The 140,802-nt window shown below is 36.2% G+C and overlaps 18 protein-coding genes and 1 pseudogene across 28 annotated transcripts in view; 11 read left to right on the forward strand and 8 right to left on the reverse strand.

The window, feature by feature from the left end:
• LOC109711716 (probable quinone oxidoreductase) lies at positions 1,715-15,745 on the forward strand. The gene is made up of 18 exons (XM_020234897.1): positions 1,715-1,967; positions 3,367-3,540; positions 4,675-4,856; positions 5,859-5,964; positions 6,956-7,032; positions 7,789-7,876; positions 8,518-8,707; positions 8,955-9,081; positions 9,170-9,250; positions 9,489-9,590; positions 9,721-9,816; positions 10,288-10,362; positions 10,998-11,117; positions 12,308-12,436; positions 12,804-12,881; positions 13,064-13,150; positions 15,170-15,256; positions 15,377-15,745. Exons 1-18 carry the CDS (start codon positions 1,913-1,915, stop codon positions 15,425-15,427), a joined length of 1,905 nt encoding a protein of 634 aa, XP_020090486.1. The 5' UTR covers positions 1,715-1,912; the 3' UTR covers positions 15,428-15,745.
• LOC109711948 lies at positions 17,727-21,502 on the reverse strand. The gene is made up of 7 exons (XM_020235329.1): positions 21,164-21,502; positions 20,640-20,697; positions 20,264-20,344; positions 20,079-20,111; positions 19,449-19,688; positions 19,207-19,345; positions 17,727-18,401 (listed from the first exon to the last, which is right to left on the reverse strand). The coding sequence occupies exons 1-7, from the start codon at positions 21,346-21,348 to the stop codon at positions 17,917-17,919; spliced, it is 1,221 nt and encodes a 406-aa protein (XP_020090918.1). The 5' UTR covers positions 21,349-21,502; the 3' UTR covers positions 17,727-17,916.
• LOC109711949 (cyclin-dependent kinase inhibitor 1-like) lies at positions 27,155-28,538 on the reverse strand. The gene is made up of 4 exons (XM_020235330.1): positions 27,774-28,538; positions 27,624-27,676; positions 27,368-27,523; positions 27,155-27,245 (listed from the first exon to the last, which is right to left on the reverse strand). The coding sequence occupies exons 1-4, from the start codon at positions 28,185-28,187 to the stop codon at positions 27,176-27,178; spliced, it is 693 nt and encodes a 230-aa protein (XP_020090919.1). The 5' UTR covers positions 28,188-28,538; the 3' UTR covers positions 27,155-27,175.
• LOC109711952 lies at positions 35,478-36,277 on the forward strand. The gene has a single exon (XM_020235332.1). The coding sequence runs from the start codon at positions 35,601-35,603 to the stop codon at positions 35,943-35,945; it is 345 nt and encodes a 114-aa protein (XP_020090921.1). The 5' UTR covers positions 35,478-35,600; the 3' UTR covers positions 35,946-36,277.
• On the reverse strand, positions 36,554-44,959 carry LOC109711951 (phenylalanine--tRNA ligase alpha subunit, cytoplasmic). The gene is made up of 18 exons (XM_020235331.1): positions 44,693-44,959; positions 44,457-44,579; positions 44,271-44,363; positions 43,593-43,649; positions 42,891-42,946; positions 42,535-42,627; positions 41,512-41,602; positions 41,031-41,068; positions 40,909-40,947; positions 40,171-40,247; positions 39,997-40,081; positions 39,822-39,921; positions 39,258-39,354; positions 39,049-39,120; positions 38,057-38,123; positions 37,854-37,979; positions 37,051-37,105; positions 36,554-36,978 (listed from the first exon to the last, which is right to left on the reverse strand). The coding sequence occupies exons 1-18, from the start codon at positions 44,837-44,839 to the stop codon at positions 36,925-36,927; spliced, it is 1,470 nt and encodes a 489-aa protein (XP_020090920.1). The 5' UTR covers positions 44,840-44,959; the 3' UTR covers positions 36,554-36,924.
• Positions 50,405-54,643, forward strand: LOC109711966. 2 transcript variants are annotated; one of them, XM_020235353.1, is made up of 7 exons: positions 50,405-50,792; positions 50,903-50,991; positions 51,094-51,238; positions 52,525-52,623; positions 52,776-52,895; positions 53,376-53,638; positions 54,165-54,643. In XM_020235353.1, exons 1-7 carry the CDS (start codon positions 50,639-50,641, stop codon positions 54,270-54,272), a joined length of 978 nt encoding a protein of 325 aa, XP_020090942.1. In that variant the 5' UTR covers positions 50,405-50,638; the 3' UTR covers positions 54,273-54,643. The 2 variants fall into 2 exon arrangements, with proteins under 2 accessions (XP_020090942.1, XP_020090943.1); XM_020235354.1 differs by having other exon boundaries at positions 50,639-50,792; positions 52,528-52,623; positions 54,165-54,272.
• LOC109711976 (DPH4 homolog) lies at positions 55,318-58,041 on the forward strand. Its single transcript, XM_020235365.1, has 2 exons — positions 55,318-55,445; positions 57,150-58,041. Exons 1-2 carry the CDS (start codon positions 55,345-55,347, stop codon positions 57,694-57,696), a joined length of 648 nt encoding a protein of 215 aa, XP_020090954.1. The 5' UTR covers positions 55,318-55,344; the 3' UTR covers positions 57,697-58,041.
• Positions 58,443-69,067, reverse strand: LOC109711974 (presequence protease 1, chloroplastic/mitochondrial-like). Its single transcript, XM_020235363.1, has 19 exons — positions 68,664-69,067; positions 67,451-67,631; positions 66,508-66,682; positions 66,287-66,419; positions 66,069-66,139; positions 65,447-65,530; positions 64,750-64,840; positions 63,619-64,139; positions 63,075-63,239; positions 62,764-62,982; positions 62,326-62,453; positions 62,022-62,211; positions 61,577-61,660; positions 61,404-61,501; positions 59,860-60,124; positions 59,606-59,768; positions 59,250-59,430; positions 58,998-59,069; positions 58,443-58,834 (listed from the first exon to the last, which is right to left on the reverse strand). The coding sequence occupies exons 1-19, from the start codon at positions 68,935-68,937 to the stop codon at positions 58,693-58,695; spliced, it is 3,237 nt and encodes a 1,078-aa protein (XP_020090952.1). The 5' UTR covers positions 68,938-69,067; the 3' UTR covers positions 58,443-58,692.
• LOC109711975 (tuliposide A-converting enzyme 2, chloroplastic-like) lies at positions 70,292-71,948 on the forward strand. Its single transcript, XM_020235364.1, has 2 exons — positions 70,292-70,809; positions 71,283-71,948. Exons 1-2 carry the CDS (start codon positions 70,374-70,376, stop codon positions 71,837-71,839), a joined length of 993 nt encoding a protein of 330 aa, XP_020090953.1. The 5' UTR covers positions 70,292-70,373; the 3' UTR covers positions 71,840-71,948.
• LOC109711414 (probable carboxylesterase 7) lies at positions 76,286-77,986 on the forward strand. Its single transcript, XM_020234429.1, has one exon. It carries the CDS (start codon positions 76,464-76,466, stop codon positions 77,754-77,756), a length of 1,293 nt encoding a protein of 430 aa, XP_020090018.1. The 5' UTR covers positions 76,286-76,463; the 3' UTR covers positions 77,757-77,986.
• Positions 83,334-84,596, forward strand: LOC109711409 (probable carboxylesterase 5). The gene has a single exon (XM_020234423.1). The coding sequence runs from the start codon at positions 83,350-83,352 to the stop codon at positions 84,475-84,477; it is 1,128 nt and encodes a 375-aa protein (XP_020090012.1). The 5' UTR covers positions 83,334-83,349; the 3' UTR covers positions 84,478-84,596.
• On the reverse strand, positions 86,204-89,951 carry LOC109711761 (protein FAR1-RELATED SEQUENCE 5-like). The gene is made up of 2 exons (XM_020234972.1): positions 89,334-89,951; positions 86,204-88,719 (listed from the first exon to the last, which is right to left on the reverse strand). The coding sequence occupies exon 2, from the start codon at positions 88,715-88,717 to the stop codon at positions 86,666-86,668; it is 2,052 nt and encodes a 683-aa protein (XP_020090561.1). The 5' UTR covers positions 88,718-88,719; positions 89,334-89,951; the 3' UTR covers positions 86,204-86,665.
• Positions 91,023-92,387, forward strand: LOC109711167 (annotated as a pseudogene).
• Positions 101,544-106,659, forward strand: LOC109711746 (polyadenylate-binding protein RBP47-like). Its single transcript, XM_020234945.1, has 6 exons — positions 101,544-101,967; positions 103,763-104,216; positions 105,245-105,303; positions 105,379-105,509; positions 105,629-105,725; positions 106,160-106,659. Exons 1-6 carry the CDS (start codon positions 101,641-101,643, stop codon positions 106,313-106,315), a joined length of 1,224 nt encoding a protein of 407 aa, XP_020090534.1. The 5' UTR covers positions 101,544-101,640; the 3' UTR covers positions 106,316-106,659.
• Positions 111,066-112,789, forward strand: LOC109711942. Of its 6 annotated transcripts, none has more exons than XM_020235322.1 (4): positions 111,066-111,278; positions 111,360-111,437; positions 111,528-111,653; positions 111,758-112,789. In XM_020235322.1, the coding sequence occupies exons 2-4, from the start codon at positions 111,363-111,365 to the stop codon at positions 112,298-112,300; spliced, it is 744 nt and encodes a 247-aa protein (XP_020090911.1). In that variant the 5' UTR covers positions 111,066-111,278; positions 111,360-111,362; the 3' UTR covers positions 112,301-112,789. The 6 variants fall into 6 exon arrangements, with proteins under 6 accessions (XP_020090911.1, XP_020090912.1, XP_020090913.1 ...); XM_020235323.1 differs by having other exon boundaries at positions 111,363-111,437; XM_020235324.1 differs by having other exon boundaries at positions 111,363-111,437; positions 111,537-111,653.
• LOC109712126 (uncharacterized protein DDB_G0271670-like) lies at positions 117,881-119,710 on the forward strand. The gene has a single exon (XM_020235550.1). It carries the CDS (start codon positions 118,197-118,199, stop codon positions 119,484-119,486), a length of 1,290 nt encoding a protein of 429 aa, XP_020091139.1. The 5' UTR covers positions 117,881-118,196; the 3' UTR covers positions 119,487-119,710.
• On the reverse strand, positions 124,760-128,365 carry LOC109711188 (zinc finger protein ZOP1). The gene is made up of 5 exons (XM_020234114.1): positions 128,146-128,365; positions 126,608-126,808; positions 126,247-126,337; positions 125,623-125,718; positions 124,760-125,497 (listed from the first exon to the last, which is right to left on the reverse strand). Exons 1-5 carry the CDS (start codon positions 128,152-128,154, stop codon positions 125,178-125,180), a joined length of 717 nt encoding a protein of 238 aa, XP_020089703.1. The 5' UTR covers positions 128,155-128,365; the 3' UTR covers positions 124,760-125,177.
• LOC109711484 lies at positions 129,830-136,633 on the reverse strand. 3 transcript variants are annotated; one of them, XM_020234543.1, is made up of 19 exons: positions 136,235-136,366; positions 135,613-135,761; positions 135,215-135,396; positions 134,638-134,745; positions 134,482-134,553; positions 134,228-134,375; positions 133,468-133,550; positions 133,303-133,358; positions 132,764-132,900; positions 132,591-132,681; positions 132,367-132,432; positions 132,047-132,269; positions 131,425-131,526; positions 131,155-131,240; positions 130,924-131,046; positions 130,615-130,684; positions 130,421-130,512; positions 130,186-130,290; positions 129,830-130,108 (listed from the first exon to the last, which is right to left on the reverse strand). In XM_020234543.1, the coding sequence occupies exons 2-19, from the start codon at positions 135,648-135,650 to the stop codon at positions 129,995-129,997; spliced, it is 1,896 nt and encodes a 631-aa protein (XP_020090132.1). In that variant the 5' UTR covers positions 135,651-135,761; positions 136,235-136,366; the 3' UTR covers positions 129,830-129,994. The 3 variants fall into 3 exon arrangements, with proteins under 3 accessions (XP_020090132.1, XP_020090131.1, XP_020090133.1); XM_020234542.1 differs by lacking the exon at positions 135,613-135,761 and having other exon boundaries at positions 136,235-136,633; XM_020234544.1 differs by lacking the exons at positions 135,215-135,396; positions 135,613-135,761; positions 136,235-136,366 and adding an exon at positions 134,928-134,952.
• LOC109711483 (dipeptidyl-peptidase 5-like) overlaps positions 136,989-140,802 on the reverse strand; it is a 6,848-nt gene continuing 3,034 nt past the window's right edge. Inside the window, exons 6-19 of one of the 3 annotated variants that reach the window (XM_020234540.1) lie at positions 140,673-140,755; positions 140,518-140,573; positions 140,028-140,164; positions 139,853-139,943; positions 139,618-139,683; positions 139,485-139,529; positions 139,307-139,406; positions 138,643-138,744; positions 138,385-138,470; positions 138,160-138,282; positions 137,858-137,927; positions 137,666-137,757; positions 137,412-137,516; positions 136,989-137,312 (exon numbers count right to left, since the gene is read on the reverse strand). In XM_020234540.1, the coding sequence (XP_020090129.1) occupies positions 137,199-137,312; positions 137,412-137,516; positions 137,666-137,757; positions 137,858-137,927; positions 138,160-138,282; positions 138,385-138,470; positions 138,643-138,744; positions 139,307-139,406; positions 139,485-139,529; positions 139,618-139,683; positions 139,853-139,943; positions 140,028-140,164; positions 140,518-140,573; positions 140,673-140,755 (1,270 nt within the window). In that variant the 3' untranslated portion in view covers positions 136,989-137,198. Of the gene's footprint in view, positions 137,313-137,411; positions 137,517-137,665; positions 137,758-137,857; positions 137,928-138,159; positions 138,283-138,384; positions 138,471-138,642; positions 138,745-139,306; positions 139,530-139,617; positions 139,684-139,852; positions 139,944-140,027; positions 140,165-140,517; positions 140,574-140,672; positions 140,756-140,802 lie in introns of all 3 variants that reach the window. The other 2 variants (XM_020234541.1, XM_020234539.1) reach the window with 2 other exon arrangements.

Genomic DNA, 140,802 nt, shown 5'->3' on the forward strand with positions numbered 1-140,802 from the left:
AAAACCTACTCTGCTTGGAGGATTTTATATTTCACTATTTATAATATTTTAAAAAAAAATGTACGGAGACACCCTCAACTATAGTCGATTTTGAAATAGCCCTCTCGAACTTTTAATCTTTTACAATTGTGTTATGCCGGTAATGTTTATTGCAATTTTCGTTAAATTTCATGACATTACCACCTGTTACTGCTTAATTAATCACTCTAATTTTGTTTTGCTAAAAAATAATTTTTATAAAAATAGTAAATTTAGTAAAATTATCAATTAATTTGAGAGTTAAAAGGGGGTCAGGGGGCTAGTGGCCTATAGTTGAAGGGGTCTCCACGCATTTTTAACCTTATTAATATTGAGGAGGGGCTACATAATTCAATGTCATGGGGTGAACATTAATTGGGGGGACTAGATACATTGGTTTTTGCAGAATAATATGGAGAGCCATAACATATAGTTGTGGTCCATAGTCTAGTGTAGTAGATTATTGATAGAGTAGAGTTTTGCAATATTAAATTAATGCTATGTTTGAAAATAATAATAATAAAATAATAATAATATGGTCATACACAAATATAGTACATGGCATCGAAGAGTTATTAAATTTTGGAGCTCGGGGGTAAGGACAAAAAGGTCCTCGTAACACTCGTCCTATATAAGAATGCGTAAAACACCAATCATATAATGATATGCATGTCTCACAACTTTGTTTTTTTGGTGTGCATGTTATATAATTGCATTTTGGTGATCATAAAAAGGAAGGATATTTTGATGTGGCATTGGTTTGAGTTGGCTTGTTACGTATATATCTTATGTAAAATGTGTTATGGAGAATAAAAAGACATGATAAGAGTTCTGATTCTTCTTCTAAATACATTCAATTTTGTAGATGTAAAATATATAATAAGAATATCTAAAACACCCATTTTAATTTGTAGCTGGAAATTAGAATATACACAGATGAGGTCTATCAAAGATCCAATAGAAAATGCTCCATGAATCTAAACAGTTACATTCACATGTACTGTTGATCAAGTAAACTATGCCATGTGTGTACCAACATAAAAGATAATTAAAAAAAACATGGAATGACATACTAAAATTCATCCTTTAAGTAAAAAACCCAGAAACTTTTGAAATTGGGGGATTAGAACTGCCTCACCTCACCAACCGTCCCAAGTCTAAGTAACAAAGAATTTGATGGTTGGTATTCGAGATCTCCAGTTCGAATCTTAATTATACATGTTCGGCTAAGTTCATTATTTTTAAAGAAATAAACAAAATGAACGAAGTGGGTATCATACTGCCGTTCTCTCTCTCTCTCAAAAAAAAAAAAAAAAAAAACTGCCTCACTTCTCTAATAATCACCATCAACTTTTTCTTTCACCAAAAAAAATATTTTTTCCACAAACCATTTTCAACTGTAACCAAGCACATGATAACGCAACAATTCCACCGTCATTAACAGGCTACTAACGTAAATGGGCCACCCAAAATCCACGGGCCCGAATCCACTTTGGGCCAAGGCCGGGTCTACTACAAGAACCCATTTGATCGGAACCGTCCATTTTGGACGGACGCGATTGCAACCGAAGTCAAACGGCCCAATCCGATTCCGACGCGCGGGAATCATGTCATGATCCGCCCCCGCGCGAAATATCCGATTTTTTTTTTTTTGCCCTTTTTTTTCCTGGGGCTATTTACTGCAGTGGCCGGCGCTGAATAGAACAGTTGCCTAGTGTTTCTCTCTCTCTTGCGTTTTCACACTCTTGTCGCTTCGCACATGGCGAAATAGAGCATATACGCCCATGTCGTCGTCTTCTTCGTGATCATCTCAACAAAACCCTTTTCCCCTCCCCCAACCCTCTTCCCCTTCCCGTTTTGCTCGGTATCAAGAATCTCTTTTCTCGGTCCAAAGATGGAGCTCAAACCCGGCATGTCCGCTCTCGTCACCGGTGGCGCGTCCGGGATCGGTAAACCCTAATTCTTTGTTCTCTTTCCTCGTAGAATTTGATGAGAAATTTGATCTTTTTTGGTGCTGGAATCGGGAAAATTTTAATAGGAGGGCGGTTCGTGATCGATGCAAAACGCGTTGAATCTTGGATTTGCAGTGGGAATTTGTATTTGGATTGCTTTGGGGTTTGATGTTGTAAACGAGTGATGCGTGACACTAATTTGGAAGTTGAAAGAATTTGGGTTTTTCAGGGTTTGATGCGAAAGTAGTGACGTATGACAAGAACTTTGGGATTTGGAATTTGGTTGTTGAACGAATTTGTGTTATTTCCGGGTTTTATTTATAAACAAGTGATCCTTAATGGAATTTTCTAGAAACGTTATAGTTATGAGGCGAAGAGTTGGCTTCGTTGATGAATGTATGCGGGGGATCATTTTATTAGAAGGATGTAGATTGCTGTAATTCGTTCCTACGATTTTTTTGAAAACTTTTATGCACGAAATGATATATCTGAAATTATATTTCTTGTGAACTTATTGCCTTACCTGTTCTTTGAATGTTAGTTTCTTTGTTAGTGTTAGTTGTTTTGAGTTTCACCACTAGCCCCTTGCGTGGTGGATGTTTTGGGTGCGGATTTTTGTTGTGTATGGTTTTTTGTTAGAAGGAAAAGGGAAGGGATAAGGCGCATTAGAATGAAAAATGCAGAGGAATTAGTTAGTGGTTAATTAATTGTTAGATAGTTTTCAATCTTTTTATACCCAAAGAGATAGAATTGATTAATCTTCAGATAGTTTTTAATCTCATTATACACGAAAAGATAGAGATAGTTACAATTCCTTATTGGTTAGATTAATCATTAAGAGATTGAGGTTATTTATGTAGTTGGATGAGAAAGACATCAGACAGGGAATGGTGAGATATACATTCGGAGGTTTAAACAGGAAGACAAATGACAAATAAAGTATCAAATCATTGTGTTTCAGATAAATATGAATTCTTTGTTGAAGAATAATATTGGAAGGGGAGTGCGGGTCCTGTTTACAGATGTAGCTGTTAGTTGTTAAATTATGAATTCTTCTTCTTGATGCCAAGGGTGGAGGTTTGGTGGTTGAGTGTTTCTTAATTTGAGAACAAGGGGGAGGGTGTTCAAGTTCTGCATTTTCATGCTGGTTACCATCGGTTATGGTAGGTTTGATGTTGCTTCATACTAAAGAGAACTTAAAGTCTGAACTTCATTACTTTAGACCAATATACAAGACGAAGGCATTTTGCAGAATGGCTTTGATTATCTCTGTAATAATCTTGGCTATAGATATTAACCGATAAACTCCGCAATTAAACTTCACCTTTTCTTTCGGCATTTCATTTTTATAATGTATCTGCATTTTTTTTTCTCATAGCTCTGTCCATTAATGTAGGTAGAGCACTTAGCTTGGCTCTCGCGCGCAAAGGTCTATTCGTGACAATTGTTGACTACTCTGAAGAGAATGGAAAGGAAGTTGCTTGCTTGGTTGAGAAGGAGAACATGAATTTCCATGCAAATCTTAACTTCCCGTCAGCTTTATTTGTTAAGTGTGATGTCACTAATTCAGGTAAAATACTCTAATACTTTTTGCATTACTTATAAATATAACCAAACTTACATATTCTGAGTTTATCTTTCTATTCTCTCAGTTGTATATTGAACACATTCAAATAAACTTCGTCTTAATCTCCTTTAGCATGGGATATCTAACTTATGATGATTTAGGAGTCCTCATGTGAATTTTGAAGTTGGATTATTTATAAGTGGTTTGGATTTATGATTTGTTGCTTGTAATGTTGCATCCTGTTACATTTTTTAATCAAATCAGAAGCTTGGAGTGCTTTTTATCAGCCAAGCAAGAAAAGGGTAGGAACCTGTCACTAATGCTCCTTCTGTAATGTACGAATCCCTTTTATTGCTAGTCTCCCTTTTCTCTTAGCATGCATATCCAATTATCTAACTCTTGCATAAATCAAGTATCCTGTCAAGAATGGCATCTCGTTAGTTCCATCTTCTCATGTTCAAAAGATTGATTACTGACAAAACATGTTGAATAGTTATCATTTAGTTGAGGTAAATCAGCTCTAACTTGAAATTTGATGTAACATCACACATTTACTGATGCTTCAACTGTGGTTATGTAAGAAACCGTATATGGTACTGCTTCACTAATATATTATGATTCACATTTGTATCTAGAGATTATTCTTTTCCAGGCAAGTGGACTGACTTAATATTCCTGTGCATTACTATGTTTAATATGGTCGCTTATGATAATGACAATATTGCCTCAAGTAATGTAAACTAGTAGCCTCGTACTTTGTATGGTTAATTGTGTGATTCCAAATATTCCATAGCAAATGTTTAGGCTTAATTAATGCGTGTTGCATGGTAAAGCTAGTTCACTGTTAGCTGATGTGCATTTAATGTGAACAGTTCTGGATAGTTGATATCAGTGCTCTAGAATGTAATTTTCTAGAGAGAGTAATAAGTCCTCTATGCCTCATGAAGCATTGGAAAATTCCTCCTGCTTGATTTCTGGATAGCATGAATATAAAGAGAATTTTATGTGTTAATTTGTACGAACAATTGTGTTTTATGCTGATGCATGCAATTTACTGTTTACATGATTGAAAGTTTTTGTTTTTATGCAAGTCTTTGCTTTTATATATTAGACACTTGATTGAGCTGGTGGGTTTAGGTGATATCGCTGCCGCTTTTGAGAAGCATATGGAGACTTATGGTGGACTAGATATCTGCATTAATAGTGCTGGAATTGGTAATACAACACTGTTTTATGAAGACAGATCCGATGGGACTGCCACGTGGAGACACACAGTGAATGTAAACCTAGTTGCAGTTATTGATTGCACTCGGATTGCGGTATGAGTCACGGTCATTCATATCTGAAATGTTAGATCTGAAGTAAATTATTATTCAGCTTTGCTAGATGTAATATTTGTGATATTTAAGTGGTCTAATTCATTAAGTAACCAAATTATGGAACTTACTTTCTTTTTTTTCCTACTGAATTATCTTATTCACACTACAGAAAGAAAGTTAGAAATTTTGTTTGGAGACTGGTTCTTCTGAAAGGCTATGTATGGCAGGTTGGTTAGTTGTTGTTACAATTCTATTGAGTTTTATAGATCTACAGACTCTTTTAAGTACTAATTGTTATGCTAATTATTATGTTGATGTAATCCATATAATTGAACTCCTTTTCTTCTTGCAATTCTGCAAAATGTCCATTTTTTTTTTTCTTCCCAGATTTCCCGTCTTATATGCAAATTATATGTGTTATTTTCCCTCCCGTTTAAGTTTTCTGTGTATTGATTTTGGAACAGAGAGAAACAGAGAGAAAATAGTAGTATGGCATATGGCAGTAATATTGCCAAGTTATGTTTCTCCCTTTCCTTTCGGCTCATGACTAATCTTGTAAAATGTACTAAATATATTTTACTACATATATATATATATATATATAGAGAGAGAGAGAGAGAGAGAGAGAGAGAGAGAGAGAGTCCGGCTACTATACTATCGATAGTACCAAACCCTTGGTACTATTGAGTTTTCTACCGTTAGATCTACCCTTTGATTATTTCCACCCGTTAGATTATACTATTAAACCAACCATCCACTCAACCCTAGGAGACCACTATCAATTTAACCGGGGACGACTATCATCCTAACCGCACATCTTTTCATCCAAAGGCCGAAAACTCAATAGTACCAAGGGCTTGGTACTATTGATAGTATAGTAGCATCTCTCTCTCTCTCTCTCTCTCTCTCTCTATATATATATATATATATATATATATATGTATAGTTACTTTATAAGTTGAACTCCCTTTGCTCAATTTTTGTTGCAATAATGTTTCACAGATTCAAATAATGCGATCTAAAAAGAAGGCTGGTGTCATAGTAAATCTTGGCTCTGCCTCGGGTCTTTATCCCATGTATAATGACCCCATCTACTCTGGTACAAAAGGTATTTTTTACTTCAAGTTCTTGGTGATGACTTAGTGGCTGCAGCCCCAACTCATTAGCAAACAATAAACTTTATGTACTAACATGCACTTTATGTACTAACATGCACTTTTCTAGCCTCGTTTGCTTAATATGTCTGTATCCTGAACTTTTGTACTCGATATCCGAGATGCTAATGGTTGCTAGCAGTCCTACAAATTGTAAGACCATCAGGTAGCACTGTGCAAGTCAAAGCCACTTTTCTGTGCATATGATTCATGATAAAAATATTAGGCAAAACACTCTACTCTCTCTCTCTCTACTCTCTCTCTCTCTCTCTCTCTCTCTCTCTCTCAGACACACACACACACACACACACACACACACACACACACACACACACACACATATCGCCTTAGTCAGGGATATGAAGGCTTTTGCATGACCTAGAAAGGCTGTGAATCTACACAAATAGATGCGCATGTGCGATTTCCTTTCAAAACTATACAGATTATGTTAGATCTTTTTATAAAAGGCCCTGACATTTCCGTAGTCAATACAATTTTGACAATGGACTGTAACATTAAAATCAAGTCTTTTCACTTTGATTTAAGTTTATCACATAGTGGATATTTATGATAGACAGATGAATACAGGAATTATTAGGCTTTATATTCTGGAAATATTTAAAATTTACCAAATCCATACCTCAGATTCACTTCATATGTCACCCTAGACTTGGCTGTTTATTTGGTAATATGCAGTATTTTATAACAGTGTTTATCCAAAATTTTTGAGTATTATTTGTTATGGAGATAGATTGGTTCTAGCATTACCTTAAAAAGGAACGAAATGCTCATTCAGTAATTTTGGTTGTTTGTAAAACTTTACTAGTAGATGATTTTGAAAGCCAAGATTTTTTTTTCTTTTTAATGCTATTGCATGACTTTTGTCTCCTTTAATTGCTATAAAATAAGACCCATTTACTTCTCCATGCAATATCTATATTGCAGGTGGTGTGGTTTTATTCACCAGATCTCTTGCACCATTGAAACGTGTGGGAATTCGTGTTAATGTGCTTTGCCCCGAGGTATTAAGTAGTTCATAACATCAAGTGAATTGTATTTTTTGATCAAGAAAAACTTTTTGTCGAGTTTTAAGCTTACTTTGAAGTATCAGATTATTGACATGAATAATTCAACTACATAGGACTGTAAATACTTGGTAGTTGGTATGCCTTGCCAGTAACTTTTCAGAGTATCATTCTCATCTGGTGGTTATCCTAGGATGGCGAGGGCCTTACTACATGAGTATCATGTTGCTCTCAAGGTGTATTGTTGCCTCTGTAAAATGTTATCTCCATTTAAGTTGTTCTTTGCCGTAGTTTGAAAAGCAGGGCCTTAGATTTTATCAGAGGTTACTTTTTGCTGACCTATCTAATTCTCGGTGTGAGCTGGTATATGTACAGTCATTAGTCATTTACTTGTTTATTACATGCACAGCCTTTCCTTTAATGTTTTGTCTATCAAATGTACTATACAAAATGACTTCATTATGTATATTTTATCCTTCATGCATATGCAACGTCTTTCTAGGCCTTTTTTCAATATATGTTGAGTAATACTGCACATTGATATCTATTAGTAATTTGAATACAACAACATCACTTTGTGTTTCTTTTTCTTTGGAGGAAAAAACTGTGTTTCTTTCTGATGGTCATATTTGCTTGAGCCACTTAGCTATTCATTTCCTTGGTGCTAAATAATGCAACAGAGATCAGTTAAGTTAATACATTATCAATAAGTTGATTAGTTACTTCTCACTATTGCTTAATGTTATAATGCAGTTTGTTCAAACTGAATTGGCATCAAAAATAAATCCCAAATTAATTGATGCAATTGGTGGATTTCTGTCCATGGAGGACGTTGTCCAAGGTATGCAATTGTGAGTTTGCCCTTTGCAGAAGTCATATAGGATTCAAATTATTGATCTTCAATATCATTATTGGTTTATCTTTTGATTTATATTGGTTGTACTTAGGTCATTACTTGTTCCTGTAGCTCTTTATGTAACTAAACTCTTGAGAAACTATCTGGATTCATTCTATTTCAGTGCATATTTTTTTAAATTAATTTTTGGTTATCTATTTATGCATCTTTGGTGGTTGTACTGTTAATATCTCTTTTATCTTCATTTATTTCTATTGAGAAGCTTGATTTTGAATCACTTGTAAATTATTGTGCATATATAAGCATATATTGATTTATATCCACAGATATTACTTGTTTGTTTTGTCTCAGTATATTGATAGGTATGTTTGTGCCGACAATGCAACTATGCGATACCACTAATGTATATGGAGGATAGGTTTGAGCCCATTACTCCTGATTAGAAATTATGTACATATATGAAGTTGCTGCCCTATTACTGAACTCGAATATATATGAATAGTAATTGATGTTCATTTAGAAACCCTTGCATGTTGGGATTATTCATCTGTAAATGATGGTGCATAATGTCAGCTGCTCTCTGTTTTGTATTTTGTTAAACATAACCTTTATTTATGTTCTTGTAGGTGCATTTGAGCTTATAAAGGATGAAAGCAAGGCTGGTGCTTGTCTATGGATAACTAGACGTAGAGGGATGGAGTACTGGCCTACTCCAATGGAAGAAAGAAAGTACTTGATAGATCCATTCAAGTCACAAAGAAAATTCACACACTCTAATTTTTCAAATATCAAGATACCTCATTCTTTTGAAAAAATGTGAGTTATGCTGCATCTCTGTCAACAAAAATTTTAGGTTACCATCTTTTCAAGTCCAATCACTTCTAGATCCTTCCTGTTCAGGTGTCAAATAAGAGTTTTCTGTAAAACAACGCACCGCTGGTTGCAGTGCCATAATCTCTCTCTCTCTCTCTCTCTCTCTCTCTCTCTCTCTCTCCTTCTAATTGCCTTCATAAATTTGATGTTGTATTATTTCTTGATAGTATTTCTTGTTTTGATTATGTAGAGTTGTTCACACTCTCACACATGATTTCCGAAGTGCCACAAGAGTTGTTCGTACACAGTTGAGATTACCCATTGAACCACAGCATGCCCTTGTTAAAATTATATATGCTGGTGTAAATGCCAGTGATGTGAGTTCCCAAAACAGCAATTTCTATTTTTTAGTTACCGTAGTTTACTTGCTTCGTGCTTGCTCAGTGTGAATCACGTGCATGGCAGGTAAACTTTAGCTCTGGACGTTACTTCAGTGGCAATGCAAAGGAAGTTGCTTCACGCCTTCCTTTTGATGCTGGTTTTGAGGTTTCCTGAAATCTCAAACTTTTAACTTCAAATTTGATTTGTATTTATCATGCTTTGCTCTCAGTGATTCTTACTTTTAATGTAAATTATGAAGTTCATTTACTGTCTGAGTGCTTGATTCGGTAGAAAATGCTACAGTGTGGCATGATATTTCATGAATAGTTAGAGAAATCATGCCAATTTTGATTATGTACTGTTGAGTAGCAGCTCATTCATTCCTTATATCTTTTTTATGCAGGCTGTGGGCATAGTTGCTGCTGTAGGTGACTCAGTCACTCATGTGAAAGTTGGCACACCTGTCGCTCTTATGACTTTTGGCAACTATGCTGAATTCACACTGGTATCTTTGTCTCGTTTGTGATTTGACCTTTATTATTTCTTTTCAATAATGCCTACTCTGCTATATTTTAAGTGTATGAATTGCTATCACCCATTACCTCTTTTCTTTAAGTCTCCACTTTTAATCACAGGCTCCAGCAAAACATCTTCTTCCTGTGCCAAGGCCAGCTCCTGAGGTCGTAGCAATGCTAACATCCGGCTTGACTGCTTCCATTGCTTTAGAAAGGGTATGAGATGTTATTAAAAGTTTAGACAAGTCGTGTTTCTGCTTTGCATTTTATCTTTTGTTTTCAGCAACTTTTGGTCTTGTTTGGTTACACATTTTTTTCTGTTTTTTAAACTCAAATTCTATGCAACTGATGAGCTGATGATAGGCTTTTCTATTCTTGTTTTTGTTTGGTTAGCTTGCTAACCCACCTTTTCTTAGAAACTACAAAGAAGTGAAAAAAGATTCTAGTAAGGTTTTATTTTTTTTCCCTGGGCAAACAAATCCCATAAACATATAGATTGCAAACTATTCCACATCCATTGCTGCATTTGACATAGAATTTGACTTAAATAAGAAAAAAAGCAGAAGTGTACCAGCTGAGTCTTTAGTTATTCCATGGTTTAAGAATAGTCTAAAATTTGCTATGATACCCAGGAGATGTAATGTCTCTCTAGTGTGTAGTGTGTAAATATATCTTCTGTATTCCTAGGCAGGACAGATGGCATCTGGCCAAGTAGCTTTAGTGACAGCAGCAGCTGGTGGTACTGGTCAATTTGCAGTTCAGGTCAGTAACTGTTATGTTCACATCTTTATTCAGAAACCAGAATTCCTTGCTTTGCTACAAACTTTTTCCTTCGCTTAATTCATGGTTCTTATTGTCTACTAAGTGGCTTACTTTGTGATAAATGTAAGCTTACATAACTAAAAGAACATTAATAGTTACATAAACTTTTAAAAATAACCTAAAAAGAAATACATTTCTGAATCCATAGAAAAGATATATGAAGGGAACAGATGATGTATTCTAGATTTCTACAAACCAAGAATAAAAGTTGACTAGCAGAGCTCAACTCGGCCTTTTACACAGTAGATGTGGTTAGCTATCTGAGTCCTCAAAAGAAAACCTAATCAAAACATCATACTTATTTATCATCTAATTCTGTTTCTACTTTCTCATCATATTATACTTTCCATATTCCCCATACAGTTATATTTTGGATAATTCTCGCAATTTGTTGATTCAGGCAATTACAATGGTAATATAGGTACATGATGCTAAACTCGTAACTTCGCTGCTGGGAAAGATTCCACTTAATATGCTTAAATTTCTCTTTCTTTGGCTTCTGTTCTCTTTCTGTTGTGCAATAGTTTCTAACTTGATTTCTCTGCCATTTGATATATCCAAATGCCTTGTTTTAGTTAGCAAAATTGGCTGGAAACAAGGTGGTTGCAACATGTGGAGGTGAAAGAAAAGCTGCATTGTTGAAGTCCTTTGGAGTGGATCGTGTGATAGACTATAGAAAGGAAAAGATAAAAGATGTATGCCTACCAGCTATCTTCTTTTTTCCTTCATGGTTATGCCATTACAAATTATAGGAGTCAGTATGTGAATTTTGTTATCTATTGGTTTCTCTTAACTATTTGCTTGTTGATGATGGTACTTTATTCTACCAATTTCACTTTTACAATTGGTTAAAATACTTGAGTAGAAGATTCATTTAGGAGAATAAGATTTGCTTTTGTTCAAACTTGGTCGGTAGAAATCATTTTATCAGCCTGTTTTTTTCTTTTTGAAAACAAATATATAAATAACTTTTAGCACTAAATCTACCATTAAAATATTTGTCACTTAAATGCCAGTATGATCATTCTTGTTGCAAGAAGTAGAAACAGTTAATTCATCACATTTTTGTCTGGCCATGCAAGCAACAGCCCATTTTATTGTCAGCCTCAGGTAGAAATATGTATGCAACATAACAAAATTCTATTTGTGAAGTTAAAGTTGTTACTCATTGATTGTAAGTTGACTATGTTCCATAATTCAAGTAATAATAACTAGCACCCTCTCCATAAATCATTCTGTTCAACTTAAGTGTGACAGTGAAAGTTGCATTATTTTTTATTTACGCTTGATGGAAACTTATTTACTGTAACCTTCATCCAAAATTTGTGCCTGAATAAGGAATCTCATTCTTCTCTTAAACTTATTTTGTTTGCTCTAGGGAAAAAAAAAAAAGGAAAAAGAAAATAAAGTTCTTCGCTATTTGTATAGTTTTTTTATTTTTCCAGCACCCTGCGATTTGACTGCTTTCCACATCCTGCGATTTGAGTGCTTTCCACAATGTACGGCATAAGTAAAATCTAATTTACTCGACATCATTGGAATTACTGGGTTCTTTTGCTATTTTCTTTCCCTTTCTTTTTCTTTGAATTAAAGCACGAGTATGTTTCTGCATTTTATATAACTTTTCCGTTAATTTTTCTATGGCGTGTTATTTGTATTCTTTGAGAGGACTTCTAAATAAACGTTCTGAGCGCTGTATGTCTCATATAATTCATTTGCTTATTGCTTTGCTATGTTATTTGTTTTTTGAGGAATAGGTAGCACGCTACCCGCTTTATTCATTGAATTGGTGAATTAAGCTACAAGTGTGGGGCAGCCAGGCCCCGAGTTTGTGATATGTTATTTGTGATAGCAAATTTGTGACTGTTTCCTGTATATTCTTCAGGTTTTGAAGAAAGAATATCCAAAAGGTGTTGATATCATCTATGAATCTGTAGGTGGAGAAATGTTTGATATCTGCTTAAACGCTCTTGCGGTTCACGGACGGCTCATTGTGATAGGCATGATCTCTCAGGTAGTTTCGGCAATTGGTCAATCAAATTGATTCGGCAAACTTGTCAAAATTATTAAGATTACTCATGACAGGAAAAAAAATAATATGCGGTGCATCTCATTGTTAAGAGTTATTGAGTATGTAGTATCCCTCTCACATCCATGTCACATAAAAGCCTTAGCATTAATGTGGATATCACCTTATCGCTACAACTTGTGCCGTGATTTTGTTCTCAAGTTCACGAACCGCTTTCATTTATCTTTTGTCACAAATATTTAGAGAGATTTGGGAGAAAGAAAGGTTAGACAGGTGATGGATTACACATCTTGTATACAATTATTCTTTGGATGCTCTTTTTAGCTTATGAACCAACTCGATGGATTTTCAGTATCAAGGAGAGCATGGGTGGAAGCCTTTGAACTACACGGGGCTGTGTGAAAAGATCCTCGCAAAAAGCCAAACTGTGGTATGATTTACGCTGTAAACTCTTAAAATTTGGAACTTTGAATTGTCTTTTATTGCCGTGAGATTCAAATTTGGTTTTTTATTGATTCCATTGACTTGATAATTCTTTCTTTTTACTAGTCAAATGTATTATTTGGGAATTTGGTTCATGTATAACCATTGTTGTTTTGCAATTTATTTCAGGCTGGGTTTTTCCTTGTACAATATGCCCACTTGTGGCAAGAGCATCTGGATAGACTTTTTGATCTTTTCAACTCTGGAAAGCTTAAGGTACTGTATTCTCTTCCTGACACTTTGCACCATTTTTTTTGGTGATTGATTGAAATAATCATCAAATATCATTCTGGGTATAGCTCACTAACACAAAACAAATATTATGCCATAGCAAACATCAGACATTCTTTACTCACACAAACAAATATCATTCTGGGTATAGCCTGCTAAACATTGACGAATACAGTGATTAAAAGGAAAATGTCGAAATACTGGACTATTGGTTTTATTAGAAGCCTAGCTTCTTGTTTCTGTTTCTCTCTATTTTTTTTTTCCATTAACTAAGAAATATAGTCCTCTGGCTTGTGATTCTTGCAAGTCTTGCTGTTCTTTCAGATACTAAGTCCCGTTCACAGTTACAGTCACTGGCTTTTAGAACTTTTTTGCCCCTCTTTATGTTACCAGTTTTAGTGCCTCTAGTTTGGCGATAAATAATAATATAACCTTCTATAGTAATTCTTCGGTTCTTTTGTGAGCAAACTTTCTTTGTAAGATGTCAGTATTTCTATTTTAATTTTCAGGCGCTAAGACGCCAACAGGTGCACTCATGTAAACCCTTTTCCATATTTAACTCATTCATTGCATGAGTTCCAAATAAAATGCTCTTAGTGTATAGGAAATGTTGCAGCTATTGCCATCAACTATTTGAACTATAGAATCCCTAAGGAACTGACACAGTAGCCTGGTAAGCTTGAGCACAATGATGAATGATGAATCCAAGGATTTAAGTGCCGGCCGTGCCTGTACGGCATGTACCATGCCACCAAGAAAGGGGCATGGTATAAGGGGGGTAACGGACCCCCCCTCTGTGCAGCAGCACGCAGGGCCGTGCCGCACGAGACAGAACAGCACGGCGATGCGTACCGCGGCACAGTGCCGTGCCAGCACTGTACAATTTTTTTTTTTTTTTGCTTTTTTTTTTCTCTCTTTTTGTTTTATTTTTTGGGGTACCCAAAGTGTTCTGGATACCCTACAACCCCCAAAAAAATAAATCGAAGATCTATTTATTAGGCAAGTCAAAAAAAATTATAATTTATTTTTTTGTTTATCAATATAGGGCAAATTTTTAATTTGCATATCCAATCCCTCCGCTTTTACCACAAACATTCATTTTTTCTTCACAAATTATTTTATCAAAATTTGTCGCACCGTGAAACTTTTGCCAAATTAGGAAAACAAAATCGAACTCAATAAATAAATTTTAAGGCACATCAAATATAAAATTTAATTTATGCGTTAGAAAATTGAAAATACTGATAAAATTAAAAGTTAAATTAAATTAATTGATACTTAAATTTATTTAATTTATTTGTCATATAATTTATCGCTTAATTTTTTTGGTAGACCTACTAATTTTTTTTAAAAATTAATTAAAAAATAATTTTTTAAAATAATTTTAAAATAATTTTTTTGTATTTTATAAAAGAAAGACTAATATGGTCAAAAGAAAAAAGACAAAAAGATATCTTTGCATTTTAAAAATTCAAACCTATAAAAATTTTTATTCTGCATCAGATATAGTTGTACTTTACATACAAGAAAGCTTACAAGTATGTTAATTGATGAGTACAGTAAGCTATACATAGCAAATATTCATAATATTAGATTAAATTTTAAAATAATATTATAAGAGTTTACTGAAACCAAAAAAATTGAAATAAGTCCGTGCCAAAACGTGCCAGTAGAAGGTCATGCGTATCCATCGGTACGCAAGTGTACCATGTGTTGGCACGGAAACGTGCCGGTGCCGTACCGTGCCAGGCAGACAGCGGCACGCTCCCGTGCCACGATACTTTAAACCTTGGATGAATCATTCATTGTACTTTTCCATGGTTTTTTACATGGTTTCATAGAGTTCTTTCGTTTTGATTCTTGCTAGTGTGAATGAACTAAACTTGATAAGAAATTTTGATTCTCTTCACCATAATCCATTACGGTGGTTATATATTTTGCTAGGTTTATATTTTGGATCTGCAGACACTTTCTTTATGACCATTCGTCTGTTGCATGCAATAGGTTGCTGTTGATCCCAAGAAATTCCTGGGCGTTGCTTCTGTTGCTGATGCGGTTGAATATCTTCATTCTGGCAAAAGCCTTGGCAAGGTATTTTTGTCTCTATGAGAAATTGCAAAAGAAATAATAAAAATGTAACTGTTTCCATTCAAGTCGATTTTAGTTTTTCAGAACTAACAGTTGATTGACACCATCCTACAAACTTCACAGGTCGTCGTGTGCATCGATCCTACATTTAGTCAGAAACCATCTAAACTATAATTTCGTGATTTCCATCTGGATGGTGGAGGAAATTATACTGGGACGAGTCGGCATACTTGCATTTGGGACCAGGAAATAGTTCGGAAGTGGTTTTGTTGTCCATCTTCGTCTACCAGGTGGGCTTTAGTATATTTTATTCGAATGACTTTGGGAGTTCGTCGTGCAAGCAGCTCAATAATGTAACTAGTTCACAAAAAAAGATGGTGCACGAACAATAAAGTGATGTTATGTCTTTTCATGTAGCAATAAATGTTGTAAATCAGAGGTAAAATTATAATGAAGCCAAGGGGAAGTTGACTATTTGTGTTATAATCAAAACCAGGGCTGTTTTTTCATCTAGCCTCCTAAAAAAAATTTATTTTAAAAATAGCTCCAGCAAATTTATATGTATACTTTTGGTCCTTATCCTGCTACGCAGACACCACGTTAGCGTCACGCGCCCGGAGCTGAGACGGTGTTAAATTGAACACGGTAAATCATTCACTGTGTCCAAACATGGTAAATAGTTTACCGTGTCTTGAGAAAATAGACATATATGTATTTTTCGCAATATAAATATTGAAAAGAGGAATAGGGGGTAGGGATGTCAATGGGTATGGATACCCGAAATATTATCCGAATTCAAACCCGAATAAATTATTTATATACATAATTTATTTTTATTTATTTATACAATATATAAAATATTTAATAATTTTTATCCTTTAGATCTTCATCCAACGATATGAATTTTTAAAACCCACCGGGTCCGTGTTCGGGTTTCGGGTTTTTGGTCGAGTATAGATTTAACCCATCGGGTTGGGATCCGGATTCGGGTTTTAATTTGATTTTCGGATTCGGGTTCAGATTTTTGAAAAGGAGAAGAGGAGGAATATAAATATGAAATACGGTGAACTATTCACCGTGTTTGAACACGGTGAATGATTCACCGTTCAACTTGCTAAGCAAGCTCCCAGTCCGCCCACGTGGCGTCTGCGTGGCAGGGATAGGATCATTTTTGTAATTATAAATTTGTTGGGACTAGTTTTAAAATAAAATTTTTTCAGAAAGCCATTTGCAAAAAATGCCCTCAAAACAATTATAATTAAGAGCTTGATTTTCTGCAAAGCATTGCTATATTGTCAAACGGCTCTCCTAGTGAGCAGGGCTTTAAGTGGCTATCTGCGTGGGTTGTGCCCACCATTCCATATTGTGCAGACAAGATATTGGCAAAATACGACTGTTATGCAAGTAATATGATTCAAAATATTTTTTAAAAAGTAATTAGTAGTTATTTCAATAAAATACAAAAGACTTACAAAAACATGTAATAAACAAATAAAATCTATTGATGTACAAAAATAAATATTTTATGTTTGTGTAGGCATATATATATATATATATATAAAAAGAGAGAGAGAGAGAGAGAGAGAGAGAGTTGAGCTGGAATACTATTAGTAGCAAACGGGCTCCGTTGTCATCCATTTGTTTTCGATGATAGAGCCTCCAAATTGACGATCGGCACCGTTGAACATGATCTATACCACTTAAAGTATTTAGAAACTAAATTTCAAATTTTTTCGACATTATTAATCTAATGATCAAAGGGTTTCAAAATGTGTACTTTTAATGGTCGATATGAGGCGTTTTCTCGTTTGACGGTGTAAAGATATTCAAATCAATTGAATTTTGGTTAGAACATTTTTTAAATAATTTAGAACAAGATCTATACTCTCGATCTTAATTATAAGATTCATATCATCACTTGTTAAAGGATATTTATTCTCAACCGTTCATTTTTGTGTCCACTTGATGGACAAGAGAACAATATCGAAAAAGCATGAAATTTGATTTCTAGATGATTCAAGTGGTATAGATCATATTCAATGATGCCGATTGTCGATTTGGTGGCTCCATCATCGAAAACAAATAGATGACAACGGAGCTCGTTTGCTACCGATAATATTCTAGACTCTGTATATATATATACACTATTGTGATATGTATGATATACATCGTGCTGTACCTTACCTCGTAAACCTCGCAAATAAGTTTCTAGCCCAAAACCGTGGGACCGCTCTTAAACTTTTATCAAAAAGGTTGTTTAAAAGTGTAAGCAGCTATGGATTGCACCTGCGCTTAAAAGTGGAAGCAACTATGGATTGTACCTGCGTTGTCCCAGTAGCGGCAGCTTAGTTCCTGAAAAAATTACGCGCACAGTTTGATTCCTGAACGCTCGCATGTTACAGTTCATCGTAGGCTACTAATAAAACGTAGGGTGTGTGAATGTGATTCCCCAAAGTGCGAGGTAATTTAGAAATAACAATCACAAATATGTTCAATAGCTATATTATTCCCAAAAAAGTCCAAAATTTACATCACATAATGTACAGTTTTGAGAAAGATGTTAGCACCGCATATAGAAAGCTAAAAGTAACTCACAGCTGTCAAACACGATTCTTCCTGTTTCCACTCCATATTTACAGAATATCCAGAAGGCCAAAAAGTTTCTATAGTCTCGATCGTCGTAGATATCTGATAGGATTTAAAGAACTGTTTCTCCGGCTAGTCACAAATGTCTGTCGGCCTTTCAGAGCCATTCCAGGCTTAATGTCCCAATCTTCAATTCTCTTTGGAATGCAAACGTCGAAAAGGATTTGGCTGAGGACACCCTGGGGATTAATGCTAGGTCGATCAAAAATTTCACCCTGTTGCTTGTTGAGCGATGGACCTGCTTCTTTCCTTTCATTAGATTCCATTGAGCTCGGTAGGAAGAAATGGTCACTGGGCCCGTTTGCTACCCTTTTTAGGCTCTCATTCGAGCTTGCGGCTGCTTCATGAAGATTGCATACCGATTGTGATATCTTGTAGCAGGGGCCACTAATGCTGGTTGTTTTGCTATGCAGTTGGCTTCTGTGGCAAGAGGTTATGAGAGCTTTCGCCAGCAACTCGGCTACAGCAGTTTGATACTCAGCAGGATGCACCTTGTAATGGCCTGCAAATGATTGAGAAGATTTGTACAGTGAGTGAAATAATAAACCGAGTCACAATTCGACATCAGGTGAACAAGGAACGAGAAGAAATAAAATACAAATGCAGCTCATCTTATAAAATGATTTCATAATTATTTCATCTTCCGAAACTCCTTTACATAGCTCGAAGTCCGACTAATTATCACGATAGCTGCCTCAATAACAATTCCAAATTGGGCAGTTTATTGGACTCGGTCACTTTTTCAGAAGTCAGTTTGTCTAGAAAGAGAAAAGTAAAAGGATACTAGTTTGTCCAGATCAAGCAAGGTAGTTGCATTTTACATTTTTACTATATTAACACTATATAAAGCTTATCATGTTGTAAAGCTTTGCCTCCATTAAATGGAACGATACAAATAATTTGGATAATTCATCTAGCATAGAGTTTAAGCCATGCACTCTTTGGCAATGTGACATACTGCAATTTTTGGTTATTGGATATGATGCTACTTGTAGATTTCATGAAACAGTGTGGTAACTACAGATATGGACAGCAACCTAAAGTTCATTAGCATAAATGTACAGTTTTTTCAGGTGATGTCAACTCCAGCCTTTAACAGCATATCTTCTAGACATAACACTTATCTGATAAGCTGTTTTAAAAAAGCATCTATCAAGCGCAAAAACAGAGTAATTCACACAGCTGTGCCAAGTGAATTTGCAACAGTTTGCAAAATATTTTTCATAAGAAACAGATTAGTTTTTTCAGCATGCCTTACAATCAAGACAATAGCTCAACAAATTAAGAAAAAGGAGTTAAGAGCGCACCTAAATGAGGTGAATTTCTCCAATTTACTAGTTTAACATCTCCACCATTATCTAGTAGATGTTGCGTAAAACTGGAGACAATTTGGTAGGGGGCTAAGTCATCGTCTTCTGAACAAAATATAAGAAATGGACCTATGCCCTGCATAATTAGGATACAGAAATCCAGTATTAAAAACAGTATAAAGAAACTATTTAGGAGATGGGAAGCAGCAAACTATGGCTCGGGCTAAACGAAGTCTTACAATTGATGAGTATAGAATCTGCCAGTATTCAGCACGTTGTGCTTCAAGTCTGTTTAAGAAGAGAGTATCCAAACCAGATGCAAAGGCTTTTCCCATCCATGATGTTATCTTTGGTTGCTGAGACATCAGAGGAACAGCGGGATGGAGGAATAATTGGGTGCCCACATCACTGGTAAAATCGACCGGACTGGAATCGAAAATTTGTCCACAAATAGAGTCTCTTACCAGTCGATACTCATCCTTTTAAAGGAAAACGAAAAACTGTAACACTTTATCTTTAAGATAGTTACTTCAATAATGTAAAACCCAGAAAGGGATTTAAATTTCTGCTGTTCCTAGTATTCAAAACCTAAAAATGTAACAAGAACCAGTCCCAGTTAATTCATGAATTAAAAGTTCATGAATTGCAAATTCGTAGTTGCTATAGCAACATAACATGAATACTGTGTCTTTGATGCACAACACTGACAGATTGAACTACAATTAATGAAAGCTGATGTAAGTGAACTAATCTACACCATACATCTTCGAAAAGTTTTGTCACATCACATGCTAGATGTCTACCTAATTTTCCATTGAGGACATTATGAAAACAAATGCCCGAAATGGTATAAAACAAAATAAGCTTACCAGATTAAACCCTCCACATCTTCCATCAAGTAACTGCAAAAAAACAAAAAGGATAGACCGTTTTCTTAGTTCTCAGGAAACGGAAGGTTAATGATTCCCTAACAAAACTCAAACTCGAATAATGAATAAAAAACAGGCAAATTGCAATAGGTTATGCATTTTCCGGCTAGCTCTGATGTTCTCACCTGAAGAAACTTGTACATGCATCCTTTTGATCCAGCAGAAAAGGTAGCTAGCACAATAGGTGATGGTCTAATCTTTAGTTCCTGATACATTAAACTTGTCACTTTAGCTGTTACTAGAGGTAGATGGCACTAGCATTTGAATTGCACTAAGTAAGATGACTGAGTCACAAATGATGCAAAGCCCATTGCAGTAGCTCATTGGAGCTAATATTTGGTATGGCCATCTAAGGAACACAACTTTGAGTAAGAAGGATGATTCAACTACCATTGATGGCATATGAAATCACAAGTTTGATTGTAGCATAACTAGTGATGCAAATTTGGTGCAAGATATAGTGTAAAGTAGGCCAATTGCACATGGAAAAGAGTTTCCAACCTTAGCAAGCTCATCAAGAACACCGCAGGCAAGTGATGTGGCCTTCTCGGGGAAGAATCTGCAAAGAATGCTAATTAATATTCATAAACGTTTAACAATAACAGTAAACAGAAACATTCCTTATGAGATAAACAAAAAGTTACTACTATATGTATGTTTCCAAACATAACATAGCCGAATAAAAGCACAATCAGGAACTTCTCAAAATTCGCAATTTAACAGGAACAGGACCAAACTAAAACTGGTCCAAATATTACAATTTGAGGGAAGCTATAAGATATCCTCCTCTTCAAATTACAATATGCTCAAGCAGTACTAATCCAGCAATTTTACTACCAATGTTTCACTAAAATTTGGATTTTTATCAGTAAATAACCCTAATAAAGCAGGATTTCCACACTAATAGAAAATCAGTCAAAAGATATAATATCTAACAGAAATTAAAACCCTAAACAAGTAATTCGGTAACTATGAGAGAGAGAGAGCGAGCGAGCGAGAGAGAGAGAGAGAGAGAGAGAGATTACAGGGTGAGAAATTCGGTGTGGCAAATGAGGCAACGCCATCCAAGAGACCAATAGAGATCAATATACGGCCTCAGATGCTTCTCCTCGCTCCATAACCACGCGAAAACCACAACAATCCCCTTCACCTCCCTCGTCCCCGCTCCCTCCGCTCTCCCCCAGTAGAATCGCCCCCCATTCCCCCACATTTCTCCCGCAATCCCCGACCCAATCTCGATCGCGAAACCCTAATTCTCGTCTCGTAGAGCCAATCGAAGAGCTCGAGGATCGGATCGAGAAACCCTAATCTCGTAGAAAAATGGGGGGAGAGGAGGATGTTGACAAAAAATTGGAGCTAAAGGCTCCGCGAATGTGGTTCTCGTGGCTTTAAATTATCGGATAGTGTCGACGCTATCGTGCGCACGCTCGCTAACGTGCGCGCCTGCGCAGGATAAGCACCGGCGCGTTCGCCTTGCGATGTGGACGAAGGGGACGGCGCAGGATATAAGCTAAAATGCGCCGGAGAGGTGTGGATTTAACCACGGATTTGAATTTGGATAAGAATTTGTTATGGAAAGGTCACGTTTGGGGTGCTAAATTTGGTAACTAATTACTTAATTGGCAAATAATGTGTATTCATCTAATCCGATCAAATCTATTATCTACGCTTAGCTGTTCCTGGTCTTGTTGCTAAGATTTTTAATCTGACATTTCACATTCTTTACATGTCGCTTATTTTTTATTTTCATTTATAGCCAAAAATAACACTCGTTGAGTCTATAAATCAATGCGATATTTATTCGTCTACACGCATGCACTCGATAGGGTGGTTAGTATGAATATATGGGATGAATTAGAACTAAAGTGAAACGCTTTTAAGAGTTCAAATTAGTAAATCATAATAAGATTTCAATTATTCGAAATCGAAATGAAAAAGTGAGTTAATTTAATGGACTAATAGTGGAATCTATCCTCACCTGCTCTAGCATCTTATTCCGTGATTTTTAGGAATTTGTAATTATTAAAAAAGAACAGGACAGGTGGTAAATTTTAGAAAAGAGGGGATATTATTATAACTTTATAAGGAAGGAATTGAGTGTGTCCATGAGCTTATCCGTGAAGATAACGCTTTGTGATTGGATGTGTCCTGCTGTCCGCTTTAAGTTTCGTGTTTGAAACGGACAATGTTGAATAAATATATTTGGCTAAATTGTACCATCCGACCGCAAATTACGAGGCCCATAATATTTTAATTTTTAAAATTTTTCTAAATTATGAATAATTTTGAATCCACTGTTTAATATTTTAAATTTAAATATTTTAATTTATTTTTTAAATTTATTTAATATGAAACGGTCAACGATACTTTAACTTTAAAATTTAAGTTAATTACTTATTTTATTGAATCAATAGTTGTGAGAATTACATAAAATATACTGTCTAAATCTGTAAAGATAAATGATGCATTTAAATTTTACAGTCAGAGTATTATTAACTGAATCAAATCAAACAAATTGAAATATTAGATAGTAATATGAAAAATTTAAAAGGTTGGATAGGGAACTCAAAATGGTTTATAGTTAGGTAAGTTTTGTATATTTTAATCATAATTTATTATAATTTTTAGCCTGAATTTGTCAAAATGTTGTAATCAGGTCTTACAGTGTAATTTAATTGACTAAATACTAATAGATTGCTGGTGTGATAATGATACAACAACATTAGAATTAACAACATAAGAATAATTAAGATGCCACACTATCAGTACATCAGTGACATATTATTATTTAACCAATAAAATTGCATGGTGAGACGATTGCAACACGATCGAAAGTTCAAATCAAAAATTACAACAAATTAAAATTTGAAAACTAAAACGTCAGATGACTTATAGTTTGAGGACCAAATGTGCAATTTAAGCTTGTAAGATTACCATATAGCCAACATATATTACGTTGAATATGAATAAAATATTATGTAGCCAACACGCCCTCGTCCAAGATAGGGCGTGTTGTGTACTTGTGTCTACTGTAGGATGTAATATTATGTTGAATATGAATAAAATACTATCTAAGCAATATTTTTAGAGACAAATATTACGTTAAAACAGTATTAGGTAATCTCATTGAGGCACGTTACTAATGGAGTGAGTCAACTAATTAGGGCATAATTTGCTCCCTCTCGACCACAAGTTTTATTTTTCTATCACCTTCTTATTCTCGTAGGGTTACAATATAAGACAATCCCTTTGTACCATTCATTAATGATTCAATAATTGCTTTTGTTTCCTTTCAATTTACAAGCAAAATGATGAGTGAAAAAGTAACATTGAGAAAAAGGAATCTTTGGCCTCATTCTTACTAGGGTATATTGTGCTGATAGTCCCTGAAGTTTCACTCAAATTTATCTTATATATATTTATTACTGGCATTAATTAATTTATCTTATATTTTTACGACATAAAGTTTGCCGATTCTTCATCCAATTAATGCTTTTAATCTTACATTTCAATTTATAAACAATTTTAAAAATGTTACTTAAATCTATAAGTGTATAGTGCATAAAAATAGTTGTCCTCAACACCCAATATGCATATAAATTAAAATAGAACTATTTAAAGCTTCAGATTGCTAACGCAGGAATCGAAAGTTTGAGCACCAAAATAATATGTAGCTGAAGGTTCAGAGACCAGTGTAGTTGGCCTTCCCAATAAGAGCTACTCCATGAAGACAACTTGGAAAATGCTTTGCAGAATACATAGCTTGAATAATATATATGTTTTCTTTTCCATTATTTTGTCTGCAAACTAAGAGAAACTATAATCTGATGCAACATTTTCCATTTATGTTCCATATTTAGAAAGTTTATCTTTTGATAGAAGAAGTTGAAAAACTGGAGTAATCAACTGATAATTTCCTTATGAACAAAAGAACTGTTATGCCCATCTACTAAATAGGATTAAACTCTTAAAAAGGCAGTTTGGTTCAAAATTTGTAATATTCCGAATATATTGTATAATTTGTACTTGAATTAACAAATCTGTTGGTTGGAAGGTTATTAAAAAATAACCTATTTTACTATTTCACTAACACTTTTTATTGAATGATAATAATGTAATGATTGAACCCACTAGCAATAATAACTCGTTGGATCTAAACCATCGGTCCAAAATGCTTAAATCCATTTATTATTATTAACATGTGAGGCTCATATATTCTAATCAGAATTATTTTTCCATCCGATGCGAGACTATTGGAGTGTTACAAACTCCCTTGTTTAGACCATAACGTTTTCGTCAGATCCAAACTAGATCATAGATATACAAATAAAAATTATCAGGTGATATGAGATTCTAGAGATGACTCTCACCAAATCTGTTGGTGTAGCACTTTGCCTTGCATAGCACATAGCTCTCATACTTTCGGACGATATTCGGCTCTAATATCAATTATAACGATTCGACCCGCTAGCAACAATAATTCGTTGGGGATGCTTCATATATTCTAGCTAGAATTATTTTTCCATTCGATGCGAGACTATTAGGGTGTTATAAACTCCCCTATTTAGACCATGACGTTCTGTCAGATCCAAACCAGATCACACCAGATCACAGACATACATATTAAAATTACCAGATGATGTAAGATTCAAAAAGTGGCTCCTACCAAATCTGTTGGCATAGCACTTTGCCTCACATAGCACATAGCTTTCACACTTTCGACTAGTATTCGACTCTGATACTAATTATAACAATCCGACCTGCTAGCAATAATAATTCGTTTTGTTGCTAGCAGGTTGGGCCGTTCCAAATAATTTAAATATTTTCAATAGAAAATATGAAAAATTATAAAAATATTACAAACTGTGAATCAAATGTGCATTCAATGGTAAAAAATTTGCCTAAGGAATCTGCACAAACTAACATACCACTTTGCTCTCCTTTAGAAAAACTAGTTTCTTCCTCTAAGGCTTAGTTTGGTATTGAAGTTTATCTAACGCTATTAGATAGAATAAAGTTGAGAATAAGGCTTAGTTTGATATTGAAGTTTATTTAACGCTATTAGATAGAATGAAGTTCAGAAAAAACATATAGGAATATACTTCTACGTTCTCCGATGAGACCTCAAAAAATATATCGTAACAGACTAACTGCAACATGCGGAACGCAATATTACATACGAAAACAAACATAACATTTTTTCATCGTCGTTTGTCACCGCACGTAACGCAATCTCCCGCAATCCCAAACGAAGCCTAAGAAACAAAGGGAATCACTTTGCTCTCTCTGGTCCAACAATGTTATGAGAAATCTCTTTAGTACCTAACAATGAGCAATACTAACAGTTTCTCAAAGCACATGATAAACCAATAAGCAAGCACTTAAACAACACTCGAGAGCAATATATAATCTTACCGAACACTCGAAATGAAAGATTAGCGCTGTGTGCGTTATCATAAATAAATTTTTTTCATTATATCTTTACTTGTATACAATAATAAATATTTATTTATGGCAACAGTAACAGTACGTGTGTATCTCCGAATGCATTCGGAAGAGTGATTAATGTATTTCTCTCTCCCAACGCATGCCACAATTTTGCATGTTAGGGATGATCCTCTGGGGATCCAAAAACTATATGCATTATCAAAAAAAAAAAAAAAAAAAAAAAAAACTAAACCGCACTGAGAGGGTGAATTGGGAGCCACAACACTAAACGCCTTTTTAAACTGACTCTCCCTTACGGAATGTTACTCGCCTAGGGATCGCCCAAAGCTTCCTCCCCACTTTCCCAACGCTTTTTCTCACCCCACTCCCAAAATTAATTAATAATAAACTTTCGCCCACTAATTCCCCACAAACGTTCCAAAAAATTTTTAAAAAAAAAACAAAAAATAAAAAACTCCACCAACCCTCCAATCACATGATTCACATCCCCATACGACGCCACCACAAACCACGGATCTGAGACTGGCTCCCAGGTGGACTCATATTTTATTCTATGCGACCTCCACCATTTAACCCCCACCCCGCTCCAACGTGGGTGCCTCCCCCTGCGCCGTACACGGCCTCATTATTCTAGTTTCTCTTATCGTCAGGACATTTTGAAATGAACCTTTTAACTACGGGTTAATAGTTTTAAATTAAAAATTTTGATTGAAGTAGAAGTTTCGATAAAATATAATGAAAGGATCAATTTTAAAATGGGTCATAGTCGAGGGGTTCTTTATACGCTTTTTTACCCCCACCAAAAAAAGAAAAGAAAAAAACTATCCGAATCCGAATCCCACTCTCTCTCTCTCTCTCTCTCTCTCTCTCGTTTACAAACCCTCACCAGATCCCAATATAGCAACATTCCGTCCTTCTTCGTTACCCCCAAAAATATAAAACCCTCTCTCTCTCTCTCTCTCTCTCTCTCTCTCTCTCTCTCTCTCTCTCTCTCTCTCTCTCCGCGAGTGCGAGAGCTTAATCTTAATCTCTACACACTACCATACCATGTGCACCAGATCCAAAGCAATCTAAAAAATAGTAACTAATTAAACAAATAGAAACTAAATTTACTTACCAATATCCTTTTATTCATTTATTTTCTTTGAATCGCTTTTGGTCGAGGCGACGAGGGCTCCGCTCCGCCACGTGCAGCTCCCTCTCTCTTTCCACCGCACACGCCGCGCTTCTTCGTTCCCTCCGCCACCCCCCCACCCTCGATCGCCGTCGAATCCCGATCGAACGGCTCTCAGAGGAGAGAGAAACGGGGAAAAGGAGATGCACACTCCGCTCTCCCATTTTGTTTCTTTTTAGAAGCTATTTAATTCCCGTACAAAAAGAGAGAGAGAGAGAAGGAAAAGGAAAGGCGGTGGTTAACTTACAGCGCTGCTGTACATTAATTCGGTCCGTAAAAGGGCCCAAAAAGAGGAAAAGAAACAATTAAAAATGAAAATAAAAATAAAACGCCAAAAAAAAGTCGAACGTTGCCCTTTTTAATTTCTTTCGAGTATCTTTTTCCCCCCCCACCTTTTTCTTTGTGGGTTGTGGCTTCAGCTGCTTAACCGGACCCACTCGTAGCGGCCGTCCAACGGAACTTCGTTGACGACGTCGAAATTGTACCTGCGAATAAAAAGCGCGGAGGGGGGAAAGCGGCGCACGTTAAGGTGCTTCTCGCTAACGTAGGCTACGGTAACAAGTGGTGGTGGGGGAGTAGTGGAGAGCTAACTAAATGTGACGCTTACTTTGTGGCGAATCGCTCCGCTTCGGCGCTCTCCGCTGCGGCGAAGAACTCCTCGATCTCCGCCTCCGATGGCGCATTCGCCTCCCGGGATCTCCGACGCTTCCTACGCTCCTCGGATTCGGCGTCTCGGAGCTCGCTTAATGGCGTCGTCTCCCTCCTAAATTTACGAGATGAAGTGGAATTTTAGCTCAGTTAGGTTAAGAATCAATTTTGAAATGATATGCTGGGGGAGAGAGGGGAGTTGAGGAGGAGCGGACCTTTCTCTGCTGCACTCGGTGTAGCTCACGGAGCTCCCGAGATCGTTGCAACCCTAACACAAGGATCAAAAGTTAAAGGAACGGATAATTCAGCAAGGAGAGAGAGTAGACCTAGCTCGAATTTCGCACCAATTTAGGGTTTCGTCTCACCTCGGGCTCGCCCGGTCCGGCGTTTCGAGCGTCGTCCTTGATCTCCTCCTCCGCCGCCGCCTCGAGAGCCGCTATGGCGGCGGACGAGGCGTTGCTCGAGCACCGCGAGATCGTCCCCCTCGAGGCGCGGCTAGGGCATCCTCCTCCTCCGCCTCCGCCGCCGCTTCCGGAATTCGCCGTCGACCTCGGCGTTCGCGTCGCCATGGCCAATCTCCGGCTGCGGAGCTCCAGGTAACCCTCAACCTCCCCCTCCGCCGCCGCCTCCTTCGTCTTCTTCGCCTCCTCCTCCTCCTCCGCCGCGGCCGCCGCCGCCGCCGCCGCCGCACGTGACCTCGTCCTCACCCCCACCACCTGCGTTACCTCCATCGCCGCCACTTCCCCGACCCCTCTGCACTTCTTCATGTACTTCCCCATCTCTCTCTCTCTCTCTCTCTCTCTGACGAAGAAAAGAGAAAAACCAGCAGCACTCTATTACGAAGAAAAGAGGAAAAGGAAAAAATAAAAACGAGGGTGAGGTGATTAGATCCGAAATGGACGGCCAGGATTTAATCCCACGGCGTAATCCCTTTTTCTTTTCCCGTTATGACGGCGCGCGCCGGGTCCGTTACGGCACCGTCAAGCGGATCTGGCCGTTGGGATACGGGAGTGGAGGCCGAGCGCGACGTGGCGCCGGTTGCACCCCGTTTGCTCCACCGGCTGATCCGGTCAAAATTTCAAAACCGCGGGAGCTGAAGCAGCTCCACGGGCAAAACAGGCGACCGGCTATTCCCGGTGGAATGAGCGGGGGTTAGTTGCTTTGGGTGACCTCTCGGTCCGGAGCGTAATAATTGTGCAGAACATGAAATTACACAAATACCCCTCCCAGAGCCACGTATTTACGGAAACGCCACTAACCGTATTGGATTCCCTTTTCCCACATTTGGACACGGCGACACGTATAAGGGGTGCGCGGAGGGGACGTAATGGTGGAGGAATAGGGGACCACATGAAGCTTCGTGGGACCACGATTCTTGACCGTCCGATCCCAATCGGACGGTTATTCATTTTCTTGTGCTATGGTGAGAGATTTAAATTTTCAAATTTTCCGTAACGGTAGTTTTAAATAAATGATAATAACGGCTATAATTTAATTTAATTGGGGTAATAAAAATAAATAAGTGTGGTTATTGTTGCAAAGAGGAGATCAGTTTGTCCAGCTGGCATCGCATGCAAGTTTAAATTCATTAAAAGAGTTCAAAAACTCCAGAAAAAATAGAAAAATTATTAATGTTGCTGTTTTTCTATAATCTGATGTACATTGAAAAAGTTTACATAACAACTTGAGAGATCCTTCTCTTTTATGTATGCAGGAAAATTTTCGCCAAAATATCTTATTACCAACTCAACCATCCAAATTAATAAAGAGTACAATGGGTAGTTCCATATACTTTGGTGTTAGTTGCATAATAATAATTCGAAACTTTGATCTTAATTAATGAATCAGGAGCGTCCAAAGCTACCATGTTGATACTTGATCGCGCAACGCTACATGTACAAAAGTGTTTAAGATGTTGTTGAAAATAACGTAGAAGCGACTAGTTAGACTTAGTTCCCTCTTTCAATAATAATAGATGCATATTGAATGAAGTTTGTTTATAAGATCGTAAAAGGATCACGCATCATTTAATGCATGGTGCGCACGTGAGATACGTGTGTTTATATCATGCATTGTGGACGCATGGTAATACATGTACCATCACCTGTGTGATGCCGTATCATACAAATCGAGGAATAATATCCATAAATTTATACTTTAAATCTTTTTTGAATTTACTAAATGGTCCCTTTACCTGTACGTTTTTTTTTATTTTTAATTTTTTTATATTTTATACATCTATTTATTCATATTTTTAATGCACGAACATTGCACTAGTAGATGTCGATTTTTCTTCATAGTAACTCGAGCTCAGGTGTGGCTCAAGTACAATTAACTTATAAGAAATTAGAAGGGGTGCATTGTATTGGTTAGAAACTTAGAATAATAGATGATAATTTTTTACTTTTTTGTTTTACTTGTTGTAAATATATGAATAATAAGTTAATTAAAGAAGAGACAAATTAAAAGAGTACAAAGAATCTTCTTCTTATTTATTCCAATATTCGAAAGCCAATAATTAGGCTCCTATCTATGGGTGCAACGCCAACAGTGGGGACCAGCAACCTGGTTCACGGATCGGACGGCTACGAGCGTAGGGATCACATGAGCCGAAAAGATCGTGGTCCATCCGATAGGATGGGCCCACCCACCACACACAATTTTATAGGTAAAGTGGTTAGGTATGCAAACGGGGCGGATCCGGGGGCGGAAGAATTTCCCCACCTTCCGCTCCATTTCTTATCGGGGTGGGGCGGATTCGGGGCGAGTTACTTTTCATTTTATTTTTGGCTCCCACTTACCGCTCCATTCGGGGCGGATCGGGGCGGGAGCCAGATTTTTGACGGATCGGGGCGGATTGAAGAAAGAAAAGAGTCTCCCACCTTCCGCTCCATTTACTTGGCGGATCGGAACGGATTTGGGGCGGGTTATATTTTTTTATATTTTTTGTTCCCACTTACCACCCCATTCGGGGCGGATCGGGGTGGAGCTCCACGGATCCATTTGCATCCCTAAAAGTGGTATGGAGATTCCCTCTCTTTCGAATACATCTTAATTTCAACCTCATTATTTTTTTTTTTGGGGGGGTAAAAATATATATACAACTTATCAGAATTTTGGTCCATTTTGACTTGATTATTTATCCTTTTAAATTTTAGTTTTGAAAATTATATTTTAATTTATTTAATTTAAGTAATTTAATAATTTTTTGATATAAAATTTAGGTTTTTTAATTTAGTAATTTTATCGTTACATGAATGAGGTAAAATATAGTAACTAAATAGGTAAAATGTAATAAAATATTGAAATTTCTAATTATAATAGTCATTCAATATTTTAAACAAATGAATTAAATGGTTTAGTTGCAAAATCTAGCTTTTTAAATATAGTTATTGGCTCAAAATGGGCCGTATTAAAGGTATGGTTCATACACTTTTACCTTTTATTTTATTTACATTTTTTCCTCCACTGGATTTTTATGACATTGAACAATTTTAATTATTTAAATTAAAATTTCTATTTAATAATAATATTTTATTAACTATTACTCCTTAAGTATTTCAATTTTATTTATTAAAAAATATTAAAATTATTATACAGCCATGCTGCCTGCACACCTATAATATAAGTGTAAATATTATATTCTAGACTAATCTTTTTTATATATAAAAAATTTTGGAGAAACTTTTAAACTCCATAAATAATGGGGTGTAAGATGTACTCTCTCTTAAAAACTATGTAAATAATAATAATTTTTTTTATTTCTTGATACGTTTACTTATATTCTTGTAAATTTATGTGGTATTTTCAAATTTGCGTGCATAATCTAATCACAATAGGAACATGTCAGCAGTATGTAAAGGCAACATAATAGATCTAGGAAGCGCAATATCAGGGGGCCGTATTATGATAGGCCAATCTCATGAGACGCGTGAGTCGGGGGGCCGTACGATGCCCAATCGAGGAGGAATTCTACACTATCACACTTGCACCACGCCATCAGTAACAAGACAATCATCTTTATTTTTTTCAAATAAAAGTATAATAAAAATACTTTTTTATAATCATTATGTGACATATATTTCTAAAAGGAGATTTTTGATTGATTTGTTACGCCACGTTATCAATAAACCCGTTGTATTCTAGAATTTTTCCCAATCAACGGGAGGTGATTCATTCCGAGAAGAAGTGAGCAGCCAAGTGGACCGAAAATTCGTACGAGGGATGGGGTGTGGGGTAGAGAAACTCTGAAGAAGTCGGTGCAGAGTCTGGGTTTCCCCCCGACTTCTGCTACTGCAAATAATGCAGTATATTTACTATACACAGTGTTGTCGTCGTCGTCGGTAAATGACGAGAAATATATATATATATATATATATATATATATAGACACACACACACACGGAGTGAGTCCGTAGAACGCAAGTGTTACTTCAAACGAAAACGTAGGGGGGGGTGCGTTTGCATGCGAGGGACAAAAAGAAACACATGCTCCCAAATTTGTGGTTTAGATGCTTGTGTTATTTTGGTATATATTATATATGTAGTACTTAGGCGTGTGTGTATGCATTGTCGTTTATTTATTTATTATTATTTTTTTCTTTTGTGTTGCCTTTGCCATGTGACAACAAGGCTAAAGGAATCCTAAGCTAAGGGAAGGGTTATATTATATATGTAGATTACATTTTGATCTCTTTGGTGAAAAAACATAAGTTTTTTCTCTTTTATTTCTCCTCTTTTTTTGATAAAAAATTGGATATATGTAGCATTTTGCCATGATAGAGCTTATGCCGAAATGTTGATTAAGTAGAGATGTTCTATAAAGCACCAACAACATTTTCTACTTGTATATATTTTCTTTCTTCAAACTATATATATATATATATATATATATAAAGGGAACAGCCCACTAAAATAAGTATTAATAATTTTTTCACTTAAACTTACTCTGTAACTTCTTGCTCACCCTATAGAGCATTTAATTTATTATATTAGCGACTTATCTAAATAACCACAAAAAATTGCAACCAAAAATGTGGAAAAAAATTTTTTTTAATTGGTTAAAGCGATATGAGACTCATGCCATTTATTCTTATCCGTGTGAATCTTACGACCGTGCGTAATTTTATGCGAAATGTGCATGAGCATAGTAAAATTGAATCCTGATTTGTGACATAGGAAAAAAAAAAAAAAAAACGAGAGAAAAGAAAGAAAAAAAAAAGAAGAGCAGTACGTGGGCACACACCTTTCAATCAAGGCAATTAATTACGGCGCGTCCGTGCCGAAATTGCCCCGCTGCACACGCCTGAGCGCTACTGAGCCGCATCTGACTCTGACTCTGACTCAACGGTTGGTACATTCGAGTGGGTCCCGCCACATAGGCGTGCCCCGGGAAGTGGATGGCTCGAGCCAGAACGGAACTGGGCTCGGGCCGGGTCCACACTGGTGATCCCTTACAAACCATGTACGCAACGAATGGGGACGCAACGTGACTCCACCACACTCTATATATAGCTACTATTAGAGAGACAAAAATAAATAAATAAAAGGGAAAAAAATAAAAAGAGAGAAGGGAAGGGACTCAGATTCCATGTAATTTTTTGTTTCCCTTCCCAGGAATAGAGGAGGCTCAGATTGTGGAAACATGACGCAGAAATAAATGCATGGACGTGATGTAACAAGCCACCAACTTATATAGGTTTTGCAAATTATTTAATTTCGTTTTTGTTTTTTTTTTTTTTTTTTTTTTTGGGAAAAGTAGTGTTTAGAGTAGGACTTGAATTCTGAAACATATATACATAGTTCTGAAAAAAAGGGTACTAGCCAATCCGGTTATAGTTGGGGGGTAAAATTTATTTTGGATCAACTTATTCAAACTAATTTAAACTATATATTTTTTATATTAGCATTAGTTCTATTCAAAATTTAGGCATCAAAGCTATCAGAAGCTCTGATATACAAGAGGCAACATATGTATGAAATATTTGGACTGTTTCACATCCACTCCACTGCGTCAGTTATGAATCTCAGAAATAATTTGTAATCTGCCTTATATCCTATCACTTTTTTGAATTCACACTTATCTGAAAGAAAATAACTCTAAATTTTTACGAATAGATGAAAGACAAATTTGTTGGGCATTCCATGACTAAGTAATCTCTCAAGCGAAAAAAAACGTCTATAATTAATGTGGTTGTTGTCATATGGCTGATATGTTGTATCCAACCAATCAAATTATTTTTCCAAAGTTTATCCCATCCCATTATAATTAGTAGAAAAATATTTTTGTTATTATATTTTCTTTTAAAAGATAAGATGCGATTGACAGAATATAAATAATGTAATGTATGTACTACGCAGTAACTTCCTCCTCAAATAAGGGAGGGGAGGCACATGGACTACATAGGTTAGATACATAGCCCACACAGGCTCTTACTGAGATTGAAGGGAGAGAGAAAGAGAGTTCAATTAGGAGGAGGCATAGACTTACAGGAAAGGGGCATTGCAGGCTTTATTGCAGGGAAAAGGGTACTTCACCTTCCTCATCACTTCAAGCAAAGGGTTTGTATATAGCCTTGTGAGGAAAGTTATGTAGCCTTTGTTGTTTTCTTCCCCCATTTTACTATTGCTATTTTTAGATGGTCCCTGAAATGGGGGAAATGTGAGTGTGTGTGTGTGTGTGTTTTTTTTTTTTAACCATGTACTGAATCACTGTTTTGAGGGAAAATGTATAGAGACTCCCTCAACTATAGGCCACTTTGAGATGACCTTATAGTCTGTTTATTAACACTTTTTAAGCTTTCAATTTAATAGTGATTAATAACTCTTTAGCAAATGAAATTGTAAGAACTAATGATGAATAGCTAATATAGTTATCAAATTTCACCATCCTTGAGCTTAACTAACAAGAATCTAGCCTAATTGTTTCTCATTTTTAGCTGAGTTTATTTTTACAAATGAGCGAAACAGATTACATGCTATCCTTCTCTCTCTCTCAAAAAAAACAAGAAGGAAATGTGAATAAAATTGGTGGGTGTATTTCAAATGGCCTATAGTTGAGAGGTTAAATTGACAAATAAAACATATACCTGACCAAATGTATGACTAGAAGACAAGGGGTTGGACCTTGATTGGACCACTAACATAGCCTAGTGGTTTGCTCTGTTCAATACGAAAAGTTTAGGTTCCAAATTAAATTAAAATCAAATGGCCATACAACATCACCTATCCGTGAAAAGCTAAAATTGGAAGTGTCCCATTGCTGTGCCTATGAACTATTTACTATGTCCACCTTCCCTCATATTTGTATATTTACATATGAACTCACCTATATGCTTCTTTTCAGATTAAACGAAGTATGTAATACCTCCAGTGAAAAAATACGGTAGAAAAATATTTTATTTTTATTTCGGTGAAAAATAGTATATCATGTATATTATACTAGGTCGGCTAAGATATGATTTATACGGTCACATTGAACAATGAATAAGTATATCTTTATATGTTTTCATCTAACTTTTTTTGTTCAATAGCAATAGAAAGCTGTGAATGCCAAACGTGCCCTACAGCATGATCATCCAATGTTTAAATCACCTGGCTATCATACATTAATTTCTAAAACAAATAATGTTAAATGCCCAGCAAATTTAGCCATGTGTTTATGTGGAAGGAAAAGGGCAACTCATAAATAAAACTCCTATAATTTATGATAATTTTGATCTACTTTGAACGAGTATTTATTAAGTTAAAAATTAATGCCAGAATAGCATGATCGCCTCATTGCATTATTCACTCAATTAAATATTCTGTTATAGTATTTAACGACAGGTACAAATAAATTCAAACTAATAGGATTACAAATGACATTTTTCCACGTGGGCCCTTAATTGAAGCTTTTTCCTTGTTTTTTTAAACAAAAAATTCGGAAGGTTTTTGAAAATAGTCATCAAAAAAGTACTGGTTATATGTTTAAAAGAATCAAACAAATCGGAAATAAAAAAAGAAACTTATGCTTTTAAGGCACGCGCATGTCACGTGCGCAACCACCCACTTTATTCGAGTACCATCCTTGCACAGAACCTATCGAAACAATACTAGTCAACTACACAAGAGGAGTTACTCGGCGCTTAAGGCTAAACACCTCTTCGTCCTCGAGTCCCAACCCTAATATCCACCGACCACACCGCACCAAAATGGCGTCGCCCACTCCTCCTCCCCACGGCGTCAGCGAGGGCTTCGGAGGAGCGCAGGGGCCGCGGCGGAGGCCGCTAGGGCTCGTGGCGAACGCGATGAAGCGCAAGCACGGGTTCGTGCAGCTGTTCCTGATGACGGGGATCCTGATGATGAGCCTCCGATCCCTAGGGCAAAAGCACCGCATCCACGACCTCTCCGGCGACACCGCCGAGCTCCGGGTCGAGCGCGACGCCCTGGCCCGCCGCATGGCCAACCTCAAGGACGCCCTCCGCCGCGAGGCCGACCTCGACCCCTCCGGCGCCCTCGCCTCCCACATCCGCACCCTCTTCCACGAATCCGAATAGAAAGATTTCGTTTTTTTTTTTCTCCTAGAGTTTTTGGGTCGCTCCTCGTGTGCGAATTGTCGAAGGGAACTGTATTTTCGTAGAAGGTTTTGGAACTGATCGTGCGTGTTTGGTTGGTGCTTTATGCATTCGGTTTGCCACAGTGCGGCACTTGCACGCAATGTGTTTGTCAAAATGTCCCAAAGAATAACAAGCTGTGTTTTCCTAGCTCCAAATAAGCATCTCTTTAGACACACAGCGTCCGTAGGTCTTAAGAGTTGTTTCTTTCGTTTCTTTTTTTTTTGGACAGAGCTGCATAAATTATACCATAATAAACGGATTAATACGATCTATGCTTGTCTTTGTTTGCAATTTCAAATGAAGCTCCTTAATACGGTAAATTCACAGGTATATGCACCTCTATAAGCTTGGGAACTGCAAAATGACATTCGTTGACGTAGATCTTGAACACCTGCACTAAAACTACTACTGTTAATCCTAACCATGTTTCCTCCCAGACTCCCACAGGGGGCCTCCAGTCTCTTTGCGTTAGCACAGCTACAACAGGCTACAGCTACAATGAGGTTTTAACTCTAAATTAAACATGTAATAAATTTTCAATCAAAATCTTTGACATGTCAAAATGATAGACACAGAAATCATTATTGTAGTAACATTCCGGACATTAGACCCTAGATTCAAGTCTCCATCTCTATAGAGTAATCATAATTTCCTCACGAAGGAGACGTTTGGTGAATTGAGCACTCTATGCCATAAAGCATTTTCCAGTATGTAGTTTGTCAATCTCTGGATGCAGCAAGTTATCTTAATACTCTGGATGCAGCAAGTTATCTTAATTGTATAAATTAAACTGAAAGCAATGCACAAGCTGACATCACAAATTAACCTTTAAAAGCATAAAAAATGATGCATTCCCTCTCAATTTCGCTTTTGGATCAGATATTCTTTCCGGCAAAACTGCATAAATTACTCGTCGAAATTACTGCAGCCCCAAGCGGCAGAGAGGATTGCTCTTTATTAGATTGAAATCAACCTGCAAAATATGGGGATGCAAATTTAGTTCCAGATAATTCTAATGTTTGATGTTCAAATATATATATCATACCTTCGGTCCAAAGAGATCTCTGATGTTGTCAATCCCGTATAAAATCATTGTTGGTCTGGTCCAAAGAAATACAATATATATCAGCATTTCTGCCTTATCATACAGTTAATAATAGTTATCTCTCAGACAGGTGTTCGCAAATATCACTACCGAAATCCAGCATTCGAAAGCCTTTTTTCAATAGAAAAGTGAATCTTCAAGGAGTGATGTATATGGCACCCGGCTGCTTTTTGGCATGACCAACATGTACTGTGACAGCATAGTATCAGCATGCTGCACCATGCCGAAGGCACGACTGATAATTCAAATTTGTTTTCCGACTTGGAAGTTCCAAGCACTTTAGTTTCTCTATGTATTTCAATTGTTTAATTTGATAAAATGAGGCTTGATTTAGGAGAAAATTATTTTTTCATAATTAAAAATCCGAATATCATTAATTAAATCACTTCAAAAAGAATGCAACAGTAAATCTAGGAAAAGTCAATTTACATTAATCGAATCTGATGTATATTAGTTTCCCTAGATTTACCAATAGTATCATTCATGCGTTTGAATGAATAACCATGAAGGAATTTGCTGATTCAATTGTTCAAAGATAATTGACAGTTCTTTTAGATCTACTTAAAACTTTGTTCATAAATCTGCATGAAGGAATTAAGACAGAATTGAGAGTCAGATTAGAAAAATAGTTTCTATTCCAGCTTTGCAAAAGAGTAAGATTTGCTCAAAGAGACCAGTTTGCATTATATTTGCCTTCTATGTTCCCAATACAGTATAAATGAAATAAACAAAGACTAAAATACCTCTCAAGGGAAAGACCCCATGCAATAACGTTGACATCTTCTGGAAGCCCCATTGGGAGCAACATTTCAGGTCTGAACATGCCAGAATTACCCACCTCCACCCATTTCTTCAACCCTTCGTGGTAACTGAAACAACAATAGATCAGAATATGGGCTTAGAAAGGAAAGCAAAGCACAAAAGTTTCCACTACGAAGTTATCCACCTGAATATTTCCATGCTTGGTTCAGTATAAGGATTGTAAGCGGGCTTGAATCGCAGCTTAGACATGCCTAAAAACAGGAAAAAGCCAGCGAGATATTTAAATGAAGTTTTTGATGTGAAAAAAATTGAATAATACAACCAAGCTGTGAACGTAGGTTATCTTTGTAGGAGTTTTATGCAACTAAGATAACAGCAGTCAGACAAAAACAGTGGAAAATTAAATGACAGCAATTTTTAATCAGGATATAGTGGGATAAAAGATGAACACTTAATGACCATTTATTTTGGGAAAAAGTTGAAAGGGACAGTAACAGGTAGACTTAAAAAGTGTTCAGTAGTTATGATATATAAATGCCTTGGATGTGCCTTTCCTCCAAACCAAGCTCAAAACAAAAAGGAAATAAGCCTTTTATGATGCTGACAAAATGTAATAGCAAAAAAACTAATAGGACGTTAAACATTGGACATTGAGTTCTTAGTGCTCAGAAAAAGACAATAATGCCCACTGTTAAGCCTCTAGTTATCACTGAAGAGATAGACACACAAGCATCCTTGCCAGGACAATAATGTACATATACTGAGTTCTGTTCAAACAAGATAATCAGTATGTATGGGTACTTAAAGAGGTCAACAGTTCAATGGTCTCATAATTTACATGAAAGAAAAACATGAACTTCTCCATGGAGGAGTCTATGCAAATCCAATCTCTTCTTAGCCATGAATAGAAGGATAAAGGGGGGTCTTATTTGGATTCTGAACTAATGGAAAGTGTCAATTTAGTATGATGTCTGAACTCTGTTACCACAACTTAGATACGCTCCTTATGGACCGCTATATATGCTAAACCAAGAAATTATTGTACTCTGAATACAAAGTAAACTGAGTGCTATTGAATTAACTAAACAGTTTAATCGTTCATAAAGTATAAAACTATTTTAATCAAGAAAAGCTATGGCACAATGTTGTACAAAGAGAAAAAAAATGCCAAATTACCAAGGCGTGAAAAGAAGTCCTCCAACACTCCAATCAGATCTCCAAGGGTCAGCCCACGATCACAGATAAGACCTGTCTCAATAGAGCAGAAATTGCAAGCGGCTCACATATCCTAGCTGAAATTTCTAGGTTTCTGAGAGAATCAGATATCTCATGGCTTCTTATATGACCTGAAACCGGAGATAATCTTGCTAACAAAAATGCATTACCCTCTATTTGATGAAACTCTGCAAGATGAGTTCGGTCCACTGCTTCGTTACGGAAAACACGGTCTATGGAGTAGTATCTCTTGGGGCTAAAAGTTTTCTGAGTACAAATAACAAAAAATTGAAAAAAAAAATTACAAGTGTAAAACCAAAATAACACAATGTAATCTGTAAAATGAAAACTTGATCTGTTTATTTCTGGGTAAAGCCTTATACACAGGACAGACTCTCTTACCTACCTCTCCAGTCCCTACCTCTTTAATTCTAAGTAAAACAATAAATAACTAGTTAGTTGAGAAATAGCACAAGTCATAGACCCTACACCTCCCTCCCTCACTAAAAGTGGTAATCATGAAGGCAGAAGAGCCATTATTTTTTTTTTCCTACTTTCATGCAGTGATGCAGGGCTAGTTGAGAAATAGCACAAGTCATAGACCCTACACCTCCCTCCCTCACTAAAAGTGGTAATCATGAAGGCAGAAGAGCCATTATTTTTTTTTCCTACTTTCATGCAGTGATGCAGGTCAGAAAATCTGTAATGTGACGGTGGGTATTTTATTATTTTACCTGTTGAGCAAGCATATAAAGCATTCTTGTAGAAACAGCAGTAGTGTGAGTGCGAAGCAGGTTTTTTTCCGCTTCATCCCGCTTCCAGTCGTATCCGTATCTATAGTGTACATGGCTTAAGTAGGACTCTTTACATCTGCATCATCATTTTAAATACCAATATAACAGAACATACCCTTTGGACCCATAACCACCAGATTCGTGAACCCGCTTCACCTTCTCAACATAATCTTCAGGCAATTGTCTTGTAGTGGCAGGAACTGCCGAGTGTTTAATAATCATATAATTCGTATTCGCAAAATCCATTTCAACATGCACAATTAAATAGGAAAAGACAGAAGTAGCATACCTTTGAGGAAAAAGGTATCATGTGAATCGCGAGCAGGGTGCTGCTGGGGCTGGAACAATGCATCAAAGTTCCAAAAGCTATAGAAAAAAAACAATTACCAAAAACACCATTATAAGTCTTTACTGACAACAACTCAAGACAGAATTACAGTTTGTCAAGAAAGTTTTATTTCACTCTTCATTGCAGCTTCACTAGATGAGAAACAACTTAAGGTATCGGTAATTAGGGCATTAGACATAAATAAGAAGGTCAAAGTCCAAATTATTGGATAACGGGAATCAGAAATGACAGGAACACGTGAGATGTAAAATTATACGGGCTTGCTTTTCTTCTGCGTAGTATTACAAAGAGAAACATGTGAGTGGTAAGAACACAAAAAGAGAAAGAAGCAAGTCATTTACTAAATTATTTTGGTTGACTCCGAAGCAAAAGCTGCTTGAACTAATTCTAATAATATTCCCTAATTATTTAGGTCTCCACCAATGCAAAAGTATGTTTAAAATAACTCTGATAGAACAATCTTTGCCCACATGCACGCATATGCGCATGTGGAAGGTGATGACAAGTAATTTTCCAGAGAGGTTAAAAAGCTTAAGTGGATGAGAGCTATCCAAAGAGCAATATTTCATCAGCTTAATTTTGGATGCAGTATTCAAATCAAACTTGAATGGTGAAGTTTCAATCAAACTAATAAAAGCAAAAGACAAATGTACCTCAGAACAGGAAGGAACTAATTACCTGCTTTCAACAAAGTTGTTAGTTGGCATCTCCTCAAAGCTGCATCAAGTAACTGATGTAAGCAATACGTAACAGAAGTTCTTATAGAAGAAACCAACAAGACATGTTTCATTATCATTTACCCTATTTGGAGGAAGATATTCTGGATTTCCTCACGAACCTGAAACAAAGTAGTAGAAGCTTTCAACAATCTCCCCAAAATTGCTAACAATTAAAAAATGCTGAGGATATAATGTTCCCCCTGATTTTAAGCAATCAACTGATTCATCTCGTTTTTGGAAGCCAAAAGTTTTTCTTTGAAGTGAAATATAAAACAAGAGAACTCACAAGAAATCAAAAAAGAGGAGAGATTATGAGGTACAAGGTGATTTACAGAACATTATAGCATCTCAAATATTTTTTCAAGCTAGTTGGGTTCAAAAAAAATTGAAGTCCTATTGAACTGTGGTGTTTGTTATAACCTACAAAAGCATCATCCAAAGAACTCAAAACATTAACATACAAATGCACCATAAAATTTAATAACAATGAAACACACAAAAGATGTTTATTCGATTAATAGCTCAGAGCTCACGAGAAGGCAAAATATGAGGTTAGACATGCCTCAAGTAATGGTTGCAAATAGCCGATTTGGATAGGTTGTCCTTGAGCATTGAGGTTATACTCCTTAAACTCAAGATCTTTCCAGTCACCCCTTCAAAATTAAAAAAAAAAATCAAACAATTACTCAAGAAACAACACCTTAGTAATATCAAATGTCCTCTAGCCAAGTAATTAAAGAATTTGTTATGAGATAGAAGATTTATGCTAGAAAAGCATAAAAGATAACCTAAATCACTTATTCTGTAATACCAGTTCCAGATCAAAGGTAGCAAGACCATAGAAAGTTCTTCCAAACTTCAAGAAACAAAGAAGCTAGGAAAAACAGAATAAGGATGCTCGAAGGCAGCATAACAGGAACAAATTAAACAAAATGTATAATATGCTTTTCTTTTCAATAAAAGTTGATCAGTTATGGCTTCCGATCAGATGCAAACTAGTAAAATATCATAAAATGAGTCAAATTCATGAAACTGAATGAGGTTGGTATGCCTCCAAAATCCTTCTTTTCCATCACCATATGAAACAGAAATAACTTCTATGGTTAAAAAAAACAAACTGCAGTATAGAAAATGCCAAGCAACAAATGTTTATTGGTATTCTATCCCTGGTGGGAAGGCCAACTGTTCTTCCTCACACTAAACAAAGCACAACTCATTCTGACATAGTCCAAGTATTGAAATGTGAGGTTTCAACAGAATCATGTTGCAGGATAAAACTTGCTAAGAATTTCCTCCAGAAAAGACAAATTAGCTGAAACTAGAGCTTAAATTGATAATCATGGCACACTACTAATAAGATGGATTGTCATATTGGAAATAAAGACCAAATCAAGCAATATTTATTTCTCAGTAAATATTAATGGATTAATAGTCGAAGCAAGTTATTTGAGTTACAGAACAAGAACATAATTGTAAATATATTTGATTGCCAACAGTAGAAGATACAGAGGAAAGAAAGAACGGAATATCAGACTCTAGATGATAACAATATAGTTAAAAGCTCAGGTATCATTGCGTTAAAAACCTTTGAAGATGTTCACGAGTCAGATCAGTTGCAGCCTTTTTCCTCTTTGAAACATACTTGGGGCCTTTCCGTAATGAATAACCCCTCCATGTGCTGTAAAAGAATTAGAAACATCTGAGACAATTATAAGTATAATCAATGGTTTGCAGTATGAGGAAGACATGAAGAAAAAACTAGGTGAGACGCATAGTTTGGTATGAAGAAGATGGTCTAACCAATTAGGTGATAGTAAGCATGCTTGCCCACTAACAATATATATCCCATACATTAATAAAATACTATGAAGAATAAAAGTATATTTGAAGAGACAATTTCCAAATAAACAATATCTGCTTTCTCATAAAAGAATAGCTTACTGTTTGGTAATAAGTTTTCTTCTCTTAAGATCATTAACAACCTTATCATCGAGACCCTGTGAAAAAAAGTATTAAAATCAACACGAAGTACAGTATAAACATTGAATAATTTAAACATATCATAGTCCATCTCACAGTATAAGATTATTAGAGCATGATAGTTCATGCTGTTGATGATTATGCACAAAAACTATAACCAAGAATTTGAACATATTTATGATCAGGTAAAAGTAGAAAGATATATTCCAAATATATGGATAAAATCTTTTGGCTACAGATCTTCTTATTTACCATTCCATGATCATTACATGCAGAAAAATGTGAACAGTCATAACCAGAATAGTAAAAACTGCACCCAGATTACATGTTACAGCAAGTGATAGCATTTCCAGACACAATTTAACTCACTACTGAGATATTTTGGATTGCACGATAGCCAAATTCCACAGTTAACCAGAGTTGCCATCTTAGAGTTTAGTTACAAACCGTCATATACTGTCCGAAGTACAATATTGATAATATAAAGAGAAATGTCAAGAGGGTGGCATAATTTCAGCTATTTATATAGTCAGAGCTGTATTGTACAATGAAATGAATACTCACATTCAAAACAAAAAGGCAACATCACAACCATATAGATTAGACATGCATTAGATTTCAATATAGAGTCAAAACAGGAATGATGAATGACAGAGGAAATACCTCCCCATTGTCTATTCTTTTAAGTAGATCTTTGATGTCATCCTTTACACTTTCAACCTACACAGAAGAATAGACATTGAAAATAATGTTGGTAAAAATGATATAACCACAGTTCAGACCCATCAAGCCATAATGACCTATAAATGCACCAGTATTCAAACCCAGAAAAAAAGGAAAATTCTACATCAAGGGAAACAAGCATAGTACAAAATTAAAGTACAATATTCAAATCTTTAATGGAGATATATCTCAGATATGGCCCCCATAAAAAAGGAAAATTCTACATCAAGGAAAACAAGCATATTACTGCTAGACTGCTCAAATTGATATTCAAACATCACCAAAAAGTAGAGAACTGAATTTTCACAAGGTCAAAGATATTTTGATACATATGATAATACACATTTTGACACATATTATTTTGACACATATTTTTATACTCTTACACATAATGCAAATGTGAACCATTCATTGTTTCTTTTCTTAACAAGCTTGTGTTTATACTGTTTCTTTCAGATGTGCACCATTCACTGCTTCTTTTGGAAGGTTTTAAAGTGTGTAGGCTTTTGTCATCTGATGAAAATAAACAGAACATATACGGGACACACAGAAGCGTATACATTGATGTGGTCTAAAACCCCACAATTACATATGGGAAATAGAGAGAAAATACATTACCTTTCTAGTAATTTGCTCTTTGTCGAAACCCACCCATCTATTTTTCGCCGCCGACTTGCTCCCTACATCGTAAACATCAGCACCCAACTTCTCCTGAGCCAAAATAAAACCAATTCAAATCGATCTTTTGCAATATTCGATCAAGAATCACATGCATTGCAAGAAGATAGATTGATAATCCCTCACCCTGAGAGCCGCCTTCGAGATGCCCTCAGGAGGTATAGCCAAGAAGAACTGCACCTCCGGCGACCCGTTCACGACATACGATTTCCCCTCCTCGGTGAGCACCCAGCTATCCCTCGTTATCTCCTGCGCAAATTTCCAAAAAATGCTTGGATCTTGGAGCAGAATTAGGGTTCTAGTTAGGGTTTTACAGGAAGAGAGAGCGGGCGGGGGGGGGACGGGGGACTAGGGTTTTAGACCTTGGCGTCGACGATCTCGAAGCCCTTGAGGCTCTTGATGAGGTTCTCGAGGTCGGTGTGGGCGACGCCGAGGGAGGCGGCGAAGTCGTGGGAGTCGGAGATCTCATCGTGGGTTTGGAGGAACCCTAGGAGGGCGTCCTCCGCCATTGTTGTGGGTGTGTTGGTGGTGTTTGACCACAGCGTCGTCGTTCTCCTCCGTTCGAAGAGGAGGAACTGCGCCGTTTGTTGAGAGCGCTTACGAAGGCTTCTATGCCGAGCACGTGCAATGAGGAGGAGAGGAGGTGCTTGTAACGGGCGGATGTGATTTAGTCGAGGGATCCAACGGTCGACAAGCGCGGGCGAACGAAGCAGAGAAGGAAATGGAGATCCGATCGTCCGATGTCTCTCATCTGTACACACCGTGCACTCTTCCCAGTCGTCAAAATCATACATAGAATTTTTTTTATAAATAATCCTATTAATTTTTATAATTATAAAAATAATTTTTTTAAAAAAAATAATTATAAAAATAGCCTTTTAAATACGGTAAATAATTCACTGCATTCATAATTCTTTGGCCAATTTGCATAAAAAATCCACTTATTTTGGGCTTTTGCAAAATCGGGCCACCTTTTTCGTTTTTGCAGATTCGGTCCACTTTTTCAGCAAACTGACCAAAATACCCTTTTTACTTTTTCTCTTTCCTCTTTCTCTCTCCTCTTCGTTTCTCTCGTTCTTTTTTTTTCTCGCCGGCAGAGCGGAGGCGGAAACGGTCCTTCTCGCCTCTCACCCTCATTCTCTAGCCCTCGCCCTCGCCCTTGCCCTCGTCCACGCACCCCCCACCTTCCTCGCCTCCAATNAAAAAAAAAGTCGCGGCGCGGCTTTAACGGGGTCGGAGGCGAGGAAGGTGGGGGATGCATGGACGAGGGCAACGGCGAGGGCGAGAGCATGAGGGTGAGAGGCAAGACGGACCTTTTCTGCCTCCGCTCCACCTCCGCTCTACCGGTGAGAAAAAAAAAAGAACGAGAGAAACGAAGAGGAGAGAGAAAGAGGAAAGAGAAAAAGTAAAAAGGGTATTTTGGTCAGTTTGCTGAAAAAGTGGACCGAATCTGCAAAAACGAAAAAGATGGCCCGATTTTGCAAAAGCCCAAAATAAGTGGATTTTTTATGCAAATTGGCCTAATTCTTTTTTAGAAATAAAAAATAAATAAAAATGGTGAACTATTCACCATTTTTACCATCGTAAAAATATAAAAAAAGTGAAAAAAAAACGATGAATGATTCACCACTTTTAAAAACGATGAATCATTTACTGTTTTTGTAGGACTATATTTATAAATAAAAATTTAACAAATTTATTTTTAGGATAAAATTTTAGAAGAGGGCTATTGCCCTAAAAAACCCCATAGCCTGATCGCACTCGCCATAGAACAATAGTTTTGACGAGACGGTTGCATGAGTCACGATCTCACGGATGCAAACGCATGAGGGTTGGTAGAGCTCCGCTCTGATCAACTCCGCGATGGGTGAGGCACAATAAAATAAAATAAAATAAAACAGTTCAGGCCCACTAAATATTTAGAGCGAGATGCCCAAACAAAAAAAAAAGCGCATTCCTTTTTTTTTCTTGAAAGATAGGTAGCATGCTTATCCGTTTTATTTATTTCAATTAAAAATAAATTTAGCTGAAAATATTAATCAATTAGGATTCAAACTTAAGACCTCGGGTATCAACCATCAAATCCTTTACCACTTACACTAGGAACAATTGATTTCTTTCTTTAATCCGTCCTAATATAAAAGCCACCCTTATCTGCCAAAAAAATAATATGGAAGATAGAAAATTTATTCAGCTTCCATAATCGTATTGTTCGTATATGCAAAAATATATTTTAAAAAATATAATTTATTTGAATTTTTTTCTATATTTTTATCTTAATTTTTTAAAAAATATTTTATAAAATTAAAATGATACTTTTAATTACTGTATTACCAAACTAGACCTATGACTCCTAACTCATACAGTTCGGTTCGACTATAGTGTTAGATAAGCTTTCAATGCCAAACAAATGGGTCCTTAACCTCAAAGCAACGCAGAATCCGACTCGCTAACACGCCGTCGGGGTTTGGGGGGTTTGGGGGGTTCGGATTGAGTGTGGTCTAACGGAGGGTCCGCTCCACTCCTCGACCACGAGTGTTTCCGTTCGAACCACTCCCTCAGCTAATGGCGTGCTCACCCTCTCTACGGCCCCGCCTCCTCTCTTCCTTCTGCGGAGACCGCATTCTCTACTCCGCAGTGCTGCTTCACTTTTTTCTCCACCTTCGCACAGGTCCTTAATTTATCTGAATTATGAATTATTTTGAGTCGGCTTATTCAAACTTGTAAAATTATAATTTTACTACTTAATCTTTTAATTTACTTGATTTGACCCAGCAAACGACGATATTTTGACTTCAAAATTTTAAAATAATTACCTATTTTAATAAATTCATTTAATTTGCATGAAGTATACTAAATAAACTTATAAAGATAAACAATATATTCAAATTTTCAAGTCAAAATGGCGTCGACCGACTCAAATCAATTAAATTGAAAGATTGGATAGTCAAATCAAAATTGTTATGTACTTTTTACTTTTTATATTCAACACTCCTCTCGCATCTAGCTCGAAGAGCCTGATGCGTACCCAAGACGTATTCTTATATCATGTTAAATAATGTGAAATAAAGTCGCATAAACATGTTTTTATTTGAAAAAAATAAATAAATTGGTCTTCAAAATTAGGCAAGAGCCTCTGTTCATTTGCTAATGACATTGGTATAGTTCAGGTAACAAAAGAATGTCTTGACAAGGCAATATCAATATGTGCTCCAGGAGTGGAGGTCAACCGCATTGGGAAAACCATACAGTGTGTACTTTGAGCATGAACTAGCTATTAGTTAAATACTCTCTCAATTTTAATGTGTGCTCTTTATGTATTGATTACGTTCTTAATGTCCACATTTCTGGGAACAATCAATATGTGCTCTTTATGTAATGACTATATTCTTATTAATGTCGAACATTTCTGGGAACAAAGTAATCGTAAGATTAACAAATCAAGTGTTTTCAAGTGATCATGCAGATAAATCTCGGTTTGGTGTAGTTCGACAATTTTGTTGGTCATGGAGTTGGACAAGTGTTCCAAGCTAATCCTGTTGTCCTTCATTACAGTAAGTTCTGAAAGCAACAAAAATGTCTTTCTCTTGTTTTAAAGCCCATCAAACAGATCAAGTAAATCTAATAATTCTTCGTGCAACTTAGCATTTTTATTAGATCCAGAATGTATAGAACAGATTAGCTGAACTGGTTATCTGACTTACTATAGCTGTTGGTTTTAGAGCATACTTAATATTTTCCCATGTATAACTAATTTAGCTTCATAATATTTAGATCATGTTCTTTGACATTTTGTATTGTAGCGTTATTTTAGCAATCAGTAGCTCTCTTTTTAAGTGTATGATGCTCCATATTAGTATTTTATGTGAAAATAAGAATAAACTTTATTCTCTTCTGTTTTTAATTCAAGAAAAAAAATAGAAATCTCTTCTGTTTGGAATATGTTTGGCTTATCTGGTAACTACATATTTCCGGTTTGATTGTTCTTGATGTATCAAGTTCTGGAAGGAAGAAGAATTCATAAAAGTCACTTAAAAAGATTTAAGGAAATCGTGGGATCAGTCCTTTCCAAAGTTTCATTAGATTTAAGGAAGAAGAATTCATAAAAGATCACTTAAAAAGATGTTAATCCCTCACTTTCATCCAAGCACTTGAGAGAAGCCGCCTCACAAGAAGATGCTGAGATTAGAGTTATCTCCAAATTTTGCCTCCTAATAGCCCATAAAGGTGCTCTAGTTTTAGTTTATTAATGTCTGCCGCTCTGTCGAATTTAGTTCTTGTGAAAATTCTGGTGTTTTTAGAGGGTAAAGTCATATGATCCACATCATTCACAATGTTTCACTTTTACTTTTACTTTCATGTACCTTAAATAAAGACAATGTTGTTTCGATGCAGCATCTATCAATTAGTTTGCAACTTTGAAAACTTTGAGCGATTTTTACACAGGGTTACTGTTTGATTGATTGCAAATTGGGAGGAAACTCAAATAGGTAACTTTTATGTAAGACAATAGGAATTCACATATTTTGTTCTGATTTACAATGCAGAGCCCATGCTAACAATAGGGAGCACAAATCCTACGATATGGGCTGATAACTAAACTGCAGTTACTGAAGATGGGAGCTTGTCGTCGCAATTTGAGCACATGATATTGTTTATAGGAAATGGGGCTAAAATACTTACAAAATGTTAAGATTTGTGAATCCTTAACAATTTATCCTGCCCTTTATTTTCTTTACGAACAAGCAATATTCATTGCAAAAGCAATTGCTACATGCTGGTGGGTCATTTATTTATAATTTAAAATTTAAAATTTAAAATTTAAAATTTGAGTCGCTTTCACTGAGGAGACTCAATGCGCACTCATTTTTGCATCGAAGTTCTCATATTGTTAATGTATTTCACTGTTTAATCTTCTTCCCGTTGGTCTAGATTCTTCTTATCTCTTCCAGGTTCTCACAGTGAAATCAAATCAAAGGGCATTACACGTAATCTACACCGTCTAATTAGTTGCAATATTAATTAAAAAAAGTGTTCTTAAGTAATCTTGGAACAAGAAGCCCTGAGAAGTTGAACGAACTCAACCAAATACAACCACTCCATTCATATTATTTAACTAGTAACGTAAAATAGTGATTGGTGCAACAAAACATTTATATATATTTATGTATATATTTAAAAGTAAGCGTACCTTTTGCTCTTGCGAAGCACGAAAACAATTTAATAAAATCACCAACATCCTCTGATGAGTGATGACCCGTGTCGGCACCACTTAGCCGAACCACATTAATTAATCCACAATCAAAGTGTTGGCCGCACGTGGGACCCACAATCCCCCAAGGGTCGTGTCGCATTCTCCTTGGCTACAACCCTTCTTAAATTTATCCACGTGTCCACTGCTACTTGGGCCTACACGATTCTGAGGCTCGTGATTGGTCGTCGCGTCGACGCGAGACCTGCAGTGGATTCGAACCGTTGGCAAAATAAGCGAGTTACACACGACTCGGTTAGCGTCTTTCCGTCCCACGCGGTTGAATCAGAGCCGTCGGATGAACTTGATCGCACGGAGTTACGCTGTTCCTGCGGAGCAGTGTAAGGGAGCGAGTTAGTAATGCCATAACTCTCTGACGAAGGATAATAAACTGGAAACTAATTCCTAAAGTTAAAGTAACTTTTACTTTAGTCCTTTAATTTTTATGTTTACTTTCGAAATTTATCAAAAGAATTCACGTATCTTTGCCATTGGTTCTTTACTTCTTTAGAAATAACTATCTGTAACTGATTAATTCAAATATATAATATCTATTCATTATAAATCTGCATACCCTCTATTTTGTACATTTAATCCATTGAATAAACTTCTAGATACTCAATAGATGATAGAATTAAGATGCGAGAGTTAATCTATGTGTTTCTTTTTTTCTCTTTTTAAATAGCAATGGCAATAAGGGGAAGAGCTAAACTAAAATAATTTCAAAAAGTTAAGAATCTGAGCATACTATTTAAAAGCATGAGGACCACAATGAATGTAAATGAAAAGGTTAGGGACTGAAGTGTAATTTACTCTCTCTGGAAATTGTACATCCTCTTCCCAAATACTCGTCCCCACCCCAACTCTCTTTGCCCGTTGCGGAAACCCCAAGAAAGGCGCAAAAGGGGAGCACCAAATCCCGACCCCAATTCCTCGATTCCGATCCCCCCTTCTCTTCTCGACGCGGGGTTGGTCGCATCGGCGGCGGCGATGTCATGAAGGCGGCGGCGGCGGCGGCGGAGGAGGAGGAGGAGGTGGCGGAGGAGGAGGTGGAGGAATGGCGAGGGGAGTGGTAGAGTGGGGGAGAAGAGGAGCGAAGTGGTGCTCCTATAGGAGGATCACCATTACGGTGTGCTCCGTGAACCTCTTCGTCGCTCTCTTCGTCCTACGCTCGCTTTACTCCTCCCTCTACGTTGGCGATCCCTTTCCAGGTTAGAAAAGAGCGAATCTAATTTGGTCTCCTCTTTTTTTCTGATTTTTTCGCTTGTTTTTGGCTCGCATTTTCCCTTTTTCTGACGATTTTTTTTTTGGGTAATTTCAGAAAATAAGCATTCGGATGATCCGATTAAGAGGATAGAGGAGTCGATTCGGATTCGTAAAGCAGCCGAGCCTGTTGAGCTCGTTAAAGTGGTGAGATCCCCACTTAGTTTTTCTCCTTTTTCTCTATTTTTGTCGATTTCTTTGTTATTTTTAGATGTTTCTTATTTAGATTGTGGCCTCTTTTGCTAAAAGGTGAGGAAGCTGAGAAAAGAAGCTTATAGAGAAGAGAAGAGGAAGGGCAAATTGCTACCACTACCTGTGAAGCAGAAGCTGACCAATGAGATTCTGCAGAGGTTGAGGAGTTTGAAGGATAGAGATAATGCTACTGAACAAAGAGGTGACTGCAATTTTTGCTTTTTTACTATTATTATTTTGTGTCTTTTGGTATAATTGATTCGATTTCTTCGGTTAGCTGATGCATTTTCTGATTTGAGTGAGGAAAAAATTGAGTGGGTATGTTATTGGAAAAGTTGAAAAAAAGGATTTTTTTTTTCCTTTTCCCTTTGTTTGTAGCGGCTTGAAATGAATTACAGGAGGACTGAAAGAAGATTTTTGTGCAAGTTGGTTATCTTTCACATCTAAGCATTTAAACAGATGTTGGGCCATCATTGTCAAAAAAAAAGTCACTTTTGAGTTCTTCCTTTCTACATTGTAGGGTGACTAAATATCTGTACATCTTATTGCCCCGGATAAATGAGTGTATTGTTTAGTGTCAATGTTTATTCGACTGCGGGATTTGTATGTTAGTATCCTAAAAGGAGATGGATTACCAATTTTCTCTGATAAATTTTTTTTCAGAATTTCTGGTTAGATTGCTTAATTTCATGGGTAGTTCTTTTTTTCTTTTTAATTTACGATTTTTTTTTGCTGTCGCATTTCATGAGAATTTTGGTTTATCTTCATGTTGCCAGTTGCCACCTGATAGGATGGTGGTTTTGACAAGTTGTAACTTACGGAAAAGTGTAAAGCCAATTTATCTTCTATTGGGCCTTATATGATGTGGCCAAATTTCATTTCTGCCTAAGGAACAGCAATGTTGCTCGCCAACTTTTGTTTGCTCATCTTGTCACTCCTCTTTGTCATGTTTATTGTTTCTCAATGTATCATGTTTTATGACTAGGCTTTTTTGAGAATTTCTTGTTAGTTTGCTTAATTTCTTGGGTAGTTCTTTGTTTTTTCTTTTTAATTTACAATTTTTTTATGGTTACATTTCTTGGAAATTTTGGTCTATCTCTGTGTTGCTAGCTGCCACCTAATATGATGGTGATTTTGACAAGTTGTAACCTAAGGAAGAGTTGTAAAGTCATATCATGCTTTGCTGATAATGATTCCAAGATTGGGAATTGGCCAAAATATGTTGACAAATGGCATTGCGGTAGGTAATGGAGCATTATGGATACTTTTATTGAGATAATGCTCTATTACTTGCTTGCTGTAGGTAACTGATGTGATTTCTGGTTTTATCTTTCTCCAACTTTGCATCTGCTCATTTCTCAATACATATCCTCGGACATGGACTCCATTTTACTTGTAGCTGTTATTAAATATAAAACATGAAATTAGATAGCTTCATTTTGTTCATCAAATTATTTGGCTGAAAGTTAGTATGCTGGAATTTTTTAGCAGAAGCAGTGGAATTGTGGCGTGCTGAGAAACTAAGAGATATTAAGATGGCATCAAGGAAAAGGTCATCAAATTCCAGCATTCCTGCCCAGGAAGCAAGTACGTGGCACTTTACTAGATTTTTATTTTTCACCCCCTCTGCTGCAGTTTAATGAGTTGTTAACCTGGCTTTTATGATCTCTGATCAGAGCCTGAACTACCTTTCCCGATTGTTAATTTTTAGTACATAAGAAGCATGACTTTATTTGTAGAAATGTTGAAACGTGCGTTGGGGTCCAACTGGCTTATGTTTATGGAGGACATTGGTCTTTGGATGCCAGCTGGTGTTACAAATACTGAACATGATGACAAGCCTGCAAATGAGCCTGATGGTAATGTCCATTATGTTTTTGCCCTCATTTCTGTCAACAACCTTGTATCTTATCTGCATTGGTACTTGTTTGGTGTAGCTCTAGAATAGCTTCTTATATTCTGAAATCATAAGCTTTCAATCACCAGGCAAAGGGCAAACAAAAAAAGTTTGGAGCTTGTGCCCCTGGCATGAAGCTCTAAATGGTCTTTTGGGCTGCAAAAACAAAAGCTCCAATCTAAAGCTGCTTCTGCTGTAGCACTAATCTGTTTTGGTGATTATAATTAAAAAGATAAGGCTATTAAGTGCTTCCTTTAACAACTCTAGTCAGACAACACTTGTACAAATGCTCTCTACCGCAAAAGTTAAACTCAGGCTGTAGTAAAGTCTCTAGTCAGACAACACTTGTACAAATGCTCTCTAAAGTTAAACTCAGGCTCTAGTAAAGTCCATTTAAAATGTTGTTGCAAAACTTTTTACTCTGGTCTCTTTGGATGTACAGAAGAGGAGATTATACCTGGTCAACCACTGCCTCCCGAATGCCATGCCGAGCTCCATACTGATTATGATGGTGCTGCTGTTAGATGGGGCTTGACACACCACAAGGAAAGTGCTGCTGACTGTTGTCAGGCTTGCCTAGATCACGCTAAGCAAGCTAAGCCAGGCGAGATGAAGTGCAATATTTGGGTCTATTGCCCTTCGGAATTCGGTTGTTATTCACCGGATATCTATGAACACAAACATCAGGAGTGCTGGCTGAAACAGGTATTCACATGTTTTCGTTGAATCAATATTTACAGGCTCTACTATTACAAGCACATTTAGCTTTTCAACTGCAATGCTAGCCGATGTTTCCGATTTCTGAAAACTGTCAGCTAGATTACGATCTCTCAATGATTTTTTAGTTACTTGCTTATTTGGTACTAAATATTGAATATAATTTTATGAGGTGTGGAGCTTTTCTTGTGTGATTACAGTTTGTAGATTATCCGCTAGTTTTGGAGAAGTCCCCCTCTTTATCATGCAGATTTTCATCCGAAATTTCTTCAATAGTAGATTATTCTTCTCTTGTAAGTTTGTGAAAATCGTTGCACGTGGTGCTTTACTTGTTATCGACAAAATTTAAACTTCTACATGAAACTGCCACTCTAAGTATTATTTACTTTCTCTATCGCAATCAATCATCAAACTGCGATATTTAGGTCTTTTAGTGTTGATCGAAAAACAAACGAACAAACTACTGAAATGCTTTTCATACTAACTAGCGAACTATTTTGGTTGTCGTTTCCAGGCCGAGAAGCCTCGATTGAACTTCAAAGACAAATATTCCGAGAGGTACAGAAGCTCTCACCCCACAGCTCCTGTCGTCGTACCATGGATCTCAGGCGTTGTTAGCTGAGTTCCGCCTCATTTTTTTTTTTTCCATTCATAGTTGCCAAGTGCCCGATCCTCGTCCGAGGCATTAGTTTTGCATTATGTTGCAATATTATCATGTCGAGCTACCAAATTATTATTTTCACGAGCAGCGCCACCGCCCGATCCTCGCGCAGCATTTTTGGTCACCAGATGCCATTGATGTCAAAAAAAATATCTTATTTCTTGCCCTTGTATATTTTAGCATCGACATTAATATTCTTCTCATAACTGGTTAAATGTTTGTTCGAGGGGAGGCTTGTTAAGCTGCAGAACATGTTGAGATACTGATGGTGATGCATTTATCATGGTCAAATATCGTATTGGCTGTTTTGAATGGCTGAGATTTGCTGATTACAACCATGTCACAGAGATTGATGTAGCTGATTTTATTAGCTTTAATTTGGTAGACTAGTGAAAAAGAAAAAAAAATTAAAAAAAAAGCTTTGTAGTCCTTTTTCACAAAGAATGAAAAAACGAACAGACCCCTCAAAACTCTTTTCTCAAATTGATACTTTCTTTGGTTTCTAACATTTTTAACTGATTTTTTATAATTAGATAATTAAAAAATTTATTAAACTTTATGGCTTAATTAGTTATAAGTAATTTATTAATCTCATTTTATTCGCTATAAAAGTAATTTAAACTAGTAAATTTATTAGAATTGTTAATTAATTTGGTAAAATTTTAATTTATTTCACTAAAATTGCTTGATTTCTAAAAATGGAAAGTTAAAAAGTCTCAATCAAATTACCCGGTTCCAGTTATGCTGTGTCTCAATTATCCTCCGCAACGAAAAGCGTGTAAATTATTCTCCTGCATTTTTCCATTGTTTCAAATGTTTCTAAAAATTTAGAATAAATGTCAAATAAATAATAATCTACCAATTTTAATATAAATTTATAAAATGGTGCAGAATTAAAATTATTTAACAAACTATTAATTTTGATAATATTAACAAAATTGAATATCTCTTTTATTTAATTTTTTAAACTATTTTTAAATTATAAATAAATAGGAGGGTTTTGAGATGATCCCCACACATTTCCACGTATATAATGTTACCGGTTCTTCCGAACGAACTTGGCCACGGTAGGGTTAAAGTGCGAAGAAACCCACGCCGCGTCCCTGCACCCCCGCTTCGCTCAGAGCGTCTGAGGTAACTCTCTCTCTCTCTCTCTCTCTCTCTCTCTCTCTCTCTCTGAATTTTGGGAATTTTTGACGAATCGAGGTTTTCGTAAGATCTTAAATCCGTACTACTTTATTCTCGTTGGGGTTATTAAACGATCTAATTATAGGTTCTGATGTGTGGAAGCTCTTTAAAACGAATCCCAAATCCTAAACCGATCGTCGGAGAAAGAAATTTGTGTTCAATTTGATACGGTCCTGTTATCTTAGTAGAGTGAGCAACCCTAATTGAAACTGCTTCTGCATTAAACCCTAGAGAAGTTGTGTGGGCTCTGTGAAGAGCGGCGAAGGGCCACTTATAGAATCCATTTTAAAAACGCCGGTTATGATTTTTTGTTTTTTTTAATTTTTCGATCGAGATGACAAATTGATTGTATGAGATGAGGCTGAAGAAGGATGTTGGAAGTTAGAAGATCCTGGATTTTAGGTGAAAATGTATAAAGCTTATCTCAACTATCACCTATTTGGATTTGACCATCTAATCTTTAGACAATTTGGTTTTACTACCTGACCTTTTAATTTATTCGATTTGAGCTAATTAGGGGCTTTTTAACTTCAAATTTTGCTTGCGTCGTTTATTTTTATGGGTTTAGTTAGTATATTTTATGAAATTTACATAATTGTAAATTCATTAAAGCAAGCAGTTAGCTTAAATTTATATCAGAAGAGCCATCAGATCACTTAAAGCAAACAAATTGAAAGGTTCGGTGCTAAAATCAAAATTTTGAAAGGTTGGGTAGTTGATCAAAGTGGTCTATAGTGGTCTATAGTTCAGATAAGTTTTATATATTTTTACCTAGATTGTATGCAAAGATTTGCCTTTCCGTAGTGAAAATCAAACAACGCTTCTTTTTAGAGACAGTTTCGATGCCGGAGTCCAACTTAAAGCATTGTTCCTTAACATCATTGCTTAGTTTGAATATCTCGCCTTTTCGAGACTATAGCTGTCCTCTTTATTGTGCTTCATTCAGTTTGGCTGTGAGAGAAAACGATTTGTCACTGTCTTTCTGTTACTGGGGTTTCCTATTATTGCTGTATGTATGAGAATTATCTCTTTTTTTTTTTTTTTCGGTTGGTAGATTTGTGGCTACTGCTGTTATCCATGTTACTGTTTTCAACTGCAGTGATATTGGCTGAGCTAAAATTGTCTCAATAGTCAATAGAATATGTTCAGAATCTGTTCCTGTCTCTCATTTGAACACGTGCCAGGTTTGATGAAACTGTTCGGCCACTAACGATTTCAGTTCTATCAGTAATTCCGCTGGTTTGCTAGAACTCCCATTCTGACGGCGAATTCCCTTGAGTTTTCTGAGTATGCCTTGTTGTCACTATCCTTTCTGATCATGCCTCGTTATTTCTAGCACCTTTTGGGATTAGTGTAATTCTTGAACCTGACAGAACATTAGCTTTGTTGTTTGTCTGTCTTGAGAATGTCAGGCATTGATCTTTATTACAATTTTTTTTACGTCGGTTAAACATATTCCAAGTGCCTTCTGGGATGCAAAACTGCATGTTCAGCCATCTTTATTCAGTAATGAACTTCCCACGCCATATACAACATTCCTCTTTTTACTGAGTTTTTTGTTATGTATTATTAGTTTTTAAATGAAACAAATGATGTCTGCATCACTCTGTTACCAATTTATCATCTCTCCATTTGAATTTCTGTGAAAAGGCAAGTAGGTTTGCCCATGCTTCGTGCTCTTGATATTTCCACTCACCGGACGCATTATGAAGTTCTATCAGTAAAGGAAGATGCCGCTTATGAGGAAATTCGGGCAGCCTACAGGTCAGCTGTGCTGAATACTCATCCTGATAAAGCTCAGAAGGTTTCCGTTCCATCGCGGGCTCACTTTCAAGAACAAGAATTTCTGGATGTCCAAAAAGCATGGGAAGTTCTCTCTGATTCCAAATCCAGAGAAGAGTATGACAAGGAAGTGCGAGCTCTAAGACAGGAGTTGGAGGTTGTTGCTGATGAGGTTGAATTGGGTGATATGACTGTAGAGAATACTGGCGAAGTTCAAGAGCTTTTATATTTATGCAGGTGTGGTGACTATTATTCCGTAAATTCATTGGAGCTCAGGGAAATGGGGATTATGTTGAGTGAGGATGGAAGAACAGAAAAAAAAGGGGTTTGTATTGATCTTCAACCTGTCTCTGTTCTACTGCCTTGTGGTTCTTGTTCACTTAAGATCCGTTTGACAATAGATGCGGCTTGCTGATCATGTTGTTAACTTTTTTGGTTGTACTTCTTGTGTTTGAACAGTTGAATCCATTCGTTTTGATTTTTTCCATTCATGTTGGTAATTAGAATGGGTTTCACAAATTTTGGTCTTCGAGGCTTTAGATTAACCTGCGGCGGATGCTATGTGATAGAGGAATTTACTACTGTTCGTCATGAAACCCTTACAACAGATGGATGTGGAAGCTTGCCTTTCGCACAAGCTTACTTCTCTGAGCCTTAGATTGAGAACTTGACTTGCAAATTTATACTGCGTATCTGAGGTTTATCTTCAATCTTGTGATTTAGAGAATGTAATTGAATGAACTGAATGCTTTTGGAATCACTTGGCCAATTCGTTTTATTATTAATATTATTTTTTCCATTAGCTTTGATGTTTGTGTATGCCTTGAGATGTGTGGTCATGCAACGTGCATTAACCAACCTGCCTAGTCGGCTACATGTGCAGGTTTTGAGATCCAACATGCACAAAAGCAGAACTTTGCAGAATTATCAGCAGGCCGGTGCTTCTAAAGCATTCTAGGTCAGTTTGTAATATTTTTGTGCACTTCTGACCAGAAATACTTGGTTGTGACAGCTCGTAAAACTCGCATGCTATAAGCTTTTCTTGCTTGCTGGCTTGTGCTGTACATTCCTATACGAGCATTTCTGGAAATAGATCTCCAGTCTCGTTGTCCTATTATAAACATTTTTATATAGCATCACCCATCAACATACCTAACAAAATTTAAACATGGAAAACAATAAGATGCTTTTATAAGAATACAATGTTACAATTTCTGTCTGATTGTACAATTTTGCTCAGAATTATGAATCAAAAAGGTGTTGTCTTCATTCTAAGGAAGATCTAACTTTTGTCAGCCTTAAATTATGTATTATGGGCAAAGATAGTTGAAGACCATTTCAACGTAAATAACGTTGATTGGAATTTCAGCTTGCAAAAGTCCAAATAAAAACTGCTATATGCTCCAGAACTTCAAAGGGCTTTCTTAACTTCAAAAAATCCAGGTCTCTCCGCGTTCGCTGCAGCAACATCTTCAGGAGATGCAACAGCAACCACCGCCCCATTGTTCTTGACCGACTCAACCACATCAGCAAACTCCTTGAAATCCTTTAAACTGTTCCACAAAGCAGAAGGGGAGCCATTGAAAGAAATGAATATTGAATTTACTGGATACTGGATGATTCAGTATGAAAGTTTTAACACGCTATTTCAATGATCGTAATAGTTTAAAACAAATCCCCAAGAAAAAGCAGGACATTTGAGCTAAAGCCGCTTACCTGGTTGATAGAATTTCTTCGCGCCTCTTTTCACGTTCCTCCTCAGTGACACCCAGCAAATAGCGCAGTAGACTGATGACAGAGAAAAGACGTTGGTATTAAACAGCACCATTCAAATTACAAAAAAATAACGGAAGTTACAAACACACGGGCATAGAGTATAATAAGAACAAAATGAGCATATCAGCGGCCAAGGGGTCTAACAAAAGAAAAGACTTCATACAAAAAATTGATGGAATTGCCACCCCATACCTGCTATAACCCTTTGCATCTGGCAGCTGATATGCATCAACATCTCCTATTGTACCGATAATGGCTTTTGTGAGAGTATCATCATCCATTTCTAGTTCCCTCAGAAAGTTGGCCGTCCCATCATAGATGTCTAATGTCTTCAATAAGTTTGGATCACGATAGGACAAGTAGGAGAATACTCCTGCCAAAGGAATGGAATTAGTAGTCGGACTTGAGTAAATGCGCCAACAGTATAGGATTGCCGAACACTAGAATAGGAAGTAGATTCTTATAATACATGTAATTTCAAATTTTCAATTGAATCCAGCTATCCAAGGCCAATAGATAAGTTAACATTAGAGTGAGCTGGTATGCACCTGAATGGGTATCAAAATCACAAAACCCTCCATAAGCACCACCACTAACTCGGACCCGGTCCCATAACCATGTGTTACCAATGTACTTGGAAATGACATAAGCACTTCCACCGAGCTGATATCCCGTCTCATATATATTAGCAGCTTTCCCAACGTAGTTAACCTGCAAACATGAAAGGAACATTATGATGCTTGAATGGAATCAACGGAAGTTATGATTTGACGCAATTTAACATCAAAGATCTGATTAGGACCTGAGTAGGGATAACTATGGCCTCATTTACTGGAGAGAGTAGGGCCGGCCAGGAGTCAATACCAGCTGCTGAAGCATTTGGGAGTGAATCAAGAAATTTTTCAATATACTTAGTTGATTTAGTAAGATTTTTTGCATCGGTAGTGATGTTGACTAAGCAGCCTTCCTTTGAGAGCAGGGACTTTCTTATCTCCTCGAGTGCAAGAGAAATTTTGTCCCAATCTTGATCTACTTTCTTTTCAAGATCTTGTAAAAATTCCAAATAACTAGCAAAATACCAAAAAAGAAAAAAGAAAAAGAAAAGCGACTGTTAACATAATAACAGTGGCTGAAAAGTAAATTATGTTAGTTGATAACACCTAAAGAGGTATTCCTATATTCTAGCAGCTATGCACTAAATAGTGTATTAATGCAGATTTTGCACACATCATTATATCAATGAAAGGGTAGAGCATTAAAATCCTATATTTTGATTTTACTTCATCTCAACGATTGCCTGTGCCGCTCGTGGCACTTGGTGCCACCATGCTGCCGTGCCACGCCGTGCCATACCATACTGAGGCTGTGTTGGCATGAAGAAGCAGTCATGCCAACACCGTATCAACATTTTTTTCCAATTTTTGAAGCTTTTTGAGTTTTTTTTATGTAAACGTTTTACAAAGGTTCTTTCATACTTAATACGATGAATCTTACAAATCTACTAAGATTTGGAGCAATTAATAAGTTCCATCGCATAATAAGACCAACTTCTACTGGAAAAAAAAAGGAGAAGATTTTCTCCAATTTCTTTTATCATTTTATATCTAGTGAATTACCCATGATAGTGTTTTTTATAAAATTTTATCCAATTATGACTTCGGTTTTGGTTTCATACATGTACTTACTAAATTGTGTAAGATATAATACATAAAATTATTATATCCATTAGAGATATTAAAACACTCTAAAATGCTATTTTTTTCTTAAAAATTTACTAAAAAAGCCTGAGCCAATGTGTGCCAACGTGCTACTGGTGTACCACTGGCACGAGGATCCTTGCTTCATCTTTTTTGACACAACAAAATTTGAATCACAAGATAAACTAAGAAAATGGAAATGTCAGGCAAAAGGTTTGGAAGATTCTGTTGATTAAGATTAGATTAACATAAAAGTCTATATGAGATTATATTAATCTAGAGTTCTATTAAACTAAAATCAAAAGGTGGAGAATGGATTCCGAATAAACCTGCACACTTGTCACCTTACAAGTGCATCCAGGAAAAGTGGCTTGCTAAGCACAGATTTGAAAGAATGATGTGGAGTTAGGCACGTGCAAAAATGTTAAGCTAGCATCTCAACTTTATGTATAATACAGAATGCCAATATTTTGGATATAGTACAGAATGCCAATATTTTGGGTCAAAATCATCTTATGTAGCTTATGTTAACTTTTAACATGTCAAAAAAAAGAAAAGAAAAAACAATCAACCTATATTGCACCAATGAAAAACAGCTCCTGACAAATCAGGGTACTTCCAAGGTCCAGAACAAGTTAAATAATTTTACCTGAGGCCACCCATCTGTTCGGAGATCCATCCTGCTACATTTAACTTGGCATCCATTCTAGCAGCTGCAATTCCATGGCCACTGCCTCTTAATCGACTCTGCAAACATAAATATATTTTTAGAACATTACAATGATAAGTTTCCCGACATTCAAAAGGTTAATGGTTTCTTACCTCCATTCTTGCTTTGCTTTGAGAAACAAACTGCTTAAATCGTTGCTGATCAGTAAACTGAACTTCTTGAAGAACACAGTTAATCTGCAGCCAACAGGATAAGCAGTTCCGTTAAAATGCAACTCATGAGAAACTGCTAACTAAAGCTAAGTATACATCAGAACAAGTAATAACTCGAATAAGGTCTCGTACACAATATAGCATCATAATCAACCATTTACAATTTAAATTTTGTAACGGTTGAGTATGTACAACAATAGAGAACATTACTAGCTGTTATTGTCTTATTGAAGATTAAACTATCACAGAACATTTACAAAGGGGCTGTACATGAATAAGTATAGAGGCATAAAATGCAAATATGTTATACCAATTAGTTAATTAAGCCTGCTAGATGAAAGCAATGTGAATATTTGACTGCAGAACTAAATATAATGGTAAATACCAGGTTAAACAGGTCCTCCACTCGTTCTGCCATTGCCTTTCCACGAGCAATAATACGAGTACATGGTTCTACTTTTCCTCGTACGGATGATGCAAAGGGATAAACTGAAATACCTCCAGTTTTTCTCCCAATTAGTTGATTAAGCTGCACAAAATCCATATCTTTTGTACCCATCTCCAGCAAAGACTGACTGGAATTAAGCCTCCAGTGTTAGTTCAAATTAGAACTACGTTACAAAATTTAACAAAACAACCGGAATTTTACAGTCAGCTAAGGCAAAAACATATTAAAACATTTCTCTCACCAGAACAAAGGCACCAACTTAAGAAGTTCTTTCTTCAGCGAACTCATATCAAATACAACTTCCGAGTAGATGACATCATTGGTGAAGAGGTCGTGTTGCAAAATCTTCACTCCATTGATTTCCCCTATCTGCAAAAAGAAGCAATACTAATTTCCTACTATTCTCTAAACCAAATGATAAGCAAGCTTAGAATATACACTTACAGAAAAAGCTAATTAACAATTCCACATACATTGTTTATATCGCCACCATTACTGAATGGAAATATTAGCTAATAATCACGAGTGAAATCACTACCTTTGGAACCACTTTATAAGGCTCTTCAATTATGCTAATAAAAAGTGAATGCTAGGGTGGCTAGAGTGTAGTCACCTAATCCAAATAAAAATTGTGATATTTATGGAATTTATGATATGACTGGGAGGGGCCAGAACATACTTCTATGGGGACATGAATAGGTTTTTTGGGGATGTCTTGTAGTGAAAGGCTGGGAACAGATTTCAAGGCTTCAGGCGGATCAGGAGTTTCTTGCTTTAAACGGAGTTCCTGTGTAGCACGTGCCAGCTCAGCAAGATCCTCTTGTGTCATACTAACTTTAACTTTTTGAAGGATTTCTTTCTCAGCTGCCTCATCTTGCGATGCTTTATCTGGATCAGGCTGCAGACTAAAAATTCTTAAAGACTACCCAAAAACAAAGGTAATTTTCTCTCGAGTAAAATTCTAAAGCGAAAAAAGACTTTTTTGCATACCTGCATTTCTACTGTGACACGATGAGGGTTGTTTAAAATGAATTTCTCAATGAGAGGAGAAAATACAGCTTTGGAACCTTCTTCAGCAATGCGCGCTTTCAGCTTTTGCAAAGGTTGTTCATATCTTAGAGGCTCGAAAGGGTCCATATCGTAAATCCATTTGCCCTGCCAGAACGAGAAGAATATATGACTAAGTTTGGTCGGGCCCGAAAACTAAAAATTCAGCACATTTTCATCACAAATGAGAAGAAAATGGGACTTTTCGCATATATAACCCCAAAAATATGCAAAATTGCATAAATTCCCGGTTAGTATTTGTGTGCCATGTCAGCAAAAAGTGTACATACTTGCGTTTATCCCCTTCCCAATGGTATATATGGTGTTTTTACACATAAACCCCCTTCAGGGGCCTGTGCACAAGTAATCAAGGTTTTCAGTGCACGAACACAAATGCCAACTTTGCAGCATGTTTGAGCTTTTTGCTCATTTATAGGGGTGTATATATGCCACAAAAACGAAAGGTAAGAATGAAAAGTGACCCTACGATGGAACGCAGCATCAAAGATAGGCCACGGGGGAATGATCCTGTGTTATTCTCCCTGAGGGAAAATTCGATAGTGTTCATGGATGCCTCCACAGCTTCAGAAGAAAAGCCTTCTTCTGCCAAATTCTTCAATGTTTCCATCACCAATTCCTCCACCTTGTTAATATCCTCTTCAGAGACACCTTTCAGCCCAATACTAAATTGGGGTTGAAGGAGTTCGTCCTCAACTCCACCACCAACTATAGCATCTCCTAGACCACTTTCCAGAAGAATTCTTCTTAATGGAGAAGCAGGTGTACCCAGTAGTAAATGATCCAGAAAACCTAGTGTAAGTTCAGTTTCTATGTCTAGGGGCTCTTCTGACAGCAGCCAATTAAGGCACACCATGTGTTTCTTTTTCACATCGCCACCTTCACCAGCAGGATATTTCTCAACAATTCTCAAAGGTTGCCTAAACAGCTTTTGTGATTGAACCTTTGATTCATCACGGGCAGGACTCGCTTCGAACTGGTCAAGGTATTCTGCATGACACAACTAAGATGATAATGAAAACTTTAAAACCCAAATTATCTTGTACTATCTCTTAATTTAGACAGGTCATTTTTAGTAATATAAACCATTCATCTATTAACACAAATTTTCTTTGACGCTGATGTCATTGTTGTCCACAGACCACAGATAGTAGCTGTGTTTCTCACAGTAGGAAACCAGACAAAATGAAACATGAAAAGAGACATTTATTCACATCAGTGATCTAAAGAATCAAGCTTGGGAGGAGAGATTACAGTCAAAAAATTTGCAGCAGGGAGTCTGACACTTCACTCTTGACTTTGTGGTTCACAAGGAGAAAAACTGAATTAGAACATTTTTAGTAGGCCTCCTGTCCGAAAGCATATCAAAAGACTGCCTCTCACATTACCTAGGCACATTTCCAAGATAATATTCTCCGATCATGCATAGCTATTTTGACAGGGGTACATAAATACTTCATTCTCCAACTCCCACTTAGAATTTTGTACTAGCTTCTAATGATGAAATGAAATAAATACTTCATGTATCTTTAGAAATTCAACTAATTTGGCAGAACATCATAAAGATTAGGAATGATAATATGAAGTCATTAGTCATTACCACTTAAGATACGTAGCCGCTCTTTTGGGTCATCATCTCCATAGAACCATATCCTGGCATTGCTTGGATGATAATACTTATGGTGGAACTCCTAAAACAAAGTTGCAGGATAGACATATCACTACAAATACAACCATATCAAGCTAGTGAATGCTACTGGATTAGGTCAAAGAAACAGCATTTTCATGTATATTAACACATATATAAGAGATATGACAAATATTAGAAAAAGTTTATCGACAGGTTCACAATCAATAATGTTGTTGAAGCAGATTGAGGCATTTGTTATGAAAGCTGATAAGACCACTTGTCTGTTTCAGTAGACAACAATGTTGTTTAAACAGGCTGATTTTAGAGAAAGACTATGTTGACGCATTTATTAATCAAAATAAGACATCATTGGTGAATGACTCAAAATGTTTGCTCCAAGGCCTACAACTCTGTGCACAGGCCTTGAAACATTCATTTATCCGTGGAAACTAAAGGTATGCTTTTTCTGATGGTTTTTCATCAAAGCTTCCAACCATTGTACACAAAATTTAATTTGTTCGACAGCTCTCTAACAGGCTTAGGCATAAAATGTATCATGCATTTTTTAATATTTGCAATCAAAGAATCACGCATTTAACTATGGGAAGACCAAATTCTGAAAAAAACAACAACAATAATAATAATAATCAATGAACATATTGGAGACCTTGAATTCTTCGAATGTAAGCTTTGGGATTTCCTTTGGGTCACCACCACTGTCGACACCGTAAGTATTTTCTGGAAAAAGGGCCTGCAAGGAACTAGAGGGAAAACATAAATAATGTGAACTAAATATCTGATTACAATAGAAAGGCCAGAAAGAGATTATTCTATACAGGCACTACATTGACAACACATAAACAATATGGCAGCAAATGTTAGAAGCAAACAGGTGCTGAGAATGTCAGCTGGCAAGTACCTGACAAGAGCATTCCTCGCGTTTATACATTATTAGACTACTAAAAAAGATAAAAAAGGATTTAAACATCAAAACAATTATTCAAATTTCGAACTTTAATATGCTTCTTCAGTTAGCATGTACATGATATTGTACGGCACTACTAAAATTGAATATAAAAAAATTTGCTAGATCTGCTGAAAATAGGTCAGCATGAGTGGAATCATCTATTCAGAAATTATATCCAGGGAAGAAAGGATATTACTATGTCTGTTGCATGTTGAATATGACTCAGTAACAATAGTAATAATGAGTAAATAACATCTAATAATCATGACCATTGCAGAAGTGCTTAATATCATTTATACACATGATGTAACAAGGAACTTGCCTGCTGGGCAACCCTTCCCAGTATGTTATCAGGTTGGGAGTACACTCCTTTCATCTCATTGAATACAACACCTGGAATGATTGGAAAAGCATGAAGAATTCGTTCAGAAAGATCTCTTCTAGACAACAACCGGGGCAAAGCATAATGGGTAATAACAAATTCAAGAATCTTCTACAGAGAGGGTATGAATCTGCTTTGGCTTAGCGAGATGGTCTGACCTTTGTAAGATATATCTTCAGCAGGGTCATTAAGCTCATAATGCCAACCCTCCTGTTGAAATATTTGGAAATCCTCAACACATTTTGGAAAGAAGACAGCATCCAAATATACATCGACCAAGTTGTAGAAATCCTGAAAATTGAAGAACAAACTCATAAGATGTTTGCAATATCATATGGCAAACAACTGTAGCAACAGCAACGATTTCCCATGGCTATACCTTGGTATTCGTTGAAGCAACAGGATAGCAGGTCCTATCTGGATAAGTAAATGCATTTAGAAAAGTGTGTAAACTGCCCTTTAACAGCTCAACAAATGGTTCTTTCAAGGGATATTTTCTTGATCCACACAAGACACTATGTTCAAGAATGTGAGGTATGCCGGTTGAATTTTTCCTGCAACACAACAAAATTCAACAGGAAAAAGGCATTAATGTGACCATATGGAGACGAATGGAGTATAATCTTTTTGCAAAATCATAAGCAAGCGCATACAACAGGATTATGCACCGTATGCAGCATTCTCTCATTTACTTTTTTCTACGAATTGTAATGAAACAACAGACCCTGTAAAAATAATTGCAGTACGACAAACCATAGATTCCTAGAAATATAAAAAGAAAGGCTCATCAAGTATACCATGCAAGCGCTGACGCATGGCTGTTCGAGCATGCAATGCCATGATGTATCTTTTAAAAATTTGCACATATGACCAAATAATTCGGCATTCTCTCAATTAATTTTTTTTTACGAATTCTAATGAAACAACAGACCCTGTAAAAATACTTGTGGTATAACAAACCATAGATTCCTAGTAGTACAATAAGAAAGGCTTATTAAGTAATTATGCAAGTGCTGACACATGGCTATTTGAGCATGCAATGTCATGCTGTATCTTTTAACAATCTGCACAAACAACCAAAAACACAAAGTTACTTTATATTCAGAAGACACCAACTAATAATCCATTACTTTTATATGCTTCATACAATGACTTTTTTTTTCAGAAAAATCAGCAATGTAGGGTAAACAAGGTCGTCTGAACATCCTGCATACAACAAGTCAAAATCAATTCCTAGACACATCCAAGAAAGAACAAAATTAGTTGAATTGAGAAAAGCAATGCAGAAAGCAATGAAGGGGAGAAAATATTTATGTACTTACGGAGGAGTACGGAAGACGATCCCAAAAACTTTATTCTCGTCATCATTGGATACAGACAATACTTCTGCTCCAGTCTTTTTATGCTTATAGAGCACAGCAGTTGATTTGCACTCATCTATTGTTTGTTCAGATATTTTTTCGAACCCAAGCTTCTCAGCATATTCAGGGCTAACATCTAGATCTGTTTATATCACAAAAAATAAACAGATACAAAGGCAGCAAAATCAGCATTTAGCTAGAAAAGGTTGACTGAGAAAATAGAAGATTCAGATCATTTCTGCTTACATGATGAAGAATAACAAATAATAAAAATCTGTTGCCCTCTATAGCAGAAAAAAAAAGCAAAATTTATTAGATTCATAACACAACTCTGCGAGATAGATAAGTCTATCAGAGCCAGCAACTATATGAACTTAACTGAAAGGTCAAGTAATAATGATACCCATAATACTAATGATAGTTACAATGATATAGTAACTATTCCAACAAATATAGCTAGGTGAGCCACATCATCAATTTTAAACCCATTTAAGTTTTTGAATTCTTGGATAGAGTGCAAGACAGTCTTGACATGTAGCCAAATGAACTGACTTTGCAACAGAAGTATAGATTGCAGAATGATGGAGATAGCCTGATTGATTTTCCCATATTGTATAAGCAAAGGTCAAAACGAGATTAAGCGCGAGGCCTCAACTACTTGGCAAGCTAAAAAATCCCCAATATATGGAACATGTATATCGCCTAATAAATATACAGACGTATTGCTTATTGATTGTCTCCTGATTTGCCAAAATTTCATTTTTGTGTCTAGCTCAAGTCCTGGAGTAGGGCCAAACATTGAGTGTCACCGAATTGCCCGAGTGCATTAGTTATCGTAAATGGGAATATAGTAATCACCAACTATAAGGATGTGGCAATCGGGTGTATGATACAATATCTCATCTTCTGTAAATACTGTTCCACAAGCCACTGTTGATAAACAACCCAATACTGGATGCTTGCAGAATTGTTACATATATAGCAAACTAACATTCCACCATTTTATCACTAACCTCATTACCACCATAAGCTCATAACAGCAGAGCTGCAGAAGCCACTTACTATATCACATAAACAGCTATAACGATAAAAAATTCACAAGCAATAATAGCATCAAAGCACAACTTCTAGGAGAAGCGATTCGTCCTAAAACCTAATCTGATCGAATCTGTACCACGAGACACGGGCGAGGGTGAGGTGGATACGGCTTGGGGCGCCACGGAGAAGGATCTTCTTGTTCGATCATAAGGGACGGAGACGAAGGGGAAACAACGCAGCGCGGCAGCGGCGGAGGAGGAGGAGGAGGGGGATAAGGGGCGGAGATGGTGGGGGCGGCGCCCATGGGGGCGGGAGGAGAAGAGGCGGAGCTTCGCGCTGGGGCGGCGGAGGAGTCGGCGACACGCCGTGGAGGAGCACGACAAGGAGCGGAGGAGCGCGACCCTCTCCATTGGAGGCGTCCCCGAGCTTCGGGGGAGTGTCGGAGACGAGGGATAGAGCTCCAGAGGTTTATCGAGGAGGTAACGGAGGAGGAGGGAGAATGTGTAGTGTGGTCTCAGCCGCTGCTCGCAGTAGAGCCCTCGTACAAGAGTTTATAACGTGTACAACAAGAAGAGAGGGAGGGCCACAACTCACAAGGGAGGAGCATGATATTTTTCGTTTGTTGTTTAACGGGCCGGGTTGCGAATATACGAGCATTAGATCGATCGTCAAGGCCCATTTAGCAATAGTAGCCCAGGTAGTGTACACATTAGCATCTGGAACATGAGATTAAAAGATTAGGGCCTGTTTATTTTTGTGGGTTTCGGAGTTTAAATTCCCGCCTCCGAAAAAATCGTACGTCTCGGAAATCGTGAGATTATCTTAATTTTCATTTATTTATAATAATTGTAGGAAGATTGGTCTTCTAACTTCAGTTGGGTGGAGAGTAAAGTCAAATTGGCAAAACTCACAAGCTTTGGCCTTTTTAATTTCCCGCTTCCAAACATCCTCTAAAGAGCCTTGTTTGGCCCAAACTTATGTATGTGATTGGATTTCTCCGCCAATGATGTCTCCTACAATTGAAACTCACTGTTGAGTCGTATAAATGAAGAAATGCTACTTATAAACTTCCTGTCGAGATTTACATAAATAAAACTCTTATGTCCGAAATTTTTTTTTTTTAAATAAAATTGGACATTGTTGGAGTCGTTGTCATTTTTTTATTATTTAAAATAAATTTGTTACGTACCAGAGTGGAAGAGAGAACAGTGGATAGCTTGCAATTTCTATGTCCAAAATATTTGTTTGGCAATAATAAAAAAATATATATAAAATTATAAATATGGTATTTAAAGTTTATCCTAAAATATAATCAGAATATGTGCTGCAGGCCTTCAACGTCTCATTTGACTTTCTCGGCGGCCGGTTTGCTTGGAAGGACCGGCAGCCGAGCTGGATAGCTAGCAAGAAAAGTCAGAAAAAATATCTACATCTTATCGGTACAGCGCCCCTAACTAGATTCTCCTCTAATTCTTATTGTCCAAAAAAATTAATTGAATAATAAAGATAAACTTCAAATAGCACTTATATGGTTTCCTATTGTTTTATTTTAGTACTCTATAGTTTAAAATTTATCAATTTAGTATTTTATAATTTTTTTTAACTTTTCGTTAATTATATATAAAAAATTTAGATACTTTATCTATGATTTATCAATAATAAAAAAAATTAGTGTACTAAATAATAAAAAAATAAAATAAAATTATAGAGTATTAAAATGACACATTTTAAAGCACAAGATACTAAAGAGAGAAAGCATAAAATCAGGCATAGTTTTGTGTTATAAATAATTAAGCTCTATGCTTCGTTAGCATGCGACCATTTCACCAACAAACAAGCTTCCTCCATGGATCCGGACTCCGAGATCCGTGTCGACTTCCCCCCGTACCTACGCATCTACAAGAGCGGCCGCCTCGAGCGCCTCATCGGCACCGACACCGTTCCAGCAGGCTTGGACTCAGCAACAGGAGTCAATTCTAAGGACATCGTCATCGACGCTGCGACCGGCGTCTCCGTCCGGCTTTATCTCCCCGATCTGACCGCCGATAAGACGGAGCAGGAGAAGAAGAAGATGCCCGTCCTCGTTTACTACCACGGCGGCGGCTTCCTCCTCCAGTCGGCCGCCTCCCCGACCTACCATAGCTACCTCAATTCCCTCGTCGCCAAGGCCCGGGTGCTCGCCGTCTCCGTCGACTACCGCCTCGCGCCCGAGCACCCGCTCCCCGCTGGCTACGACGACTCCTGGGACGCGCTCAAATGGGTCGCGTCTAACAACAGCAGAGGTACGTAGTCTACCGTTGTAGTTCAGACAGTTTGACGCGCCGTATAATTTACTCCACTATCTAATCTAAATATTTTCTGTTTCAATTTTAATATCATATTAAACGACATATTTAGAAGGAGCGCAATAGTACATGTGGAGCCCGTTTGCACTACAAACTTGTTCTAAGCTCAAGTACTACCTTCGAAAATTCTATTTTGCTATACAATTTCTTGATTTGTTCACTTAAAGTTATTTGGTGTTAGTAAATTACGGAAATTGGGGTGCTTTCATTGGCTAGTCCCCAAGTCTAATAAAATTTCTAATAATCCAACAGATCTAGTAAATGAAAAGTACGTACTAAAAATTTAATGAATATTTAATATTTCTCTCAACCCCTGCCATGGTTCGGAATTTTCTTCTAAATTGTGTTCTCGAGCTATCAGAGTGCAGTATTTTAATATTTTATATTATTTAATATTTTACTTTTGGCAGGTGACGGCGGTGAGCCATGGCTCGCGGAGCACAGCGACATGGGCCGCATATTCCTGGCGGGCGACAGCGCGGGCGCAAATATCGTCCACAACACGGCGGTGACCGCCGCGCTGCGGGGCCTCGGGGCGGGCTCGGGGGCGCAAATCGAAGGAATAATACTGATCCACGCCTACTTCTGGGGGAAGGAGCCGGTCGGGTCGGAGCCGACGGACGCGGAGCTCCGGGGGAAGATGGAGAAGATGTGGGAGTACGTGTTCGCGGGGACATCGACGACGGAGGGCACAGACGATCCGAGGATCAATCCGGTGGCGGCGGGAAATGCGGCGAGGCTGAGGGAGCTGCCGTGCAAGAAGGCGATGGTGTGCGTGGCGGAGCACGACTTCTTCAGTGAGAGGGCGAAGGCGTACTACGAGGCGGTGAAGAAGAGCGGGTGGGGAGGGAGGGCGGAGCTGCTGGAGACGGAGGGGGAGGAGCATGTGTTTTTTCTCAAGGATCCGCGGAGTGAGAAGGCGCTGGCGATGATGGACCGCATGATTAAGTTCTTCGGGAGTGATTGAGTTGACTTGGTCTGCTTTACATGCATGAATAAAAAAATGTTCCGAGCGTGTGATTTGGTGTGCGTAAGTGTTCTCTTTCACATGTTTGATTTTGATGAAAACTTTTCAATTTATCTGTATAAAAAATTATATATATATATATATATATATATATATATATAGCAGGACTGCTGTGCTCTCAGGAGCACGGAGGCCTCCGTGTTCCTGAGCCGTTTTCGATGATGGAATTTTCGAATCGACGATCGGCTCCGTTAAACTTGATTTAGGGTATTTGAAGTTTCTAGAAAATAATTTTTGCGATTTTTTTATATCATTTACTTAGTAATCGAAAGAATTCAAAATCAATAATTTTGGATGATTGATATATGCCGTTTTCAAGTTTAACGGTATAGAAGTATTCAAATCAGATGAAATTTTGATACAAAATTCTTCATATTATCTACAACAAAATCAATATTACTGATTGAAAATTTTAGTGCTATATCACCACTTTTTATAGGATTTTTATTTTCAGCTGTTAAAAATTATTGATTTTGAATCCTTTCGATTGCTAGGTAAATGACATCAAAAAATCGCAAAAATTATTTTCTAGAAACTTGAAATACGCTAGATCAAGTCTAACGGAACCGATCGTCGATTCGAAAATTCCATCATCGAAAACGGCTCAGGAGCACGGAGGCCTCCGTGCTCCTGAGAGCACAGCAGTCCTGCTCTATATATATATATATATATATATACTAGTGAATGTTACGTGAAAATGCGCGTAACAATTATTATAATTTATTAAATCAATATAAATTTGTACATTATATATATTTAAAATCTTACAATAAAAATTATATTTATAATTTAATAAGTTATATTTTATTAGAAAATATTTACATATCCTACAATATTCTTTTTTTTATATACATCGAACATTTTTATATATTTTTGATTTTTTATTAATACAAATTTAAATATGTGTTTTGAACTAAAAGCATCAAAATTTAATTCACATTTACTTTAAAATTTAAATTTTAATTTTGATCCACTGTAATAAAAAAATTAATTATTAATTCAGATTTGATATCAAAATTATATTTAATTCATAATTTAAACTCAAATTTTAATTTTAATATAAAATAGATAAATAGGAATCGTATATTTTAACAAATTGATCATAACAATTTGTTTTTATTTGAGATATTTTTTAACAAATTGATTATAATCATTAGTAGGATTGAATTTATAGATGGATATGAATACTATTTTTTAAATAATTGATCATGCATGTTCTTATTTGAGATATTTTTTTTAACAAATTAATCATAACATTAGAATAGATTTTTATATATAGTAGAGATTTAATACGATTGATCATAACCGTTCGTTTTATTTGAGATATTTTTAACAAATTAATCATAACCTTTTGTATGGATATTATTTATATTCCTTTTTAATATAGTAGAGATTTAATAGATTGATTATAACCGTTCGTTTTTATTTGAGATATTTTTAACAAATTAATCAATAACATTGTAGGGAATATTATTTTATTCCTTTTTTAGATTCCGTCTTGTTATGTCGGAATTTCTATACGTTTTATATATAGTATAGATAAGATATATTATTATATATATATATATATATTATATATATATATATATATATAATATATATATAATATACTCCTATACTTTCAAAAATACGAATACTTTCGTGTTTGTAAATTATTTGTCGATGATAGAATATTTGATTTGACGACCGCGTTTTGTTAGACATAATTTATTACTATTGGAACTATTTAAAAAACTAATTTCATAATTTTTTGACTTTTTTTGCCTAGTGAATGGGTGCCTCACAATGAATGGCTGAAATTAAAAATCTCATAAAAATAGTGATAAAGAACTCAAATTTCAAATCGGAAGTTATTTTTCTGACTTTTGATGTTAAGAGTAATTATTCTATTAAATTTTTATATAATTTGGATAATTCTATACTGTTAAACTTAAAAAGTACCACATCGACCATTAAATAGTCATTTTGAGACCTGTGATCGTTTGATAAATATGTCGAAAATTATAAAATATGGTTTCTAGAATAGTTCCAATAACATTAAAATTATTCTTAATGAAGCCGATAGTCAATCGGTATCCTATTATCGAAAACAACTTACAAGTATAGAAGTCTCTATACTTTCGAAAGTACGGAAAGACCTACGATATATATTATATATATATATAGTTACGGAGCTCCCGTACTATAGTGTTTTGTTTTCGATCTTCGGCATTCAATCAACGATCTCACACCGTTAAAACACTGATCTAGAGGTATTTAAAGTTTTTAGAAATAAATTTTTATATTTTTTCGACATCGTTTACTTTATGATCAAAATATTTTCAAAATTGTCAATTTTCAATGGCCTATTATGACGAGTTGGAGTTTACGGTGTAGAAGAATCTAAATTCTTCAAATTTTGATTAGAAAATACTTTACAACGTATTAGATTAAGCGTTAACTCTTGATTCTTAGAATTTAAAGTCCTTATGCTTAATATTTTAAAGAGTATTCAATTCTCACCGTCCATTTTGACATAATTTATTTACTAAGTAAACGATATAAAAAAAAACTAAAATTTTATTCCTAAGAACTTCATATACCCTATATCATATTTAACGGCATCGATCGTTGATTTGAATGCCCTAAGATCGAAAACAACACTATAGTATGGGAGCTCCCGTACTATAGATAGTATAGTAGCCTAATTATATATATATATACTACTTATAAAAGCGTGAGTTTTGAATTTTTTTCTCTTTCCCAAAATTCCGGTCCCTATTAATATAATTCCAATTACATACTAATAATATCATTCATTCAACTTTAATGGAATAAATCACAGTCGTACAATTTTTATTTTATTTTTAAATTATCATAAAATATATTAATTCTTAGTCATTAGATCTAATCTAATAACTGACGAATTAAGTATCTGTCACTTTTTTTACCTAAATTGCCTCAAATAATACGTATCAAATTTTCTTTTTTATATGCATGCCATATCTTCTAATAACCGCTGCCCACATAATATCATATTTTATAACAAATAATATTTGCAATTAATTAATAAAAGTTAAACTTTATTACAAATGTGTGGGTTTTATAACTTTAAAATTAATTAAAGTTTTAAACTTAATTTTATAATTAAGTGTAAACTTTAATATTTGGTTTAAATTTTAAATTTCAACTAAACTATTCGAATAAATTTATCTATTAATATTTGAAATATGAGATATTTTTTTCAATAAAAATATAACATATAAATTTACAATTTAAATTTAACTTTGTAGATAAATATGATTCACAAATTGATATTGATTTGAGATATATTAAAATAATTATTGACACAGACAACAACTTTTTTTAGTCGGAAAAATATTGCATTTCATTGCGAGAATAATGAAGGAAATTTAATACTTATCCAAATTTTTGTCAACTGAAGGATATTTGCTGCAGAAATTTTTCACAAGCGCCCCATAAAATATATTCCATACTTATAAAAAAACGAAATCTCTATGCCAAATATTAAATATTTGTATCTACTATTCTATATTAGCTAATTAAAAAAAAAGGTTTGAAAAATAAAAATAATTTAAATAAAGCTTATCAACATCATACTTTAAATTTTAAATATTGGTTCATAATTTCAATGTAATATTAATATTTTAATTTTAAAAATTGAATATTAATTAAATTATATATGATGGGTGTGTAACAGTATTTCAAATTGAAAAAATTAATTAATTTGAAAATATATCAATTTTGAAAAATAGATGGATGATAAATAAATTAATGTCTTTATAATTATTTATATTGAATTATGGATTCAAAATTAATTTCAAATTGAGTTTTATTCATAAATTTAAATCTGAATTATTAATTTAAAATTTAGAATTACTTCAAATTTTTTAAAATTTGGATAAACATAAAAAAAAATAATGTTAGAAAAACTAACTGATAAATAAATATATCCCACATAATTACTTAATTAAAATATTAATATAAATTTAATTTAATTAAATGTTACGTGCATTGCATGTGCACTATAACTAGTATATATTATATATATATTATATATATATATTATATATATTATTATTATATTATAGTGGAGTTATAATAGAGTTTGGCTACAATGCTATTAATATAACTAAGCACTTGTGCTACCGAGTTTTCTGCCGTTAGATCAATATTTTTTATCATTTTCATCTGTTAGATCATACTATTCAACTAACCACTTATTTAATCCTAAGAGACGACTATCATTCTAACCGCATATCACTAGCACCAAGGGCCGACAACTTAATAGCACTAACAACATTGGTGCTATTAATAGTACTCCAGCATAATTCATTATAATATTATAAATAGTACAACAATAGTATTTATTATTTATATACCAGCATTTCAGGTGCACTCTCTCTCTCTCTATATATACACACATTTCTTTTAAGGCTAGCAGGTATACTGCTGACACAGTCACGCTTGATAAACAGACCAAGAGGTCCATTAGGATCCATCACATGGTCCATGTTGGCTTAAACCGACTAGTATTTTGTGTAACTGACAAAAGCGATTCGGAATGAGTATTAATCGACACGAGCCCAGCCCAGCTCGGTTGTGTTCGCTCGTTGACACCCCTACTCCTTTCGCACCCGTTGACTTTCCATCACCTGCCTCCAACCCCGCACATCCAAAACTAGTACTCCCGATTCACGAACAACAAACAAATCAATCAAACGCCGACTTTTCCATGGCCACCTCCTCCGCTGCTTCGCTCGCGAAGCGTTCCTTCCCCTTCATCGCGCTCTTCTCCCTCGCTTATCTCCTCCTCACCAAGCGCCGCATCCTCCCTGCATCCCCATCGTCGTCGTTCTCCTCCGAACCCTCGTCGTCGCCTCCCACCATCGACGACCCCAACTCCCAGGTCGAATTCGACTTCGCCCCCTTCCTCCGCCTCTACAAGAGCGGCCGCGTCGAGCGCCGCGTCGTCCCCGCCGTCGTCCCCGCCTCCCCCTCCGCCGCCCCCGGCGGCGCCGCCTCCTTCGACGTCGTCCTCGACCCCCTCACCGGCCTCGCCGCGCGCCTCTACTTCCCCGTCCTCCCCAACGCCGCCGCCGGTGATGGGGATCCGGAGCCGAAGCTCCCGATCCTCGTCTACTTCCACGGCGGGGCCTTCGTGGTCGAGTCGGCGTTCTCCCCGACCTACCACCGCTACCTCGACCTCCTCGTCGCCCGGGCGCGGATCGTCGCCGTGTCCGTGGAGTACCGCCTCGCCCCGGAGCACCCGCTCCCGGCCGCGTACGACGACGCGTGGGCGGCGCTCCGGTGGGCCGCGGCGAACGCCCGCCCGGGGAAGTTCCTCGCGCGGTACGGCGACCCGGGGCGGATCTTCCTGGCCGGGGTCAGCGCCGGCGGGAACATCGCCCACAACGCGGCGCTCCGCGTGGGGAACGAGGGGGTGAGGGTCGCGGGGCTGGTGCTCCAAAACCCTTACTTTTGGGGGAAGGAGCCCGTGGCCGGGGAGACGCGGGACGCGGGGGTGCGGGGGAGGTTGGAGAGCACGTGGGGGTTCGTGTGCGCGGGCGCGTACGGGATCGACCACCCGTACGTGAACCCGATGGGGGGAACGGGGGAGGGGGAGTGGGGGCGGGGGATGGGGTGCGGGCGCGTGATGGTGACGGTGGCGGAGGACGACGTGTTCCGGGCGCGCGGGGTGGCGTACGCCGAGGGGCTGCGGCGGAGCGGGTTCGCCGGGGAGGTCGAGCTCTACGAGACCCGTGGGGAGTGGCACGCCTACTTCCTCACCAAGCTCGATTCCACCAAGGCCATGAAGGAGATCGACGCCGTCATCGCCTTCATCAACCGCCCTTGAAGGGAGCTCGATCCGAGCGTGCGTTTGTACACATAGTGTAGGTGAGTTTGTTTTTGGCATTTCGTCGAACACTTTGGCCCCATTCCGATACGTTGTATTTTGTTAAAGATAAAACTTTTTACAATGTTTCAGTGTGTCGCCACTCGGCTCAAGCATTGTTGTAATATCTAAGAGATGTTAGGATTATATTGAAAAAGTAGTTGTAATTTTACAATATTACTGTTTAAGAAATAACTTTTTCACATTAACGTTATTTTTTAAAAGTATAAGAAAAATAATCTGAACTCTAGAATAAAAGATTGTATGATCACAATCATCTTTTACCCGTAGAGTAAGCATTTTTCATATTTTGAATTGTTATACATGCCCTTTAGATCCTAAGTCACATTAACATCAGTGTACTTTAAATCATCATTCATTCAGATACCGAATTTCTCCTTTAAACTTGATGATTAGTGTCGTCTTTGTATATAACTATAATTTCCAGATATATAATTATGAAAGTTAAGATCTCGCGCGAATTTATATGCATACAACTCATTTATGAGAGACATGTCTTTTCCCAACAAGGGGGTAATGGGCCTTAGCATTGCAGATAAGTAGAGCACAGTAATTTTCTTTTTTATTGTGGTGTATATAATATAAAATAAAAAATCTTACTCAATATATCTATTATACCCTTAAAAACATCATCTAATTTTTTCTATGCGTAAGGATTCATTTGTTCTTTATCTTTTCTTTTTTTTGGGAAAACTTCAAATACCCCCCTTATGGTTTCACTCTTCTCACTTTAGTATCATGTGGTTTCAAGTGTACCAAGTTAGTACTCTATGGTTTTGCACTTTTTCACTTTAGTATTCTGTAGTTTAAAGTGTATCAAATTAGTACCTTGTGATTTTGCACTTTCTCACTTTAGTACCCTTTGGTTTAATATTTCATTAAGAAAAAAATAAAACTACAGGGTACTAACTTGATACAAAAAATAAAATCACATAGCACTAACTTGATACAAAAATAAAACTACAGAGTACTAACTTGATACACTTTAAACCACAGGATACTAAAGTGAGAAAGTGCGAAACCACAAGATACTAACTTGATACATTTTAAACTATAGAATACTAAAATGAAAAAGTACGAAACTATAAGGGGGGTTTTTGAAGTTTTTCCTTTTTTTTTTTTTCCACAAGCTATGATTTTCCAAGTTTGGACTTTGCACCTATGAAATGTGGACTTTATGAACTAATGCCTAATTCATTTTATTTTATTTTGTATTGATTGATGTAAGGAATATTTTATTAAATAATTAAATTATTATCGAATAAATAAAAAAATTTATTGTTAAGGATGAGATCAATTCAGAATCACTTTTTTTCTTATTCTAGCATGCAAGCAATACAAAAAAATAAAGTTTTGCTGAAGTATAAGATTCTAGTATGGACTGTTGGGTTAATATCCGGAAAAATAATAGAAAGTAAAGGTGTAAAAAAAACCTACATTCTTTAATTTTATTTTTTTATTAGGTACTATTTTAAATTGAAAACATGATAAATAAAGCGATAGCAAACTATCGTTCTCTCAGAAAAAAAATTTCAAGTTGTGGTTTAGAGGAGAAAAATAAAAGGATTTAATTGGTTAGTCCATAAAGTGTATTGTGCATTTGTTATGACCCCTAACTTTCTTTATTTTCACAAGTTTATATAGTTTTGACCGTTCATTTTTCAACTCTTCAATAAATTTGATAATAAATTTTAAAATTTATAAAATTTAGTTTTTAAACGTTATAAATACTCTAAATCTATTTTAACAGTTCAAATTATCGATTCGGAATTCTTATCATCTAAAATGACTTAGAAGGACGAATGCCTCCATTATCCTGAAAGGATAGTAGCTAAACTCTTTTTATTTACTATAATTGTTATTTTGCTTATAAATTAAATTACTGTTTTAGTATGTTCTAACTACTTATTCAAACATAAAGCTCTGTGTCACTTACTTTTGTCCTCAAATTTTTAGTTATTATAAATTATAACTTATAGTTTCTAAAATTTGATGTAGTGGTACAGTGAAAGAATGTGAGTCATGTGCCAGTATTACGATAAATTAATATTTAGTGAATTACGATAAAATTTGAGTCAGTGACACGTTAATATTTAGTGAATTAAACTATTTTGTAAAATTTAATCACAATAAATTAGAAAATTTGAGTTAAAAACTACAAAAAGCTACAGTTTGAAGGCGAAAATATAACATCTCTTATAGCTTAAGAACCAAGCGTATAGTTTAGCATAAACGAAATAGTATATATTACAAAAATAGATTTCTGTAAAAATTTGTAGTCGCTTAAAGATTTTTGAGAAGTACTATCTATACACTCTATATGGGACAATATATCCTAATCTTAGAATAAAAAGTTTTAAAAATTTTGAATCAAAATATTTGATAAGATTAGCAAATTAATTGTAGCCCTCAAAGATTATAGATTTTTTTTTTTTTTTGAGAGATAGATAATACGCTATCTGTTTCGTTTATTCCATTTAAAAATAAACTTAACTGTAAATATAAATCAATTAAAATTCAAACTTGAGATCCCGAATATCAATCATCAAGTCCTTCACAAATTGCTGTAGGTAACAGTTCGATAAGATTGTAGAATGTTAGAATGTAAGGTTTATAGTCGTGCTTTCGGTGTGCAGATAAAAGTAATGCTGTTTAATGATTGATCTTCGCTCTTTCATGATTGAACTTCGCAAGTCGCGCTTCAAAAAGCCGATAAACGTGGCCCAAGCAAATTATTACAGCACCTATGCAAACCCCGCTTCAAACATTTCAATTTCAATTTGAATTGAAATGGTGATTGTTTTACTTTGTGCTTCAGTATCACAAGACAATGATTGGACTGATAAATATGGACAGAAAAGTGAGATTAAGAGAGTCAATTTTTGCTAAAAAAATGTTTAGTTTCTTTTATTAGATTGTTGATGCGTTAGCAGATATACTTGAAATTTTTGACTTCAAGCATAAATCTAATAAAAATCTTAAATATAGAAGAAGATTCATATAGTCTTGAACTAATTTGTATAAACTAATAAGAAAATACTCATATTATATAATCCTAATATATTAACAATTTAGAAAAATAAGGGAACGTTCTAGTACACGTGATAAAGAATTCGATAATTGATATTTAAAATTTGAAGTTCGAATTTAGTTGTTTCATATTTTTCAACTAAATTTATTTCTAGAAAATGAACGACTTTTTTTACTATAAATAAATGAGATTCATGAATTTTGGTTAAATCCAATAAGTGTTCATCATTTAATATGTCAATTACAGTAAACCCCCCCATTATTGTGCTAAATTAATTTCAGATTGCTAGAATAGTTGTAATTACTCCATGAATAACTAGTGATATATGAATTGACAGCACAATTTTAGTGACCAGTTCGAACTAATTAAGGTAGTTCTTATATTATCTCAGATTTACTTAATTTTAGTCAGAATGATCAAAACTAAGCTTTAATTCTCTACATTTGTTAACAAAAAAAACCAGGAGCTAAGCATTTTATCTTTTGTATTATGTCAAACACTGTTAAATTTAACACAGACAATTCATTTGACCAAAGTAGATTATTCCAAATTATTTTAAAATAAACCTACCATTTTACCTTATTCTTTGAGAAGTACTTTTTTTTTAAACTATTCTTAAAGAAAATAACTAAATATAATTTTAAGTATTCTATAAAATTTAAAAAAAATATCAAATCATGGATAAAACTTTTTTTACTCATCTGTATCCTAAGATATTGAAGTATTTCAAAAATAAAAATATTTATTCTTTCAAACATCATAATATTACTAAAACATCCTTGAGTTTGGCACAATGTACAAGAAGGACAACTTTTTCTACACTCCCAACCTTTTTTTCGTGTTGGTAGGTTAACGAATTGTATGGTTGCATGCGCATCAAAGTCAGTTAAGTTGAAAAATTAGGACTTTCTCCTAGTTGTTTGGATGCTCAAAGTCAGCAAAACCACTCTTAGGCTTCGTTTGGAATTACGAAAAAATTACGTTACGTGCGGTTAGGGGTGGCAATCCAGCTCGCTGTTTGCGAGCCAGCTCGTATTCGGTTCGAAATGAGCTCGAAATCGAATCGTTCGTTTAGTAAACGAGCCAAACACGAACTGAATTTTTCGATTTGTTTAATAAATGAGCCGAACACGAGCTGAGGTCAGCTCGCTCGTGTTCGGCTCGATAACAGCTCGAATACATATATTTTATATTTATATAACGCTCAATAACAGCTCGAATACATATATTTTATATTTATATAATTTATTTAATTTATATNAGGTAAATATAAAGCATAAGTCAATTATGAAAAGACTTATTTATCTGTAAAATTTCAAATATTAGATCAAAGCCTAATGGATAAAATTTTATATATTTATTTTTTATATATATTCAATCTAATCATTTTAACTTATTGTTCGTTAACCAGCTCATGAGCAAGCTCGTGTTCGGATTGTTTATTAACGAGCCGAACACGAGCTGAATTTTTCTGCTCGATACTGTAATGAGCTAGCTCGTGTTCGGCTCGTTTACACCCCTACGTGCGGTGAGAAATAATGATGAAAAAATATTCTGTTTGTTTTTGTACTTAATATTGCATTTTGTATATTACGGTTAGTCAGTTATGATATATTTTCTATGGTCCCATCGGAGAACGCACAAATATATCACTACATATTTTTTTTCAACTTCATTCTATCTAATAGCGTTAGATCTCCTCAATATCAAACTAAACCTTAATCGTAAAAATGGTGAAAGAGAACCTGAGTTTCTGTATGGCATTCATTTTCTACTCCACCGAATGCAAAGTTGAATAAATTCGACTTTGACTTTTTATGCAATATGTATCAAAAAACTCCTAAATAGTAAATAGCACTAATTCTCTTCACAAAACACCCCCTAATCCTCCATAAACGTGCTACTAGTAGCTAATTCACCTAGCTGTTTACTGTACAAAACCTTTATGGTTTGAGCCCAATTTATCAATAATTCAGCAATATTTTGACTTTAAAATTTAAATGCGTCGTCTATTTTAGTTAGTGTATACTTCATATAATTCTTATAATTATAAATTTAATTAGATGAAAATTTGAAGGCAGAATAATGTCGACTAACTTAAATTAAATAAATTATAATAATAAATAGTAAAATTAAAGTTTTAAAAAAATTAAATTGCTAATAATGATACATAGTTTAGAATAATTATCAACTAATTCCGTTTACCTCACTCTGGAGCTCCATTCCCATTGGATGAGCATCACATCTACATCAGGTGTTTGACCTGTGTTCAGGCCAAAGAAGACCACAGAAATTGCCGCTAAATTAAAAAAGAATCCAACTATTGTAAAATTTTCAAAATCCACAAGAAACAATAATATCTTGCACGTTCACTGTACCTTCTCCGCGCACCATTTTTTCCGCATAAATCCCATGTTCTCCAGCTAAAAGGAGCGACCAAAAGCGTCGCCATTAACGCCGATGCTTGTGTTCGAACGCATGGAGAAGCGCTCTCTCCCTCTCATGGCGAGGTGCTCGCTCGTCCCCTTCGTGCTCTTCTCCTGCTTCTCCCTTCTCTACCTGTTCACGAAGGAGTGGATCCCACCCTCGCCCTCGCCCCACCCGTCGTTTTCTCCCCAAATCCAAACCCTAACCCTAACCCCAACCCGGTCCTCGGATCCATCGCGCTCGAAGGATCTCGACGCCGAGGTCGAGTTCGACTTCGCCCCCTTCGTGCGCGTCTACAAGAGCGGCCGCGTCGAGCGCCTCCACGGCACCGCCACGGTCCCCGCGGGGCTCGACCCCTCCACCGGGGTCGCGTCCCGGGACGTCGCGATCGACCCCGCCACGGGCCTCGCCGCGCGCCTCTTCCTCCCCGCCGACCTCGTCCCCGGCGGCGGCGGCGAGGGGGGCGGCGCGCGGGTGCCGATCGTGGTGTACTTCCACGGCGGGGCGTTCGTGATCGAGTCGGCGTTCTCCCCCTTCTACCACAACTACCTCAACGCGCTCGCGTCGAGGGCGCGGGCCCTCGCCGTGTCCGTGGAGTACCGCCTCGCCCCGGAGCACCCGCTCCCGGCGGCGTACGCCGACGCGTGGGCGGCGCTGCGGTGGGCCTTCGCCGGCGGCGGCGGCGGCGGCGACCGGTGGGTGGCGGCGCGCGGGGACCCGGCGCGGGTGTTCCTGGCCGGGGACAGCGCGGGCGCGAACATCGCGCACAACGCGGCGGCGCGGGCGGGAAAGGGAAAAGTGAGGGTGGAGGGTTTGGTGCTGCAGAACCCGTACTTCTGGGGTCGGGAGGCGGTGGGGAGGGAGCCGAGGGAGCGGTGGATCCGGGAGGGGATGGAGAGGTCGTGGGGGTTCGTGTGCGCGGGGGCGATGGGGATCGACGACCCCGCGGTGAACCCGATGGGTGCTTCGGGCATGGGCATGGGGGGATGGGGGATGAGGAGGGCGCTGGTGACGGTGGCGGGGAGGGACGTGTTCAGGGAGAGGGGGTTGGCGTACGCGGAGGGGCTGAGGCGGAGCGGAGGTGGAGGGGTGGAGGTCTACGAGGCCGAGGGGGAGCCGCACGTCTACTTCGTCTCCAACCCCTGGAGCCCCGCCGCCGCCAAGGAGATCGACGTTCTCGTCTCCTTCATCCACCGCCGTTAGATTTAGGCTCCAAGGGGTTTGGGACTTGGGAGTCGGCGGCGACATTCTGGGCGTCGCCGGTTTTAGTCATGCGCTCGTTCGCGTGTGTAAACTGTAACGACGGTGTGGTGTGGCGTGCGTCTGGGTTTTTTTTTTTTTTTTTTTTTTTTTTTTGGGAAAAAAAACAAAAAGAAAAAAAATCTAAAGAGAAGTTTTCTTGCTGAAAATTTATTTTCCATCTTTTTATTCTCGGGAACAGTATACTCTCTATTTTATAATTTTAAAATAAAATTTAATAAAAAATCTCTTTTTTTTTGTTTTAGAATTTTATTTGAAATATAGAAATTATAAAAAGATGTTTTTTTGTAGATTTTTTTTTTTCTTCTCAGAATTTTTTTTTTTTTTTAATTTTTTTTTTACGTTCCCTCTGCGGTGTTTGGTTACTTGAAAAATTTTATGAAACATAATTTTTTTTTCTAATTTTTTGCTCGTTTGATTTCGAGTAAAATTATTTTTTCTATTCTTTTTATTTTATAGAAAATTATTGTTTTTGTTTTTCTTGATTTTTTTTTTCCTAAATTTTTAGACGAGTTGGAGAATACTTTAAATTATTGTTATTATTATTAGTAGTAGTAGTATTAAAGTTGCAGTAGTTTTTATCAAAAGAAGAATAAGGACATGATAAAGGCATTCAAGAACAGAATAATAAGCTTCATTTTGCATTTTTCTATTTTCTTGTTATTCGATGTCCTAATCAATAATGCGACATTTCGTAATTTATAATTAAATGCAACATATGACAGAAGTAAATTTGCTGAACGCACATTATGGAAATGGATTAGGATATGAATCCAAAATAAATTTAAATGAACAAAAAATTTATTAAGGACCGTCCAAAAGGTGAGATCACCAAATCCGTTTATTCAACCAGAGTACTAGCATCGTAAATGATGAATACTAAATTTGACAATTGCTTTCATGGTGTGGATGGACCCATAGAATTTTTGTTCAATTTAAACAAAACAACGCTAGAGATCTTGAAGCATTGGGCTCAACCAGAAATGGCCTTATCTTAAAACTGTTATGTACAGGAATTACATTGAAGAAACAACTGTGACGTGCCCTTAACGGTGCGTTTGGTTTGCGCTATCTTTTTAAAATTTCTAGTAATCTAATAAAAATAAAAAAAATGACGGTGTTTGGCTAAACGCACTAATTAATCTAGTTGGTAATATTAAATTTATTTATGAATGAGATGCATCCCAAAAAGTACTAATCTTATTCCTTTGAGGGAGGATGGATATCCTTATATTAATGGATTGGGTTAATTATAATATGTCTAGTCTATTTTTTTCTTCCTACCCGCCGGCTAGTTAATATTATTTTTCTTTACACTTTAACCTTATATCTCTCTCGAAACTTATCTTTTTCTCTCTAAACTTCCAACTCTTTTTCCCTCTCTAAACTAAGCTATTTTTCTCCTTTTTTTCTAAAATCTCAACCCTCTCATTCTCTCTAATCTCGACTCTATTTCTCTTCCTATTTCTTTAATTATGCTCTCTTTCTAATATATATTCTCTCTCTTTTTTTTCTAAAAAGATGTTGCATTTTTTTATAATATTATTTAAAATTAATTAAAATAATAAATTAATTAATTATATATTTTTCGTAATCTTAAATAACATTGACTAAATAATATGACCGTACGAACCAAACACCGAAATACTATATTCTTAGTAATAGGATGAATAGGAATAAAATTCTCGAATATCATTTTACTCCAAATAATCTTTCATAGTGCAAACCAAACGCGTCCTAAATTCAACATTAATCACCCCATCCACTAAACAAGGGTTACCAAGTGAACTCCAAGAACAATAGCAAACATTGTTCCTGTTCTGGGAGTATTGAAGCATACACTGTGACATGAAGGGCACAACGCCGCAACCGAGAAGCAACAACATTTGATCCTCTCAAGCTACCTCATCAAGCTACATGATATATTATTACCATAATCCTCTAGTTCCGAAAATCTACGCTTCAAAAACGAAAATTTTGAAGTAATGCAATAATAGAAACAAATGCCAGTCCACATTTTTGTACAGGTCCAGCTCCTTTACTGTATGTTGCTTGCCCTTCCCATTTCTGTGCTTCCTCTTTGAGCTGGTTCGTTGGTTTATAAATCGCCATAGTCGGCTTCTTCAAACTTTTAAAGAAAATGTGCGTGCAATTTTTGGAGCTCGATAAACTTTTCGACTGATTCTTCTCCGCTTTCGAGAGCATCCCACAACAACTTTCTCGATTCCTCGTGCCACTGGCTCTTCATTACAAGATTATAAGCATATCGCATTGCATGGTAACAAAAGGCAAGCTCAGCTTCTTTGCACTCTTCTTGCGATGGCTCATCTTCGTTGATAGGCTTATACAACCCTTTCTTAGCTTCTTTGGTCCACCGCTTCAAAATGTATCTTTCAGGAATCCTGTCCGCATTCTTGAGGTTAAGGGCTTTTAGCGCATGAGAACAAAGTACGCCCATCGTCTCAAACTTTTTACAGCTACAATTGACAAGCATGGTTGATGTGTCGAGTACCACGATACAGACTTTTGAACTCCTCCCCTGCATCTTTAACTCCAACCTATATAACGTGCCACCGCATGGAGTTTCTTCAACCGATGTAGCTCCACATCCATCGAGAAACTCATTCTCAAATACTTTGTAGAGTTTGTGCGTGTAAACTTGTCCAGCGTGCCTCAAAATATCGCTATGCTTGATTGCACGCAAAGGTTCCCGACGATTAGAACGATAATCCTCCTCAGCTTCATTTTTACGCCAATCTTCCACTAACTTCTCAAATGCTAGAATAAACTCCGTAAGAGAAGCTGATTTGTCTGCAATACCATTCAACACATTGTTCAGGCTCTCACCCCGCTGTGGAAGTTCAATGCCGCCGTCAAAAGCATCTTTGTTAAAAGCCGAGCTCCACTTATGTCGGATTTTGTGTAGGCTATTAATCCATGTGTGATCTTGTAAATTGTACTTGCAAAGCATTTTAGCCCATGCCTCCTCAAACTCCGTTTCTGAATTACATTCCTGAATACATCTCATGAACAGGTTTTGAAATGTTCGAGAAGAATTCAGAGTGCCCAGATGAGCAAGTGCTTTCTTTTGAATAGTCCACAAACAAAGGCGATGAGATGTATTAGGAAATACTTCTTTAATTGCTTCCGAAATTGCTTGATCTTGATCAGTTTTGAAGATCGATTTAGGAGCCCGATCACCCATCGATTCCAAGAATGACTTGAACATCCACACAAAGGATGCTTTCGTCTCATCTAACAAAAATGCGCATCCAAACATGACGTTCTGCCAATGGTGGTTAACCCCAAGAAATGATGCGCATATCATGTTATATTTGCTTGTGCGATAAGAGGTATCCAATACCACAACATCACCAAAGCAGTCATAATCATCTCTGCTCCGACCATCCCTCCAGAAAAAATTAGTCATTCGACCTCTCAGATCCACTTGCACGTCCCAATAAAACATGCCCTCCTCATTGGCTCTACGCTTGAAATGGCCTACAAGGCTCTCAGAGTCTTCCGTCGCAATCAATGTCATCTTTGGCACGCCAGCGTAACCCCTTTTTACTTCAACTTTTTTAGCTCCAGTACCTTCTTCACCCTTAGAGGACTGCACATTGCTTGTTGGGGTTCCAGCATTCGCCGCTGGATCTCCTACCCCTGCCTTAGCTGTGCCGACCGGCCTTGCAGATCTCAACAAGTGCCTTTCTTCTGGTTTGGCCAACTCATGGTTATGCTCGGGCACGAACCGAATCACCTTCCACCGCCCCTCCTCATCAACTCTAAATCGGACCATGGCTTTGCAATTAGTTCTATAATCCGGCCGGCAAGCGTTCACATCAGAAGGCAGCTCGTCGTATCTAACACCTTCCTTTGAGCAATAGTAATCTTTTGTACGGATATTTCTGGTCCCCACAAAGTAGTTCTGCTTACCCTTCCGAACGCTAAAACCCATGCGATGGCCGTAGTCGCAATACAACCTGTACGCCTCTTCCTCACTATTCACAACTTGCCCCAACAAGTTGTTGATTCCGGCCCGACGGATCAAAACAAGGGAAGTCTCGATTTCCTTTTCCGCCTCTTCTCCGTCCTCCTTCTCCACCTCTTGTCGGTTATCTCTGCTACCGTCAAGCTGCATACCCTCTCCAGCATCTTCAATGACATAACTAGAACTCTCCATCACTACAATTTTCATCGTTTGGTTGAGGTGGTATGTTAAGACAAAAATCAACACAAATGAGCAAATTAAGCCAATGCAACTATCGGCTGTTTGGTTCCTCGGAAAATTATTGAAAAAAAGTTATCTGGAAAAAAACTTTTCTCATGGAGAACCACTTTTACAGTTTTCCGCCCCGTTTGGTTTCCAGAGAAATAGTAAAATTGTGGATTCTAAATTGGAAGGTCCAACATACCTTTCCAACATCAGTACTTTACTGTGTGTCTCTCTCTCTTTACATACTTGATGCAACTTCAAACAGTAAAATTGTTGTTATATAATTGTAGATCGATTCTGCTGTGTAAATTTAGAATAGTTTCTCTAATAAGGTTCTAGAGTTTCTAATAAAAAGCTCCAATGAGATCTTAGGCCCCTAAAAACTAAGCTCAAATTTGAGCTTCTGGTGCCAAACAAGCGCTACACAGTACTCAAATCCTACCTACACAAATACAAAAAATAACTAATTTTTCACCGAATTTTTGAACAAACCAATCATCAAGAAGGGAACTATCAAGCCAATTTGATCAAAACCTAATTTGTTAAAAAAAAAAAAAAAAAGAGAGACCATCAAAAGGCTCACCGATTTAGGGCAGAAGATGAAACTGAATCAGATATAAAACGAGCAGAATCGCCTCTAAGAACCCACAAAACCCTAAAAGAGCTCCGATTTTTTTGGCCGAGTGGGTTGAAGAGGTGAAGGTGATGAAGCGAGGGAGCGGAGGAGGAGGAGGAGGAGGAGGCGAGGAGGGAGAGAACGGAGTCTCTAACCACGGTTAGAGTGGGAAGTTAAAAAAAAACCATGGTTCGGGTACGCCGTACACGTAGAACGGGTTAATACTAACTGACGTGGCATGATTTGGCTGGACAGTCTAGAGGATGAGATGGTAGAGCCGGTCTACCGGTCGGAGGCTCATAGACAATGGGCCTAATTCGCGGCCCAAATACTTTTTTTTCAAAATAATTTAATTTATAAACAAATAATAAATCATCATGGATTAATAAAATTAATCAGAAATTGTGAGTACAACTAAAATATTATAAAAAGAACGTAGTGTCCAAAGGATTAAACTGCGTGCACTTATATTTTTGCCAGTAACTTGATCATTAGATAAATTGTCAACACCTTTTTCTTAAATTTAGAACATTCAAATAGACAAAAGGTCGTTTAGAATGAAAAAATAGGGAAAGCTGGTGCTTTCGACAAACTGGCACCGTCTTTTCAGATTCCGCATTTGGCAGGACAAAATCAGAAATAAATAAATAAATAAATACCGTGATGTGCTTCTATTTCGTTTTTTTGATAGATAGCATGTTATCTATTTCGTTTATTTCATTTAAAAATAAATTTAACTAAAAATGTTAATCAACTAAAATTTAAAATTTAGAATCTTAAATATCAATCATCAAATTTTTTATTACTTATGTTAGGAACGAGGGTTTACTTCGTATAAACTTCGGACGGAGCTCAGGACTTTTGATATGTTTGGCGCTGGCGACTACGCTTTCCACCTGCCCTGTGTTGAAGTTAGCGTAAGATTGAAAGTCAGTGGTTCTTCGAGGTTAAGATTTTGTCCAATCAAATACATGCTAAAGTCTGTAACCTATCTCTACCTACAAAAATAATCTGTATTGAAGCAGTTATTTCTTACATATTCACTCAACTATAATATCTAAATATTCAAAAATATAAATTTATTATTATTGTTTTATATAAAATTTAGATTAAAAAAAAATATAAAACATACTTCAACTATTATCTATTTAACCCGACTATTTTATCTTTGAAAATTTTAATTTTACTGATTTTTTAATTTATTTGATTTACACCGGTCGGTAACTCTTTAACTTTAAAATTTGAATATATTTACATATTTAGCTGGTATATTTTATGTAATTCACATAACTATAATTTAATTAATATGCGAAGAATAATCAAATGACTTAAATTAAGTAAATTAAAAGTAGTAAAATCAAAATAGTATATATAACTCAAATAAATTTTACATAAATTAACTTAGAATCAATAATACCTAATTAAATATGTTGGTATCAGATACGAGGAATTATTAACTCCAATGGGGTTCATTCCATTTATTTCACACACCCACCATCCTCTTCTACCCTCTACAATATTTCAAGTTTTTATCTATTTATTTATTTATTTTTTCCTCCTTCGTGATAGAACCACTCAACAACCAAACTTTAAAATAAAGAAACACAATAAAACCTCCCTCACAGTACAAATCGTGAACTAACCTTCACCCTTTATTTTGGGGACCTGCATTTGCTTTTGTTTTTGCTTTTGCTTTTGCTCTCGCTTTTGAGCATCGAACTCCTCCTCCTCCGTTTACTTTTCTCAACTCTTCGATGGATCCCGACTCCGAAATCCAGTGCGAATTTTTCTCCGTAATCCGCCAATACAAGAGCGGGCGCGTCGAGCGCCTCTACGCGTCCGAATCCGTCCCCGCCTCCACCGACCCCGAAACCCTCGTCGCCTCCAAGGACGTCTCCATCGACCCCCTCGCCTCCACCCTCTCCGTGCGCCTCTACTTACCCCCCGCACCCCAAAACCCTAACCCTAACCCTAACCCTAACCCTGAAAAGCTCCCCATCGTCGTCTACTTCCACGGCGGGGCCTTCGTGATCGGCTCCGCCTCCGACCCCTTCAGCCACCGGTACCTCAACCGCATCGCCGCCGACGCCGGCGCCGTCGCCGTCTCCGTGGACTACCGCCTCGCCCCCGAGCACCCGCTCCCGGCCGCGCACGACGACGCGTGGGCGGCGCTCGAGTGGGTCGCGTCGCACGCCCCCGGGGGGCCCGGGGCCGAGCCGCGGAGCGCGGGGACTTCTCGCGCGTGTTCCTGATCGGGTGCAGCGCCGGGGCCAACATCGCCCACAGCGTCGCGCTCCGCGCCGGATCCGAGGGTGGCTTGGGGCGGCGCGGGGTGCGGACCAGGGGGATGATGCTCATCCACCCCTACTTCGACGGGAGCGCGCCCGTCGGGGAGGAGGCGCGCGCCGACCCCTCGCTGAGGGCGAGGGCGGAGACCTTTTGGAGGTTCGTGTTCCCGGGGACGAAGCGGGGGCTGGACGATCCCCTGGCGAACCCGTTCGCGGAGGGAGCGCCGAGCGTGGAGAAGCTGGGGTGCGAGCGCGTGGTGGTGGCGGTGGCGGAGAGGGACCATCTGAGGGACAGGGGGAGGTGGTACTACGAGGGGCTCCGGGCCAGCGCGTGGCGCGGCGCGGCGGAGCTCGTCGAGTCGGAGGGCGAGGGCCACGCCTTCCACGTGCTGCGCCCCGCGTGCGCCGCCGCCCGGGAGCTCAATGCGCGCACCGTGGCTTTTATTAACAGCGATTGATTGAGAATGAAAAATTATTTCTTTTATTAGGGTTTATTGTGATGCTCTTGGTCATGGTACCCCTCCCCACCTCGCCACCTTTGTTGGAGTGAGTGGGAGTTTTTCATTTTGTGTGATGATTTAGCCTTTTGGAGTTTGGATGCGTAGCTCCATTTGGTTATTCTAATCGAGTCCTTTTCGTTTAATAAAGTAGTTGTGTGGAAATTAAGATCGTGCTTGTCGCGTCACCATCAAGTTTTATCACTGAATGCAAATAAGGGTGGTTTGGATAGATATAATTATAAATACAGTACAGTTAAAAATGTCATGCAGTTCGAATAACAATACATATCTTGTTTTGTTTGATATAATAAAAAGCACAATAACTATAAATAATTTATTTAATTACCTACAGTTAGGAAATAATTTTTTATATTTTATTATTTTATATATATAATAGTTAAATTACCTCCAATACAAAAAAAAAAAAGTATGCATTTGAAGTTAAATATATTAAACCAAACATCATATTTGTATTTATAGATAGTTACAACTGTCGTATAGTTACAACTAAACGACTCCTAAATTTTGTTTATGTGAACTAACTATATTTAGAATTTAGAAGCACGTATATAATAATCATTAAGGTAGTGTTTGGTTCAGGAACAAGGGGGGAATAAGCTCTTGTTCCCCTCTTTATTCCCAAACGTAATGTTTGGTACCCGGGAACAGCAGTTCCAGGGTTTCAAGAACAAGCTGGTATAAGACTGAAACTGATGTTCCACCTTTTTCCTGGAACAAGCTTGTTTCTTGATGAGAACAAGGTTAATTAAAATCTAAATTTAATTTTAATGCCAGTAAATTATTAATTAATCTAATTAATATATTTAAATGATTATTTATTGCTTTAATAATTAATTAATTAATTAATTATTTATAATTAATTAATAATAATTAGATAATTATTATAATTAATTTATTATTTATAATTATTTATTAATAATTATTAATAATTATTATCCTTAATAATTAGATAATCGACATTATTATTAATTTATTATTTATAATTAATTATTGATAATTAGATAATTATTATTATTAATTTATTACTAGTAATTAATTATTAATAATTATTATTATTTATTAATGAATATTAATAATAATTATTATTAATAATTAGATAATCGATATTATTATTATTAAAAATTAGATAATCACTATTATTAATAATTAATTAATTATTATTATTATTATTAATTATCAATTATTATTATTATTATTAATTAGATATTCAATATTATTAATTTATTATTTATAATTAATTATTAATAATTATTAATACTCATTATTATTTATAATTAATTATTAATAATTAATTTATTATTTATTTTTAAGTAATATTTTGATGTTAATTAATTATATAATATAATTTTAATTTCAAATTATAACTTTTATTTCTCTTGTTCCAATCTAATCATCTAAATACTATTTATCTTATTCATAACAACAACCTAATTTTTATCCAAACGCAAAATTAGTCTAGTTCCTACTTATACCTGAACTTATATTTATTTCTGCAACTAGTAGTTCTTATTTATATCCGAACCAAACACAGCCTAAATTTCTTAGCAAAATTTTCTTCATAGGAAACGCAAATAAATTCACATACACAAGCATCATACGTTTCGCCCGTCGGACTACTCTGTACACAAGTTGATCCCACGCGTATTGACTCTTGCCATCTGATCGACAAGTAAATAAATTTCACGTGTATAGAATAACCACCGCAGTGAATACGGGCCCGAAAATGTAGCTGTATGGAATCTGGCAGTTGGTATTATTAACAACGCCCTAAACTAGCTCACCAAAGATAGCTACAATCTCCTATGCCCAGGCCACTTGTTGTTGTTGTCGTCGTCGCCATTGTTAATTACTATAATCCATGGACACTGACACTGACGCCGACGTTGACGCCGAAATTCTATACGCCCTTATTTGGTTGGGGGTTAAGAGGTGGAATAACCCCTTAACTCCCATATTATTTTCAAATACTTTCAAAAATGGATGGGATTAACTAATCCCGAACTAATCTCACTAAACTCCAACCAAACATTATTTTCTATTCATAATAACCCATTATCCTTCTTATCCCACCTACTCTAACCAAACACTATTTTTCACTATACTGAACTAACTCCAACCTCCAACCAAATACAAAAATACTCTAATCCAATCTTAACCCTGAACTTAACCTTATCCCCAGAATAACTAGCTTTTTCTTAACCCCGAATCAAACGGTAGCTATTTACTTCCACGGCAGAGGCTTCGCCATCGGATCCGCCTTCTGCTCCCACTGCCACGGCGTCCTCAACCTCCTCCTGAAACCGTCTCCATTCTCTCAATATTGTGATGCTACGGCGTTGATTTTGGGGCAACCTTGATGGCGACAAAGCCCATATTATGCGATCTCTTAGTAATTGAATATAGACTATTCTTTCATAGTGAAAGAAAAAAAAATTAAATTAAATTTGAGTGTGTGATCAATTGTTTTCACAAATCAATTAAGGTCAATATTTTAATCAAAACAAATTAAATTTTTATGATCTTCACAACTTCAAGTTTAAATCATACATTTTGTCCTCAAATTATGAGAAAGTAACACTTTGGTACGTAATCCAAGTTTAATTGATTGTAATTTCAAACTCAAATTTTCTAGATTATTATAATGGAGTCTCAAGATCCAATTTGGATGGTTGAATGATAATTTGATATTGATGTAGTAGGGATGCAGCATTTTAATTATTCTCACATCATACAGTAGATTCATATTAATGTTATATCAGCAATATATTAATATTCGGTCAGTTATATTGAATTTTAAGATTTGAATGTAATAAATCATAATGTTTAAGACAAAATTCATAATAAATTAAAGTTAGATGGCCAAAATTACAGTTTAATTAGAAAAAAATGTAATTTATCATTATAGGTAGTCCACCCAAAATTGACATGCTCGATCCATCAATTATTTGATTGGACAGTTCGGTCAAATGTTGATATTGATCCGATCAATCAATTCATGTAATAAAATAAGAGTTTAAATAATTACCCCAACTTAGTTTAACTCATTTTTCTTTTGCAACTCCCTAGTTTAAAAAATTTTACTTTGTGCCCATATAATTTAATTTATGTCTCCAAAGTACTCTATGTCAAATAAGGTGGCAGCATGAAATTTTTTTAAAAAATCTCAAATGACAAAAATCAAAATTACGCTAAACTATAGATAGGCAAAATAAAATCTTTTAAATCACAAGGCAGTAAGATAAAAGTTAGGTATAACGCATAGAGGCAATTTGAAGTTGATTCTTTAAATAAATCTAATTCTCCTAATCTATAAATCCATTTTTCTTACCCAATTTGCAATCTAACTTATTTTGTCTGAGTATATATCCTAATCCGAAATTGATTGATAGTTGAGTTAGAAAACTACTCAAGACACTTTAGAGGTAATATTTTATAACTTGAATTAGCTGGTATTTAAACATAAATGGTCTAAATCAAATCGACCTAATAGTTTTTTTTTTTTTTTTGAGAGATAAATAGCACGCTATCCGTTTCGTTTATTTTATTTAGAAATAAATTTAGCTGAAAATGTGAATCAACTAGGATTCAAATTTGAGTCTCGGGTACCAACTACCAAGCCCTTTACCACTTGCTCTAGGGACGATCGGTAAATCGACATAATAGTTGCATGTCAAGATTGTACCGCTATATAGAGTGAGGCTACTATGCTATTGGAAGCACGGAGCCTTCCGTGTTTTCAGCTCGTTTTCGATGTTGCGACTTTCGAATCGTCGATCGGCTCCGTTAAACTTGATTTAGAGTATTTGAAGTACTTAGAAAATAAATTTTATGATTTTACGATATCATTTGCCTAGTGAACGAAGGGGCTCAAAATCAACAGCTGAAAATAAAAATCTTATAAAATATAATAATATGATATTAAAATTTTAAATCAAAGATATTGATCTTGTTTTATATAGTATAAAGAATTTTCTATCAAAATTTCACGTGATTTGGATATTTCTACACCGTTAAACTTGCAAACGGCTCACTACGGCCATTGAAATTTGTTGATTTTGAGCCCATTCGATCACTAGGCAAATGATATCGAAAAATAATAAAATTTATTTTCTAGGTACTTCAAATACTCTAGATCAAGTTTAACGGAGCCGATCGACGATTCAAAAGTCGCAACATCGAAAACGAGCTGGAAGCACAGAAGGCTCCGTGCTTCCGATAGCATAGTAGCCTCACTCTATATATATATATATATATATAGAGAGAGAGAGAGAGAGAGAGAGAGAGAGAGAGAGAGAGAGAGAGNAGCACTAAGCATTTGGTATTATCGATAATATAGTAGCCGGACTCTTTCTCTCCATATAGTCCGACTATTATACTATCTATAGTACTAATTGTTTTGTCCTATCGAGTTTTCTGCTGTTAGATATATATATATATATACAGTCCGGCTACTATACTATCGATAGTACCAAGCCTTGGTATTCTTGAGTTTTCTACCATTAGATCCACCCTTTGATCATTTCCACCCGTTAGATAATACTATTAAACCAACCACCTACTCAACCATAGGAGACCACTATCAATTTAAGCGGGGACCGCTATCATTCTAACCGCATATCTATTCATCCAACGGCCGAAAACTCAATAGTACCAAAGGCTTGGTACTATTGATAGTACAGTAGCATATCATACATATAGTATATATATATATATTAGGAGAGAGAGAGAGAGGAGAGAGAGAGAGGAGAGAGAGAGAGAGAGAGGAGAGAGAGAGAGAAGAGAGAGAGCAGCGGCTGCTGTGCTCTCAGGAGCACGGAGCCTCGTGCTCCTGAGCCGTTTTCGATGATGGAATTTTCGAATTGACGATCAGCTCCGTTAGACTTGATCTAGCGCATTTGAAGTTTCTAGAAAATAATTTTGCGATTTTTCGATATCATTTACCTAGTGATCGAAAGGATTCAAAATCTATAATTTTTAATGGTGGATATCTGGCCGTTTTCAAGTTTAACGGTGTAGAAGTATTCAAATCAGATGAAATTTTGATAGAAAATTCTTTATACTATCATATAACAAGATCTATTTTCTGATCGAAAATTTTAGTGCTATATCACCACTTTTTATAGGATTTTTATTTTCAGCCGTTAAAAATTATTGATTTTGAATCCTTTCGATTGCTAGGTAAATGATATCGAAAATCGCAAAAATTATTTCTAGAAACTTTAAATCCTAGATCAAGTTTAACGGAGCGATCGTCGATTCGAAAACTCTATCATCGAAAACGCTCAGGAGCACGGAGGCCTCGTGCTCCTGAGAGCACGCAGAGCCCTGCTCTCTCTCTCTCTCTCTCTCTCTCTCTCTCCTCTCTCTCCTCTCTCTTCTCTCTAATATATATATAATATATATAATATATGAGTGAAGCTACTATGCTTCTAAAGCACGGAGCTTCCGTGCTTTCAGGTTGTTTCGATGTTGCGACTTTCAAATCGTCGATCGGCTCGCTTAAACTTGATCTAGATATTTGGAGTACCTAGAAAATAAATTTTATTATTTTTTCGATATCATTTGCCTAGTGATCGAATGTGCTCAAAATCAACAAATTTCAACGGCCGTAGTGAGCGTTTGCAAGTTTAACAGTGTAGAAATATCCAAATCACGTGAAATTTTGATAGAAAATTCTTTATACTATATAAAACAAGATCAATTTCTTTGATTTAAAATTTTAATATCATATTATTACATTTTGTAAGATTTTTATTTTCAGCCGTTGATTTTGCCCTATCTTCACTAGGCAAATGATATCGTAAAATCATAAAATTTATTTTCTAGGTACTTCAAATACTCTAGATCAAGTTTAACGGAGCCGATTGACGATTCAAAAGTCGCAACATCGAAAACGAGCTGGAAGCACGGCTCCGTGCTTCCGATAGCATAGTAGCCTCACTCTATATATATATATATATATATATATATATATATTTCTTTGAGATAAGTCAAAAATAAAAAAGAAAAATCCACAGGACCATGCGCTCAGCCCATAATCAAGTCGAAAGGATTTAGGCTTAATTTGGTATTGAGACCTATCAAACGCTATTAGATAAAATGGACTTGAGGAAAAAGTATATAGGGATATATTTCTGCGTTCTTTGATGGGATCGTAGAAAATATATTGTAAACGACTCATCGCGATATACGGAACGCAATATTACATGCGGAAACAAACAAGGTATTTTTCCAACGTAGTGTATTATTTAATAAGAAGAAAACCATTTTAAAGATAATTTGAAATAATAATATTGCAAATTAAGTTTAAATTTATAATTTGAAGTTAATTTTCAAAATATAAACTTTACGTTTAAATAATTAATAAAAATTGGGTTTATAACTATAATAAAAATTAGATCGAAATTTAAAATTTAAATTTGATTGACATATATTTTTGAACTTTAATGTTGTTTCAATATTGAAATAACAATTTGGATTTTATTTTCAAAAATTAAAACTTTTTATTTAAATAAATAATAAAAGTTGGGTTTATAACTGCAGTATAAATAAAATTTGAATTTAAAATAGAATAATATTTTTGAACTTTTATATTATTTTAATATTGAATTAACAATTTGAATTCAAAATTTATTACTCGTTTAAAATTTAATTTATACTATTATAATTATAAATATAAAGTTTAAACTCAGGTTAAATTTTAATTTTGAATCCAAAGGTTAGTTACTTACCGAATTAGCCACTATCTAATTTCATAAGTAACAAAATTAAATAAGAAAATAAAAATTTATTGGATGTCATCAAATTTGGTATTTGACTAGCATGTTTATAAAATTATAATTGATCTTGATTGGTAACTAGATTACTAACATATAGAAATCAATCATAACAATGGTTAGATTTAAATGAGTCAGCATATTAAAGCATTTCTCCCAAAAAAAAAAAAAACATATTAGTTAAGTTGGGAAAAGTATGCTTGAAACAACAACAAGAATAGATCCTGATTCTTGAGCGGGGAAACAACGCTGGGTAATGGACTAAATTAACTTATTCTATCGTAAAAGAAGACCGCTGAAAGAGGGACGATCGTTCAGACCACCTTCCTACTGGTGGAAGGGAGTACTAAATCTAAAAGATATTTATAAATGGGAAGCATTTTATAAGCTGAGTAACGGACGAAATATCGACTTTTGGGAAGACCGCTGGAGCAGGGAAACAACGCTACGTTCGTCGTTCCCCGAGTTGTTTAATTTATCTCCTCGTAAAAACCTGAAAATCAGTGACGGTTTGAGTAGCAATGGTTGGTGCTGGGAAACGATTCTGAGTGGTGACATCACTGTTAATCCTAGTGCGTACCCTGGCATTACAGCACTTATGAACAGGATTTCCAATGCCCCTATTAATTAGGGACAGGACAGTGTACACTGGCGTTGGAGCACTGACGGACGTTTTACGGTGAAGTCAGCTTATTCAGCTCTGCGTGACGGAGGCACGAAGGATGCACGTACAAGTAGGATTTGGTCACTACGCCTATCCCTAAAAGTGAAAGTGTTTTGTTGGCTTTTGCTTAAGAAGAGGCTTCTTACAGCTGACAATTTGGTAAAGAGAGAATTGACCGACAACACGAAATGCATGCTCTGCGGATTGGAAGAGGAAACGGTCAACCACTTATTCACACAGTGCATAATTACCAGATTTCTTATGGTAACGACCCAGGAGGATGTCCAGTTAGGAGATCTAGGTGAGGAAGTGCCTCAAGTCTGGGATAGATGGGTAGGAAGAACGAGAACACATCCGATCGCAACCGGTCTTACAGGAATTATAGCCTGCTGGTGGGTCTCTTGGGAATCTAGGAATAAAGCGATCTTCGGAACGACACAGAGCGACCCATCCGTCGGTATTTATAAGATTAAGCAGTTGACAGACCTGTGGAGGAAACTTAGTCCAGTAGAGTGACCGTACTTTTTTTTTTTTTTTTTCTTCCCACCTTTTGTCGAGGCCTTGCTGCCTCACCCATGTAGCTTAATTTACTTACTGAATGAATGAAGCGGGTAGCGCGTTACCTTTTTCTCAAAAAAAAAAAGAATAGATCCTGATTTGTATAAGTGAAACAAGAACTTTAAGAAAGTCATTTCCCTTATGTTTTTTATATTCTATGCCCTTATAGTTGTCATTTCCCTTATGTTTTTTTAACAAAAACATGCTTATATGAGCCATTGTTTTTTTTTTTTTTTTTTGAGAGAGATAGATACTACCCTCTTTATTTATTTTATTTAAAATAAATTTAGCTAAAAATGTGAATCAATTAGAATTCGAACTTAGAACCTCGGGTATTAACCATCAAGCCTTTTGCCATTTGTGTTAGAAACAGTCGATATATGAGTCATTGTTACGTGTTGAATTATTCAAAGTTGGCGGTTTGTCGCAACAAAAATAACAACGAAACCATCGTATTTGTATAATTATATTGATAAGATTCGTGTCTAAAATTGCACCAATGAGAGCATAAAACAATCTAGATTTTTTATTTTTGCAGGCCCACTAGAATTTTGTTGGCTTGTCCCATGTAGTCCTCACGAAAATGAAATATATAACCTTGAGATACTGTGTAAAAGATCAAAATTCATATTCTTTCAAGGAACATTTAAGAGTACTGATCATTGTTGACAAATTATCATCTGTTTTCAATTAGATCAATCTTTTGGATTGTATGATGTTAAAGCCGGTTCTAAATCCTGGTATTCGCATTTGATGGCATATATTTTTGCTCGTTAGCTCATTAACTTTTGTAATGATTATTAGCGATTAAGCTAAAATATAAATAACTCTTTCTGTAAATGCCAATTTTTTTATTTTTTCTTTAATTTTCAAGAACCTATATTTTGCTGCTTCAAAACTTTAAATTAGTGTACTTAGCCCCCACCGTCAGGATTTTTTTACTGTTTTGTTGATTAATTAAAATCTATAATTAGATATACTGAAAATTAATATTTTTTTTCAGAATAAATAAGGACAATTAGGATATTTTACTATTTTTGTTAACGCTGTGTGCCTCTAAAAGTATTTTTAAAATTTTAAGAATGTAAAATATAAATTTTGATAGTTAGAAGATAAATATTTAATTATTTATAGGAGAGTTTTTCTTGGTTTGGCTTAATATAATTCTTTTTGAGTAGGAAATGATGCCGACTATTACTAAACAATGAATTCGGCGAGGTGGGACCAGTGGATGCCGACATCAACGCGGGCGCGGTCAACCTCTTACTCTCCCACCACCTCAAGCCCCCATCAACGGCTATTACATCCCCCCGTGCCCTCGATCCAACGGTCCAAATCACGTCTCTTCGCCACAACTCTCTCCCCTATACATCTCCTCGCGAGCGCTCTCTTACGCTCTCTCTCTCGACCTCGTCTCTTCTCCTTCATTGGCGGCGGCGAATCCCTCCGCCGCACCGGAACCCTAAGATGCAGCACACGGCAGCGAAGGTCGGCGGCGGCGGCGGTGAGCCCCGGCAACGTCCGCAGTGGGCGGCGGCCCCGTATTCGCCGGCGCCGGCGATGGCGATGCCGCACCAGATGATAGCGGCGCCACCGCCGCAGTTCCCGCAGCATTTTGTGCCGTTCCGCCACCCGCCGCCGCCGCCGCCGTCGCCGTCGCCGCAGCGCTACCAGGGGGCGGCGGCGGCGGCTGCGCCGGGTGGCGGGGAGGAGAATAGGGCCATCTGGGTGGGCGATCTCCATTACTGGATGGATGAGAACTACCTACATAGCTGTTTCGCCCACACCGGCGAGGTAATTATTAGGGTTTCCGATTCGTTTACCTTCTTGATGACAATGTCTTATAGTAAATCTTCATTGGAGTTTAATGAAATCATATTCTTCATATTTTGAAGTAAAAGTGTCAAAATTTTCGTTTATTTTTTTGGTTATGAAATTGGTGGTCAAGAAAGATTCATCCTTTCTATGTTAGGTGCAATTTTGGGACTAATTTTAGGTCTCAAGATGTTGCTATATATCATTTCTTCCTTTTTTCGAATTAAAGTGTCTCCTAGATTATAAATAGAAGTTGACATTTATGCAAACTATGTTGGAAGAAAATGTGTTGCAGTTTCCATTATTGGATAGAATTATAACAGATGAACCTGTCTTGGAAAAAGAAAAAAATGGAATATACCCGTTGAGCTACGGTTGTTGGGAAAGAGCTAAGACTAGTTGCAATCAAGGAATGAAACTTGCAATATCAGGACATTTTTTGGAACTTCTGTTCTAGATCTGATGAAATCCTATTTAGAAAATCAACTTCTATCTATTTAGGATGCTTTTGAATGTTCGGCTGGTGGTTGTTATGATGCTCATCAAGAATGATGAGTTTGGATTTTCAAGATCGTTATTTCTAGAAAAGTTCGTTTGGATTTTCATGAAAAAATTATTTTGGGTTTGGGCCTTTGTGGGGATGTGCATTTTATAATGAGTTTTAAATTTTTACGGTAAAAATGTATGAAGATTACTTGCACTATCAACCATTTTTATTATGTTACCCAACCTTTAAAAATTTTGTTTAGCTACCTAAATTTTCGTTTCTTTTGATTTGAGCAATTTAATGCCTCTTCTATTACAACATTCGGGCGCATCACTCGCTTTAATGGTCACATTAATTATGTGTGATACTCTGATCAAGCCCATTAAAACAAATATCGCGCCAAAATTCTGAAGTGAAAAGACAATTAAATGGCTCAACTCTTAAGGAATTGAAAGACTGGGTAGCTAAATCAAAATTTTTATCTTTTGATTTGAGCAATTTAATGCCTCTTCTATTACAACATTTGGGAGCATCACTCGCTTTAACGGTCACATTAATTATGTGTTATGCTCTAATTAAGCCCATTAAAACAAACACCGCACCAAAATCCTGAAGTGAAGGGACAATTAAATGGCTCAACTCAAAGGAATTAAAAGATTGGGTAGCAAAATCAAAATTTTAAAGGTCGGGTAGTAGAATCAAAATGCATCATAGTTCAGGTAAGTTCCATAACATTTTTACCAACTTTTATCTATAATTTTATATGAATCACTGTATACAAATTTGTGCCTAACTTAGTAATAATATTATATGTCACTTTCTTATAGTTCTTTTTACATAATCCATTATTTCGCTTCTTCATCAGATGTATAGATGCTTTCTTGACAATGAATCTACCAAAAAAATAGTAGAATTTCTCAATCATGAAAATTCTGATGTTGCTCATTTATTTATTTATATATTTAATTTTTTGAGAGTTAAAAATATTACATGGCAAGGAATGATGCACTTCTAGTTGTATAGCTACTCATTGTTGGAGGGCAACCTTTAATCTAAATTTTCTTTATGAACTAACCAGTGAACTTTTCAAAACATGTTCTTATTGAAAACGCCTATAACATATGCTCTTTCTCTCGTGTATGGTTGAGTGTGCATCACTGTACTGGAATTTTTTGCTATTACTATAATTAAACACCTTCCCCTTAATTATGTTTGCTTACATTCTCATCTCACTTGGAGACGCCTACTTAGTTTCTCTTTGTAATCACTTCTTTTAGCATTTTGTAGGTGATATCCATCAAGGTTATTCGCAATAAGCAAACTGGAATGTCAGAGGGATATGGCTTTGTAGAGTTCTATACACATGAAGCAGCTGAAAAAGCACTCCAAAGCTTTGCTGGTCATATAATGCCTAACACTGATCAGCCTTTTAGGCTGAACTGGGCATCCTTCAGCATGGGAGATAGGCGCTCTAATATTGCTTCTGATCACTCCATTTTTGTGGGGGATTTAGCTTCCGATGTCACTGATGAAACACTGCAGGAAGTTTTTGCTAGCAAGTATCCATCAGTGAAAGGTGCAAAAGTTGTCATGGATGCAAACACAGGGCGTTCAAAGGGTTACGGTTTTGTTAGGTTTGGAAACGCTGATGAGAAGGCACTAGCGATGAATGAAATGAATGGTGTATATTGCTCTAGTAGGCCTATGCGGATCGGTCCTGCGACCCCCAGAAAGTTTTCAGGTACATTTTAGAATTGTACAAAAATATTGCGTGCATGCATGTAAATTATTTATGCTTGTGAACTTCTGAATAGCTTGTTGTAGCTGTTTTTTCTTTTTTTTTTTGTAGCTGTTTTTATGCTTGTGAACTTCTGAATAGCTTGTTGTAGCTTTATTTTTTTCTTTTTTTTTTTTTTGGGTCTGCAATGGTGTTTCATTGTGTTATTTTATGCTTTATTATGCATTTTAATGTATAATCAACTACCTAATTACAATTTATAGTTTCACGTTTTGGCTCATTGTCTTTGTTATTTGGTATTACACGGTGGTTAGCATGTTAGTAGAGAGTATTATTTGTCTTTGGTTTGATGAAATGACCCTCTGGCCATTGCATTTGCACTTGGTAATGTTTCTCTTGGTATACTTTCTGATAGGTCCCCTCGTAGCTCATATGACTCAGAAATGCTATTTATAGTGGAGAAGTGAACTGACCTTCTTCCCTTGACTCTTTATAGATATGACATGTCTTAATGCAACTGAACTCTCAATTTGTGAATCTAGCACTAGTGGACTCATTGTGGCAGATTAAATGTGGTAGCCAGATGTAAGTTTCATGGAAATATATATGTTGCAACTTTGTATTATGGATTCCGATATACGTCAACTTATTTAGGATACCTTTGTTCGTAGGACTCATTTACAAGTTTTATGGTGCTCAAACTAATCGAAGAAAACAAACAAACTAGATTCTTCTTTGTGTCAGCCTAATATCTGCTATAAAATCTTTCTATTGATACCACACCCAGCTGCAGAAGGTATCTAAGCTGATTAATGCTATATGTATGGTTCCGCCTTTAGCCTAATACGAGAATGATGTCTGGTTTACTGGTCTACTATTTTCTGATATTGGTTCTTAATGATTGTAAGTTGCTATATATAAATCATTAATTGGTCGAACAAATCATTTTGCTTATAACGTAAGATTATTTTCTCTTAGTTGATTTAACTGGTGGTTGTTTGTTTAGTTTTTTAACGAGTCTTTGATCCTAGGTGGTTCTGCACCCAATGGTGCGTCAGCACAATCTGATGGAGATTCAACAAACACAACAGTGAGTGATGGTTCTTCCTCTGGAGCTGTTTGTGTATGCTTACATTTTCTGTAATTTATCTTATTGCTGGTCTAGGTATTTGTTGGAGGGCTCGACCCAAATGTCAGCGAAGAGGATCTCAGGGAAGCCTTTTCTCAGTATGGTGAGGTAGCTTCAATAAAAATCCCAGTTGGAAAACAATGTGGGTTTGTGCACTTTGTTGAGAGGTAAACCCTAATAAATCTTTGATTTTGTAAGCCTAATAGCTTGGCTTATCTATCATGCTTTTTAGTTACCAAAATAATCTTGCACATTTTAGAAATGCAACATCTTTTCCCTTTGGCAGAAAGAATGCGGAAGAAGCATTACAAGGGCTGAATGGGAAAGTTATTGGGAACCAAACGGTTCGTCTTTCATGGGGTCGTCACCCATCAAGTAAACAGGTAAGTCTTGGTAGCATTACTTGGTTCTTATCATAGGCTTAAATCTCTATATAACAATACTTCCTCCTAATAGATTATATGTTGCGAGCATTTGCAGTTTTCTTCCTTCTCATAGATTATCCGAGTAGATTTATGAAGCTTTGATGGATGCGTTAATTCTTTGATTATTTTATTTTAACTCAAAAAAATAACTGGTGTAATGGTCACGGATAAACCAAGGAGTTTGCGAATATTAAAAGTGAGTCAAAAAAGCACGATTTGTCTTTGATGGAGTTAATTGAATTTTATGTCCAGAACCTTCCTGGCTAATGGATTCGTGCCAGATTTCGATTCAGATTATTAACTTACAGTTAAAGTTGATTATGTACTATACAGTTGAAGTAAAAACACCTTTTCTTTTCCCCTAATTCATTATCTGGCTCTGTTTTCTGTAGCCGAGGGCAGATGCTGGCACTCAGTGGAACGGTATGTACTACGGAACACCATTTTACAACGGATATGGTTACGCCACACCTCCTATGCATCCGAGCATGTATCCTGCCGCATATGGGGCATATTCCATATACGGAAGTCAGCAACAGGTGAACTGAAGAGCGCCTTTTCCGAACCGGCTTAAATGAGCAGCGACAAGTAGATGGGTATTAGGTGAGTTAAATGCAGTAACTAGCTATTTATAGTAGATTATTTTTAAAACCAGCATAAGTCTCTGTTTGACTTCTTTAAGTTTTCTGTCAAATTCTTTAAAAAATTTTGATTGGATTTTGGAAGTAAGCACGGTAATTGTAAACCTGTTTACGCGTGAGCTTTTAAGTCCAACATTTGTAACGACGGTCATTAATAATGCTAGCCTACTAGAATTCATATACTAAAGTTATGAATGTTAAATTGTGCTGCAATGCACAAACAAATAAAGGCTTGTTTCTGCTATGGTTAATCTCCTCTCTTCGAAAATATAATACTAAGAAGGTACTACTTATGTGGCATCTTTGTCCTTTCACCATAATATGTGTTGGGATAAAGTGGAAAAATGGACACCTTTTGTCACATGAATGGAAAGAGAGAGCAAACTTCTGTGGGGATGCCCCTGTTTGCTTCTTTTTAATGGAATCACTCCAAAGAGAGAGGGCAAATATCATTTTAAGTTTGGATGAAAACATCAATTCATCCACATGGTGTGGACTGTGGATACTGATTGATGTTGTTCTACCGGTAACGATCGGAACATTTATTAGAGCACAATTTAGTTTTCACTTGAGCAACTACAATTTATGTAATGCAGTGTTTGGTTAGAGAATTGTTATTTGTGGAATAGTAGGGATATGCTGGATAAGAGTATTGATTCAAGTTGATATAACCATGCCATTTGGTTTGAGAAATTGCACATTTCATTATCTCATACTTATGCATAGATTTGCTATCCTTATAAATTGGGCAGTGTACTATTCCCATCTTATATATATATATATCCCTCATTAACATGCCATTTGGTTTGAGATATAACCATGCCATTTGGTTTGAGAAATTCCCATCTTAAAGTACTGTCTAAGCTAAATTGGTCTTTTTATGAAGCTTATTTATATCCTTTCTCACTAAACTAGATTGTCTCTAAACTCTCTGGACCACTAATCTGCAAACTGTTCGACTTTCAATGCTTCATCTACTTGAGCACGCGAGGTCACATTAGTGGGTCCAGATCAATCATTCGTGTCCGAACCCAATCTCACTGGTGTTTGTGGCTCGCAAATTACGATTGTGACTAGACTTATCTCCAAGACAATACCGATTATGACCATGGCTCAATTTGCTTCGTTCCTTTGTACAATTACTAATATCCGATCCAGATCCAATCGCTAGTGATGTGCCTTACACATAAAAACGGCAAATCAAATTCGTTCATATTTGTTTCTTATTCTTTTATAAAAACTAGAATTATGCCTTATGAAAGATCTTTTTTTTAACGCGTATCAGCTTAAGAATCAATTGAGTCATAAAGATTAAAGTTTAATTATAATTTAAATATAGTTTATATATATATATTATGCTCATGAATCCTATGATAATAAATGAATGTCACGTGGTTAGCACATGTGCACCCACTCATGCACATGCGCATGTGTGAGAGAGAGAAAGAGAGAGAGAGAGAGAGAGAGAGAGAGAGGAGCCAAAATGTTTGGTAGGTTTGGTAGCCTCCGTTTGGATTTTATGGAGTACCATTCTACCATTCACTCATCCTTCACGTGATACTAACAACACTTACTTTTTTTCTTCCTTTTTTTTTTTTTTTTTCTCGACCTCCCAAGAATACACCTTTTTCTTTTTTAACTTTTGATTTTGTTTCTTTTACTTCTTTTATTTCCTTTCCATTCTTTTAATTACTAATTTACTACAGTTGTTAAGTGAATGAGGATGTTAATTGTTTTGTATTCCTATTTTGGAGAAAAAAACCTTTGTCGCTTCATTTTTGCCTTTTTTTTATTGTTTAAAAGAGATCTGCGAAGATATAAGGATGTTTTCACTTCTGATTTTAGTTATATAAAAATACTTTTAAAAATGCTTATTTTCCAGAGCCAAACAAGCCAAAAATTGAAAGAGGGGTCTCCACAGAAAACTTTTTTTCTGAATTTTTTTTACTCTTTTTCGATAAACCAAACAGCCGCTTAGCTTCCATTAATAAAGATTTTGTCTATGGGTTTTACCTCAAAAAAATCAATGAGTCTTGGATTTCAGGATCTTACTTTAAATTTGATCATTTGTCTATTAATAAATTAAAAATGATAAGTATAGGACTTATGTGAATTATGGATCATTTTGATTCTAACATTTCAAAATTTTAAGTGTACTATCTAATCTTTCAATTTGTGTATTTGAATCAGTAAATGATACTAAAATCTAAATTAATTACTTACCTTCATAAATTTACAGTTATGAGAATTGTATATAATATACTAACTAAAGAAGTAAAGATAAGCAACATATTCAAATACTGTATTTGAAGTTTTATTGACGGACTCAAATTAAACGAATTGAAATTTTAAATAGTAAAATAAAAATTTAAAAAGATTTGACAATCGATTCAAAATAACTTATATTTTCAGATAAGTTCATATTTTTACCATTTAAATAGTTCTTTAAACAAAAAAGAAGGGAAAAAAAAAATGAGACCACAAAACGAGCCAATGCATGAGACAGATGCATGCATGTTTATAGTAAAGTAATGTAATTGGGACGTACAGGGCGCAGGCAATGTTTTCTCTCCAAATACAAACTAGCGAGAGCAACAGAAGATGAGTGATGCAACAATTTTTTGGGTGAACAATGCTAGCACTATAATTCAAAGTTGAATAGAATATCATAACTCAAATCAACTAATAGTCTATATTTCTATACTAATTTAAAATTTTCTATTACTAAAATCTATTTTTTTACAAAAACTTTATTGAGGTAGGATTATAATATAAAAATATGATACCGTTGGAAATCCAACGTAAGTTTTTGTTTCATGTAATTTAATATGGTATCAGAACAAGAAGTACTGAATTTGAGCTTGAGGTATCAGAGTATGAGATTTTGAATTTGAATTTCATTAGATTTCCAGCGCTGTTTAATTTTTTTTCCGCATTTAATTCAAAGCCCACGTTTTGAATCTATTAAAAAAATTTTAGTTTAAACATGAGAAAAAGTATTAAATATATATAAAAATATTATATTTTGGTAGTTTTAAGTTTTTCAAAGATAACAATTGTTGTATATAATTTAACACTAAGAGGGGAAGTGACCCAATTGTTAAGCAGTTGACGGACCTGTGGAAGAAAATTAGGCCGGAGAAGTGACCCAACTGTTAACGTTAGAAGGTGACCTAACTGTAAACGTTTTTTTTTTTTTTTTTCGCCATCCTTTGAGGCCTATGTTTGTGAAACAACCGTTGTACTCTAAAAGCTAAGAGAAACAACCGTTGTACTCTAAAAGCTACAAAAGCTACTAGCTTAGCTTTTAGAATACAACGGTTGTTTCACAAGGTATCAGAGCAGGAGGTCCTGAGTTCGAGTTACACCAGACTCCTAGCATATTAATTTTCCTCCAATTTAATTCAAGCCGACGTCATGGGCCGATTAAAAAGTCTCGAGCCCAGACGTGAGGGAGGGTGTTAAATATAAAAATGTTTAAATACCATTCTCTAACAGCTTAAACTTTTAGAGTACAACGGTTATTTCACAATGCTGCCTCACCCATATAGCTTAATTCATTTTCTAACTGAATGAAGCGGGTAGCGTGCTATCTTTCTTTCAAGAAAAAGAGGGGAGAAAAGTTTTGAATTTTTCGTGTCGCCCAAAAAATCTAGGATCGTTCTGGTAAACAATAGTCAAGAATTAAGCTTTAAGAATTGAATTTAATCGACAAGCTCACATGCAATATATGAATATAAAAAATATATATAATTCATAAATAGAATTAAATCACACGGCTCATCAAATTGTCGCGCTCACGATCAGCCCAATTCAAATTTTCCCGCCCCTACCCCAAATGGCAAAAAATTTATCTTACGTTTTAATATGTAAGCAGCTCATCATTATTTTTATTATTATTTTTAATTACCTTCTCGTTGTTCTTTTCTGCGGCATTCTGTTTTTCCTGCGTGCCATTTCATTCTGCACCGCTGCATGTTTTTAGGTTCGGGCGGTTGGTGTTTATTGGGTTGTTAAGTTTGGCAGCCTTTTTCTTTCTCTGTTCTTCTTTTTCAGAGACGCAGAGATTGTGATACAGCCATGCAGGGGGCATGCTTGTTTCACCTTAATAAGTGATAAAGGATTCAAATTTTAAATCAGAAGTATTGATCTTGCTACTGATGTTAAGTAGAATTTTCTATTAAATTTTCATGTAATTTGGATACTTCTACACCGTTGAACTTAAAAATATGCCACATCGACCGTTAAAATAGTTATTTTTTAGACCTTTTGATCGCTTAGTAAATGATGTCAAAAAAATCTAAAATTTGATTTTTAGATAGTTTCAATAGGGTAGTTCATACCTAACGGAGCCGATCGTCGAATCGAACGTCCTATCATTAAAAACAACTTACAAGCACGGGGCCTCCGGTACTTTCGAAAGTACGGAAGACGGACTATATATATATATATATATATATATTTCTAATAAAATAAATAAAAATGAGATAATTACAGCTTTAAAATTATTAACTTTTTATCAAACAAAGAGCCTTGGCAAAAGAATTTTTCTCTAAACTTTAGTTCAGTTCATTTTTATTTTAAAAATCACTAATAAGTAAACAAAGAGGCTTTAAGAGAGAGAGAGAGAGAGAGAGAGAGAGAGAGAGAGGAGAAATAAGAGATGGGTCATTTTTCCCTTTCAGTTGAGTTTTATTGCCTCTGCAAAGTTGATTTCTTTCTCGAAACTGAAGGTGGTCACAACAGGAAAAAAAAATAATAATAAATAAAAAAATCATTTGCTGGGTTTTGTGAATCCAAGTCATATTTGGTCATACACACTAACATTCTCCAAGTACGAAGCTCGGAGAATCGAAGTTTTTGTTTTCAGGTGGGTAATTGGTATCTTTCACTACTCTAAACCATGATGCTCACCAGTTTCTGTTCTTTTAAATTCTTCTTGTTTGTTAAGGAGATGGAGAAGAAGAAGAAGAAGAAGAATACAACACAAGTATCTGGAAGAGGAAAAAAGATTGATTTACAACAAGATGTATCTTCCCCTCCTCTTAAAACTAATGCATATCTCTCACAACACTAAAAGAGTTCTATTCTATGTTTTATATATTCTCTCATCTCACTGCATCTGCAGATTGATAAGCTCAAGAGGAGGCTAAGGCATGAAGAGAATGTTCACAGAGCATTGCAGAGGGCTTTTACTAGACCTTTGGGTGCTCTCCCTCGGCTCCCTCCCTATCTCCCTTCTCATGTAGCAACCAATTTCATTTACTCAATGCTCCTTTTGCAACTGTTGCAAGAGGTTTTGTTTCTGAATTTAGTGTTGTTGTTGTTTTTTGTTTCCAATGATTTAAGACGCTGGAGCTCCTCGCCGAAGTCGCCATTTTGGAGGAGGAGGTGGCCCGGCTCGAAGAGCAGGTGCTGAGTTTCCGGCAGGGCCTTTATGAAGAGGCCATCGGAGGTTTCTTCGATTCGTGCAGTGATCGGCGTTCGTGTTCGGATGCCGAGTCTGTTCGGGGATTGAAACCGCGCGCGGTTTCAGTCAGTTCTCGCTGTTCTGCGGTTGCAAAGGTCGCGAGGGGGAAAGCAGCAATAAAGAAGCAAAATTCCTGCTTGTCGATGCGCGAAGGTCGGGGTGGGAAAGAGAACCAGTTGGATACCAACTCTGCTAGATGTCACAAGCAATTAGCAGTAAAGAAAGGATCAGAATCAAACAAGTCAGTAGTGTCAGAGATGAGAGTGTCAGATGCTGATGTGAATTGGTTGGCAACACTCTCATCCCCTCTTCAGTTTAGATGCAACATTTATTCTGACTCGGGTTTTGATAGTTTTTGCTCCTATTTCAGTCAGAATTCGTCGCGGCGGATAGTAGGAGAGCTAAAAAATGTGTTTGGATGAAGAAGTTCCTCAGATAGCAAAGAAGAGGAGCTAGAATAACGACGGAAACCACTTTCGTATGCCGAAGCAAGTTTGATTCGTGCAAATTTTATCACCGATTCTTCGGTGTTTGCTTGCGGACTAAAGTGAGATCTTTGTTGAGTTTGATCTATCTGCAATCACTCGCACGAACGATCTTTCTGTTTCTCGAACTGTTCTGCGGTTACCTTCAGATATCTGATAGTCATATCCTAATGGAATGTACAGTGATCATTTGACACCGCGAGGAATATTTGGATTCAGATTATTATGAACCCTTCGCCGCGTTCCCGCTCTTCTTTAGAATACTCATTAGATTGTTGTAGTTTTCGTTTGTCCAAATGGAGATTGTTACTGCATGTCTTGCTTTTGTCTGTGCCTTTTTACGATCTTCGGTTTCTTTCCAAGTTGTATTGTAACTTTGCTCATAAGAATTGTTTTTCCTATCATCGAAAACATGTCGTTTTGTTACAAATGCTTTCAACTAAATACTGATTCTCTAAGTTATTTTATTTTCTCTGTATCTGAATCTTGACCTCTTCATACAACCTTGCTTCGTAGGTGAACTATGTAACACTATTAAAACTTGTATTATTGTCTTAATGAAGGTTAGATACTACTTACAAGAAGGATTAGGTGTGTCAGTTTCTGAGTTGTGGGATTGGTAGCAAGTTGATTTGGGAAAGGATTTGAAGTCATTGATTGAGTGGATCTATTTGCAACTACTCGGCGCGTCTAGGACAGATGCATTTAAATGCCTTGAGATGGCTCATAAGATCTGGTTTCACAGCTATTCGAGTTCTGCGCTGTAGCTTCGTATCTAGATACCTTTTTCGCCATTTAAATTCACAGAATTAAAGGGTTTTGGACACATCTAATAGGAAAAGTTGGTCGAAGTTACATTTAAGGCATGCTTGGTTCATAATTGGAAGGGAAACCAAAAATGAAATTAGGTTGCATCGAAATAAAAAATGGAATAATGAATCATCCAAAGTATTTGATTCATTATTAGAATGAAAAATGATTAAGAGAAAGGATGGTGATGAATGAAGAGAAGGGAGAGGTGTTTGTGAGAGAGAGAACTTTACTAATCCAAAAATTAAATTCGAATTTGGCTATAAATGGATTGGGTTATTCTATCCCAAAGTGGAATGAGAACTGAAATTTAATTTTTATAAAATAAACAAAAGCTATCGGAATTGAGTGAATCTCATTTCAATTCTAGAGGCCAAAGTAGGTGAACCACACAATCCTGAGCCCAAGATTACCTCATGTGGCGCCCGAAAACTAGGCTGAACCCGATTTCACAATTAGTCCACACCCTTCTGGTCTAGCTAGTCCATTTGATGCTCACTGTGGATGAGGATGTTAATGCGTTGGATTTAGGGTGGATTTTCAAAAGCCCAAACCTAAACCCGATAACCAAACCCAAAATAAGAACGGAGCCCAAACTAATCATTTCTCTTTACCATATTTCAAAATATTTTATATTAAAATCTATATTTCTAAAATACAAATTTAAATATAGCATCATATATATATATATAATCTATTCTAGTTCGGGTTGGGTACAACAAAATCAATATTCGAGTATGAAATCGTCGAGTTTTCGTTTTTCATGTGTAAAGAAAACCATATAACATTGAATAAACATGTTCCATACAAATTTGGACTCAGATAAAATTTTAGATACCTGTAATGTGGAAGCGCATAACTTGCAAGAACTTGAGTTCACTTTCACTTCCATACGAGTTTTGGATAAAATTTCGGATATTCGTAATGTGGAAACCAAGACATACATATAGTTCTTGATTTCAGGTTTGTGATATGTAGGAGAGAATTTCATGTCGGCTTTAAGTTGGACACATGATCCAAACCAGAATATAATTTAAAAATAATAAAAGTGTTAGAAAAGCAACTATCTTTTAAATCACATTTATTTTAAAATAACTAGCATTTAAAATTCAAATAATATTATAAAAAATAAAAATGGCCTTATAATTTAAACACTTGTTCGGGACGAATGGGTGCATCGAGCCAGACTAGTGGGATGAATGTTGGGTAATTTTGGAACGGATTAATTCATTGCTTTCCACCCCGAATCCATTTCGGGTTATAAATATATCTCCATTTACTACTCCGAACCCATTTTATTCGTCATCACTTATTGCCTTATTGCGAGCGAAATCTCCACCAACTATAATCTATTTGCATCCCTAATTCACCATCCATGCTCTTGAAGGTTTTTTTTTTTTTTCTTTTCGTTTTTTAGAGAGAGATAGATAGTATACTATCCGTTTCGTTTATTTTTTTTAGAAATAAATTTAGTTAGAAATATGAATAATCTACTATTCGAATTTAAAATCTTGGATACTAAAAGGTTGTAATTTTGCACTAATCCTGCGAAGAAGCAAAATCCAACCTCTCCACTCTGCGTGACCTTGATTTTCGAACCCCGTGGGCCCCACATTCACCCATCTTATTGCATATTTATTATTTAATCAACATTAAAAGGGCTCGCTTAATTAATTACTGGACCAACGTGTGTAACACACCGATATGGCTCAATGGCCACAAATTTTCCAACGCTGCATATTTAATTTTCAATACGACTAAAATAATTTTATGTCACGGTCGTGGTGTCTTGTATTTTCACTTACTGGTCCTCACGAACCTAACATGAGAATGGTCATAGGGCGTTTAAGAACACACATTAATGGTGTTGGCGAATAAGCCCTCGAATCCAATTTAGAGCATAATTAGTTAATTCGAATTCAGCAAAAATTCGATACGAATATAATACGTACAAAATTCGTTTTTAAATTTTTAAATTCGTTAAAAATTTCGGCTTAAAAAATAGATTCAATATAGAATATAAAATATAAGATAATCTATATTTAAATATAAAAATTATAAGTTTTTTTTATTCAGATTTTTAATAATTCGCGATTATTCGGCTGCTCCAAAAATTCGAGAATAATTTTTTTTTTTTTTGGTAAAAATTCGTAAACAGACCGTTTAATTTGAATTTTTAATAATTCGTAAATAATTCGTCAATAATTCACAAATTAATTAACAAAGATTGAGTTGATGGAGAGAACAGTAACATGTTGGCAGTAAAAGGAAAAGGTCGAAGAGTACGGGCTCTCTCACAACTAAAATTACGGAATAAGATATTATTGGCGTGTAAGGTATTGGGTCATATTTATTATATTTGTATTCAAACCTAATACACGAATGTCTTATATGAGAGGCATGTTCAAACATTTGGCTCGTTATGTTCACACGAGCACATTTAGAGGGCAACAATTCGGAAAGTGTGTAGTCTCAAAATAGGTGCACACTGGGGTAAAGAACTGACGATCATCGCTGTCACGTGATGGGTAATCTGGTTAGAACGTAATAGAAGAAGTTTTCAAAAATCAAAACATACGCTGGGATGTCTGTTGACGGAGATCCGAGCATTCAGAATTTGTGGAAACGTTTTGGCATTTACTCTTCTTTTTCTTTGTCTTTTTCTTTTCTTTTTTTCTTGATGTCCAGACTGTCTTAATCTATAGCCGAATTCATTTTCTAATTAAATGAAATGGTCGCATGCTATCTTTTCTTAAAAAAATATATATAGTTCTTCATATAATGTAGGGTGTGGCATATGTTGCAATTAGAAAAAAAATATGGGGACATAGAATAAGAGGATGCGCTGCTTCTACTAACATATTTTTCTAGTTTTCTTTGGGCATGTGGTGAAATGTATAATATTTTATGATAAAGTTGGAGAAATTGATCCTTTTAGTGAGCGCAATTATGTCTCGACAAGTCCTTGTACGTTGAACTTTTGGACGACTATAGACACCTTTCGAGGCTTGCTACACTTGGAAGTTAAGTATGTCGGTAGAACTCATTACATCATTCATGCAAGGGTACGTTTATTTTGTTAGGATTTTGATTAGATTTGTTGTTGTTGTAAAATTTTATTTAAATTAAATTAAATATTTAAATATATTGAAGATAAATTTAAATTTAAATATTAATTAAAATTTATTCTTTTAATTATACTAGATTTGAATACATTTTGCACTGAGCTTTATATATATATATCTCCATGTCATTTAATCTCGAGGAGTTAAAGCTTTAGAGCGAGTACGGCAAAGTAGAGAACTCAAGTGATTTTGTGGTGTCTGTACGATATGAGAGAGAAAATAAAATAGTAAAAATGGCTTAGATTGAAGCGAGAAATGAGATATGTCTATTTTTTTCTTGATCAGTAAATTTTATTTTATTCGTATTTTTTATTTTTTATTTTTTATGATTGTGCTAATATTTTGTTGAGTAGACGGATTTATGATAAAAATTTAATTTAACGTTTTCGTCGCAAAATTCCAATACAGATAGTAGAGCAACTAAGCGAGTACCCAATTCCCAACATATTTCTGGTGAACAGAACACCCAAATTGGGACTGAGATAGAACAGGCAAGTTCCGTTATTTGTGTTTATTTTAAAGCTCATGAGATCACACTGATATCCATCTTACTTCTCTACTTTTGCGCTACTTTGATATGGGCCCGAAGTTTGCGAATTCACTTAAAACTCCCGCCACACGAGCGTATCGACTGCACGAAGATTGTGTTTCGTGACGGCCAAACATGCCATAAAGTCGAGCTATTATTGCAATTGCAGGACCTACTGCACCCTAAGAAGAAGTTATTTATTCATGATCTTCCACTGTAGTAACTTCTATCTGCTCATTAGGGTTTGCTTAATCTAATAATCTTAATTACAAGGACTAAGTTAGGACTTGGAAAGGAAATTTAAATTTAAATTTAGGCTAAATTACAGTCTTAAGGTGAAAATCAAAAGTTTGAGGATCCCGTTGAAACGTGACTCAAAGTTCAGGGACCGATAGTGCAATTTACCCGACACAAATACGTATAACAGTGATAATTTGATTGTTCTAAAACAATTGATAATTTGATAATTTAATAAAAGTAATAACTTGAGACAGGCGTTATTTGGAACCTTCCAACCCCGATTAATTAATCAATTATTTTATTAACTCAACTTGATACTGACACGTGGGCCCCACAATTTAACGGTTACATCAAGCCCCCGCCCGCCAAATTTTTACATCCTTGCGTTTTACTATTTAGCCTGGTCAAATTAAGGGTAAAATTGTACGTAGAGCCCCTCCACTAAATAACGTTTTAAAAGAGTCCCTCAACTTTTTTTTTTTTACTCTATTAATTTTTTTTTCTAATTATATGTTTTCAGTCAGTAAAATTAGAAATTGTTTAAATTTAATAAATTTGAACAGAAATTTTAGGTTATCTTACTAGAATTATGTAAATAAAAAAAAAAGAAATATATGAATGTTTTAATAATGAAAATAAAAAATTATTAAATTGCACTATAGTTGAGGGGTCTTTGCTCAACTTTAACACCGTTTTCAATACTATTTTATTTTAAAATATAGATTTTTCAATTTTTTTAATATTAGGACTTGCTCAATCTTATACTTAATTGCATAAAAAAGCTTCAATTTTTTTATTTACTAAAGATAATTACAGTAATTAATTTTGAGAGAATATATAACTTTATGTAACTTAATTTTGAAAAATAAAAGCAAAAGAGTTCATCTCGAAACGGAACGTAGTTGAGGGGGTCTTCATGTTTTTGGGTACTGATTACATCAGTTTCCCCTTCCTTTTCCGTCCGACCCTCCTCCCTCCTTCGTCTAGTAATCCAATTGCTTCCATTTTAGACTCTGCTCCACCTCCCCCCCCTTCTCCCATCAAATTATATTATATATATAATAGAAGCGAGAAAGAGAGAGAGAGAGAGAGAGAGAGAGAGAGAATCTAGAGAGAGAGAGAGAGAGTCATGGAGGTGGTCGTACCCGTGCACGAGTTCCACTTGGAGAGCGAGACGACGAGCCCCTACGTGAGCGCGCCCTCGAGCCCACGCCTCTTCACGAGCCCCGCGCCCAACGACGACGACGACGACGACGACCACAACAACCCCTTCGACCTCCGATTCCACTACTGCAGCGTCCCCTCCTCCCCCACCCGCGCCGCCGCCCTCTTCGCCCACTTCTCCGCCCATGGCGGCGGCGGCGGCGGCGGCGGAGGGGAGGGCATCGTCCCCCGCCCCTCCTCCTCCTCCTTTTCTACCGCGTCCATGGTGCCCTTCGACTGGGAGGAGAAGCCCGGCACACCCAAGCCACGCTTCTCCTCGGCCGCCGGCGCCGGCGCCGACGACGACGACGACTTCGCGTTCGACTTCGAGCCCCGCGAGCCGCCGCCGGAGCTCGCCGCCGCCGACGAGCTCTTCGACCGCGGCCGCATCCGCCCCCTGAAGCCCCCGCCGCGGCTCCAGCACCTCGCCGCGGCGGACGACCGGAGCAGCGCCGCCTCCTCGCCCCGATCCCCGCGGATCAGGGCCCTGCTGTCCCCGCGCCGCCGCCGCGGGGGCCGCGGGGGCCGCGGGAGCGGCGGGGAGGAGTTCGACCCCTTCGTCGCCGCCATGGCCGAGGCCACCAAGGAGCGGGGGAGGGACCCCTCCTTCGCCCCTTCTAGAAGCCGGAGTCGGAAGGGGTCGCGATCGCTCTCCCCTCTAAGAGTCGGAGTCGGAGTCGGAGTCGTCGACCGCACCAATCCCTTCGGTAACCCCTTCGAACCAAACCCTAATTCGAACCCCTCCCCCTCTCCTCCTCCTCCTCCTCTCCCTCTCCCCAACACATCCTCCTCCTCTTCCTCCTCTTCCTCCTCCTCCTCCTCCTCCTCCTCCGCCACCACCACCAAAAAAGTAGGAAAGAGGTGGCGGCTAAGCGATCTCCTCCTCTTCCGAAGCGCCTCCGAGGGTCGAATCACCGGAAACAGAACCAAGGACCCCATCTTCAAGCACTCGCCCATGTCCCTCTTCACCTCCTCCACCGTATCCCCATCCCCATCCCCCTCGAAAGTGTCGGGGGCGAGCCATTCGATCTCCAAGTCAACGAACGGCGACGGCGGGTCAACGAACGGGGGAGAGGAGGAGGAGATGAAGCAGAAGAAGAGGGCGTCGTCGGCCGCTCCGGTTCATTTCTTTAGCTGCTTCCGGTTCAACCCGGTCGTGAACCGGTTCGCTCGCGGGTTCAGCAACTCCGCCTACACGCGCGGCCACTCAGGTTAATTAATTTGGTTTTAAGGTTTTAATAATGCTCTACAGCTATAATAAATAATTTTAAATTGTGTGTTTTCTTTTTTTCCATCGTTTTTTTTTTTTCCCGACATTTTGATTTGGGGTAATTTGTAATTATTTATAAAGTAAAGGATTTCAAAGACAGATAAAGTCGTCTGTTTCTGAATAGTATGTCGGTGATTATTTTTTGAGTTTATTCTCTGGTTTTGGATTAATCTAACCCAGTCAAAAGAAGGGAATCATTATTCATTGGGTTGGAGTGATTATTATAACTAAAAAATATACAAGTGGTTTAATTAGATTTGGGTGATCATGACTAACATAGATTTTAGTTAAGGTCTCATTTGGTGTGCTCACAAAATCTGTATTTAATTTCCTGCAATATTAGAATATCAAAATTATATGTACGCATGCTTTTGTGATCTCGTATTTCCAAACTAAGGCTTAGTTTGATATTGAAGTCTATCCGACGCTATTAGATAAGATAAAATTAGAGTAAAAGTATATAGAAATATGCTTCTGCGTTTTCTGGAAAGATCGCAAAAAAATATATTTTAACTGATTTATCGCGATACATGAAACGTAATATCACATAGAAGCCTAAATCTTCTAGTCGTGCGATATTTTAGCGTGGTGATTACTTTGGATAAAAAGTTTGACTGAATCTGAGTTTTTCCTAGAATAGCACTTTCGATGGAAAGCTAGATTGAATCTTGAATATTTTTACTAGAATGGAAGTTATTTTCTTGAGAGACTTTTGTACCTCTTATGTTAGTAGGAGACAATTTTAGTTTGAAAACAGAATTATGATCATGACTTCTTTGAATGACCTTTCCTTAGACTTATGATGTGGAGAGGAGCACTCACCTCCTTTTAACCGTCAAGGCTTTTTCTCCTTTAAGATCTTCTAGAATGTGCCCTTTGATTGGAGTTTCTATAAACGTGCATTTTGATTAAGAACTATTTTGAATTAATTACATAAGTGCATTACATTTCATGGAACTACTAATAGTATTATTATTCCTAACTATGTGTACATAGGTTCAGTATTCAATCAATTTTTTTTTTTATCGACCAATATTAATTTTCTGTTCGGATAAAAAAAAATCATCTATTCTTTTGAATAAAATATGGGAGAAGAAAGATAAAAAAAAGAGAAATTAAATCTCGATAAATATAAACAAAGGAAAAAATAAAGTCTCAATAAAAAACTGCATATAATAAGAGAGGAAAACAACATTAGCATTTTCCTTTTCGTTTTTTTGGTCTACCTTGAAGAATAAGCAGTTCATGATTAAACAGTATAGAAATTAATTATTTGGGCTTTATTTTTGTTTCTTTTTGCCCCCTCAGGGATTATCCTCTAAAAACAAAAGCAATTGTTAGGTGATCTAAGTACAATGTCCCAGATGAGCTTTTGAGCTTTCCCATCTGTAGATGCCCCATGTACAGGTAGAATCGTACAATGCTTTACTGTGTAGAGATCTATAGACAATGTGGGCCCGTTTGTTTTGGTGTAAGTGGAGTGATGGAACTCAAGTTTCATCACTTTCGTTATTTGTTTTAATGTAAGTGAAAAATATAATGTAACTCAAGTTACGTTAGAGCTCCACTTCACCTACTCTCGACTTTCTCCTCTAAAGTGCCGAACTCGACTTTCACTACACTCAACCTCCTCTAAATAATTTATTAAACAGTAAAACCTAAACTCTACTTTTTTTATAATGGGTTAGAATTACTTTATTTATAATAAATTAGAATTATCTTTAAATAATAAAAAAAAAATTAATTATATAATAGATTAAATTTTATAGTGATAAATTTATTATTATATTTAGGAGATAATAAGATCCACTTACTTACATCAAAACAAGCAACGGAACTTAAAAAATTAATTTTACCAGCACCAAGTTACATCAAAATAAACAACAGAAGTGATTGAATTTAACTTTCAGACGGTACGAGTTACGTCAAAATAAATAATAAAAAAATAATCACACTTTAGAAAAATTCAAACATTACTATACTTGACTTACGTTGAATCTATAAATACGTCAATCCAAACGCTCCCTATTTGCCTGCGGCCGACAACCAGTGTAGCAATTTGCCCACAAAAATACAAAAACAGGCAACATGACCGATGGTCATATTGACAGCAACACAGCGTTAGGTACGGTCCGCAACTACTCTCCTAACTATTCTAGTGAATTAAACTTCAGTAGGAAGCTTCGGAACGGCGTGTTATTTGAGACCGATTTACTGTTTATGTGTTAGTTTTATTTCTATTTAATAATTCGTTTGATATTTTTTAATATTAAAATTTAAGAACAATTTTTTAATTATAAAAGAAAGAATTATAGTTATCGTAGATATAATAATGATACGTGGTGACGAATTGAGACTCTGTGATAAGATATTGCAGATTGAGACTTCGTAACAAGATATTGTTAGAAAGCTCTCTACTGAAAATTCTTCCAAACTCTATAGAAAGATCCGGAAAGAAATAAGGAGAGATTATGTTCTCTATTATTTTGTAACAGAGATTTTGATTAGGCCAATTACGTACCAAATCTAATAAAAAAAAATGAGTAAGTTGATGTATGTATACCATGTTTTGCAATTAATTGTTGAAATTAGAGAGCAGTGGAAACTTATAAACTGAATAGTCAACATATCCAGGAACCAAAAACGGATTGGATTGCTTGTTTTACTTGTCTTCTTAGATTGCTCTTTGTATCGATGCTGTTGGATCTTCCACACTCCAAGAGAGAAGAGAAGAAGGAAGGGCTACCAAAGTCCTCTTTTATATTCACTCTAAAAAAATCTCCTTTTATATTCACACTCTAAATTTCGGAAACGTGTGAAAATTTGACAGAGAGAGGAATCTCTATATATGTACGAAATCCGAGAGAAGGAAATTATCAGAATCCCTTAAAATATTTTGAATTTCATATAGAAATTAGAATTACAATATTTACTAAAATATTTATTAAGGATATGTTTCTTAACTAATAAAAAATGTATAATTCATTTTTATCCGTAACTTATTAGGATAAATTTTAATTCACATCTTATGTGAATCAGGTTGAATTTGAACGGATTAATGTGAACACACCACATGACAACAGTAATTAACGAAGCTGTTTTTTTTAATTTGTCCGTAAAAGAGTGATTAATTAGTTATGGCTATCATTCACTACTGTGGAATAGTCACTATTACATTTATCTACTTTGCCCCTCGTAGAAGTATTATTACGGTATCACCACCCCAAAAATATAATTGTCTTTTTCTAATTTCGGAGTATTCCTATCTATTATATAATTTTTTTTTTACATAAACTAAGGTGATACCTCTTTTATTAGTGCTCTTTAGCTACTATAATTATCATTCTATCCATAAACCAAGCCTCTTTTATTGTGAATTGTAACTACTGTTTAATTAAAATACTTCGTATCACTACATGAAATGGTGTAAAAACTACAAATAGATGTAGTATTTTTACAAAGTGGTAATATTTTGTAATGCATGAAAAACCCCAGACCGTGAAGAAACTGCTATCTAAAAAGTTTTAAGTCCGCATCTTCACGAAATCCAATGATGCGAATTTATAGGTGTCGGTGCGTTCCCATGAGTCCAAGTATATGTAAACTTGTACGTGTAGGGACATTGCATGGTCCATGAGCCCTACATGCATGATGATAACATTAATATTGGAAAAAGAAAGAAGAGGAAGCATAGTTGAAGTAAAAAGCTTTTTTTAATGATCGGAACAAAAATCAAATACTTAGCCCCGCCATTGAATTATAATCAAATACTTATTTGAAAGAATTTGAAATATATATTTGAGTACAAATTTTTTGCGATGACAGATATAAAAGTTAAAAATTTTATAGGGGTATGTATATAGGTGATTGCATTTAAAAAATACACAGGAACAAGGAGGGCTAAAGCCAACACCAAGAAAAAAAAAACAAAGAAAAAGAAAATAAAAAAAAAAAAGAAGCTCAAGCAAAGCATAAAATATTGAGTGGTTATGAAGCATCGCGATACAAAGTCAACAAAGGCGTCAGAGCAGAGTAACACCAACCAAACTTTTTGCATCTTCAAAAGGAGATCAACCAGAACGAATCACCACAAAATACTTAATAAAAGAAGAGCATGCAAATCATGTGGAAAAATGCTTTAAGAGAGATTTGAAGTAGTGGTTACATAAGAGGGTCAATGCAACGATCCTTGTGTAGAAATTAAATCAGTGTTTCTAGTTGCAAGAAACTGCAGCTAAATAAATCTTTTTTTTCCCTTTTTTTTTTGACAAAAATATCAACTTAAAGTTCTTATTTTATTGAGGTAGTCACTCCATTGGTCGAAAATTCATCTAGAAAAATTCCTTAAAAATTTTACAAAATGTGTCGTAAATGCCAATCATATCTTAGACCGAATTGACTCATTAATTAACCCCATTTGATTCACTTAGGGCCGGTGTTTTGGTGTAAGCGGAAGGGTGGTACTCAAGTTCCATTACTTCCGAAATTTGTTTTGGTGTAAATCAAAAATATAGTGTAACTCAAGTTATATTAGACCTCCACTTCATCTACTCTCGACTTTCCCTCTAAATTGCCGAACTCGATTTCCACAACATTTAATCTTCTATAAAAAATTTATTAAATAGTAAAACATAAACTCTACTTCTTTTATAATGGGTTAAAATTATCTTATTTATAATAAATTAGAATTACTTTTAAATAATAATGAAAATTTTAATTATTTAATAGGTTAAATTTTGTAGCGGTAAGTTTATTACTATATTTAGAAGATAATAGGATCCACTTACTTACAACAAAACAAACAATAGAACTAAAAAAACTAATTTCATCAGCACCATGTTACATCAAAATAAATAGAAGAAATAATTGAATTTAACTTTTAGACTATACAAATTACATCAAAACAAACAACAAAAAATTAATCACATTTTAGGAAAACTCAAATATAATTGCACTTGAGTTACATTGAATCTTAGATTCGTCACTCCAAACGCGCCCTTTATCGAGCAAAATGCTAAGCGGATTAGATCCTAACCTAGTTACACTCCATTCAATAAGCAAATTTGAGAGTCACTTTGACACACCAAATAATCATAAGCAACACAAAACTGAGATAATGCTGTGGTATTTTCTATCAATGATCATGGCAAAGTGCGAAAACACCTCCCTTCATTTGGTCTTTGTATATATACTTGTAGTTTAACTTCTTACACAACTCGTTTGCTTCGTATAAGATCTAACATGTCAACTAAAATATAGGTAAAAAAATACATGGAAGAAATATGCTAGCAGATATGATCATTGAGAATACATAACTTTCCTGACCATCTCTAGTGCAAATGGTAAAGGCTTAATGGTTGATACCCGATATCTCAAATTTGAATCCTAGTCGATTCATATTTCTAAAAATAAATAAATAAAGCGAGTAGTATGTTACCTTTCTCTAAAAAAAAGGGAATACATGACTTTTTCATTTTACAACAACTCTTTTTTTTCATCATTTCAGAACTACCGGCAAAGAATGTTACATTCATCAAACATGTTTGCTCACATTTTTATCAGATTTAGACAACAATGATGGTTATGCTTATTAAAGCATACCTTTGATATAGCCAAAGAAGTTTTCACACATTTACTCTAACCAAGTTGATACGACTTGTAGAGCCCCAATAGCGGCTTCTCTCTCTCTTCCACACGTTTTCGTGCAGCCTCTCGTGCTTTGAGAGCGGCTTCATCCTCTTTCGACATCACCTTGGGCTTCTCATTGTCTCTTTTCCTCTTACTAACAGCAATCGATGACGGAGCAGCACCTTTAATGGATCTTGTAGGGTTCAATGATGTTGAAACAACCCTTCCTGGGGCTGGACCTCCCCTTCCTTTGGAACCCGCTTCATCTTCTACTTTAGCTTTACTTTGCGAAGAAGATTTAAATGCCTCTTCTTGGGTAACCCATTTTCCTGTTTTGCCAGATTATTTCAATAATAATTGAAGTGAGGGAAAAATAAATCCGCAAATTCACCTACAAACTACGCACACAAATAAGAAAATGTTTGGCAAGTGAAACAAGTTTTAAAGAAAGTACCTAGATCATTGGAGTAGTATAAACCAGAGTTTGCATCATAATAGAACCCATTAGACTTGTTATAGTAGTATCCTGAACCCGCATCAAATTCATAACCTATAAAAACAATACGTTTGATGGTGTTATGACCAAGAAAAACAAAGTCGGAGAGCATTAATATACCAATGCTTATGCCTTAAGTTTGATATTGTATCAATATTGCATATGCTAATAAGCCAATGTAACCTGTTTTGTAAATTTACATAATAAACCAACTGGAAATTCATATGGCCCAGTTGGTTAAACCGACTAATTGTTAAATGCACCAAGTAACATTTTTTGTACGTCCAGAATGTGACATTAACCACCTAGGAATGTTTCTTATCTCCGAAAAGGGGTTAATTTGAGCCTTGTAGTTGCATTGAAAAGAAAGAACATCACAGAAGGTACGCCCCGATGCAGTTTAATGTAATGTGGAACAAACAACTCTTTAAACTTGAAAAAGAATGATAAAAGAAGTACAAGTGACAGATTGTGCTCCATCAGAGTTTTTCAAGTATAGCGAATCTAAATGCTCTTCTAGAGTGTACTCAAGTAACAATGACACTAAATGCTCTGCTAGAATGCCAACAACTGATTCATTACCATCTCCCGGTGCTGCCAAACTAGCACCACTGCCAGATTTCGATGCCTCTTGGAAGGATGCTACGTCCTTTTGATAGCTACGCTTAGCTTTCTGATAAGAAAAAAGGCATACAAAACTGTTATATACCAAGAAATCTTCTAAGCAAAGTGCTGCAAAATAGATTATCTGCTCAAGAAAAGAGCTATAGAAAAACTCAAAATCACGATTATCTGCTCAAGAAAAGAGCTATAGAAAAACTCAAAATCAAGATTATCTGCTCAAGGAAAGAGCTATAGGAAAACTCAAAATCACGATTATCTGCTCAAGAAAAGAGCTATAGAAAAACTCAAAATCATTAACTATTATTCAGTCAAAACTTACAGTTTCTATTTGCTCGAGGGCTCGAGCTGCTTCCTTCTGCTCTTTCTCCCTCGCAGTGCTTTCCTTCCGCATATTAGCCAGCCTCTTAGCAACATTGTCCTTGTGGCGCTGACCGAGTTCATGAGTTCTGATGCTTAAGTTATTGTTAGCAATGTAAATCTTGCAGAACTCGCACCATTTATTTCCCTGACTAACCCAATACTGCAAAATATGCAAAAAAGAAGGGTTATCAACAGAAATAATGCAATTTTGAGATAGAAATATGTAAATCAATAGTTACAAGCATTATGCTTGATAACTTGTAGTAACCAAGCTATAATAGTTGTGAAAAGGATAGTCAGCAAACAGCTTAAACTCCTAAAACATGAATCAAAACAGAGTTCTATTATCACCGTTATCTTATGTTTTAAAAAGTACTTGAACATAACTGAAATATCATATGGCATAACCCAATTATGAGTTGCTTGTGGTCAAGGATTTAAGTGCCGTGGCAAGGGGGCCGTGCCGAGCGCTTGCTAGTATGATACGAGACTGTGCGTGCCGTGCCGTGCCGTGCCAACATGTGCTATTCAGAAACATATCTATGTACTGACACCCTTGACCTCGCCTGCTAGTTTATTTTCTTTAGCATCAATATATTCTAATTTCTTATTATATATAATCAAATTCTTTGCACTTTATTGATACAACTACTTGCTAATTTCAAAGAAACGAAGGCTTTTGAACCTTGCCATTAGTACGGGAGTCGTATTGTGCTGATATTTTATCAACACGGTATGGCACTGTGGACACAGCCATGGCCACGGTCACGGTCCATGCCGATGGGCACTTATATCCTTGCTTGTACTTATTAATAAGTGTTTCCTTAAAAAACAATTGGCCATATAATTAAGAAACTCCATTGTTTTCTCCGGAAAACACGATACTCCCACAATCACTAAAACAATTCAAGTTGTCGGTTCTACACTATGAAAATCCTTATGAAGCTATGATACACTATGAGAACCAATTCCTGAATTGATTAATGAGCTACTTATGGATGATCACCTGGTCTTTAGTATAAAAATATGTCCCAAATATACACACAAAAGAAGTTTACAAGTACTATTCCCTAGATTTTATTAAAAGGTATGCAATCTAATGCTCTATAATTGTTATGTACTAATGAAATTAACATAAGTTCGCTGTAACTATTATAACCTACTGATTGGATAGTTAGCATACGATCTTGTTTAGTATGAATTTTCTTTTTCTACACAAGTTATCTTTTTTCTTAGTACGGAATCAAGAAGAAACGAGAACCTACGTGTTCATTCGCTAAAAAAGTAACCAAATAATGGAAAAAAAGAATATTATAAGTAGGGTTTGAGATGAAAATTTTCGTAAGCATGGAGATCAACTACTGAATCGCCTTAAAATATTTCAAAAAAGAAGTAAATACTAGGAGTCAAGTACATAGAAACAAGCAAATTAAGCCTCAAAATCGGATCGTTGCATACATTATACACCAAAGAAGTATATGGAGAGAGAGAGATCACCTCCGTCATGTTGAAAAGGATCGATCGAACCGAGATTTATTTCGCGGAATTAGGAAATTGTTGGGTTAAATCTTCAGGATTAGCGAAAGAGTTCGCCCCAAGCGATCGAAGAAACCCTAACAGGATTTTAGCGGAATCCCCCAATAGCTAGATTCTCCATCTCGGGGACGAAAATTGGGAATCACGTGCTTTCCACGTGAGCGAGACGTTTTAAATCGAAGAGTAAGGGAATCTATATCTATATAGTATATGGGCATGGGCAAAATGTGCGGAGATACCTCAAGTTTAGTTCAGTTTTTAATGTGACCATAATTTTTTGGGGAAAAATTTTAATTAGCCCCTTTTGGGTTTTACACACTTTTAGTTAGTTAGTGTGTAGTTTAAAAATTAATACTTTACTGTCGTGTCCTTTTATTATTACATTATTACAAAGATCTATAGTTAAATATAGTAACAAAATAATAAAATTTACTAACTACATTAAAGTAAAAATTTTAGGCCAGTAATATATATCGTATTTTATTTCCCTCTCTAGGTCATGCAAAATATAACTTAACTATCTTATGATCTTTAAATTTTATTATTTTGGTATCATTCTTCAATAACAGGTTTTTTCGATAAATTGAAACAAAAGTATAGTAAAATGATTTCAACCACAAACGGTAAAGAATAACAAATGCACTAAACCACCAAAAGACTAATTATTAGTATTATATATATATATATATATATATATAGAGTTGAGCTGGAATACTATCGGTAGTAAACTGGATCCGTTGCCACCCATTTATTTTCGATGATGGAGCCTCCAAATCGACGATCGGCACCGTTAAAAATGATCTATACCACTTGAAGTATCTAGAAATCAAATTTCATACTTTTCTGATATTGTTTTCTTGTCCATCACGTGGGCGTAAAAATGAATGGCTGAAAATGAATATTCTCTAAAAAGTGATGATAAAAATTTTGTAATTATGATCGAGAGTATAGATCTTGTTCTAAATAGTTTAAAGAATTGTCTAACCAAAATCAATTGATTCGGATAACTTTACACCGTTAAACGAAAAAACCCCTCATATCAACCATTAAAATTACTAATTTTAAAACCCTTTGATCATTAGATAAATGATGTCGAAAAGATTTGAAATTTAATTTCTAAATACTTCAAGTGATATAAATCATGTTCAACGGTACTGATCGTCGATTTGAAAGCTCCATCGAAGAAAACAAATGGATAGCAACAGAACCCGTTTACTACCGATAGCATTCCAGCTCAACTCTATATATATATATATATATATATATATATATATATATATATATATAACATATAAATTAAAATCTTTGTCGAATATAATTATGATTCAACTAAGTTCAGCAGGTATATTTGCTTTTTAGAACTGCGAATCTTAACAAAACATCTAATTTGACTAACTGCAATAGCTAGCATCTATTTGACTATTTTAGATGCCCTCACCAAATATAAGAAAAAAAAAAAAAACCTTACACCAGAGATAGGGTGACCGTATTTATTTTATCTAGAGTCATACAAAGGTGTAATAAATTCCAACTGCAGCGTAGGTAAAAGCTTCAAATCCCAATTTTTTTGTTATCCAAATCCAATTTGTTGTGTGTTCCTCAACAACATATTTCTCTTGCATGAGGTCAAGAGGATCATCATCAATTAATCAGAGTTATTTGATAGATTATCCAAAGTTTTTTTTAATCCTCGCATAAGATAAAAGATTCAACGATTTATAACATGGCACATTTCATGAAAATAACAGCAAACAAGATGCTCATACAGTATAAATTATGCAATCAAGTGATAGATAAAGTAGCAAAGAATTTAATCAATGTTATCAATTTTGATAGGAGTGATATCATCTGCCACTTCAAATCGCCCCACTAATCGAGCGAAGAACACCATTGCTTGCTCCAGAGTAAACTTGATGTTCTCAGCCTGTTTAAAAATAAATGCGTAAGGTATTTCAAGCAGAAAGAGGAAAACATTAAAAATAACAAGGTCTTTTCCGAAACCTTGCGGAACCCATGCTGTTCCCCTTCATATTCAACCAAAGCAACAGGCAAGCCTTTTTCTTTCAGGGCAGTATAAATCTTACGTGCTTGATCCGGTGGCACAATCTGCACAAAGTTTAAAAAATAGGAACAATAAAATCTTATTCAAGAGATTAAACACCAGAAAGATGCTACAAGTGTGCAACAATAGCATAAGCAAATAACATTTCGAGAAAATTGTTGATCATAGCTATACCTTGTCATCTAATCCTTGAAATAAAACCACTGGGCAGGTAAATTTATCTACGAAGTTGATTGGCGATTTCTCAAAATAATCTCTTTCATTTCCTGAAAGAATATGAGGACAATTTCAGCAAAGTTAAGAAACAATGAAAAATACCTTTTAAATGGTAAAATGTTGTTGACATGGAAATGCGTTCATTTGCTCACCGACAAGATTATCAATATAGTGGGATTCGAACTTGTGCATGTCCGCTCTCAATGACGACAGATCAGCTATCTGCAAAGTTATTGTCCAATGCAAGCAACCATAAACTTATCAATGCATAGTGATCTGTGAGAGTTGTATGAACAGCAAATAGAACAACTATTCAAGTACAACGCAAACTTATCTAATAACTTCATACGTCCCAGTATAGTTGTAAAAACCAAAGGAAATACCATGTGAAAGTTGCTATAAAAAACAGAGAAAATATTTCCATATATAACTAAGATGAATTTAGTGAAATAGAAACTTACACCATACAAGGAAGCACCAGCTTTAAATGCGTCTCTGAAAGCAAGGCATGCTAATGTTGTGTAACCACCAGCTGATTCGCCTGTTACGCAAAGTCGCTGTCCATCTACTTTTCCACTTTCCACCTTGGAAAACCAGATTCATGACAAGTGTATACAGTTCAGTTATGGTCATGCAATGTGGAATGCTTTAATACTTTGAGAAGATAATAAAAAGGTCCCAGAAGACAGTACCAGATATGTAGCACAGCTGCAAGAGTCATTAACATCAACAACACCCCATTGCCCCAGTAGTCTTTCTCGATATTCTCTCCCATAACCTACAAAATATATCCTTGGATACTTTGATTACTTGTTTATTTATATATTGATAGTGCATTCTATGACCATGAAGATGATTAGCCATAACGTAGGACACAGCATGGATTAGCTGTCCATCTATCTTTAGATGGCAAAATAAGTTAAGCAGTAAGTAATGCATGAAGGAAAAGTTCAAGAACAAACCAGTGCTTCCTCCATAATTAACATCGACGAAAGCCCATCCTCGACTTGTCCAATACTGAATTTTAAGATCGAGAATTCCAAGTGCCTCAATTGTAGGCCCTCCTGAGAAGATAGTTAAAGAACTCCACCAGAAGTATAATAATATCAAACATTATAAGCTTCTCTAATTAACTGTGCAACTGAATATTTGAAGGAGGCCTAAAAGCTAAATTAAGTCCGCTATCTTACACCGACATCATTAAAGAATTTCAAGATTTTCAGCTCAATCCAGGGAGCTCCCTTTGGCTCAGGCCAACCGATGAACTATAGATCTGACTAGAAACACCTGGGGTTACATTTAGCCCAAGTCTACTCGGAAATGTGAAAACATATACACGCATTGACAATAACATTAACAAACAATTCTAGTAACTTTTGCAATATAGTAAACAACAGAGAATGAACATTTGTAAGTGCGCCTAATAGGTGTAACACTTTCTGAGCTGATTCATGGTTCTGAGTCTGTCTATCTTTGTATGTTATACGATAACCAAATCACTTTTCGATATCTTTTGCAATGAAAATAGTGAGATAAATGCAAGAAATGCTACAAGGAATAGTTGCAACAAATGCTACAATTTACCATGTGTTTCAACCAGCAATGGAGGCTTCTCATCAGATAAACCTTGATAACTGGGATTTGTCGGCGGGTAGAAATAAGCATAAGCATTCCGACCAGGGATCTCTGTAGGAAATTTGACAAGTTCTGGCAAGCTAAAGTACGGCTTGTATTTAGTAACATCTGGAGAAGAAGACCAAACTATTGAGAATGCTGTTGCCTTTGATAGCATTTCATCCAAGGTCACCTAACAACAAACAGATGTTATATGTTGTCGTTCATCAGTAAATATTAATTATATAGTGTTACTTCTTAAAAAATGAATATTGAAATAGTCTACCAACCTTAGCAATTGACAATGGGTGAGTTGCTGATGCTCCTTCCACGTAAAAGTAGTCTGATCCAGCAACCTGCCAAATTAAGTGCATTGAAGTATTGAACATCATCATCATCAGGTTAAGTTTCTGAGATCTTAAAATTGAGTGAGTTGATGTAAGAAATATGTTAAAACAAGAACTACCCTAATTTGTTAACTGATCCAATAGTAAGACAAGATTTTTGAACATACAACATTAGTAACAAGAGACAAGGGAACATCAAGCAAGGAAAAGGATCCAGAAACGTAGTCCAAAATTCCAAGGTATGACCTTCCGCTCTGCCTGCATGAGATAATCACAGAATCCACTTTGTAATATAGAAAGAAAAAAAGAATGAATGGTAAAGAAAAGACATTATTGAAACCTGTAACTGCAGATGATACTATTATTTTCACCATTTCTTCCAACAAAATCATAAGAGCAGGCACCATAAACCCATAGTGGTCTTGCGAATTCAGCATTCATGGGATACACTGGCACAACATCATTTTTGTCTTCAATCTGCAACCAAAGGAAGCAGAAAGTGGATAACCAATACTTGGAATCCCAACTCCTCAGGTGGCTAAACATGAAACAGAAAAAAAAGAAAAAGAAAAAAGGAGAAAACATAGAGAATATAGATTGTAATTTAATAGCTCTGGGGAATAAACTCATCATGTTTCTAGCCAAATACCTATTACTTTGGATAAATAAAACACCTGATCATAAGGGTGTCAATAGAACAGACATTTTTTCCCCGTCTAATAATAAACATTTAGCAATCTAGCCAGTAATTTTTCTAAGGACAAACACAACCTGAGATATAGATAAATGAGAAATAATTGTATAGTAGACAAAGATGAAAATAGAATTGAGCCAACTTCAATCTACTGTAAGAAGAAATAAACTGTAAAACAGCAGTACCCATTTGTATATATTCCAAAACCCAGTCCTTCTGTCAGTCATGAAAAGCAGCTCCCCTACAAATAAAGTAAAGAAAAGAAAGAAAAAAAAATCTCAATAAGGAAAATTAATTTCGTCAGTCGATTCAGAAGCCTGAAAAGAAAACTTAGAAGATGAAAGACATACCTTTCGAAGACCATTTGGGCTCAGTAGGAGATTCCACCAACAAAGGGTCGCCACCAGCAACACATACTCGCTTACATAAGTCTCTGTACAGAGGCAATATAAATCAGTGCTCCATTAACAGGCTGGAATGAATCTAAAGGGGTACATAGTGAAAACAAGGACTAGAACATATTCACATGAACATAGAATAAAAAATTCTAATGATAAATACTAAACAGAGCGGAGATCACTGTTCTGATTAGGACAGCTTGTCTGAAAGGTAGAGAACCTCAGACTGGCTGAATTTACACTTTCTTTAAAACCAGGCTATTTTTAGTATTATGCAAGCCATAGCAGTGAAAAAAGTAAAAATATTTTTCCCTCAACAAGATGCTTTGACAGCAATCTATATTTAATAAATAAAAAAATTCAAATTCTGACCTCTTTGCAATGGCTTTAGATCTTACTTGATGTAAGTTCCAACTTTTGAGAGAAGGAAGCAAACTCACTTCCATGAAAAATATGACATGATCAGATGCTCGTAGTGTAATATATTGAGGAGCCATAATTTCCATAGTAACTAATACAAATGGTAGCAAAACGCATTAATACATAGCTTGCTAAGAAGCATCAAAAGATATCCATCGAAAATATTATTGATTCTGCCGAACAAACTTTGGCACTAGTTTATCTACTTGCAGCTCAAGTTAATCAAATACATGGAGAACTTCCGACATTATTATTGATTCTGGCGTTCAGCTTAACAAACATTAGTGCTTACCCACTTTCAGAGACGTATCCAACCCAAAGCTCTGCTTTGTCCCAGTGCATGTTGGGGTGACTCCACTCAACCCATGCTATCCGCTTTCCACTTGGATCAACACGTGGAAAAGCATAGAAATCATTGCCGCTAAGTAGCACTTTTGGTTCTTCAATAATATTCAAAAAGAAAAGGAAAAAAAAGGTAGTTGGTAAAAAATAGCATGGTTCTTCCGAACTAGCAAAAATCAAATAACCAGACATGAAGCTGCATACCATGAATATCTTCATTACTCAAGTGTATTGCAACAATAGTTGTAGTTGGATTTAAGCTACTTGTACGATGATCTGTGAAAATATCAAAAGAGAATTTCATTAAACAAAATTAAGACTAGAATCAGTAGTAAGTAAAACTGGTACCATGTTAACAACCTTCCATCACGGTGATAAAACGATGGAAGAGAGGATCAAAGATGCCATCAGCATAACGGACAACAGATCCCCCATAATCTGGTGTAAGAGGTATTGGCGTGTGATTTCCTGGCAGAAAAGAAAGAATAGGAAGCAAATAATTCAATGTTACAGGAATTTACTCCTTTTTTAGTTCAAAATGGTTAATCCAGCACGCAAGATTCAGTAATATTGAAATAAGAGAAATCAAATAGAAATTTTGACAAAGTTTATCAAATAGCAAAAGTAGGTAAAAAAAAAATATATCTAACCAAAAGGTAACCAGCACCAGAGAAATTAGTTGTCCAAAATTTCCAATAGAGAAATAATAGAACTATAACACAGTGATTGCTGAACTATATAGGTCATGTCAACGTGAAAGTAACCCTATCATACCTCTCCGCAGTTGATAATTTGGGCATAGCAGAGAGAAAAGAAAAGTCAAAGTTACAACTTGAATTCAACAACCACCACAGCATTCTAGCCATAAATGATAAATATCACTTTCTAAAAGAAACAAATAGCAAGTTGTGACTGGAATGATAATTGAGAGATTCACCTCCAATTATTTGCTTGTATAAACGTTGATCTTCATAATTGGAGAATACAATGACATTATCTCTAACTGCAAATGCACCCCCTCCATACTCTTGGGCCAAAGTCCGAGCTGAAAACTCCGAAGGTATAACATCCAGAGGCTTATCTTCCAGTTTTTCAGGCTCCTTTACTATAACTTCACGCCTGAAAAATACCTACTTAAGTTAAACAATGACATATCATAAAATCCAATATTACGAACAAGAAAATGAAAAGGACAAGTTAATTGCACAACAGATTACCCATCCAACCACAAATAGTTAGAATATGTACTTAAAACTAAATTTCGTAACAGAAATGAACTCCTATCAGGCAAAGAGAACCACGGTATGAAAGGGCAATTTGAGATACCAAACACACCTTGTCTTAAAGAAATCTTGTTTTACACACTGCTGCATGGTACTCAAGATTACAAATTGCAAAGTAGACTTCTAATGATCAGGACATGTGAGGCGGCCCAACAGAGAAAATTGTATTGTCCATAAAAATCCTTTGATCATATTGCCATCCTGTCATGTGAGGGTTTTCAGGGTAAACAGAATTAATTTGAAGAAAAGAAGAAAACAAAATTGACAAATTCTACCTGCTGCCTGATTAATAGCACTTTTAGATTAATTAGAATCTTACCATGTGAAGTGAGTCTTTTCATGTAATTGCAATAAAACAAAAGGCATTCTACATTCTTTTGAATTAGTTTCAAGCGATGCAACATATACTTAAACTCCAGGCTCAATCTTGTCCTTGAATCAAGGGCATTCTCTCTCCTTAGCTTATTCCTTTTTTCCATTTTATCCAAACAATTCAAATAATTTACGTATTTCAGAAAATATTGAACCTAAAGCATTAAAATGGCATTCAAGTTTATCATTTGCTCCATTTCAAGAACACCGCTAGGGTTTTACGCATCCCCACGTTAGGGTTTTAGAATCAATACGATACAGAGTAATGATTTAAACTAAGCCGTAGAGCAACTGCGACGTACCCTCCTTCGCTGGGGCGTGTCTCGATCCAAAGGAGGCGCCCGTCCCCGCCGACGGCGAAGCCGCCGAGGTGCTTCTCGGCGCCGGCGACGACGTCGGCGGTGATCGCCGACCGCCACGAGCCGTACGGTGCCGAGGTCTTCTCCGCGGCAACGCCCTCCGACGCCATGGACGACGACCAGGAGGTTAGGGGCGAGTTCGGGAGAAGGAACGGGAAGGAGACGCGCGGGAGCCGTCCGTTGAAGATCGCCCGGCGGGGATGGGGATGGGGACGGGGGAGAGGGAAGAGCAAAGAGTGCCGGTGAAGAGTGACGACCATTAGAGGTGTGGGTTTGGTCAAACACGTTCGTCAAAAAAAATTATTAAATAATATAATATTTAAATAAATAAAGAGAGTCCAATATTTTCTTTACAGGTTTTGAATTAATGATTTAAGACAACATACATTAAAAAAATGGTTTAAGATGAAACTTAAGATGAATGGTTTTGATAGAGTTTGGTCCAAAGTTAGTATTGATGATGAAACTGAATCTGAAAATCAAATCGAACTCGAAAAATACAAAACTAGGCAGAAAAAGGAATCTGTGATGTAGACTTGTTTTGAGGTCCAGCTTCTGCTGGTACAACCACAGCCACAAACAAAAGTCTAAGGATTCCCCTTACAGTTTCATTGCACTTCAATTTCCTAGGATCATGACTAGAATAGATTATGTATTTCTACTTTTGTGTGTGCATAAAAGCTTAGAATCCAATTTATTTGTTGTTCTCCGAATCCAATTTGTACTTCATTTCCCAACAATACATTTCTCTTGCATGAGGTCAAAAGGATCATCATCAATTAAGCAGAGCTATTTAAAAGATTATCCAAAGTTTTTTTAACCTCACATAAGATAAAGATTCAACAATTTATCACCGCGAACCAGACACCAATTACACAATCAAATGTACCAGCAAGTAGCCAAGAGTTTAATCAAAGTTGTCAATTTTGATAGGAGTGATATCATCAGCCACTTCGAATCGCCCCACTAACCGAGCAAAGAACATCATGGCCTGCTCCAGAGTAAACTTGATGTTCTCAGCCTGTTGAGAAATGAATGCATTAGGAATGTCAAGCAAAATAGACAAAAAAAATTGTTAATCTAAATTATTAACAATAATAACAAGGTCTTTTCCCGAAACCTTGCGGAACCCATGTTGCTCCCCTTCATACTCAACCAAAGCAACAGGCAAGCCTTTTTCTTTCAGGGCTTTATAAATCTCACGCGCTTGATCCGGTGGCACAATCTGTGAGAAATTTAAACAATAGGAATTGTAAAAATCTTACTCATGAGATTAAAAAAATAAAAAATTGCCGCAAGAGTGAAACAACGGCAAAAGCAGATAATACCATCGAGACCTTTCAGGGAAATTATTGCTCATAGTCATAGTTATACCTTGTCATCTAATCCTTGAAATAAAATCACTGGGCAGGTAAATTTATCTACAAAGTTAATTGGTGATTTCTCAAAATAATCCCTTTCATTTCCTGAAAGAACATGTGGAGAATATCAGAAGTCAAGAAACAATAAACGAGACTTTCTAAATGGTGATACATTGTTGACATGGAAATATGTCCATTTGCTCACCGACAAGATTATCAATATAGTGGGATTCGAACTTGTGAGTCTCGGCTTTCAGTAAAGACAAATCAGCTACCTGCAAAGTTATTGTCCAATGCAAGCAACCATAAACTTAGCAATGCGTAGTGATTGGTGAGAGTTGTATAAAGAGAAAATAGAACAACTACCCAAGTACAATGCAATATTGTTACTTCAAACATCCCTATATAGTTGTAAAAACCAATGTAAATACCATGTGAAAATTGCTATTAAAAAAATGAAATATTTCCATGTATAACTAAGATGAAGTTAGTGAAATAAGTTCTTACACCATACAAGGAAGCACCGGCTTTAAATGTGTCTCTGAAAGCAAGGCACGCTAATGTTGTGTAACCACCTGCAGATCTGCCAGTTATGCAAAGTCGTTGTCCATCTACTCTTCCACTTTCCACCTTTTGAAACCAGATTAATGATAAGCGTATGAGGTTCAGATATGCAATGTGGAATGCTTTAATGCTTTGAGAAGATAATAAAAAGGCTGCAGAAGACGGTACCAGATATCTAGCACAGCTGCAACAGTCATTAACATCAACAACACCCCATTGCCCCAACAGTCTTTCTCGATATTCTCTCCCATAACCTACAAAATATATCCATGGATACTTATTTATACTGATAATGCATGCTATGAGCACGAAGATGGTTAGTCAAAACCTAGGACAAAGCATGGATTAGCTGCTCGTCTATCTTTGGATGATAAACTAAGTAGTGAATAGCCTGCATAATGCATTAAGAGGGAGTTCAGAACAAACCAGTGCTTCCTCCATAATTAACATCGACGAAAGCCCATCCTCGACTTGTCCAATACTGAATGTTAAGATCAAGAATTCCACGTGTCTCAGCTGTAGGCCCTCCTGCGAAGATAGTTAAAAAACTTCAACAGAAGTATAGTAAAATCAAATATCAAAACCTTCTCTAATTAACTTTGCAACTGAACGTTTGAAGGAGGCTAAAAGCTAGCTTAAATTGTCAAATCTTACACTGACTTTGTTAAAGGATTTCAAGATCCTCAGCTCAATCCATGGAGGAGCTCCCTTTGGCTCAGGCATGTAATATAAATCTGACTAGAAACAGCTAGGTTTATATCTAGCCTAAGTCTACTAAAAAATGTGAAAACACATACACGAATTAACAACTAGACTAACAAACAATTCTAGTAACTTGTGCAATAAGTAAATAACAGAGAATGAACATTTCTAAGTGAACCTAATAGATGTAGCACTTTCTCAGCTGATTCATGGCTCCATGTCTGTCTACTTTTGTATTGTAATTTACATGATAATCTAATCACTTTTAGATCCTTTTTGCAACCAAAATTATGAGATAATCGGAAGAAATGCTACAAGAGAATAAAATGAGTACTAGTAGAAACTAGTGAAGGCTTTTTCTCCTTTAAATTAACAAGTCGCAAGTTACCATGTGTTTTGACCAACAATGGGGGCTTCTCATCAGGTGAACCTTGAAAATTGGGATTTGTAGGTGGGTAGAAATAAGCATAAGCACTCTGACCAGGAACCTGTGTAGGAAATTCGATAAGTTCTGGCAGGCTGAAGTACGGTTTGTGTTTAGTAACATCCGGAGAAGAAGACCAAACTATTGAGAATGCTGTTGCCTTCGATAGCGTTTCATTCAAGGTCACCTAACAACAAACGGATGTTACATGTTCATTCATAACTACTAATCATATAGTGTTACTTCTTAAGAAATGAATATTGTAGTTAAGCAACCTTAGCAACTGACAATGGGTGAGTTGCCGATGCTCCTTCCACATAAACGTAGTCTGATCCAGCAACCTGCCAAATCAAGCGCATTGAAGTATTTTGAACATTATCATCAACAGCCCAAGTTTCTTAGATCTTAAAAATTAAGTGAATTGATGTGAAAAATATATTATAACTTAAAATAACAACTACCCTAATTTGTTAACTGCTCCAAACAGTGATACAAGATTTTGGAACATACAACATTAGTAACATCAGACAGGGGAATGTCAAGCAATGAAAAGGATCCTGAAACGTAGTCCAAAATTCCAAGGTATGACCTTCCGCTCTGCCTGATGAGATAAATCACAGATTCAACTTTGCTATATATAAAGAAGAAAAGAATGAATGGAAAAGAAAATAAATATCGTTGAAACCTGTAACTGCAGACGATACTATTATTTTCACCATTTCTTCCAACAAAATCGTAAGAGCTGGTACCAAAAACCCATAGTGGTCTTGCGAATTCAGCATTCATGGAATACACTGGCACAACCTCATTTTTGTCTTCAATCTGCAACCAAAGGAAGCAAAAAGTGGATAACATGACATCTCAATTCCTCAGGTGGCTAAAAATGAAAGGGGGAAAAAAATGATATAACAAAGATAATATAAAATGTGATTTAATAGTTCGGGAGACTAAATTCATCATGCTACCAATTACTTTGGATGTATATACATTACACCTGAGCTTAATGTTGTCAATATCTTCTAATGATAAACAATTAGCATGGTCTAGCCAGTAATTTTCCTAAGTCAAACTCAACCTGAAATGTATATAGCAGTAATAGTATAGTGGACAGATGGAAATAGATCTGAGCAAACTTCGACCTACTGTAAGAAGATTAAACTGTATAATAGCAGTACCCATTTGTATATATTCCAGAACCCCATCCTTCTATCAGTCATGAAAAACAGCTCCCCTACATATTTAAAGTAAAGAAAAAAAGTCTCAATAAGGAAATTAGCTTCTTCAGTTGATTAAGAAGCCTGGAGAAAAACTGAGAAGATGAAAGATATACCTTTCGAAGACCATTTGGGCTCAGTCGGAGATTCCACCAACAAAGGGTCACCACCAGCGACACGTACTCGCTTATATAAGTCTCTGTACAGAAGCAATATAGGCCAGTGCTGTGTTAAGAGGTTGCAGTG

This window comes from Ananas comosus, linkage group 6 (genome assembly GCF_001540865.1).
Source record: "Ananas comosus cultivar F153 linkage group 6, ASM154086v1, whole genome shotgun sequence".
In the NCBI taxonomy this organism is placed as follows: Eukaryota; Viridiplantae; Streptophyta; class Magnoliopsida; order Poales; family Bromeliaceae; genus Ananas; species Ananas comosus.

Bases quoted from the DNA above. Each gene is read 5' to 3' on its own strand.
- LOC109711716 (XM_020234897.1), top strand. From the start codon at position 1,913: ATGGAGCTCAAACCCGGCATGTCCGCTCTCGTCACCGGTGGCGCGTCC. The intron at 7,033-7,788 runs GTATTAAGTAGT...GTTATAATGCAG, and splicing joins TTAATGTGCTTTGCCCCGAG to TTTGTTCAAACTGAATTGGC. The intron at 12,437-12,803 runs GTAGTTTCGGCA...ATGGATTTTCAG, and splicing joins TGATAGGCATGATCTCTCAG to TATCAAGGAGAGCATGGGTG.
- LOC109711948 (XM_020235329.1), bottom strand. From the start codon at position 21,348: ATGTGGGGGAATGGGGGGCGATTCTACTGGGGGAGAGCGGAGGGAGCG. The intron at 20,112-20,263 runs GTGAGAACATCA...GTTTTTTTGCAG, and splicing joins GCATGTACAAGTTTCTTCAG to TTACTTGATGGAAGATGTGG. The intron at 19,689-20,078 runs GTAAGCTTATTT...TTCCTTTAAAAG, and splicing joins GATGTGGAGGGTTTAATCTG to GATGAGTATCGACTGGTAAG.
- LOC109711949 (XM_020235330.1), bottom strand. From the start codon at position 28,187: ATGGGGAAGTACATGAAGAAGTGCAGAGGGGTCGGGGAAGTGGCGGCG. The intron at 27,677-27,773 runs GTGAGACGAAAC...TCCTTGTGTTAG, and splicing joins CCGGACCGGGCGAGCCCGAG to GGTTGCAACGATCTCGGGAG. The intron at 27,524-27,623 runs GTCCGCTCCTCC...TCGTAAATTTAG, and splicing joins ACCGAGTGCAGCAGAGAAAG to GAGGGAGACGACGCCATTAA.
- LOC109711952 (XM_020235332.1), top strand. From the start codon at position 35,601: ATGGCGTCGCCCACTCCTCCTCCCCACGGCGTCAGCGAGGGCTTCGGA.
- LOC109711951 (XM_020235331.1), bottom strand. From the start codon at position 44,839: ATGGCGGAGGACGCCCTCCTAGGGTTCCTCCAAACCCACGATGAGATC. The intron at 40,948-41,030 runs GTAAATGATAAT...TACTTGATGCAG, and splicing joins AATATCTTCCTCCAAATAGG to CTTTGAGGAGATGCCAACTA. The intron at 39,121-39,257 runs GTAATGCATTTT...CTATTGAGACAG, and splicing joins AGAGTTTCATCAAATAGAGG to GTCTTATCTGTGATCGTGGG.
- LOC109711966 (XM_020235353.1), top strand. From the start codon at position 50,639: ATGGCGAGGGGAGTGGTAGAGTGGGGGAGAAGAGGAGCGAAGTGGTGC. The intron at 52,624-52,775 runs GTACGTGGCACT...CTTTATTTGTAG, and splicing joins CATTCCTGCCCAGGAAGCAA to AAATGTTGAAACGTGCGTTG. The intron at 53,639-54,164 runs GTATTCACATGT...TGTCGTTTCCAG, and splicing joins AGGAGTGCTGGCTGAAACAG to GCCGAGAAGCCTCGATTGAA.
- LOC109711976 (XM_020235365.1), top strand. From the start codon at position 55,345: ATGTTACCGGTTCTTCCGAACGAACTTGGCCACGGTAGGGTTAAAGTG. The intron at 55,446-57,149 runs GTAACTCTCTCT...TTCTGTGAAAAG, and splicing joins CTTCGCTCAGAGCGTCTGAG to GCAAGTAGGTTTGCCCATGC.
- LOC109711974 (XM_020235363.1), bottom strand. From the start codon at position 68,937: ATGGAGAGGGTCGCGCTCCTCCGCTCCTTGTCGTGCTCCTCCACGGCG. The intron at 66,420-66,507 runs GTATAGCCATGG...TTCAATTTTCAG, and splicing joins TTGCTTCAACGAATACCAAG to GATTTCTACAACTTGGTCGA. The intron at 62,983-63,074 runs GTATGCAAAAAA...TTTAGTCTGCAG, and splicing joins GTGTCACAGTAGAAATGCAG to CCTGATCCAGATAAAGCATC.
- LOC109711975 (XM_020235364.1), top strand. From the start codon at position 70,374: ATGGATCCGGACTCCGAGATCCGTGTCGACTTCCCCCCGTACCTACGC. The intron at 70,810-71,282 runs GTACGTAGTCTA...TACTTTTGGCAG, and splicing joins CGCGTCTAACAACAGCAGAG to GTGACGGCGGTGAGCCATGG.
- LOC109711414 (XM_020234429.1), top strand. From the start codon at position 76,464: ATGAGTATTAATCGACACGAGCCCAGCCCAGCTCGGTTGTGTTCGCTC.
- LOC109711409 (XM_020234423.1), top strand. From the start codon at position 83,350: ATGGCGAGGTGCTCGCTCGTCCCCTTCGTGCTCTTCTCCTGCTTCTCC.
- LOC109711761 (XM_020234972.1), bottom strand. From the start codon at position 88,717: ATGGAGAGTTCTAGTTATGTCATTGAAGATGCTGGAGAGGGTATGCAG.
- LOC109711746 (XM_020234945.1), top strand. From the start codon at position 101,641: ATGCAGCACACGGCAGCGAAGGTCGGCGGCGGCGGCGGTGAGCCCCGG. The intron at 104,217-105,244 runs GTACATTTTAGA...CTTTGATCCTAG, and splicing joins GACCCCCAGAAAGTTTTCAG to GTGGTTCTGCACCCAATGGT. The intron at 105,510-105,628 runs GTAAACCCTAAT...TCCCTTTGGCAG, and splicing joins TTTGTGCACTTTGTTGAGAG to AAAGAATGCGGAAGAAGCAT.
- LOC109711942 (XM_020235320.1), top strand. From the start codon at position 111,312: ATGATGCTCACCAGTTTCTGTTCTTTTAAATTCTTCTTGTTTGTTAAG. The intron at 111,438-111,527 runs GTATCTTCCCCT...CTCATCTCACTG, and splicing joins AGATTGATTTACAACAAGAT to CATCTGCAGATTGATAAGCT. The intron at 111,654-111,757 runs GTAGCAACCAAT...CAATGATTTAAG, and splicing joins CTCCCTATCTCCCTTCTCAT to ACGCTGGAGCTCCTCGCCGA.
- LOC109712126 (XM_020235550.1), top strand. From the start codon at position 118,197: ATGGAGGTGGTCGTACCCGTGCACGAGTTCCACTTGGAGAGCGAGACG.
- LOC109711188 (XM_020234114.1), bottom strand. The intron at 125,719-126,246 runs GTAATGAATCAG...TTGTTTTTATAG, and splicing joins TTTGGCAGCACCGGGAGATG to GTTATGAATTTGATGCGGGT. The intron at 125,498-125,622 runs GTACTTTCTTTA...CTGGCAAAACAG, and splicing joins ATACTACTCCAATGATCTAG to GAAAATGGGTTACCCAAGAA.
- LOC109711484 (XM_020234542.1), bottom strand. From the start codon at position 136,551: ATGGTCGTCACTCTTCACCGGCACTCTTTGCTCTTCCCTCTCCCCCGT. The intron at 132,270-132,366 runs GTTGGTAGACTA...GTTTGTTGTTAG, and splicing joins ACCCATTGTCAATTGCTAAG to GTGACCTTGGATGAAATGCT. The intron at 131,241-131,424 runs GTTTGTTCTTGA...TATATTTTGTAG, and splicing joins TAATTATGGAGGAAGCACTG to GTTATGGGAGAGAATATCGA.